The sequence below is a fragment of the Schistocerca americana genome, chromosome 5 (genome assembly GCF_021461395.2).
Source record: "Schistocerca americana isolate TAMUIC-IGC-003095 chromosome 5, iqSchAmer2.1, whole genome shotgun sequence".
Taxonomy (NCBI): Eukaryota; Metazoa; Arthropoda; class Insecta; order Orthoptera; family Acrididae; genus Schistocerca; species Schistocerca americana.
The window spans coordinates 560,596,088-560,740,266 of record NC_060123.1 but is presented as its reverse complement, the minus strand read 5'-3'; the positions used below and the strand labels follow the sequence as shown (position 1 = coordinate 560,740,266).

At 42.8% G+C, this 144,179-nt stretch overlaps 2 protein-coding genes across 2 annotated transcripts in view; one reads left to right on the top strand and one right to left on the bottom strand.

Annotated features, from left to right (window-relative positions):
* Positions 1 to 35,785, top strand: part of LOC124615593 (cytochrome P450 6k1-like) — a gene marked incomplete in the record, with an annotated part of 133,097 nt that extends 97,312 nt beyond the window's left edge. Inside the window, 4 exon segments of the mRNA XM_047143578.1 lie at positions 4,923 to 5,113; positions 14,928 to 15,149; positions 32,478 to 32,729; positions 34,603 to 35,785. Of these exon segments, the coding sequence (XP_046999534.1) occupies positions 4,923 to 5,113; positions 14,928 to 15,149; positions 32,478 to 32,729; positions 34,603 to 34,775 (838 nt within the window).
* Positions 35,786 to 80,943: 45,158 nt separating this feature from the next.
* On the bottom strand, positions 80,944 to 143,446 carry LOC124616530 (cytochrome P450 6k1-like). Its single transcript, XM_047144846.1, has 7 exons — positions 143,227 to 143,446; positions 142,857 to 143,095; positions 139,707 to 139,969; positions 126,243 to 126,424; positions 111,395 to 111,616; positions 81,455 to 81,706; positions 80,944 to 81,110 (listed from the first exon to the last, which is right to left on the bottom strand). Exons 1-7 carry the CDS (start codon positions 143,444 to 143,446, stop codon positions 80,944 to 80,946), a joined length of 1,545 nt encoding a protein of 514 aa, XP_047000802.1.
* Positions 143,447 to 144,179: the final 733 nt, after the last annotated feature.

Below are 144,179 nucleotides of genomic sequence, written 5' to 3'. Positions count from 1 at the left end.
GTAGAATACTAGGGCGACTGGAGGCTTGTCAAACACAGCAGCTCGTATCAAGAGCCCTCCGTGCGCCACAAAGTGTGATCTCAAGATAATGGCAACGATTCCAGCAGACAGGAAACGTGTCCAGGAGCTACAGTACGGGACGTCCACAGTGTACAACACCACAAGAAGACCGATATCTCAACATCAGTGCCCGCCGACGGCTACGGAGTACTGCAGGTAGCCTTGCTCGGGACCTTACCGCAGCCACTGGAACAGTTGTCTCCAGACACACAGTCTACAGACGACTGAACAGACTTGGTTTATTCTCCCGGAGATCTGCAAGGTGCATTCCACTGACCCCTGGTCACAGGAGAGCCCCTAAAGCCTAGTGTCAAGAACTTGCTCGGGACCTTACCGCAGCCACTGGAACAGTTGTCTCCAGACACACAGTCTACAGACGACTGAACAGACATGGTTTATTCTCCCGGAGATCTGCAAGGTGCATTCCACTGAACCCTGGTCACAGGAGAGCCCCTAAAGCCTAGTGTCAAGAACACAGTACATGGTCATTGGAACAGTGATCCCAGGTTATGTTCACGGACGACTCCAGGTATAGTCTGAACAGTGATTCTTGCCGGGTTTTCATGTGTCGTGAACCAAGAATTAGATACCAACCCCTTAATGTCCTTGAAAGGGACCTGTATGGAGGTCGTGGTTTGATGGTATGGGGTGGGATTATGATTTGTGCACGTACACCCCTGCATATCTTTGACAGAGGAACTGTAACAGGTCAGGTGTATCGGGACATCATTTCTCAACAGTATGTCCATCTTGTCAGGAGTGCAGCTGGTCCCACCTTCCTCCTGATTGATGATAACGCACGCCCCACCGAGCTACCATCGTGGACGAATACCTTGAAACAGAAGATATCAGGCGAATGGAGTGGCCTGCCTGTTCTCCAGACCTAAACCCCATCCAGCACGTCTGGGATGCTCTCGGTCGACGTATAGATGCACGTCTTCAAACCCCTACGACACTTCAGGAGCTCCGACAGACACTCGTGCAAGAATGGGAGGCTATACCCCAGCAGCTGCTCGACCACCTGATTCAGAGTATGCCAACCCGTTGTGCGGCCTGTATACGTGTGCATGGTGATCATATCCCATATTGATGTCGGGGTACATGTACAGGAAACAGTGGCGTTTTGTAGCACCTGTGTTTCGGGACGCTTTTCTCAACTTATCACCAACACCGTGAGCTTACAGATCTGTGTCGTGTGTTTTCCCTATGTGACTATGCTGTTAGCGCCAGTTTTGTGTATTTCCACGTTGTGTGGCACAACATTCTGCAATTATCATTAATTTATGAGCATGAGTGTACTTATTGTATGATTTACAGTTGATCAGTCCCTTTTTTTATCACTCTTCTGACTGGTTTGATGCGGCCCGCCACGAATTCCTTTCCTGTGTACCTTTTCATCTCAGAGCAGCACTTGAAACCCATGTCCTCAGTTATTTTCCGGATATACCCCAGTCTCTGTCTTCCTCTACAGTTTTTACCCTGTACAGCTCCATCTAGAACCATGAACGTCATTTCCTGATGTCTTAACAGATGTCCTGTCATCCTGTCCCTTCTTCTTGTCAGTGTTTTCCCCATGTTCCTTTCCTCGCCGATCCTCCGGAGAACCTCCTCATTTCTTATCTTATCAGTCCGCCGAATTTTCAACGTTCAAATTTTTCCACTCGCTTCTGTTCCAGTTTTCTCACAATCAGTATCCCACTACCATGCAATGCTGTTCACCAAACGTACATTCTCGGAAACTTCTTTCTCTAATTGACAGTAGTAGACTTCTCTTTGCCAGGAATGCCCTTTCTGCCAGTGCTAGTCGGCATTTTATGTCCTCCTTGCTCCGTCCATCATGGGTTATTTAGCTGCATGAGTATAAGAAATCCTTAACTTCATATACTCGTGACCACTAATTTTGATGTTAAGTTTCTCGCCGTTCTCATTTTTACTACGTCTCATTACTTTCGTCTTTGGTTAAAATGGCTCTAAGCACTATGGGACTTAACATCTGAGGTCATCAGTCCCCTAGACTTAGAACTACTTAAACGTAACTAACCTAAGGACATCACACACATCCATGCCCGAGGCAGGATTCGAACCTGCGACCGTAGCAGCAGCGCGGTTCCACACTGAAGCTCCCAGAATCGCTCGGCCACAGCGGCCGGAACTTTCGTCTTTTTTCGGTTTACTTTTAATCCATATTCTGTACTGATTACACTCTTCATTGCATTCAATAGCTCTTGTAATTCTTCACTTTCACTGAGGATAGCAACGCCACCAGCGAATCTTAATACTGATATACTTTCACTTTGAATTTGTCTCATTTTTAAACCTTTTTTTATTTCTGTCATTGCTTATTCGACACATAGATTGAACAGTAGAGGCGAAAGATTACATTCCTGTCTTACAGCCTTTTTAATCCGTGCACTTCCTTCTTGGTCTTCCACTTTTCTTTCTCCCGTCTTGGTTGCCTTGTCAGGTAGCCGTCGGTCTGAAGCCCCTTGCCAAAGTTCGAGGGGCTCTCCCCGTCGGAGGTTTGAGTCCTCTCTCGGGCGTGGGTGAGTGTGTTGTCCTTAGCGTAAGCTAGTTTAAGTTAGATGAAGTAGCGTGTAAGCCTAGGAACCGATGACCTCAGCAGTTTCGTCCCATAGGAACTTACCACAAATTTCCAAAATTTCTCCTCTTGGTTCTTGTACATATTGTACATACTCGTCTTTCCCTGTAGCTTATCCCCATTTTTCTCAGAATTTCGAACATCTTGCACCATTTTACATCGTCGAACACTTTTCCCAGGTCGATGAATCCTATGAACGGGTCTTAATTTTTCTTCAGTCTTGCTTCCATTATCAACCGCAACGTCAGAACTCTGGAAGCCAGGCTGATCGTCGCCTAAGAGATCCTCAGTTTTCTTTCAAATTCTTCTTTATGTTATTCTTGTCAGCAACTTGGATGCATGTGCTGCTAAGCTGATTGTGCAATAATTCTAGCACTTGTTCAATCTAGCAATCTTAGGAATTGTGTGTGTGTGATGTTTATTCATATATCACCAGCCATATAGTCTAGACGCCAACGAGAATATTCTTCTTGTTGCCATTTCCGGTGGAATGTTATCTGTACCTTCTGCCTTATTTGATTTTAAGTGTTCCAAAGCTCTTGGAAATTCTAATACTGGATCCCGTATCTCTTCCCTATCAACTTCTGTTTATTTGTCTGTCACATCATCACATCACACAAGTCCTCTCCGTCATAGAAACCTTTAATGTACTCTTTGTTCCTATTCCCTCTCTTTTAACAGTGGAATTCCCGTTCCACTCTTAACGTTGCCGCCTTTGCTTTTAATGTCTCCTAAGGTTGTTTTGGCTTTTCTGTATGCTGAGTCAGCCCTTCCAACAATCATTTTTTTTCGATTTCTTCACACCTCTCATGTTGCCATTTCGCCTTAGCTTCCCTGTACTTTCTATTTTCTTCATTCCTAAGTGACTTACATGTCTGTATTTCCTAAAGCTCCCTGAAAATTTTTGTACTTCCGTCTTTCGTCGACCAGCTGAAATATTTCGCCTGTTATCCATGGTTCCTTCGCTGTTTCCTTCCTTGTACTTACGGTTTTCTTTCCAACTTCTGTAACTGCTCTTTTTAGAGATGTCCATTCATCTTCAACTGAACTGCCTACTGATCTGTTCATTATCGTAGTACCTATAGCTTCAGCGAACTTAGTGTGCCTTTCATTCCTTAGTATTTCCGTATCCCAGTTCTCTGCACAATGATTCTTCCTGACTAGTGTCTGAAACTTCAGCCTACTCTTCATCATTACCAAATTGTGATCTGAGTCTGTATGTGCTCCTGGGTACGCCTTACAATCCAATATCTGATTTCGGAATCTCTGCATGACCATGATGTAATCTGACTGAAATCTTTCCGTGTCTCCCAGCCTTTTCCAAGTATACCCCCTCCTCCTGTAATTTTTGAACAGAGTATTCACTATTACTAACTGAAGATTGTTGCAGTACTCAATTAGTCTATCTCCTCTCTCGTTGTACTACCATGTCCACATTCTCCATTCCCTTAAATCACATTACAATCCCCCATTAGTATTAGATTTTCATCTCCTTTACGTACTGAATTACCCGTTCAGTATCTTCATATACTTTGTTTCTCTTCATCCCCTGCTTGCGATGTCGGCACGTATACCTTTAATTATTGTTGTCGGTGTTGGTTTGCCGCCGATTCAAATAAGAACAACTCTGTCAATGAACTGTTCACAGTAACTCACTCACTGTCTTACCTTCCTGTTCATGACGAATCCTTCTCCCGTAATACCGTTTCCTGCTGATGCTCACATCACCCTATATTCCAGAAATCCGTATTTTCTGTCCATTTCACTTCTCTGATGCCCAGTATATCTAGACTGAGCCTTAGTATTTCCCTTTTCAGATTTTCTAGCTTTACTGCCTAATAATGCAAACTTCTGACATTCCGCGACCCGACTCATAGAACGTTATCATTTCATTTCTTATTCAATGTTTGACTCTTAGTTACTTCCGCCTTGGTAGTCCTCTCCCAGGAATCCGAATGGAGAGATCACCATGACACTTTTTCAATTACAGGCCACAAGTCCTGTGGATACACGCTATGTGTCTTTAATGCAGTGGTTTCCACTACCTGCTGCATCCCCATGCCGTTGATAATTGCTGATTCTTCCGCCTTTTACTGGCAGTTTCCCACCCGAGAGAGAGACGGTTCTGAACCTCTGTCCGTTCATCTGCCCTCTTTGACGAGATCGTTGGCAGAATGAGGCTGACTTCTAATGTCGGAGGTCCTCAGTTGACACAGCTGATTGCGTATTAAATTGGCTGAGATGAACATTTCTGTTATTCCAGGATAAGAAGTAACGCGTCGGCCGTTTCGCAGTACTTTCGTGGTATGGTGAGAGACACTGTGAAGCACAGGGAGGATAACGGCATAACGAGGAACGACTTCATGCACCTGCTGATCCAGCTCAAGAACAAGGGCTCCATCGACAGTGACAAGAGCGTTAATCACAAGGAGAACGAGGAGGAGGACAATTGGAGTGAGTGGACATGGCTGTTTGTTTCGGGCAGCATTGCTTTCACTGCTACAACTGCACTCTGTACATTCATCCATTTATTTTATTATAACACGCTGACTCTCGCACATACAGTGATGAATGTTTCACCGCCAGGCCAGGCTAGGCCACAGTGTCACGTGTGCTGTTTCTGCTGTGGCCACCGGCGCGATCGCGGCAGGCAATGTGTTAATAGTATGGTGTCATCTCTTACATCCAATCAGGTGTTACCACCACATTATTCTTCATGATATTTGCTGAAATTAGCTCACCATTACTTTCTTGCTGATCAAAACATTACTGTAAAGCGGTGGAATATGCAGGGTGATCTATTGTTCGTAACCGGGCCAAATATCTCATGAAATACGCATCAAACGAAAAAACTACAAAGAACGAAACTCGTCTTGCTTGAAAGGGGAAACCAGATGGCGCCACAGTTCAAAAAATGGTTCAAATGGCTCTGAGCACTATGGGACTTAACATCTGTGGTCATCAGTCCCCTAGAACTTAGAACTACTTAAACCTAAGTAACCTAAGGACATCACACACATCCATGCCCGAGGCAGGATTCGAACCTGCGACCGTAGCAGTCGCGCGGTTCCGGACTGAGCGCCTGTACCGCTAGACCACCGCGGCCGGCCTTTCGCCACAGTTCTGGTTAACTATCATAATGTCTGAAATAAGGGACATCCTACCCAAGATCCTTCCTACCCTTCCTAAAGTTGTGTTCCATCGTCCACCCAAACGCCACGTCATCAAGGCCATCCCTATGCCAATCCCAATTTCAACCTTTTGCCAGAAGGCCCCAAGTCCAAGACCTGCCCAAACACCCACCCAGCAATTCCTATTCCAGTCCTGTCACAGGCTTATCCTACCATGACACAGGCCAGATCACCTGTGAAAGCAGCCATGTCATATACCAGCTCTGCTGCACTCATTGCACATCTGCATCTACGTAGACACTCCGCAAGCTGCCGTACGGTGCGTGGTGGAGGGTACTCTGTTCCACAACTTGCCATTTCCTTTTCTGTTCCACTCACAAATACAACAAGGGAAAACGACTGTTTTTTTGCCCTCATATGAACCCTAATTTCTCGTATGTTATCCTCGTGGTCCTTACGCACAATGTTTGTTGGCGGCAGTGGAATCGGTCGGCACTCAGCTTCAAATGCCGGTTCTCTAAACTTTCTCAGTAGCGTTTCTCGAAAAGAGCGTTGCATTCTCTCCAGGGATTCCCATTTGAGTTCCCAGAGCACCTCTGTAACTCGTACGTATTGTTGGAACCTACAGCTAAAAAATCTAGCAACCCACCTCTGAATTGATTTTATGTTTTCCTTTATTGCAAGCTGGTTCGGATCCCAAACACTCGAGCAGTACTCAAGAATAGATATTACCAGTATCCTATGTGCGGTCTCCTTCACATGTGAACCACTCTTTCCTAAAATTCTCCCGATAGACCGAAGTCGACCATTTGCCTTCCCTACCACAGTTTTCAAATGCTCGTTTCATCTCGTATTGCTGTGCAACGTTACTTCCAGATATTTAAACAACTTGACTGTGTCAAACAGGACAGTACTAATACTGTATCCGAACATTACATGGTTGATCTTCTACTCATCCGCATCAACTTACATTTTTTCGCATTTGGGGACAGTAGTAATACTGTACCCGAACAGTACAGGGTTGATCTTCTACTCATCCCCATCAACTTACATTTTTTCGCATTTGGGGACAGTAGTAATACTGTACCCGAACAGTACAGGGTTGATCTTCTACTCATCCCCATCAACTTACATATTTTCGCATTTGGGGACAGTAGTAATAATGTACCCGAACAGTACAGGGTTGATCTTCTACTCATCCGCATCAACTTACATTTTTTCGCATTTGGGGACAGTAGTAATACTGTACCCGAACAGTACAGGGTTGATCTTCTACTCATCCCCATCAACTTACATATTTTCGCATTTGGGGACAGTAGTAATACTGTACCCGAACAGTACAGGGTTGATCTTCTACTCATCCGCATCAACTTACATTTTTTCGCATTTGGGGACAGTAGTAATACTGTACCCGAACAGTACAGGGTTGATCTTCTACTCATCCGCATCAACTTACATTTTTTCGCATTTGGGGACAGTAGTAATACTGTACCCGAACAGTACAGGGTTGATCTTCTACTCATCCCCATCAACTTACATTTTTCCGCATTTGGGGTTAGCTGCCAATTTCCCCTTCTGGAGAACCGAATGTGGGACTATCTTAACTGTACAATAGACTGAGATGACAAAAGTCATGGGTTACCACCTAATACAGTGTCGGACCTCATTACACCTGGCATAGTGTAGCAAGTCAACGAGGCATGGACTCCCTGCTGCCTCTATAGAACTGCGAAACTGCTGCGAATGCAGGTTTTTGTGCACGAACTGATCTCTCGATTATACCCCATAAATATTCTATGGGATTCATATTGGGCGATATGGGTGGCGACATCGTTCACTCGAATTGTTCGACCGAGCGAGGTGGCGCAGTGGTTAGCACACTGGACTCGCATTCGGGAGGACGACGGTTCAATCCCGTCTCCGGCCATCCTGATTTAGGTTTTCCGTGATTTCCCTAAATCGCTTCAGGCAAATGCCGGGATGGTTCCTTTGAAAGGGCACGGCCGATTTCCTTCCCCATCCTTCCCTCACCCGAGCTTGCGCTCCGTCTCTAATGACCTCATTGTCGACGGGACGTTAAACACTAATCTCCTCCTCCTCCTCGAATTGTTCGAAACGTTCTTCAAACCAGTCGTGAACAATTGTGGCCCGGTGACATGGTACACTGTCATCCATAAAAATTTCATCATTATTTGGGAACAAATGAATGGCTACAAATGAAGTAGGGTAACATAACCAGAGGACCCGGTCGAATCTATCCAAAGACAGCCCACACCATTATGGAGCAAGCAGCAGCTTGCACAGTGCCTTGTTGACAACTTGGGTCTATGGCTTCGTAGGGTCTGCACCACACTCGAACGCTACCATTAGCTCTTACCAACCGAAAGCGCGATACATATGACAAGGCCACAGTTTTTCAGTCGTCTAGGTTTCAACTGATATGGCCACGAGCTCAGGAAGGACGCTGCAGGCGATGTCGTGCTGTTAGCAAAGGCACGTGTATGTCGTCCAATGCCATAGACTATTAACGCCAAATTTTGCCACACTGCACGGATACTTTAGCTATACGTCCCACATTGATTTCTGCGATTATTTCATACAGTACCGTTTGTATATTAGGCACTGACAACTCCACACACACGCCGCTGCTCTCGGTCGTTATGTGAGAGACGTCGACTACTTCGTTGTCCGTGATGAGAGGTAATGCCTGAAATTTGGTATTCTCGGCACACTCTTGACAATGTGGGCCACGAGATATTTACACTACCGGCCATTAAAATTGCTACACCACGAAGATCACGTGCTACAGACGCGAAATTTAACCGACAGGAAGAAAATGCTGTGATATGCAAATGATTAGCTTTTCAGAGCATTCACACAAGGTTTGCGCCGGTGACGACACCTACAACGTGCTGACATGAGGAATGTTCCCACCCCATTTCTCATACACAAACAGCAGTTGACCGGCGTTGTTGTGATGCCTCGTGTAAGGAGGACAAATGCGTACCATCACGTTTCCGACTTTGATAAAGGTCGGATTGTAGCCTATCGCGATTGCGGTTTATCGTATCGCGACATAGCTGCTCGCATTGGTCGAGATCCAATGACTGTTGGCAGAATATGGAATGGGTGGGTTCAGGAGGGTAATACGGAACGCCGTGCTGGATCCCAACAGCCTCGTATCACTAGCAGACGAGATGGCAGGCTTCTTATCCGCATGGCTGTAGCGGATCGTGCAGCTACGTCTCGATCCCTGAGGCAACAGATGGGGACGTTTGCAACACAACAACCATCTGCACGAACAGTTCGACGACGTTTGCAGGAGCATGGACTATCAGCTCGGAGACCATGGCTGCGGTTACCCCTGACGCTGCATCACAGACAGGAGCGCCTGCGATGGTGTACTCAACGACGAACCTGGATGCACGAACGGCAGAACGTCATTTTTTTCGGATGAATCCAGGTTCTGTTTACAGCATCATGACGGTCGCATCCGTGTTTGGCGACATCGCGGTGAACGCACATTCAAAGCGTGTATTCGTCATCGCCATACTGACGTATCACCCAGCGTGATGGTATGGGGTGCCATTGGTTACACGTCTCGATTACCTTTTAACATTTTAATGTTCGGATAATAAGTTGCCGTCTCTTTATCTAAGAATAGATGATGAATGCAGCTAGCCTCTATCTCTGTGTATTGTCTTGTCTGTATAGACATGTATCTGTTGCCTTTAAGATCCCTTCACCTTCACACATAAATCTATACAGTAAAGTAAGGCCCTCCCCGTTCTTGGCTGATCCGTGATAAGACAGGCGAAAAGTTAGATTAATGGAGGATTATTAGTATTATCTCTATTTTCATTCGCTCTCTCTCTTTCTCTCCTTTATCTATGTACAGTTTTTAATATAATATTTCATTACGTGAAATCAGCCAAATAGAATCTTTGGTGGAGTCCTTCTTGGTAATCAGCGGCTGGCTTGCTGTAAGAGATCTTTAAATTTATTATTACTGTTAAACACTGCAGTCAGTCGGGAGAATCAATCGTGTGGACAATTTGTTTCTTTTACGAAAGATTGCGAATTCCAGATGTGTACGAAACCTTTTTGGACGATTTAACACAGACTCAGTGATTGCAGGCTCTCTTCGACACAGCTGAAACTTCCCCACTAATTACAGGGCCAACGTGATCATCAAATGATTCAGAAAAAACTCAGTCGTTCATTCACTCCAGAACAAAAAAGTCACAAACCTTACTTATGGAGGAAATCGTGTATTAAACCCATCTCCATTACATGTCCAGATCTCCGGTGATTCCACGCCTTAATTATTTTCCTTTTACAGTCTCTTTCTCTTGAAACAAACCGCTAACGGCACAAATGTTAATTGGCTCGCTTCAGCGAGAAGAAAAGCAGAATATGTATCTCTCAGAAACACGTCAATCCCTCAACAGATACTCCAGAAGCTGTCCTAGTTACCACTCTAACAACCATGGAGAATGCATATATGCATCTCTGTTATTTCAAAGAATAAACGCACTAGAAAATACTTTGGCGTCGTCGAGCTGTCGCCGCATATATTACGAGAAAATCAGATCAGATAAGTTTTCCAAAGTGAATGAATTTGGATGGTTTGATTGAAAATGATTAATTGGTGCGTGGTAGAGGGTATTTTCTGTGGGGACATTACAAACTCTTCTTCGCATTGACGGCACTTTGAACAGTGGACGTTACATTTCATATGTGTTACGACCCGTGGCTCTACCCTTTATTCGATCCCTATGAAACCCTACATTTCAGCAGGATAATGCACGACAGCATGTTGCAGGTCCTGTACGGGCATTCTGGATACAGAAAATGTTCGACTGCAGCCCTGGCCAGCACATTCTCCAGATCTCTCATCAATTGATAACGTCTTGTCATTGGTGACCGAGCAACTGGCTCGTCACAATACGCCATTCACTACTCTTGATGAACTGTGGTATCGTGTTGAAGCTGCATGGGCAGCTGTACCTGTACACGCAATCCAAGCTCTGTTTGACTCAATGCCCAGGCGTATCAAGGCCGTTATTACGGCCAGAGGTGGTTGTTGTGGGTACTGATTCCTCAGGATCTATGCACCCAAATTGCGTGAAATTGTAATCACATGTCAGTTCTAGTATAATATATTTGTCCAATAAATACCCGTTCATCATCAGCATTTCTTCTTGGTGTCGCAATTTCAATGGCCAGTAGTGTAATTCCCTAACGATTTCGGAACTGGAATGTCTCATTGCGTGTAGTTCCATCTATCATTCTGCGTTCAAAGTCTATTAATTTCCGTCGTGCGGGCATAATCGCGTTGAAAACTTTTTCACGAGAATCACCTAAGAACAAATGACAGCTTCACCATTGCTCGGCTCTTTTATACCGTGTGTACCCGATACTTCCGCTATCTGTATATGTGTATCGCCGGTACTCCTCCTCTGTTTTTGCACGTACAGTAAAGGCGTCTGTATCTCTGATACACGCAAGCCACTCCACTTGAGCAAGGTCCTGTGAGGGTCACATAGAATAAATCCAATGTAGAATTATCGCCTCCAGGCATAATTTCAAAAGCTAACCAACGTTATGGGGCAGGATACCAGTTTTCAGTGGCATTGCCATCAGCGTTGCTGTCGCTCTATGGGAGACTCTTAACAACGGGTAGTGGTTACGAGCTTTTAATACGTCTACATCTACATCTATACTCCGCAAGCCAACGTACGGTGCGTGGAGGAGGGTACCTTGTAGCACTACTTGTCATTTCCCCTCCTGTTCCATTCGCAAATAGAGCCAGGAAAAAACCACTGTCTGTACGGCTCCGTATGAGCCCTAATTTTCGTATCTTATCTGCGTGGTCCTTAGGCGCAGTGTAAATTCACCAACTGCGACATTATCGAGTACACAAACAATGATCCAATACTGTCAAATGTTTTTTATTCCAGTCTCTGATCACAATATCAATTCATTAGACGATGACCGGTTTCAGTCCGTAATTACCATCCTCAGACTTTTTTTACACCATGTCCTAAAGTGATAAGGCCATAATTGGATTGTCAAAACATATAAATATAATAAGCACAGCATAGTCACATTGATCTAAAGTAAGGTGTGGAATAGGCCACATCGTCCACATAGTGATTATTGCAATTGTGAAACCGGTCATCGTCTAATGAATTGATATTGTGATCAGAGACTGGAATAAAAAACATTTGGCTGTGTAAATTGGGGGCAGTAGAATCATGTGGCATTCAGCTTGAAATGCCGGTTCTCTAAATTTTCTCAGTATAGCTTCCCGAAATGAAAGTTGCCTTCCCTCCAGGGATTCCCATTTGAGCTCCCGAAGCATCTCCGAAACACTTGCGCATTGTTCGAACCTACCGGTAACAAATCTAACAGCCCCGCTCAGAGTTCCTTCGATCTCTTCCTTCAATCCGACATGGTACGGATCCCAAACACTCGATCAGTACTCAAGAATAGGTCGCACCAGCGTCCTATATGCAGTCTCCTTTACAAGTGAACCACTTTTTCCTAAATTCTCCCAATAAACCGAAGCCGACCATTCGCCTTCCCTACCAGTTCTCATATGCTTGTTCCACCTCATATTGCTCTGCAGCGTTACGCCCAGATATTTGAACGATTTGACTGCGTCAAGCAGGACACTAGTAATACGGTATCCGAACATTACTTCCTACTCATCAGCATTAAACTACATTTTTCCGCATTTTGGGCTAGCTGCCAATACACTTCAAATTTGCCTCGGATACTGATGTAATATACAGGGTGGTCCACTGATAGTGACCGGGCCAAATATCTCACGAAATAAGCATCAAACGAAAAAACTACAAAGAACGGAACTCGTCTAGCTTGAAGGGGGAAACCAGATGGCGCTATGGTTGGCCCGCTAGATGGCGCTGCCATAGGTCAAACGGATATCAACTGCGTTTTTTTAAACAGGAACCCCCATTTTTATCACATATTCGTGTAGTACGTAAATATATATGATTCTTTTAGTTGGACCACTTTTTTCGCTTTGTGATATATGGCGCTGTAATAGTCACAAACCTATAAGTACGTGGTATCACGTAACATTCCGCCAGTGCGGACGGTATTTGCTTCGTGATACATTACCCGTGTTAAAATGGACCGTTTACCATGCGGAAAAGGTTGACATCGTGTTGATGTATGGCTATTGTGATCAAAATGCCCAACGGGCGTGTGCTATGTATGCTGCCCGGTATCCTGGGCGACATTATGCAAGTGTCCGGACCCTTCTCCGGACAGTTACATTATTTAAGGAAACAGGAAGTATTCAGCCACATGTGAAACGTCAACCACGACCTGCAGCAAATGATGATGCCCAAGTAGGTGTTTTAGCTGCTGTCGCGGCTAATCTGCACATCAGTAGCAAAAAAATTGCGTTAGAGTAGGGAATCTCAAAAACGTCCTTGTTTAGAATGCTTCATCAACATCGATTGTATCCGTACGTATTTCTGTGCACCAGGAATTGCATGGCGACGACTTTGAACGTCGTGTACGGTTCTGCCACTAGGCACAAGAGAAATTACGGGACGATGACAGATTTTTTGCACGCGTTCTGTTTAGCAACGAAGCGTCATTCACCAACAGAAGTAACGTAAACCGGCATAATATGCACTATTGGGCAACGGAAAATCCACGATGGCTGCGACAAGTGGAACGTCAGCGACCTTGGCGGGTTAATGTATGGTGCGGCATTATGGGAGGAAGGATAATTGGCCCCCATTTTATCGATGGCAATCTAAATGGTGCAGTGTATGCTGATTTCCTACGTAATGTCCTACCGATGTTACTACAAGATGTTGCTCTGCATGACAGAATGCCGATGTACTTCTAACATGATGGATGTCGGGCAAGATAGCTCGCGTGCGGTTGTAGCGGTACTGAATAGGATATTTCATGACAGGCGGATTGGTCGTCGAAGCACCATACCATGGCCCGCACGTTCGCCGGATCTGACGTCCCCGGATTTCTTTCTGTGGGCAAAGTTGAAGGATATTTGCTATAGTGATCCACCGACAACGCCTGACAACATGCGTCAGCGCATTGTCAATGCATGTGCGAACATTACGGAAGGCGATCTACTCGCTGTTGAGAGAAATGTCGTTACACGTATTGCCAAATGCATTGAGGTTGACGGACATCATTTTGAGCATTTATTTTATTAATGTGCTATTTACAGGTAATCACGATGTAACAGCATGCGTTCTCAGAAAAGATAAGTTCACAAAGGTACATTGGAACAACCGAAATAAAATGTTCAAACGTACCTACGTTCTGTATTTTAATTTAAAAAACCTACCTGTTACCAACTGTTCGTCTAAAATTGTGAGCCGTATGTTTGTGACTATTACAGCGCCATCTATTACAAAGCGAAAAAAAATGGTCCAACTAAAACATTCATATTTCTTTACGTACTACACGAATATGAAATAAAAAATAGGGGTTCTTATTTTAAAAACCGCAGTTGATATCCGTTTTACCTATGGCAGCACTATCTAGCGTGCCAGCCATAGCACCATCTGGTTTCCCCCTACAAGCTAGACAAGTTTCGTTCTTTGTAGGTTTTTCGTATGACGCTTATTTCGTGAGATATTTGGCCCAGTCTCGATCAAAGGACCACCCTCTATAATTAATGTTGGAGGAGAAAACAATTAGAGTGTGAAAGTACCATTTCAGTCTGACTGCTGCAGAATTTAACACAAAATATTACACTTCTAGAAAATACACGAAAGGAATGTTAATGACATTGGTAGTTTGTTGCAGTGAAATGAATAATGCACATTTGGGCAACCTCAGACATAGAGCATGCCACTTAAATAAATTATTTCAGTTTATAAATCACAACATTCGGCGAAATTTGCATACATGCAGTATGAAAGAGTTGCTAATGTAGCATGAACCAGAATGACTTGAAGTATCGCGAATTACCAATGTACAACCCTCGAGACACTTCATCTCTCACTGAGAAAGACTTCTTGCGTTAGAGATCGAGCCATAGCTGAATATGTTTAGATGTATTCACTTGCAACTGCATTTGTATGATTAGTGGAAGTAATACATTTTCTGAATTTTTGTAGGACTATCGATCGATGACATCGCTGCCCAGGCATTTGTGTTCTTCATCGCGGGTTTTGAGACATCGTCATCCACCGTGAGCTTTGCCTTGCACGAACTGGCCTTCAACCCAGACATCCAGTCCCGGGTGCAGGAGGAGATTGACGCTGTTCTGAAGGAGAACAAAGGAGAAGTCACTTATGAAGCGGTGAACAATATGCACTACCTTGATAAAGTTGTTGCAGGTATGGTTTTTCTTTGATTAGTTAGTTACAATTAAAGCTAATGTAAGTGAAACTGAATCATTCTATCTGTACTGTCAACATAGGTATCGCAGACTCCTTGTGTGGTAGATTAGAAAGTCGCTTTGTTCCATTGTTTCTGCTGCCAATAGAAAAACGAGGATTTCTATAATTAAAGTTAGTCAATGTCATGCCGGAAGTAACTTAAAGCCATCAAGATAATGTCGGCCGGTTTCCGTTACGTTCATTATGCTCTAGCGCCTATTTGTGCTCTTGCGATGAAAAAAAGGAAGGGGAGTCGTAAGAAGTGGAATATTCTGCGCTTAGGTGACTGTAATCGCATCTGCGATTTTAATTCCACGTGTTGCAACCATCAGAAGTTTTCCAGAATTAAATTTACACTCTGCAGTAGAGTGTGCGCTGACATGAAACTTCCTGGTAGATTAAAACCGAGTGGCACACCGAGACTCGAAATCGGGACCTTTGCCTTCCGTGGGCAAGTGCTCTAGTGACTGACCCATGAGTCGTCCCCACAGCTTTACTTCCGGCAGTAACTCACCTGCTACCTTCCAGACTTGTGCAGTACTGACAGGCGTAAGTCTTGCTTTGGTGACTCACTCGGTAGAGCATTTGCCTGCGAAAGACAGAGGTCTCGAGCTCAAGTCACGGTCCAGCATGCAGTTTTAATCTGCCAAGAAGTTTCATATCAGCACACGCTCCGCTGCTGAGTGAAAATTTTAGGCGCTACAGTCTGGAACTGCGAGACCGCTACGGTCGCAGGTTCTAATCCTGCCTCGGGCATGGATGTGTGTGATGTCGTTAGGTTAGTTAGGTTTAAGTAGTTCTAAGTTCTAAGGGACTGATGACCTCAGAAGTTAAGTCCCATAGTGCTCAGAGCCATTTTTTGAAAATTTTGCTCTGGAAACATCCCTCATGCCGTGGCCAAGCTAAGTCTCTGCAATATCCTTTCTTTCAGGAGTGTTAATCGCGCAAGATTCACAGGAAAGCTTCTGTGATGTTTGGAAGGTAGGAGGTGAGGTACTAGAGGAAATAAAGTGTTGAGGACGGATCTTAAGTCATGCTTGGGTAGCTCAATCGGTAGAGTACTTACGAAAGGCAAAGATCCCGAGTTCAAGTCTCAGTCTGGTACACAGTTTTAATCTGCCAGGAAGTTTCAGTTTGAGATTCTTTATGAACTAATTAATACATGAGGTGTACACTACCCGATCAAATGTATCAGGATATCTTTTAGAGGACGTTAATATGAGGCGTGTCCACCCTTATCCTTCTCTTGGGACACTCTTAATGAAGTGTCTGCATGTTTGGAGGAATGACCCTAAAGGATGGGGCCCCTGCACGCCCACACCAACGTGGTGACGAAACCGAAAGTTCTAATGTCACCTCCGTATAACATGTTAGTTTTCAAATCGTGAGTCACAAGATGCGGGCTGTGATGTTTTCCATGCGTCTGGGTAGGATTACTCATTGACATGGTCCATCAGAAGACAGAAAGTGGACGAAAGCGATCGATGGGTGGCGGTTTGCAGGGGCAGAGGGCAAAAAGTGCCTAGGCAAGCGTCAAGGGAAATACCCTCTGGGACAGTAGGACGGCTAGTAAGGGCAGTAGCGATTTGCTAGCTGCGACAGTGCGATGTATCGTGCATCGTTACCTTTATAGTTGCAGGTGCTCGTTGTAAGGCCTGCTGCAGCTGCTGCGTCCCTGCAACAGTTCCAGGTAGTCATACATTAGTCGGCGATCGGTCATAGATGAGCTCACAGTGTAGGGGCGGTGTGTGGCTGGTTTGCGTGCTGCGTACAGTACGGTTTCCTTGCGATTATACTAAAATGTAAACTTTCACGGAAATATCATGTCCATTATAATTATCCGGGCTGTTATGCCGTGGTCGGTTGATGAATTCTGTGGTGATTCCTTGCGATTACCTGTTTTTCGGCTGGCCGAGCATCTGGGGTTGCCAGTATTAACTGTGTTGCAGGGGCTCGCCAGTACTGTCGTGTTAGCGTGGTATGGACCATAGATGTTTAGCTTCGACCAGCTTTGATGCTGCCGCCACGGGGTAGAGTTGTGTCAAGGCCGCCAAAAATTACAAACAACAATAGTAGTTTTTCAGTTCAGTTTTTACACATAGAGTCTCATGTTAATTAAATGGTAAAGACCTTTCTCTTTGGCTAGTAACATAGAAACTACTTAATTATTTTACGAGAGTAAAAGTAAATCATAGATATTTTTTGTTCTATTAGTTACATTTTACATTTATAAGCGAATTTATTTATTACCTGTATAAATAAAACTTGTGATTTCTTTTTCACTCAGTATCGTGAAAGTTTCAAATGACAAAATCTGAGTGGAGAACATTACATATAGTCTTTCCCCATGGCAGTGTAACATGACGTGTGGAGGAGAGGAGAGGACAGGAAGAAGATTACGGCAGCCTCAGGATGAGGGGGGAGGGGGGGAATGTTTTATCTTTATCTTGCATTGTTATCAACTCAGACACGACGCAACGATCAGCTGCTATGGTACAAAATGCGCACGGAATTAGCGTTTTGGAAAGACGTGGGAAGTTGGAATTGTACGAGACCCATATGGAGCAGGAATATCTTCATCGTCATTAGCCGCTAAATGCCTTGATTATTAATACTGAACACAGTTTCATAGAGCAGCTACAAAGCAACTGTTCGAACGTTGCAGCTGGCAGCATTTGAAAACATGATGTCAAGACTACCGACTTGTGCCAATACTTATGAAGCAGAACTATGGAGCACAGTGACAATGGTACGGTGGCAGGCGGTGGCAGCTGTTGTTTATATTGGAACCTTGTGGTGTTATGTTTTTGATTATAAGATACACTCCTGGAAATGGAAAAAAGAACACATTGACACCGGTGTGTCAGACCCACCATACTTGCTCCGGACACTGCGAGAGGGCTGTACAAGCAATGATCACACGCACGGCACAGCGGACACACCAGGAACCGCGGTGTTGGCCGTCGAATGGCGCTAGCTGCGCAGCATTTGTGCACCGCCGCCGTCAGTGTCAGCCAGTTTGCCGTGGCATACGGAGCTCCATCGCAGTCTTTAACACTGGTAGCATGCCGCGACAGCGTGGACGTGAACCGTATGTGCAGTTGACGGACTTTGAGCGAGGGCGTATAGTGGGCATGCGGGAGGCCGGGTGGACGTACCGCCGAATTGCTCAACACGTGGGGCGTGAGGTCTCCACAGTACATCGATGTTGTCGCCAGTGGTCCGCGGAAGGTGCACGTGCCCGTCGACCTGGGACCGGACCGCAGCGACGCACGGATGCACGCCAAGACCGTAGGATCCTACGCAGTGCCGTAGGGGACCGCACCGCCACTTCCCAGCAAATTAGGGACACTGTTGCTCCTGGGGTATCGGCGACGACCATTCGCAACCGTCTCCATGAAGCTGGGCTACGGTCCCGCACACCGTTAGGCCGTCTTCCGCTCACGCCCCAACATCGTGCAGCCCGCCTCCAGTGGTGTCGCGACAGGCGTGAATGGAGGGACGAATGGAGACGTGTCGTCTTCAGCGATGAGAGTCGCTTCTGCCTTGGTGCCAATGATGGTCGTATGCGTGTTTGGCGCCGTGCAGGTGAGCGCCACAATCAGGACTGCATACGACCGAGGCACACAGGGCCAACACCCGGCATCATGGTGTGGGGAGCGATCTCCTACACTGGCCGTACACCACTGGTGATCGTCGAGGGGACACTGAATAGTGCACGGTACATCCAAACCATCATCGAACCCATCGTTCTACCATTCCTAGACCGGCAAGGGAACTTGCTGTTCCAACAGAACAATGCACGTCCGCATGTATCCCGTGCCACCCAACGTGCTCTAGAAGGTGTAAGTCAACTACCCTGGCCAGCAAGATCTCCGGATCTGTCCCCCATTGAGCATGTTTGGGACTGGATGAAGCGTCGTCTCACGCGGTCTGCACGTCCAGCACGAACGCTGGTCCAACTGAGGCGCCAGGTGGAAATGGCATGGCAAGCCGTTCCACAGGACTACATCCAGCATCTCTACGATCGTCTCCATGGGAGAATAGCAGCCTGCATTGCTGCGAAAGGTGGATATACACTGTACTAGTGCCGACATTGTGCATGCTCTGTTGCCTGTGTCTATGTGCCTGTGGTTCTGTCAGTGTGATCATGTGATGCATCTGACCCCAGGAATGTGTCAATAAAGTTTCCCCTTCCTGGGACAATGAATTCATGGTGTTCTTATTTCAATTTCCAGGAGTGTATTATGGTTTAAAAACCTGAATTTCAGAACAGTATTTTCCAAAAAATTTCTCATTCTAAGACTTATCACAAGGGTAGGTGGGGAGGGAGAGTGGTACAAGGGAGCGCGTTCCGGGACCTAAAAGTTTAGAAATTAAGCACTGGTCGTAGTTATCCAGAGAAAGGATAAACGGGTTACGCGAGTGTCTCGTGTTTCTGTACAGTCGTGTGGAGAGTTTTTGGAATACCTGCAAGATGGTATCCAGCCGATATTCTCGGTGAAGATCCGCGGTGCGTGTGAATCGCGGAGCGTTGCTTATGATTCCGAGTACTTCGTTCTGTATGAGCTGCAGACGGCGCAGGCGTGCGGGTGCAGCGGATCCCAAGAAGGAGCAGCATACGTCATCAGAGGTCTGACAAGTGTGATGTACATGGACCTGGACCCCCTCCTATTCAGTGTGCTAAGCCTGTTAAGCATAGGGTAGAGTTGTTTGAGCCTCGCGTTTGCTTTGTTGGTCACGTGTTGAATGTGGTCCTCCCAGAATAGTTTCCGGTGCAGCCAGACAGCGAGGTATTTCACCTTCTCGCGGAAACGTATTGGACGTGCTTGTAGTGTTATTGGGTTGCAGTGTTGAGCCGGCCGTGGTGGCCGAGCGGCTCTAGGCGCTTCAGTCTGGAACCGCGCGACCGCTACGGTCGCAGGTTCGAATCCTGCCTCGGGCATGGCTGTGGGTGATGGCCTTAGGTTAGTTAGGTTTAAGTAGTTCTGAGTTCTGGGGGACTGATGACCTCAGATGTTATGTCCCATAGCGCTCAGAGCCATTTGCAGTGTTGATGTTTGCGCAGTAGTTTCGGTCTTCTAGTGAACAGAACGGCTTCGCACTTGTCGACGTTTAAGAGGAATGGCGATCTATTATTCCTCAAGGACCGAAACCAGAGAATGTAGTCATCTATCGCATCGAAACAGGATTCATCACTCCACACCATACCAAGGGTCGCTTAGGACTGACACCAGAAATGTGTAGCTTATGAAGAGCTGTTCGACTATTGTACCACATTCATTTTTAATTCCTTACCCACAGTTATTGTGCTAGTTGGACTGCTGGTACTACCTCAGAACTCACCAGTGATTCCTTCCACTGATTTCATGCAAATTTTTACAATCCCTCTCCGCAGTACTCGACAGTACCTGTCGGTCAGAAGATGATGTCTGCCTGGCCTAGGTTTTACTGTAGTTGTTCTTTCTCGTTTCCGCTTCGTAAACACATAGCCACCAGTCTACTTGGGCTGCTTTAGAAGGGTTCAAATGTTCCAGACGGATCTATTTCTCAGGTGACATCCAGTGACTAGTCCACGTTCGAGTCACTGAGCTGCCCTGACGGACTCATTCTGCTGCTACTGCTACTCTACTTACTACACAATACTTCCTGCCACCTTTTATACTGTCGGGTCCACCTCTTCTGACATCTCGTGGTCAGTTCTCCACTACATATGAGTGTCCAGATACTTTCGATCATCGAGTGTATGTCAGAAGACATCACTAGGAGGGGATATATTGCTCTTTACTCCACAGATTTGGGCATCTAAACAACTTCTCTGCAACCTTGTACACAGCTACACAGCTATTGTTCGTGAACCACATCATGTTTAGCTTTCGGGTCTGTATTCACATGTGATAGTCGAGGCTCTAATCTTCGTCCTAGCATGCTTATAATATTTTCATTGTTTCCCTAAATCACTGAACATAAATGATTAGATGATTCCTTTAAAAAGGCCACAACCGATTCGTTCCCAGATCTTTATCCAACTGAGGTAGTACTCCGTCTCTGATATTTTCACTATTGGAAATATGTTACATTCTGGCAATCCCTTTTTTCTAATTAGTTTTTCAACCTTCCTTCCAAAACCTAAGTTGGAGGCAGTGGTGAGTATGACACTCGAAAATTTCTTTTGTTTGACCTCTAGATTAGCTTTCGATTCTTCGACACATCTAACAGGTAATCTTAAATCAGCTTCTTTTTTTCTCTCAGTAAACAATACGGTGTATGGAACTGAGGTACACAGACTAAGTTTAACATATTAATACGTTTGCCGGCCGGAGTGGCTGGGCGGTTTTAGGCGCTACAGTCTGGAACCGCGCGACCGCTACGTCGCAGGTTCGAATCCTGCCTCGGGCATGATGTCCTTAGGTTGGTTAGGTTTAAGTAGTTCTAAGTTCTAGGGGACTGATGACCTCAGACGTTAAGTCCCATAGTGCTCAGAACCATTTGAACCATTAATACGTTTCGTTGGCTATGCCCAGTGAAACATTCCAGAGGCACAATTTGTCATCTTTGAACCCTCTCAGCGACCAGTGTTTGCACTTGAGTGGTATGACAGCAAATACCATTGTTTCTTTCTTCTGTTAAATCGAATAAGTTTTGTTTCTTTCAGTCTTTTTAGTAGAAATTAGAAAATTATACAAGATCTTTCAGATTTTTGTGGTCATATGTATGAGAATTTAAACCAAAGAAAAAGAAACATTCTAAAAAGTTGTTAAGTAGTGAAATCCAAAAACTTTTACATTTCCTACTATTGTCGGACTTTGAGGTACACCAGTAAACAACTTCATGTATTGTACATATTCCCATTATGCGGCGTATTACAGTAACTCAACTTTTTAAAAGTAAAGTTCCCGTTTCACCAAACATTGTAGCAAGAATAAAAAGTGTTTCCACTCAAGACAATCTTGAAGACATGTCCTTAAGAAGAGCCATTTTAACTGAAGCATAACAATCCATTTATTTCACAATGAAATTTATTTTAATCATCCATTGTAGTTCAAAATGAGTAATTATCGTAATAATTGCACAATATGAAATGTCTGTGTGACAGTGAAGATTACTGTAAATACAAACTTCTTCATAACTATTTTTAAACGACAGATTAGCAAACACGCAGTATGTATGATGAAAAGAACACTTGTCCACTGGAACGATTCAGGGGCCCATGTTTCTCTTTAGGAACTGAATAATCATTTCCAACTTTCTTGCAAAGACTTCGGTGCTATTAGGCCTTTCAGCATTCAAATATCACCTTCTAACTCGAGCGCTGCAATCATATGCTTTGTCGCGCTTGAATGGTAGATGTTAGTATAAAAAAAGTCAGAGAGACCAAATAATAGTCTTACTACAAGAAGAACGGAACGAAGGAAAATGCGGTTTAATGCACCATTGACCACAAGACCGTAAGAAAACGATTGAAAGCTCGGACTAGACAAGGATGGAGAAGGAAATTTTAATATGCCCGCCAGACATTAAGACGGACGCAGAGGAGCTAGCGTGGTTATCGCAACGGAATAGTGAACAACGCTGTCAGAGAGGGCGAGGGTGAAGAAAGGCACGGCAGAAGATGTTTACCTGCCAGCGCCAAGAGGCCTATCACAGATGTCGACACCCGCAAACCAAGACTTCAACTCGCACTGTGCACTGTCTCCGTGTGCTCAGTTGTCAGTCGCTCGCGATTGTCGTGCCCACAGACATACATTACTAGACTGGCAAGATGCATCTTTTACTGAAGCCTGACTTTTGGTGAGGTAAGATGGCGGCGTCAGCAAGTTTGTATCTACATCTACATCTGCGTGGTTACTCTGCAATTCACACTTAAGTGACTGGCAGAGGGTTCGTCGAACCATTTTCATACTACTTCTCTACCATTCCACTCTCGAATGGAGTGGGAAAAAGGAACACCTAAATCTTTCAGTTCGAGCGCTGATTTCTCTTATTTTATTATGATGATCATCTCCCTCTTCGTAGGTGGGTGTCAACAAAATATTTTCGCATTCGGAAGGGAAAGTTGGTGATTGAAATTTCGCAATTAGATCTCGCCGCAAAGAAAACCTCCTTTGTTTCAGTGACTGCCATCCCAACTCGCGTATCATATCAGCGACACTCTCACTCCTATTGCGGGATAACACAAAACGAGCTGCCCTTCTTTGCACTTTTTCGATGTCCTCCGTCAATCCTACCTGGTAAGGATCCCACACCGCGCAGCAATATTCCAGCAGAGGACGGACAAGCGAAATGTAGGCTGTCTGTTTAGTAGGTTTGTCGCATCTTCTAAGTGTTCTACCAACAAAGCGCAGTCTTTGTTTTGCCTTCCCCACAATATTATCTATTTGGCCTTTCCAATTTAAGTTGCTCGTAGTTGTAATTCGTAGGTATTTAGTCGAATTGTGACAGCCCATAGATTTGTGCTAGTTACCTTTTACCCAAAATTTTTCGGTTTTCTTTTAGTACCCATGTGGATGACCTCGCACTATTCTTAGTTTTTCTCGCACCATACAGAAATTCTCTCTAGATCATTTTATAATTGGAATTGATCGTCTGATGATTTTACTAGACGGTAAATTACAGCGTCTTCTGCAAACAATCTAAGGGGGCTGCTCAGGTTATCACCTAGATCATTTATGTAAATCAGGAACAGCAGAGGGCCTATGACACTAACTTGCGGAGCGCCAGATATCACTTCTGTTCTACTCGACGATTTACCTTCTATCACTACGAACTGTGACCTCTCTGAGAGGAAATCACGAATACAGTAACACAACTGAGACGATACTCCATATTCACGCAGTTTAATTAATAGTCGCTTGTGAGGAACGGTATCAGAAGCCTTCTGGAAATCTAGTAATGTGGAATCGATCTGAGATCCCTTGTCGACAGCACTCATTACTTCAAGGGAATAAAGTGCTAGTTGCGTTGCACAAGAATGATATTTTCTGAATCCGTGTTGGTTATGTATCAATAAGTCATTTTCTTCGAGGTGATTCATAATGTTCGAGTACAGTATATTGTACTACCAAGATTTTCTGAAACCAAATGACGTTGTCGCCTTTACGAGGTGGTCTAATAAAGTTTTGCAGTTGATGGAATATTTGTGGACTAGTTGAATCATACATTGTAGAATTGAGTTATGAGAAGAACATCAAGTTGCATATTCATGCGTTTAAAACAGACGCTAGTTTTCATAAGAACCCTCAAATGAATAAAGACAATTGTTCTCAACGACAAATAACACGTTCGATTTATATGAGCACTTTCATAATGAGCATACTATTCGACGAGAAGCCAAAATTGATCAAAACTGGTAAAAAGGATATCATGAAGTTATGTCTGTTAATACTAGATTTATGTAACCCTCTAAAATGTACATAAACTATTTAAGCTTTGCCAGTATTTCAGATAAGACAAACTATAATGTAATTATTTAAGATTACAACAGCAAAATACTTAGGATGTTTCTAGTTATTCTACTAATGTGAAATATTTCTTTCTTTATATGTTCCATCTGTTATACGAGAAATTACAACCAAACACGATGCACCCAATAACCATTTTGTCACAACTCTAAAGGTAAAGTTCATCCCCATTTCTTGCGACTGTTTTATCAGCAAATAAACAGATTTTTACACGTCCTTTGCGCTTGCCTCCATATTGCTATACACTGGTATACATATGTTAAATGTTACAGCATTCAAGTTAGTTTCTTACTTCTGTAGAGCAAATGTGAAGAAGGGAGGTGTTGCCACATGTCAGAAATTGTTTTGATGTCAAGAATATTGATATTAATAAATTTTGCTCAGAGCAGCACTTAGAAGCTTGTGCAACAGAAGTAGTATTTCACGATAAGTCCTTTATAATACAAGGTAAATACAGATCACCTTCAGGAAATTTTAACCTCATTATAAAAAATCTAGAAGCTCTGTCGTCCCAGCACATGGTAAAAAAAAAATAGTGGTTGCTGGTGATTTTAATGTGGATTTGTTGAAAAGCTCTGTCAGTAACACTATCATTTAATTTAGTTTTTACTGCAAACTTTAGAACTAGGACATGTAAATGCTCTGATACTGCTATTGATAATATCTTTGTAGACAAATATAGGGAAAAATGTCATATAACGAAACCAATAGTAAATGGGCTATCTGATCATGACATGCAGCACCTTATGTTAAATGTTAAAACTTGTCAGGATAGAAAATCTATGAAATCTGAGTACAGGAGGGCAATAAATAAGTCAAAAATTGAGAAATTCAGGAAATTGCCCAAAGACATGAACTGGATAGACGTTTACAATACTTTTGACTCAAATGGAAAATACAAAGCATTCATTAATAAAGTTACCTCCTCTTTTGAAAATTGTTTTCCCCTAAAGTTAATTCGCCGTGGGCTGTGGACGAACGATTCTAGGCGCTTCAGTATGGAACCGCGCTGCTTCTACGGTCACAGGTTCGAATCCTGCCATGGGCATGAATGTGTGTGATGTCCTTAGGTTAATTAGGTTTAGGTAGTTCTAAGTCTAGGGGACTCATGACCTCAGATGTTAAGTCCCATAGTGCTTAGAGCCATTTGAACGATTTTGAACCTAAAGTTAATTCAAATAACAGAGAAGTCAAAAAGTAAACTGGGAATTACACAAGGAGTAAAGACATCATTTGGGACAAAAAGGAGACTGTGTCTACTATCTAGGAACAATTCTGATGTTAGAATTGTAATGCATCACAAAGAATACTGCAAAATATTGAAGCAAGTAATCCAGAAATCGAAGCAGCTTTATTATGAGAGAAAGATACTTATAAATAAGAACTGTATGGGATACAGTGAAGACAGAGACAGATGGAAGAGGAACAGATAGCGCTAAAGATAAATGAGACTTCGGTAACAAATGCCTGTAGTGTTGCAAACCTCTTAATCAGGTACTTCATTTCTGTCACTGACAGCTTGGGGTTATCTCATGTGGTGAACAGTGCAATGGAGTATCTGAGACCAGTCTTCAAAAATACCTTCAGTAAAATGTAGATGACATATCTCCCAAACAAGTAGCATCCATCATAAAATCGTTAAAAATCTAAGTATTCCAGTGGGTATGATATCAATGAAGTTAATCAAAGGGTGCTCATGCTAATTGGGTTCTGTCTTAAATTATTTTTGTAATCAATCTATTATCAGCAGAACATTTCCAGACTGGTTAAAATATGCTGAAGTTAAGCCTTTTTTAAAAAAAGGGGGATAAAGAAACACCATCAAACTATCGACGAATTTCACTACTGCCAGCTTTCTCAAAAATATTTGATAATGTTGTGTTCAAGCGTCTCCTTAAGACTCTGACTGCCAATAATATATTTTCCAAGTCACAGTTTGGATTTCTGATGAGTTCTGATACAGAGAGAATGTAGTTAATTCATTAGCTAATAAATTACAGCCTACTGTCATTTTCTGTGACCTGTCAGAAGTCTTTAACTGTGTCAACCACAGCATTCTCTGAAGCAAATTAGAATATTATGGTGTCACTGGCAATGCTGCAAAATGGTTTGAGTCTTATCTATCTAACAGAAAACAAAGGGTGTCATTGTGAAATACCTGTGCAGTAAGCAGTCAGTCTTCATCTCTCTGGGAATTAATTGTATGTGGTGTTCCTCAAGGTTCTATCTTGGGTCCATTGCCTTTTCCTGTGTACATTAATGGCCTCTCATCTGTTACATTGCCAGATGTAAGTATGTTTTGTTTGCAGATGATACTAACATTGCAATAAGTAGCAAGTTAAGTACAGATTTAGGAATAGCTGCTAATCAAATTTTCACTAACATAAATAAGTGGTTTTAAACTAATTCACTGTTATTAAACTTTGAGAAGACTCACTATATGCGGTTCAGAACCTGTAAGAGAGTTCCCTCCAGCATGTGTATAACATATGAACACATGAAGATCGAAGGGGTTGACAATGTTAAATTTCTGGGATTATAACTCGATAGTAAATGAGATGGGCATACCACAGAATTGCTTAAGTGCCTAAACAAATCCGTATGTACAGTGAGAATGATGTCAAATGTAGGAGATATAAATATAAAATAACTTGCATTCTTTGCTTACTTTCATTCTGTTATATCATATGGGATCATATTCTGGGGCAACCCTACAAACTGGCAAAGTTTTTAGGGTGAAAAAGCGTATGATAAGAATAATTTGTGATGTAAATTCAAGAACATCCTGTAGAAACCTGTTCAAGGAACTTTGTATTCTAACCATTAATTCCCAGTATATTTATTCCCTAATGAAATTTGTTGCAGGTAATACATCTCTATTTCCAACCAATAGCTCAATACATAGTATCAATACTAGAAATAAGAACAATCTACATGAAAACCTAAAATCACGTACCTTGGTCCAAAAAGGGGTCCAATATTCAGGAAGACACATTTTCAGTAAATTTCCAGCAACCGTTAAAAACTTGGTTTCATATAAAGTACTGTTTAAACAGAGTTTGAAAGACATTTTGATAGGCAACTCCTCCTACTCTATAGATGAATATCTTAACAGAGCTTGTTAAGCCAACTTAAGTAAAAATATCTGTTATATATCAGTTTCGACAGCACTTGGTCACAACAGTAAAGGTTAAGTATTTTGTGTATGCTAAATATATTAATAGTTCATAACAATGTTTCATTCTCACAGCGTGTTAATTCTGTAAATATTAACTGTTCCAGTTTAGCGCATTGTATTCACATGTTTCGACAGTCTCCTGACAAATGGTCAGGGCACTAAGTATTATATTCAAATGTTATATGTTTTTATGTTATACTTTCTGACATGTTTCACACCCACGACAATCATCTCATTTTTTGGGTCTATGGAACGAAAACTGAATCTAATCTAATCCAGTCTAAAGTTCTGGCTTCAGTAACGCTGATGATACTGTACGTGGTGTTGCCAGTCTGTTAATGTATGTCTGTGGTCGCTCCTTGCTTTTGCCTCTGTGCCTATTCTCTGCACTGTGTTCGGACTCACTGCTTCCCTGTAGAGAACAGTTTCCCTCTTTCAGGGTTTCAGCTCTCTGACTTGTAGCCGAGCCGCTGTCGGCTAGTGTAGTTACATTCTTGCCTACAATGGCGGTTGGTGGCGTTGTCCCGTCTTGAAAAAATACTGAAGCGGCTACGTCGGGCGATATTATGCTCTTCTTTCTTTTGGTAGAGATAAATTGTGGCCACCATGGACCTGGCATTTACGCACTGTAGAAACAACGACAGCTGGAGCACGTATAACTGTAGGAACTGCTCGCAGAATGCGGAACTGATAGACTCTCACGCTCCGCTGGTGGCGGGCCAGCCACTTACAGAGAAGCCTGCTCCTCTGTCGCCCCCCGATACCGGATTTCAGTTTCGACGAGTCTTCGGAAAGGTGGGAGTATTACCTGCGCTGGTCCTTGCTGCACTGCCAGATAAGGTGTATCGTCGGTCCAATCGGTGGGGATGCCTATTATTATCCATCAGCGCAGGGTGACACTGGGGTGACAAAAAGTCACGGGACAGCGATAATCCCATATACAGATGGCGGTAGTATCACGTGCACAAGGTAAGTCATTGGCCGAGCTGACATTTGTACTCAGGTCATTCATGTGAGAAGGTTTCCGACGTGATAATGGCGGCACGACAAGAACTAACAGGCTTCGAATGCAGAATGGTAGTTGCAGCTAGACGCATGGGACATTCCATTTCGTGGTTAACGAATTCGATGTTGTGAGATCCACACTGTCAAAAGTGTGCTGAGAATACCAAATTTCAGGCACTGCTTCTCACTACGGACAACGCAGCGGCTGACGGACTTCACTTAACGACCGAGAACAGTGGCGCTTCCGTAGAGTTGTCAGTGCTAATGGACAAGCAACACTGTGTGAAATAACCACAGAAATCAGTGTCAAACATACGACAAACGAATCCATTAGGACAGTCCGAAGAGATCTGACGGTAATGGGATATGGTAGCAGAATGCCTTTGCTAACAGTACACATGGCCTGCAGCGCCTCTCCTGAGCTAGTGACCATTTCGGTTGGCCTCTTGACGACTGGAAAACAGCTGGCCAGATGAGTCCCGATTTCAGTTGGTAAGAGCTGATGCTAGGTTTCGAGTGTGCCGCAGACTCCACGAACCTGTGGACCCAAGCAGTCAACAAGGCATTTTGTAAGCAGGCGGTGGCTCCGTAATAGAGTGGATTGTGTTTCCAAGAAGTGGACTGGGTCCTCCTATCCAACTGAACTGATGATTGACTGGAAATGGTTATGTTCGGTTACTTGGAGACCATTTACTGCCATTTGTTGACTTTATGTCCCCAAACATGTCACTGTACCACAATCGTTTATGATTCGTTTGAAGAACATTCTGGACAATTAGAGTGCATGATTTGGCTACCCAGATCGCCCAACATGAACCCCATTGAACATGTGGGACGTAATGAGAGATCAGTTCATGCACAAAGCTCAGCACTAGCAACACATTCGCTGTTATAAACAGCTGTAGAGGCAACAAGGCTCAGTATTTCTGGAGGGGACTTACAACAACTTGTTGAGTCCATGCCACGTCGAGTTGCTGCACTGCACTGAGCAAAAGGACGTCCGACTCGATATTAGCAGGTATCCCATGACTTTTGCTCCCTCAGACAATACAAAATTGTGGAGAATTTGAAGTATCTATAGAGCCTGAGAAATTTAATCTTGAGCACCTTTGTCATTTGCTCACACAGTATTTTTGTCACAAAACCCATGTAGTGACGGCATGGTTACAGTATAACCAACACCACTAGCTACCTGGACAGTCGTATGTGGCATGGATCGCCGACCTGCAAGGACTCTCCTGCAAGTGTCAGTTAGCGTGTCCATAGTAAGCTGCCTAATATGCGATGTCGCTAGTTAGGGACGCGATCGTCCGGTTAACATTCGACACAGAGGTCAAAACTAAGGCTTTAGGCTTTCCCGGCCCTTCTCTGGCCACAGTCGCTAAGCTTGCAGACTCGCATGAACTTGCGGCAGTGGCAAGGGCCGTTCTTTCCGACAATTGGCAGGTGATGAAGATGTGCGTGGTACACAGGCACCAATGCCACGTGAGGTGAACCAGGTGGCCTTGTCTTCCGCTGAGCCAACGTGTGTTGACGCTGTCAACGATTAATAGTGCAGTGACGTCACGGTGCTGCCTATCATCGCGTACATTGGGCTCGTAGTATACGCATCAATCATTGCATAATAATCCCCGCTCACGACGTTTTCCGGATTCTCGGCGTTGCTCCCCTTCCATACCTGTTTCTGCTCAATGGGCACGCAGGTCGTCTGGTCCCGAGTGTTATTTGGTGTATATCACCGACATTAGGTACAGTATGTGGAGTAAGCCACAAACTGGATCATTTGGCAACACTTTGTGACATAGTACGAGCCGCGGAGCAATCATCGGAAGACCCGGTGTTTTCCTTGGTGTCAGAGGTGGTCTCTGACGCCCCACTAGCGTTGCCCTAGCGTATTTTACTGGCGCTGGTAGTGGACACGCTACCGAACGACTTTTAGGCAGACACAGGAGCTATGGTCAGACTCATTAGCTCGTATAGGTACTGGCTCTTGGGCTTCTCTGCATTGCAATGGCCATTACGTCACGTTGTATTCTACAGTAAGCAGAGTATTCCTATGAGGGTAAAATTCTCTGTTTCTGCACATTATAAGAATATGGAATAGTACATTGTCAGAGATTAATTCACGGTTGGCGTAAAACATTTTTCGGTTAAGACACATTTTCTATTTTTGGCTTCCAGCTAAATAACAAAGTACGTTTTTTGTCTCAGTCAGTCAACTTCCAAAATTTGAACTCTTTACGATAGTCATACGACCAATTGTTTGAGAATTCCTTCCATGAGACAAAAAAATTTCGAGGTACACGTCTCACTTAAGCCGTCGCAATAACTAAATTTTGTGAGCCCACCATGCGTGACAAAGGTCGAGGCCTCAGAATTGTTTTTCCAATTTCGTCAAGTCAGTGGGGCACACCATTGGTGTTGATACAGAAGCCAGATGGCGTAATGCACCACTGCAGCGATATTAGACAGACGGTCAACACACATCACAGACGCATATCCGATTCGCCAGCCAGAGGAGTTCTTGGTGAAGTTGTCAGGAGCTAGTATTTTTCACACATCAACTTACAAAACACATACTTGCAGTTGCTGCTGGACACCACTTCACAGTGTTTCTTAGTGCTCAATACCTTCTTTAGCCTTTATCAGTTTGTTTGTCTTTTTGGAGTCTCATCTGCACCTGGAATTTATCAACGATGTTTGGAGCAGCTGATTCTGACCATTCCTTGTTGCATAGACTTCTTTGGTGACATCTGGATCTCAAGCTTCATGCAAGAAGAGCGTTTACAGAATCTGGAGACAGTTTTCCAACGTCTTCTGGAAGTGACATACGTTGCAAATTGAAAAATTCTGGAATAAGGAATATGTTCCGTAGAATTTGGAGTCATAGGAGAGAGGCGATGCCAAATTTAAGCTATACGTCTACCCTGTCATTCCAATTCTTTCTGAGGTTGGATTACTAAAAAATAGTGAAACGTTAAGATGGTGGTTTAATGTTTGTGATGTTCTACATAGCCGCTCCCCACCTGAGCACAACACCGAGAGCGCTCATACAACCATGTGAAACCATCAGAAATATCCTTGTTAAGGATTTGTTCAACTGGCACATCACATTGGCTTGAATGTCAGTTATGTCGTCAAAGTGTTAACCCTTCATGTGAATGTTTGTACTTTGTCGTTTTGTGTTAGTTTAGTACTGATAAAATCAGTCTCGTCACCTGTGATGATTTTTCTGGAAATGAATTGTCCACACTTTGATCTTCAAGTGGAAGTGGGCATCCATGCGTCGTCGTTTTTGTTCGCGAGTCAAGGTGTCAGGGATAAACTTTGCACACTTTTTCCTCTTCTTCAAAACATCCTGAAGAATGTCTTGAACACTTGCTGTAGTGACGGTAATCCATTGCAATCTGTGACACAACAACGTTGGCTCACAACAGCCACATGTCCACTACTTAGCACTCCAGATCATAACTGACAGCAGCTGACCTCACATATTTGACAGAAATAAAGTAAATCTCTGAACTTTGGGGTTTGGGGATGGCTGATAACTGCCAGCAGAACTTAGAGCTCCAGAATCAATATCAGCCCGACGCATATTTTTCATGTGTTGGGAAATTTCAAAATGTGTTTGTCTCGTTGCAGAAACACTGAGGAAATATCCACCAGCTCCAGTGCTGAGCAGGGAGAGCAATGCCGAGTACCAGATACCTGACAGTGACATTATCCTTGAGAAAGGTACTAAGGTTTTTATACCTATGTATGGTCTGCATCATGACCCAGAGTACTTCCCAGACCCTGAACGCTTTGACCCTGAGAGGTTCTCAGAAGAGCAGAAGGCCCAGAGACACCCATATGTCTACCTGCCATTCGGAGAAGGACCACGCATCTGCATAGGTGAGTCATGGAAGCTACTTTGGGGTGATAACGCTTATGTATTACATTTCAATTTACCCATGTCAAAAATCATGTTTATTTCTCTACTTTGCATTCATTTTCTGCACCTTCTATTTGTCAAGAGAGAAACAGATGATGATGGGAGTGAACTATTTCTCTGTATCTTTGTAGATGAAACACCATAAAACATTTATTTTTTCCCTCCAGAAACAATGAAATGTTCTAAAATAATAGAATCGTTTAAAACAAGGAGCATTTCAAATCTGAAAATTATCTCTGAATACTGCTGGTGAAAAACTGGTAGGATATTTTAACCCATGAAACCTCTGCAACAACAAAAGAGACCAATGCACTGCTATTTCTTCAGGAGCATACTTCTTCCCTTACTTCACAGTGACAGCGCCTTAACTACAGGTGTTTGTGTGTGTGTGTGTGTGTGTGTGTGTGTGTGTGTTACAACGAATGATGAAGGAAGTCATGCTGCATCACAAGTGCTACCCACAAGTCCTTGTGAGATAAGTTAGCTGATTATGCACAGTGACGGTAGGTACTTGTTACAAAACATACTTCTCCTGCCTCACTCTTCTCCATTGTGGCAATTGCTTGACTAGCACACTGCAATCCCATTTAAAATCAACCAAGTTAAAATGTGTACACTATGCTTACTGTTTGTAAATCACTTGATTGCTGCACTCCTTACTTGTGAACTGGCAGGAGTTGGAAGACTCCAAGCTGTTAATGCTTTGAGTCTGACCACAAACCCTAATGGTATTATTATTAATAATAATAATACTTTGTGCAACACTGTAGTAGCTGAGTAATGAAGCATTTCTGGACTACTGCAGGTGCTATCTACAACTGGGAAAGACATTTTCTTGAGCTATTTAGCATTTGTTCTTTATATCCCTCAATCTTATCATCAGTGATATACAGGACAAAGGGCAACATATGTGTGTAGTGAGTGGACTATGTGAGGAACCTGTGACCTCCTCCACATTACTGCTGCTAATTGAGGAAAAGTAATTATTGATAATTTACATAATTATTATTAAAATCTTACAAAATTGTGATAATAGTAATGATCTTTTGAAAATAATTCAGTTTAGTGCCTGAAATAGAATCGAATTGTTTAGTGTTTACACTACAGAAAATTTCATTTTATCCCTCAGAGGTCAATTACCCCTGCATTGGGAACCACTGTCATAGAGTATGTCATCGAAATGCAAACACACATCAGCTATAGTGGCACTATCATTTAAATAGATGTTGCCTATCTGCATTATCACAATGCTCAGTAATGAATGTGGGTCACTGAACACATCAATATGCAGTGAAGGGGAGTACCAGATATACTGTATAATCGTGAGATAACCATAAGTCTGTAAACATTTATTGCTGCTTACCATCTTTTAATTCAGTCTAGTTGCTTTCCTCATTTCTTGATATTATATTTAATGTACGTGGGTGTGGAGTAAGTTTGAAAAATTAATTTGGCACAGAGAGTGACTGACAAAGATGTGATGCTCAGGATATAGGAGAGAATAATTTTGGAAGTTATAAGAAAAAGAAAGAACAATGGGATGGTCAGCTGTTGCAATGGAACTGTTTGATAGTGAATACATTGGAAGAAACAATTTGTGGGAAAAGAATTAAGGAAAGGAGAAGATACAAGATGGTGGATGACACTAAAGGAAGTGTATGCAATGTGGAAATGAATAGAACAGTACGAGGCAGAAGGAATGGCTAGCAACCGCCTCTGGGAATAATAATAATAATAATAATAATAATAATAATAATAATACTTCAACCGTGCATGGAATGTGGAAATTTTATTCCTTTACAATAAAACTTTTTCTCTCTCTTTTTGTTTCAGGGATGAGGTTTGGGTTACTGCAGACAAAAGTTGCTCTTACATATCTGCTGTCAAGATTCAGCTTTGAACCAAGTGAGAAGTCTGTTCACCACTTGACCTTTGAGCCCAGATCGTTTGTTCTCATGCCAAAAGGAGGTATCCAGCTGAGAATGAGAAAGAGAAACCAATTGTAGTCTGAGTTACAAAGGCTTTAACATTTTGTACTTATATATATATCTGTATGTATGTATGTATGTGTGTGTGTGTGTGTGTGTGTGTGTGTGTGTGTGTGTTTAGCAGTTCTTGTTGTATTATTTCTAAAGAATATAAAGCTGTTGTAATTAGCAGTTAAATGAGATATGTAACTATATTTTATACCACTTAAGCCACTATATTATAGTTAATACACTACATCACATAACTCAGTTTATCTAAGCTCCACAATTATGAAGATGATTGTTCTAAATATGCCAATATATAAAGAATATTTACTACTCAGTAAACAGTGATTTCTTTGAAATCCATTGATATATGCTGTTTGCTACTAATGATTATCTTTGACTGAGAGAGAGTCTGGTACAGAGTCAAATGTTTCACTTGACTTCTCACTGTGTAAGCATAATAGAAATTATCATTTCAACTGAGACTGTAACTTTCCTGATACACTCTGATGGCATGTTAGATCACTGTAAGGTCAATGCCCTAAGTTTCATCATGTTAGGATCAAGAATTGATGATTCATTTTGCAGAGGATTAACACACAAGTAGTGTTTTCATTTGCTAATAAAAATCTTCATCCTGAAACCAGCATCAACTACAATACTAAATAAATTATAGATTTGTTTATGGTGGTTTCCTCAATATAAAAGCAACATTACATTGAAAAATCACACAATTTTCTTTAGATTAGTGTATGTACTATCATTTGCCTTTCAGTGTAGCAACTGTTCTTCCAACACAAAAATCGTGCTACATGTAGCCTACCACCTTCATTGTATCAAATTTTAATAGAGTGACTTTCATACTTGGAATTTTTGGCACTAACCTTTTCTCTATTTTAAGTTACTCTGAGAGGATTCTGCAAAGAATTTTAAAGTTCTGTACATTGCCTGCATACCTGCTGAAATTGGTATGTGGTTATACGGTTCTAAAACTGCCTACTTCATCCCTTCTCTCTCTCTCTCTCTCTCTCTTTCTTTCTTTCTCTGTTGGCGATCACAATCAATGCCAATCTGACTCTTGATCCCCATACCTTTTAACATAATACATACGTATAGTTGCTCTTACATATCTGCTGGATGCGACCATCATGATGCTGTAAACAGAACCTGGATTCAACCGAAAAAAATGACGTTTTGCCATTCGTGCACCCACATCCGTCGTTGAGTACACCATCGCAGGCGCTCCTGTCTGTGATGCAGCGTCAAGGGTAACCGCAGCTGATAGTCCATGCTGCTGCAAACACCGTCGAACTGTTCGTGCAGATGGTTGTTGTCTTGCAAACGTCCCCATCTGTTGACTCAGGGATCGAGACGTGGCTGCACGATCCGTTACAGCCATGCGGATAAGATGCCTGTCACCTCGGCTGTTAGTGATACGAGGCCCTTGGGAACCAGCACGGTGTTCCGTATTACCAACCTGAAGCCACCGATTCCATATTCTGCTAACAGTCATTGGATCTCGACCAGCGCGAGCAGCAATGTCGCGATATGATAAACCATAATCGTGACAGGCTACAATCCGACCTTTATCAAAGGCGGAAACGTGATGGTAAGCATTTCTCCTCGTTACTCGAGGCATCACAACTGCGTTTCACCAGGCAACGCCGGTCAACTGCTGTCTGTGTATGCGAAATCGGTTGGAAACTTTCCTCATTTCAGCACGTTGTAGGTGTGGCCACCGGCGCCAATCTTGTGTGAATGCTCTGAAAAGCTAATCATTTGCATATCACAGCATCTTCTTCCTTTCGGTTAAATTTCGCGTCTGTAGCAGGTCATCTTGGTGGTGCAGCAATTTTAATGGCCTGTAGTGTATTATGTACTCACTCCCCTCTACAAGTCCTACAAGTTAGTAACGGGAAGTTCCAAGCACCCGTATTTTGGGTAATTTGTGCGCTTTAAGTTACGACATGTAAACCTACACAGTTTCTTACTGTAGTACATGTCCCACTTAGTTGAACTTTTATCATGAAATTATACCTTCTAGTCAGTAGATCATTACAGTATTTCAAAACTTTAAATTTGGTCAATAATTATATGTGTACATTGAAAATAAAATTTTTGTTGCCCCTGAAAGCCGTTAGATAAGTAGCCGGCAACTGGTATCCTGCATCATGAGCCCTTAACCGGGTTTAGCCGTTTAGTAAGGCTGGTATTACACTATCAAATTTCTTTGTCCAATATCTTTGTCCAATATCTTTGTCGAAGATATTTGATAGTGTAATAGGGACTTTGTCAAATGTCGTCCAATATTTGATCAAATCTAGGGCCTCGCTGTATATTTGATCAAAGAAACCGCTTGTCTTCTGTTCACTGCAATGTGACATGTTACCACATGGAGCGCTAGCATCGCTGCATTCTGTCGTCTGTAGTGTTTTTATAAACATTGCCGGTAAATACAATTGGTGTGTGCCGACAACTACAAAATTAATAGATATGTATGGAGGTGATGAGGAGCTTTACAACGTGAGGCACCCTGAATACAAAAACAGATTAAGAAGATTGGAGACCTGACCTGACCTGACCTAACCTAACCTAACCTAACATAACATAACCCTCTCCTGTAGCAATGAATCGGAGTGTTACAGTGAACCTGTGTTCTGAAGATGTAGCAGTTCTTAAGTGAATATTGTGCTTTTTGATATGAGGATACACTTCATTGAGCACATACAGAAATGTATGCTCATCCATTCTTAAGTAATTGATGTACGACTTGACGTCCTCCACTATAAGCTCACGTAACAAGTTTTGTTGAATGCTTTTATCATGTCGTCGTAAAACCCACTGCTTCACCCAGATTAGATTAGTTTTTCGTTCCATAGATCCGTGCTGAGGAGATCCTCGTGGATGTGGAACATGTCGATTTTTTTAAGCTGAAATAACACTACTAATAGTATGAATAAATACAATACACCATTTGTTTCTATTAAAAATTTCGGCAATGGAGTAGAAGGAGTTGGCCAGTAGTAAGTTTTTCAGGCTCCTTTTAAACTGATCTTTATTTCTAACAAAATTTTTTATGTTTCCTGGCAAATTATTGAAGATGAGTGTTCCTGAGTAGGGGACCCTTTTTTGAACTATAGTAAGTGCTTTTAAGTCCTTGTGCAGATCATTTTTGTTCCTGGTATTGTATGTATGAACTGAGTTGTTTGTTGGAAAAAGAGATATATTATTTACGACAAATTTCATTAAGAAGTAAATATACTGAGAGGCAGTCGTTAGTATATCCAGTTCTTTGAAGAGGTTTCTGTAGGACGTCCGTGAATTTACTCCACAAATAATACGTATTACACGCTTTTGGACTCTGAAAACTTTTGTTTGACTTCAAGATTTACCCCAAAATATTATCCCATATGACATTATGGAATGAAAGTAGGCAAAGTATGCAAGCTTTTTCATTTTTAAGTTGCCTATGTCTGCTAAAACTCGAATTGCAAATACAGATTTGTTAAGGCCTTTCTGCAGTTCTGTGGTGTGCTCCTCCCAACTGAATTTATTATCAAGTTGTAATCCCAGGACTTTTAAGACTGTCAACCTCGTATGTATGGTTCCATTTTTCCCCCATTTCTTTTCCGCATGTGCACACAATGCAACTGGGGTACGTACAACTGCTGTGGTTAATAACAAGTTGTTGTCAGCCATCTTGAACTTTGACGAAAAATTTGATGACAGTGTAATACCCCTTCTAGCGCTACGTCAAAGATCTTTGTCAAATATATTGGACGGAATATTGGATCACATCTTTGATCAAATCTTTGACAAAGAAATTTGATAGTGTAATACCGGCCTAACATAGATATCTTGCCTTCATCAGCGTTTTCCGCGTTATTGAGAAATTCAAAGCTTTCATTGAAGGTTTTCATTAGTTTAATACTTCCAAATTTGGAATCAAAATTGTTTTGTGACAGGTCAGAGTCTACAATGGATTCATAACTTCATGTAACGTTTAGAGAATTTGTGGACTTAACTCAATTCTCTCAATAGTACAGATTCTATCTTATATTACAACATGAGTGTAAACGGAGTACATCCAATGGCCAAAATCATTTCTGACATGGGTTCCGAAATGCAGGTATCTCTCTACAATTTTTTTTTTTTTTTTTTTTTTTTTTTTTAGCAGAAAGCCGGCAGCTATAGTTTTCAACTAACGGGCAGTGATAATATTTTGTGATACTGAAGTCTACTTACAGTTTGGTATGAATGACATTAATTCGAGCCCCCCACCAATAAGGTAGATTCGATGTTTGTCTATGATTGTCCTGTACGTAAACAATAAGAAGAGATCGATGGGCTGAAGTAGTCTTATCATGCTGCCTCAGTGGGACAGTGTTGCCACCTTCACCTCCAGGAAAATTCAATACTGCGCCGTCTTCGATACGTACGCACATCTGTCGTCTGGTAAAGCGTCTGCCAAGACTCTCACCGCAACGCCGCCCACACAACTGCCCAAGTACCAATTGAGGCTGTTCCTTTTATTCTAGTAACTTGTGACGTCATTCCAGTGGTGTCAAACAATCCGCACATCACAGTTATAAGCTATCTTACACATAAAGCATCGTGTGAATTTAAGCAATGCTGCTGGTCAATTACACAGATAGTTCAGTGCATCCAAATTACATCGGCAGTCCCTCAGCATTTGCAGGTTCCGGTCACATGCAAGATGAACCGGACTGAAAGAGGCTAGAAAGACTAAAACCGATAAAAGCACTAGAAAAATACCGAAATAAAAATCGAATAGTATGTTATCATGACGTCTGTTAAACGATTCCGTTTCATCAGAGGATTGCGAAAATGGATTTTCTATAGCAAACTATTATGAAAGTCTATGAAATTACAACATCGTTGAAGTTGCGCAGAAGTTTTTTTTTTCATTTAAATGGCGACCAGTTTCAGATCTTAGATCATAATCAAGTCATTCATGTAACTGCTACTATAACACCAAAATGGGTGTCGCTGGCCATATTGCTTGTATGAGTGGCTCAGTGCAAGCTACTACAGAATTTTTAGACGACAGTACTGTGTTGCGTGCGGCACTGGATTATCGTACTGCAAATAGAGCTATGCACTTAGCCACTCAACCGCTTAGATGCTTGAATTTACACACACACAACGGCCTAATTGGCTAACTTAAATGCTAATTAACTCGGGAACTGCGCACCGTGTCGAATTTTTTTCTTGACATTTATTTCCCAGCACACACTGCCCTGCAGCACCATGACAATCTTTTCAGGCTGTTTCTGACAACCTTGTACTTTTCTTGCGGCCCTTTCATCGTCTCCGTGGGGGATTTGCAGTCCTCGGCGTGGTAACGTACAGAGATCTCGGTGCCGCACCAAAATCGGCAACACATATCAGCATCGGCATCCATGCTCTGGAAACTGCCGTAAGGTGAATCGCAGAAGGTATGTCCCATTGTACCAGTCATTAGGGTCTCCTCCCGTTCCATTTAGGTATGGAGCGCGGAGTGAATGATCGCTTGAATGCTTCTGTATGTGCAGTAATTATTCTAATCTTATCCTCACAATACCTACGTGAGCGAATCCCTATGTGAGCGATACATGGGGGACTGTAGTATATTCCTACAGTCATCATTTAAAGCCGATTCTTGAAACTTTGTTAATACGCTTTCTCAGTAGAGTTTACGTCTATCTTCCAGTTCAATTCCTTCAGTATCTCTGTAAGACTCTCCCACGGATTAAACAAACCTGTGACCATTCGTGCTGCCCCTCTTTGTGTATGTTCATTATCCATTGTTAGTTGTATTTCGTACGGGTCCAATCCACTTGAACAACATTCTAGAACTGATAACACGAGTGATTTGTAAGCAATCCCCTTTGTGCAATGATTGCACTTCCCCTGTATTTTACCAGTAAACCGAAGTCTAGCACCTGCTTTATCCACGTCTAAGCCCATTTCATATCCCTACAAAGTTTTACACCCAGGTATTTGTACGTGCTGGCCGATTCCAAATGTGAGTCATTGATATTGTAGTCATAGGATGAATTTTTTCCTTTTGTGAAATATACAATTTTACATTTCTGAACATTTAAAGAAAGTTGCCAATCTTTGCATCACTTTGAAATCTAACCAAGATCTGACCGAAAGTCTATGCACCTTCTTTTAGGTATTATTTCATCGCAGATAATTGTATCATAGCAAAAGGCCTGATGTTACTGTTAATATTTTCCACAAGGCTAATAATATACAAAATGAGCAGCAAGGGTCCCAACACACTGCACTGGGACACACCAGAAGTTACATCTACATCTGACGATGTCCCTCCATCGGAGAAAACATGAAGCTTCCTTCCTACCAGAAAGTGCTCGATCCAGGCACGAATTTCATATGATACCAATATGATCGTACTTTTGATAGTAAATTTAGGTATGGTACTGAGTCAAATGCTTTTCGGAAATCAAGAAATACTGCATCTACCTGATTGCCTTGGTCCCAAGCTTTCAGTATGTCATGTGAGAAACGTGCGAGTTCGGTTTCACGTGATCGATCTTTTCGAAATCCATGATGGTTGGCATTGAGAAGGTCATTCTGTTCAAGATACCTCATTATGTTTGACCACAGAATATGTTCTAAGATTCTACAACAAATCTACGTCAAGGGTATTGGACGGTAGATGGGTCCGACCTGTGCTTTTTTCCACGAATTGGGCATGGTTTTTTGTTCAAGGCGTCTACGATAGATTATAGTTAGAAGAGGGAGTAACTCAGCTGCAAATGCAGTATAGAATCTGACAGGGATTCCATCGGGCCGTAGAGCTTTGTTCAGTTTTAACAATCTCAGATGTTTTTAAACATCACTGACACTAACACTTATTTCATTCATGTCTTCATTGGTACAAGGATTAAATGGGGCAATTCTCCTGGATCATTTGAAAACGAAGTTTTTGCTTTGCTGTCCTCAATTTCAATTCCTGTCTCATTCGAAAGGAACTGGACGCTAACTTTTGTGACACTAATAGCCTTTAAATACGACCAGAATTTCTTTGGGGTCTGTGAAAGATCATTTGACAATATTCCGCTACGATGGTCATTGAAGGCATCATACGCTGCTGTCTTGACAGCCAATTCATTTGATTCAGCATCTATACATATCCTTTCACTTTGTTTTACACCTAATATGCAGTACTGTCTGTTTCTTTAGGAGTTCCTTTACAGTAACTGTGTACCACGGAGGTTCCCTCCCATCGTGGACTGTTCTACTGGGTACATATCTGTCTAATGCGTGGTCAACTCTTCTTTTAAACTTGAGCCATAATGCCTCTACGTGCTCCTACCCTGTGCTGAAAGTTTCAAGTTCCTAATTTACAGATGACGCTACTGATTTTTTTTATCTAGTCTACTGAACATATATATTTTTCTGCTTGTTTTATTTGTCCTTTGTACTTTGGTCACTGATACCAGTTTCGATGTAGGAATCCTCAAAGAGGTCAGGTTTATTCGTTCCCATTACATCCAACATATTTCCTTCATGAGTGGGGTCCATAACTACGTGTTCTAGGTTGCTTTCAGAGAAGGCATTTAGTAATGTTTCACATGATGTCTTATCACGCCCACCGCTAACAAAACTGTAAACGTCCGATGAAAATCGAAGTCGTCTTTCCAGGTGTACTAATTATTTTCCGGCAGCAGATGTTTGCTTAGTAGATAGTTCAAGGTAAGCAGATAATATGAAAGATCGATGTGTCGGGGAAATGCATCAATCGTGTCGACAGATCGACAATGTTATGTCGATATATAAATATCCGTATCACCTCCACAAAGCATCGATATTTACGATTCATCTCTGTATCTCTCCATCTCTTGTACTGACAATAGTGGAGAATAGGGCAGTCGCAGTTTGGAGGCCCAAAGAAGAGGGGCCATGAAACGAGACAGCAGGAGCGGCGAGGTTCTCTGAAAAGCCAGCTATCACCAACTGCTGGACAGAGATGACACCACCACCTCGTCGCTTTCTACACAGAACCAGTACTTGCCTCCACCATGAAATTCTGTCAGATGTGCGTCATGAACCGTCCGACGGATGGAGACGTTAAAGTTGGTGACACCCTTTGTACTATCTGACAGGAGAAGGCTACGAGATGTCTCGCACCTGGATCCACCCTCTTTGCTCAACTCTCTAATCTTCACCAACAGCGCAAACACTACATTCAAACTCCACTTGCCGTATGCTTCAGACACATCTTTCACATTGCGTGATGTGCAGCAGATGCAATCGTGCACAAGGGAAAAAACTTTTCCAGTCAGGCTGCTGCGTGGAAACTCCTAGTTAACTCTTCTCTTACTGCTGTATCGTGCCAGTTATCAACTTCTACATAAACATTTAGTCGATGCGTTGTATAAATTAAACAAATGACTGAGGAATGAGTAGGGCATTCTCGTATGCTATCATTAGATAGTGAAGATACGTGGTGTACAACCAGGCGCACTCCCATTGAAAAAACATTGGTTTTCACACTTTCCCGTGTACTTCTAGAGTGCCCAAACCATTCTTCCGCTCTGGAATGTTACGACGCAGCTCGGCCTTGTATTTTTGACTGAAGCTTTAGATACATTTGGATACAACAGTCTTCAAAAAGTATGGAAGTTGTTTTTGCTTCATAGGAATTAGAAACACTGAGAAGAAGGAAATACTCTAAAATCTATGCAATGTTTGATTGCAGTAGAATAAAACGTTCAATTTCTTAATGCTGAATTAAATATAAAACTGGCCTTGCGTTTTGTAAGATACCAGCAAATTTTGTTTTCTAAGAGGATGAAAATGGCAGAATGGTATGGGAAGATTTAAAGTTCGCAATTGAATTGAATTTAGCTAAAAGTAATATTGTTAGTTTTGACGTGGAAAGCAGTAAAGATAAATCAAGAGCAATGAAATGTAAGTTTTCCTAAGTAACAAGAAAAAAATATTGGCTCTAAGCAATCATGTTATAAGAAAAGATTCTGCTGACATTGATCTTGCTGTGGCTCATTTTGTAGGACTTCTCACTTGAGATGTGATTTACCCAGTCACTTATAAAGGCACATGCAGTTTAATGAGGACCATGTAGCACACCGCAGCTAACCATTTTTCGTAAAGGAAAGAGCCCAAAACCGGACCTCCATAACGTTTTTGATTTAAAAACGGTAAAGAGTAGAAAATTATGTTTTTAAAGCACGCAATGACTACTTAAGATGTTGTCTTCAATTTGCATTTTGTTTTTAGAAACTATAATTGAAAGATATTACTTTAAAAAATTTCGAAACAGTTATTCTTAGCTAGCTTGAAAAATAGTTGCCAAAATCGGAACCCCTTGCAAAAATAATCAAAACATCACTCAATAAAATTTTTAAAAAGGTATTAAATCACCAGAACAACACTTAATAATTTTTTAGAAAAAGTATTAAAGCAGAGAAAACATCATCTAATTTCAATGTACAATATAACCTTTTCCAGAAAGTTCTAGAATTTCTCTGTGTTTTCTTTGCTGAACCCAAGAGCCCTGCTGCACGGTGTTTCTGTAGGTTTCTTTCTGACAGTTTGGTTTTGTTCGATTAAGAAAAAGAGTAACCTACTTTTTCGCAGCAATTTCGTCTTTGAATTGGTGTTCAATGTTATTTGTCTCTACCAATTGTACAGCCATTCTTCACAAGACATTAAGAGAAAGTTCAAAGGAAAAACTCTCATAGAAAGACAATAGTAAAACAGTGCTTCTTCAAATTTTTATATAAAATTGCAGGTCTGACTCTTTGTTTTCGTTGCTTCCTCAGGTGTAATGCCCTTCATGTTGGACAACCTAATAAGTGTTGTTTTTGAAACCTTAAACCGCATGGCGGTCTCCTTCCAAACCATATTTTTCTGAACTGCAGCAATAATTTTAATCATTTTAGAGACCATTGGTTTTGATCAGCTTTTCCCATTAACCTCTTGGAATCTACAGGAAATCTTTAAATATAAAAATACAGGAAATCTTTAAACAATTAGTCTGGTTTACACAACTATGTGACTATGCCCTACATTTTGTGAACCCAATACATTTTTAACTAGACATCTAAATGAAACGGTTTAATTATAAACATTAACCGTAAACCTTGATATTCAAGAACACATATATGTCGAAAGCTTACCTGCCAACATCTTGGAGAAATAACGCAAAATGGTGCTGAGTTTAGAAGCTTTTTCCAGTGCCAAAACATGTAATGGCGAGCTGAGAAGTGGGCGACTGCAAACCTGAACTACTACCTACGCTTTTTCGCACCAGAGTTCAGTAGAATGCAGATCCAAAAGACGATGTGGTCCGTTTTAGAGGGGAGGAGTCCAGTTTAGAGTCCATGCTCAGCTCTATATGGACCACTGGAGTGAAATCTTGGGTTAATGGGCTATTGCAGCAGACGATCGAATCGAGTACGTTTGCTAATAACACAACATCGCTAGCAACGCCTCTCTTGAACTCGTGAGTGTGGGCAGACCCCATGTAACCATGGACTCAAGTTGTCAACAAGGCACTGCGCAAGCTGGTGGTGGCTGCATAATGCTGTGGGTCGTGTTTACATGGAATGGACTGAGTCCTCTGGTACAACTGAATCGTTCCTTAACTGGAAATGGGTATGCTCGGCTACTTAGAGACCATTTGCAGCCATTCGTGGACTTAATTTTCTCAAACAGCGATGGAATTTTTATGGATGACAGTGCCCCATGTCAGAGGGCCACAACTGTTCACGACTGGTTTGAAGAACATTCGTCACAACTCGAGTGAATGATATAGTCACCCAGACCGCCTGACATGAATTAAATCGATCGTTTATGGGACATAATCGAGGGCTCATTTCGTGCACAAAATCCTGCACCGCCAACGCTTTTGCAATTATGGACGGCTATAGAGGAAGCGTGGCTCAATATTTCTGGACGGGACTTCCAACAACTTGTTGAGCCCATGTGTAAGTAGGCTGTTTATATTTTCTTATTGGCAAAGTTATGTAGCGCTCTATGTGAAAATGAAATCACTGGCTGTGCTGTGTGCAGTCTGTGGCTGCTTTACATTGTTGTAATACTCGCCATTGTAGTGTTGGGCAGCGGCAGCTGGATGTGAACAGCGCGTAGCGTTGCGCAGTTGGAGGTGAGCCGCCAGCAGTGGTGAATGTGGGGAGAGAGATGGCGGAGATTTGTAATTTGTCATGAACTGATATATATATTAAGACTTGTGATGATATTAAGGTAAATACATTGTTTGTTCTCTATTAATATCTTTCATTTGCTAACTATCCCTATCAGTAGTTAGTGCCTTCCATAGTTTGAATCTTTTATTTAGCTGGCAGTAGTGGCGCTCGCTGTATTGCAGTAGCTTGAGCAGCGAAGATTTTTGTGAGGTAAGTGATTTGTGAGAGGTATAGTTTAATGTTAGTCAGGGCCATTCTTTTGCAGGGATCTTTGATAGTCAGATTGCGTTGCGCTAAAAATATTGTGTGTCAGTTTAAGCACAGTCATGCATAAATAGTAAAAAAAAAAAGGGGACGTTTCATATGTCGACCCTTAGCCTAGGATACCTCACTGGAATCTTCTGATTTTTTTCTTGTAGTTTGTGCAATTAGTGTAGATTTTGTTTATTGCTAGCGCGTAATTATAGAGAGAATTTCCTTTGTAGTTGCAGTCTTTCATTGTGGTACAGTAAAACAGTTGTAGCATGCATGCAGTTTTACACCAAGTATTTCTCAGCAGCGCGTGCAATTAACTAGATATTTTTTCAGTGTTATGTTAATGTGTTCTCTTATTTTTGCTCTTCAAATTGTGCTTTTCTGTGTTGTCGTGTGAAATATTGTGACAATAATGGCGTGTGAAAAACGTAATACTAGGCTCCAAAGTAAACTGAGAAATGACAGTGAAGATGAAAGCAGTGTGTTAGCGCCGCAGAGTAATGAATTAACAGACATTCAAAGTAGTAATTTGGTAACTGTGCATAGGGAAATGGAGCGGGCGGCAAACAATGGCGTGGACAGTGAAACAATTAGTGAAGAGGGACGCATTATCGAACGATCGGTCGGCAACAGCTCGCCTCAGGAATCCGAAATGACAGGAAACAATCTCGCAAATACTGTAGATTCAGGTTTTGGTTCCTCACCGTTTTCTCAAATAAGTCAAGACACATTTTCTGCTTGTCAAAATGTGAATGTTGCCGGTGCAAATTCACTGCCGAAAAGCACTGAGGAACATGTTCCAGACACCAGTGCATTGTTATTACAATTAATACAGCAAATGGGACAAACACAGCAAAAGCTTCAAAAGTTAGACACAATGGAACAAAATCTTCGAAAGTTAGACACAGTGGAACAAAATCTCAAAAAGTTAGACACAGTGGAACAAAATCTTAAAAAGTTAGACTCATTGGAACAAACTCTTGAACAAACACGTGAAGACTTAACTACTGAGTTACATAACATTGAATCGAAATGTCAAAAAGTCTGTAATGACGTAAAAACACAAATTTGTGAGCATTTTCAACCTATTTTTTCGCGGCATGAAAATGCATTACAGAATCACGAAGCAGCCATAAAAGAACTGCAAATTATTGTTCATGAAAATCATGAGACCTTGCAAGCTAAATTTGACTCAGTTGCATCTACCGATTCGGTTACGCAACTTGCAAAAACTCAGGATAACTTAAAGGACACAGTAGATTCGATTTCAACGCAAATGGACACTCTGAAACTTGGTTCAGAAAAACACACTGAGGAAATGTGTTCATTATCAGAGAAAGTAGTTCAACTTTCGGATCAGCTAAATAATTTATCTACGAAGGTAGATGATAATCTGAATGACGCAAAACCGGTAGTCTTTAATGACACAGAACAGAGCGAACAAATTAGGAAACTGAAACAAAATCTGAATCAAATTGATACGCAACACCAAAGAGAAATCCGGGAAGTACAAGATCAGCTGACACAGGTAATACAAGAATTACGTATTTCAGAAGACACTCGCGCTCCAACACGTGAAGAGGAACTTAGAAATACGCAAAAGCCACAAAATAATAACACAGGACATTTCGGTAATTATGAAAGAAATTGGCAAGGTACACCGAATTTTGAGATGGAACCGCCGACACGACGTAACTATGACCGAGATGCTACTCGCAGACACGATGATTTTGACTATAAGCTGTTCATTACTACACGTAAATTCAAAATGTTTAAGAATTCTGCCAACGACATTCATCCACAAGCGTGGCTCCATCAATTCTCTCATTGTTTCCCTCCCAACTGGTCATTGGAGCACAGGTTAGAATTTATGTGTGGCTACTTAGAGAATGAACCAGGTGTAAGAATGCGATCGGTCATTCACGATTGTCACAGTGAAGGAGATTTTTATCATGCCTTCCTCTCAGCGTATTGGTCTCAAGCTACACAAGACCGTGTAAAACATAGCATCATGATGATGAAACACTTTGAACAATCTGAATTTTCCAGTCTTGTCAAATATTTTGAAGACATGTTGCATAAGAATCAATATCTATCAAACCCATACAGCCCCTCAGAACTCATCCGTATTTGCTTACTCAAATTGCCTGAACATTTACGACATATTATTTTAGCAGGGCGCTGCAAAGATGACATTGAAGCATTTCAGGGTCTGTTACAAGAACTGGAAATTGACACTGACAATCGGGGAACGCGGAAACAGGAGCACAACAATTACAGGTCACATCTGTCACAATTCCACAATGAAAGAAATAATAACTGGACACGACAAGGCTATTCTCACAACACATATCGTGACCAAAACAGACACCACCCGTATGACAACCGTTGGCAGAGTAGTAATAATTACAGGGAAAGATCACCTCTCCGCAGTAATGACTATCACAGAGACAATCAGAGAAACAGACAATATGGGAACCAAAATAATTATTATCAAGGGAGACAGAATAACTTCAGACGCAACGGTCCAGCGCGCAGTTACGATTCAGGGAGAAAGTCTCCACCACGTGACCGACAAGAAAGATACTATCAAATCTACCGACATAACGACAGACCTGAATTCCATCAGAACTGGCGAGCTTCAAACAGGGCAGGGCCCTCTCGTCAAGGTGAATTTTTAGAAGTTCGGTCTCCTAATCCGAATAACGACGCGCGCCAACAAAGAAACAGACAATGACTCGCACAGCAGGCAGCCGCGTGCGCCCGCTGGCTCCGAGAAAAATAACATAAGACGCTAGCCTTGAGAAAAATTTTAGCATTCTTTACCGATGTATACAACATAATTGCTTTGAAGTTGAAACTCTGTGCACTAGGAAGAGTAAAGGTTTGCACCACGTTTCTCATGTAAAACCGTTTATTGAAAGATAATCTGCTTTTTAACTTTTTCATTGCCATAAAACTTTTCACTTTACATTACTAGTATGCTTGTTAGACTTAGAATCTGTTAACATGCAACAATGTTTGAAGTTAAATATCCAGTCAAGAACCAAGAGAACTTATTTAAACAGAAATTACGAATGCATTGTTATAGTGAACAGACGACACAGTATTGTATTTGTACATTCTTGCTTGTTTGTTGCACGATTACGTAACGACTATAAAGCTCACATACTTGTAACATTTACCAGTACTGCTAATGAGATTTTAATGCAACATTTTGGTTTACTTGAAAATACATTCCGGATTTAAAGTACTTTCTGTGAGATACCAGATGAGACAATAGTTAGTTTATGTGACAGCTACACGATTTTATCACGACGCTACTAATGAGTGACAATTTACAATGTTGATTTTGCGGTGTTTCTGTTTTATATCTGCACAGTTTTTCTGTATTATTCTGGAAAGTAAAACATGTTTTAGTAGTAACTGTTATGGTATAGCTACAAGGAGACAGCCTTTTCTGTAGCACAACAATACGTTACAGTACAGTACTTTCTTCATCACGGCAATAAGCGTAATAACTAAGACATTTATACGCAAAGCATTTCACTTTTGTGTATTTTGAGGTAAGTACATTGACTTCTGCAGAACTTAGCTTTCGGAGGACGATAACTACGACACTTCCACAGAGATTATGTTGCAACAAGACGCACATTTAGCGCTACAGGACACGTATTTGAGTGATCAATTTTGTACTAAAAACATTTATTTTCAAAGATATTTGAAACACAATGATACAAAGTTTTTCCGTGATACATTTCATTCCATTGCAATAATCTGTAGCACCTGAGGGTATAATTACATTAATCCTCAGGGGGGTACATGCTTACTTGGTGTACCATGTGTGTGGCAACCACAAGGAACCCTAGCTAATATGGTATTTGCTTATACAACTTTACACTTCGGTACCATATTTCTCTAACACACAATTACACAGCTATCTGATTATTTGACAGAGAAACAAACATTTTTTTTTTACTACATCAGTGACAGATGTTTACGCAATTACAGAGTTGGATAACTTCACACTTATGAAATTGTATTTTGTCTGTACTTTGTAAACTGTTCATATTTTTTTTGGAACCATTGTGATACTATGAGAGCTTTGAATGATGTATTTGGTAAAGGGATTATGATTTTTAAAGTACGTTTGAGGCAGATGACACTTTTGACATGAGCAGAGAATTTTTTTAATTATTGGAGGAAGCTACGACGATTTTGAGATTTGACCGAGGTGTTATGATGTTATTTTTACGACGACGATGTGTATTATGCTGCTGAGGTATGTTTACGATTAATAGGCTGAGGCTATATGAGTTATTTGATTATGCTTCATATTTATAATGACGAAATATTGACGAGTGTCGATGGATACGTATATGTGTAATAAGGTAAGGAGTAATGAATAGTGGGTAGGGACTCTTGACTTGTGAAAAAGGATGTTGGAAACCAAGAATCGTACTTTAAGAGTTATGACATGTGTGAATCATGTGTGAATGTATCACAATGCCACTGAACATTTTTTGGACACTGTTATATTCATAGGATTTTGTTTCTACAGATTTGCAACGCTAATTCTTGACCTGTGAAATATTTTTATGTGAGGCTGTCACTGTAGCGGTAAATATTTCCGTAAGAAAGTTAAGTGACCACCTGCACGTAATGCGTCGCGGGCACCCAGCTGTGTCAGACGCCTGGAGAAAAAGCCATTATTGCGAGCCCTTTTCAGCGGCACAGGTAGAAAAAAAAAGGGGACGTGGGACGTGTCAAACACCTGGAGAACAAGCCATTAGGGTGTGCCTTTCATCGCTAATGCGACACCCTCGTTACTTGAAAACATATGATTACTCGCACTTTGTGCTAATTACTGAAATGCTTATGAATTGATGGGAAATATTCGTACATCTGCACACCTGATTACGACAAGCGTCTTTCTACGAGAGTTGAGAGAATTTCTACTAACTTATGAAATGTCACATGACTATTGAATGATATTTTTATGCTTTGGTTTGCGTAACTGCTTATTTCATTTGATACCTGTTTTTCAGCTGTGTTGCAGCATTGCTTTTATAAAATGAAATGCATTTGCTAATGTGAACACTTTCTGTCAACAGATCTATTAAATAATTATTTTATGATCCACATTCTTTAAAAAAAAAGGAGCACTTGGAAAGGAAAGAACAATAAGAAGGAACTAATAACAGTAACACATAATTTTCTTTTCAAGTACTTGGTAATTTCTTTTGTAGAATAAATTGTGATGCATCACTCTAATGTTAAGATGTGACATAGGTATTAGACATGGCCATTTTAGTGTAATATTTTTTCTGCTTGCGCTATGTCATGTTTAGGTATAAGTTGCTGCTGTTTGCCAGGCATAGTGTTATTGAATTTGACTTTTGCTCATTTATGCTGCTAGCTTTGCCAATTTGCATTTTTTGCATTGCTGTTTATAATAATTGTTTTACGTGCTGCTGAATTGCCTCGTCCCTTAGTTTAGCATCTGAGCTCAGTAGATTTAAGTTAGCTTAAGAGGGGGTAGACTATATGAGAAACTGACTATGGAGAATAGGTAAAGAATGCATTGCGAAGTTATATAAAAAGGATTTGGGCCCCAAATGAGTATTGTACAATCAGAAATAATTATTTTGAAAGAAATATGAACAGAATACAGAAAGCATGCTTGGATAAGATTTTTTTGGGGGAAGCAAAGGTTGAAATAAGACGAAAGATCTATAGAATGAAGTTTTGGGTTGGACTGCAGTACCAAATGTTACACTGAAAACGAACCCTGTCCTTTCCTATTGGTGTTATCCCACTATGTGTTTGTGTACCCTTGTGTAGTTGTTTTCTTCCTGTCTCTGTGTAGTTTCATAGAATTTTTCCCTCTTTTAATATTAAGCTACATTCACTATGATGAGGAATACTGTTATCATCAAATACAATTGGCATTAATAATATGTTATTTACTTTGTAAAGATATTAGACATTATTCATTCTGTTTAAATGCTTATGTGTGAAGTTGATGTTTCGAAAGTTATTCTGATCTTTTATGTACGTACTCATGTCATAATTCCTGTAACACTGATGTCTATGTTAGTTCGATTCTTTTGTAAAGCCTGTACTACAAATGTTATCTGTATTGTTATGTTCTTTAATGATGTATTTTGTACCTTTGTTATTGTATTCTTCTGTTATAAAATTGTAATTGTCACCAGTTCATGATATTATTAACTCGTAAGTTACATTTCACTGCACACGTTTCTGTTGGTCATAGTATATGGACAATATGTGAGAAGTTGGGACTGTTAGTGTTTGCACATGTGTTAATAATTCCGCAAGGGAGTGGATAACAGCATTGCTGGTTCTAAGGACATGTCAAACAAATTTTTTGTGAGTGGACAAGGGGTGGTTTATGGACTTGCTATATTCTCCGCAAGACTCTTCGATGGTGATTGTGCACCTGCACAGTCGCAACAGATGGCTGCTGGCCGTGTCTACAAGGACTACAGTAGGTCTACATCTTTGATGACCCACCAGTACCATTATCTCTACAAGGACTACAGTGGGTCTGCATCTATGATGACCCACCATGCCATCTCTACAAGGACTGCAGTGGGGTCTGCACCTCTGGTGGCCCACCAATACCGTAATCTCTACCAGGACTACAGTGGGTCTGCTCTGTGATGACCTACCTACCAATATTCATCAAAACTTCGACTGACTCTGCAGTGGGTTTGCTCTGTTGTGGCCCATTACCTGTCAGCATGTCGAGAGTCAGCACTGACTTTCCGTTGGAAGGACAACACTACTTCTTCAAGACTGCATGGAAATCCACTACTTCCGTGTGCATTTTCTTCTACTGCTCAGACTTTGAGAAAAACACTATTTTACTGTGATGAACAACGTGGACTGTCTTTATGGACTGTGAGAAATTTTTAGCTTTTGACCAACGTAGTATCAATAAGTATGTGCATTGGATATCTTTGTTAGTGTAATTATGAAAAATTTTATCAAATCATTATTGGCCACTGGCCAAAAACATTTGTAAAATTTTTTGTGGGGAGCATGGGGGCTATGTAAGTAGGCTGTTTATATTTTCTTATTGGCAAAGTTATGTAGCGCTCTATGTGAAAATGAAATCACTGGCTGTGCTGTGTGCAGTCTGTGGCTGCTTTACATTGTTGTAATACTCGCCATTGTAGTGTTGGGCAGCGGCAGCTGGATGTGAACAGCGCGTAGCGTTGCGCAGTTGGAGGTGAGCCGCCAGCAGTGGTGAATGTGGGGAGAGAGATGGCGGAGATTTGTAATTTGTCATGAACTGATATATATATTAAGACTTGTGATGATATTAAGGTAAATACATTGTTTGTTCTCTATTAATATCTTTCATTTGCTAACTATCCCTATCAGTAGTTAGTGCCTTCCATAGTTTGAATCTTTTATTTAGCTGGCAGTAGTGGCGCTCGCTGTATTGCAGTAGCTTGAGCAGCGAAGATTTTTGTGAGGTAAGTGATTTGTGAGAGGTATAGTTTAATGTTAGTCAGGGCCATTCTTTTGCAGGGATCTTTGATAGTCAGATTGCGTTGCGCTAAAAATATTGTGTGTCAGTTTAAGCACAGTCATGCATAAATAGTAAAAAATAAGGGGACGTTTCACATGCCACGTCGAGTTGCTGCACTAAGTCGAGTGAAAGGAGGTCCGACATCATATTAGGAGGTATCCCATGACTTTTGCACCTCAGTGTAAATCTCTTCATAGAAAGTGCTTATCGGCCCAACAATCCCAGGAAGCTTACCGCGATTGTCTCCAGTGACGTTACGGTGATGATTTCTTCGGAAGTGACGTCTGGAACGTGTCAGATCTACAGCTTTAAAGTCATTCGTGCACTAATTATGAGTTTCAGAGTGGATCAGAGTTCCAAGGAACTTCTCTCCACTCTGTTTTAGTGCATTTTGCCATCCGTGCTTTCAGATAATGTTTCATCAGCGCTTAATACGTACCTCCATCCGTTTCTGAGAAACACTTACACCATTCCTCAATATGACAGCCATCTGTTTGAAATTTTGAGCTATATTGTTACAAGTATCACACTTCATCTAAATCTACATCTACATGCATACTCCGCAATCCACCATACGGTGCTTGGCGGAGGGTACCTCGTACCACAACTAGCATCTTCTCTACCTGTTCCACTCCCAAACAGAACGAGGGAAAAATGACTGCCTATATGCCTCTGTACGAGCCCTAATCTTTCGTATCTTATCTTTGTGGTCTTTCCGTGAAATATAAGTTGGCGGCAGTAAACCTGTACTGCAGTCAGCCTCAAATGCTGGTTCTCTAAATTTCCTCAGTAAGGATTCACGAAAAGAACGCCTCCTTTCCTCCAGAGACTCCCACCCGAGTTCCTGAAGCATTTCTGTAACACTCGCGTGATGATCAAACCTACAAGTAACAAACGTAGCAGCCCGCCTCTGAATTGCTTCTATGTCCTCCCTCAATCCGATCTGATAGGGATCCCAAATGCTCAAGCAGTACTCAAGAATAGGTCGTATTAGTGTTTTATAAGCAGTCTCCTTTACAGTTGAACCACACCTTCCCCAAATTCTACCAATGAACCGAAGACGACTATCCGCCTTCCCCACAACTGCCATTACATGCTTGTCCCACTTCATATCGCTCTGCAATGTTACGCCCAAATATTTAATCGATGTGACAGTGTCAAGCGCTACACTACTAATGGAGTATTCAAACATTACGGGATTCTTTTTCCTATTCTTCTGCATTAATTTACATTTATCTATATTTAGAGTTAGCTGCCATTCTTTACACCACTCACAAATCCTGTCCAAGTCATCTTGTATCCTCCTACAGTCACTCAACGACGACACCTTCCGTACAACACAGCATCATCAGCAAACAGCCGTACATTGCTATCCACCCTATCCCTGGAGCACTCCAAATGATACCCTCACCTCCGATGAACACTCACCATCGAGGACAACGTACTGGGTTCTATTACTTAAGAAGTCTTCGAGCCACTCACATATCTGGGAACCAATCCCATATGCTCGTACCTTAGTTAGGAGTCTGCAGTGGGGCACCGAGTCAAACGCTTTCCGGAAGTCAAGGAATATGGCATCCGTCTGATACCCTTCATCCATGGTTCGCAAGATATAATGTGAAAAAAGGGCGAGTTGCGTTTCGCAAGAGCGATGCTTTATAAAGCCGTGCTGATGCATGGACAGCAACTTCTCTGTGTCAAGGAAAGTCGTTATATTTGAACTGATAATATGTTCGAGAATCCTGCAACAAACCGATGTTAAGGATATTGGTCTGTAATTTTGAGCATCCGTCCTTCTACTACACTTCTTATATACAGGCGTCACCTGCGCTTTTTTCCAGTCGCTCGGGAATTTACGTTGAGCAATAGATTCGCGATAAATGCAAGCTAAGTAAGTAGCCAAAGCAGTAGAGTACACTCTGTAAAACCGAATTGGAATTCCATCAGGACCTGGCGATTTATTTATTTTCAACCCATTCAGCTGCTTCACAACCCCAGGGATGTCTATCACTATGTCCTCCATACGGGAACCTGTACGAGACTCAAACGGCGGTATGTTCGTATGATCCTCCTGCGTGAAAGATTTCTCAAATGCTAAATTTAAAATTTCAGCTTTCGTTTTGCTGTCTTCCGTTGCCAGGCCAGACTGATCAGTGAGTGACTGGATGGAAGCCTTCGACTCGCTTACCGATTTTACGTTAAGACCAGAATTTCCTTGGGTTTTCAGCTAGATCTTTTGCTAAGGTATGACGGTGGTAGTGGTTGTATGCTTCGCGCATCGCTCGTTTTACAGCAGCACGAATCTCTACTAACTTTTGCCTGCCCTCATTCTCCCGATCTTTCTTGTACCACGAGTACAACTGTCTTTGCTTGCTGAGCATTCTCCGAATTGCGCTTTTAAACCACTGTGGGTCTTTTCCGTCCGTAACCCACTTTTTCGGCACATACTTCTCCAACGCGTGATTTACAATGTGTTTAAAATTTGTCCATAATTCTTCCACGTCCATCGTGCCGAAAGTAAATGACTTATCAACAATCGAGCGATTACCAAAGTCAACTGATACCTAAGTAAACATTTATCACACGTATCGACTCACTTTTGTAAGCTCGAAGCGCCAAATAGAACCATAAACACGATGCCCTAAAGCTGGCTGGGTGGTCGCCACGACATCTCAAACCAAGAGCGATGACGCAGCTGAAACTCGGATTCAGGAACAGGGGTCCAGAATGAAGCCTTTTGATGTTTATTTTGGTTCTGAGATGATTCCTCTTAATCACATCATATCAATATCTAGATCATTCCTTTAACAAGGTCACTACCAATTTCCATGTCCTTCAGTATCGAACTAAGCTGAAGTTCCGTCACTGGTAACCATAATGTCGATGGGCTTTTAAAAATAACCTTCCGTCTTTTCGTCCTTCCAATCATTCATCTTCAAGAACATCATTGTACCCAGCCTTAAATGTTATTTTTGGAACTTTCTTATATTCACACACCTTCTCAACGGTATGGGTAAGTATATTACGAATATGAGTTATCTTAATAATTTTATGCCTCCAAAAAGATAACAATGTTACGTTTTACTTCAGCTTTTATTGCACATGAGAAAGGAAGCACCATTACTAAGCGAGTCTCCACAGCTGAACAAACATACGCTGGTGTTCAAAATTAAATAAGCAAACGGAAATTTTGCAAGATTGCGTTTGTTTTGCCACAAAACAGTATAAAGAGGTGATAGCAAAGTAGAAACAATGTAATGAATACAAACCGTAATCAACTGCAACATGCATAACGGTAGACAAAAATATTCATCTTTTTTTTTCAACTTAACGTATTTGCACACGCATTCTGGTAACTGGTTAATGTGCTCAGTATGGGATGTGTTCACCTCTAGCACTAATCCAGGCCTGACAATGACGGGACATGCTGTGAATGATGTCATCAATCTCATGTTGAGGCAATGACGCCCATTCTTCCTGCAGACCTGCCCATAAGTCTTGGTAAGTGGTTGGTGGATGCTGACGTGAAGCAACCCGTTTCCCTAGTGCATCCCAGACATACTCTATGGGATTCAAAGGATTCAGATCGGAAGAGCGACGAGGCCACGCCATGAAAATCAATCCTCCTGCTCGATATTGGTCTCATTACACAGTGTTTGGGGTCCCGAAATCGTGTTCCACGTGCCCTCCAGATGACAAACTGTTGAGATCCACTCTAAAGACCAAATCGCGACTCATCTGTCAAAAGAACATTGGCCCACAGTTCGACCGTCCAGGTGATATGTTGACGGCTCGGCTCTAGACGTTCTCTTCTGTGAAGACATGCCAGAGGTAAACAGACAGCAGGCCTCCAACAATAAAGGCAACTCTGATGAAGCCTTCTATACACCAGGGGATGCTGCAAAGTCAGGTACCAGTTGCAGTGCTGTACTAAGGCAGTACTATCGTGCCCTTACAGCCAAATTACGGTCCACTCTTTATGATGTCACACGTGTTTGGCTGTGTACTGGTCTCCGGGATACAGTTTCGGTTTTTGTAAACTGTCGCCTCATCCGAGAAACAACGGAATGATTCACATTAAGCCATCGGGCCACATCAGCCTGGGACTCTCCTGCCTTCCATTCTTGTTATGGCCTCCCACAGCGTCTTCTCCGTGCCATACTGCATCGTCTGTGGCTGTGTACACAGCGATTGTGGATGTGGGGCTACCGTGCAAACACTACCCCCTTTGATAGATGCCCTGATGTCACTGCTGGCGTTGTTGTCCGTTCATCGGAATCCATCTTCCGTGCAAGAACACGATCGTAACGTCATCTGTTGACAGTTTGTGTGATTATATAGTGAATTTGTCAAACAACGGGGAAACAGCAGTTTGCTTTATAATATCTAAACCGGTGTAGATGCTATATAATACACTACTGGCCATTAAAATTGCTACACCACGAAGATGACGTGCTACAGACGCGAAATTTAACCGACAGAAGAAGATGCTGTGATATGCAAATGATTAGCTTTTCAGAGCATTCACACAAGGTTGGCGCCGGTGGCGACACCTAAAACGTGCTGACATGAGGAGAGTTTCCTACCGATTTCTCATACAGAAACAGCAGTTGACCGGCATTGCCCGGTGAAACGTTGTTGTCATGCCTCGTGTAAGGAGGAGAAATGTGTACTATCACGTTTCCGACTTTCATTAAGGTCTGATCGTAGCCTATCGCGATTGCGGTTTATCGTATCGCGACATTGCTGCTCGCGTTGGTCGAGATCCGATGACTGTTAGCACAATATGGAATCAGTGGGTTCAGGACGGTAATACGGAACGCCGTGCTGGATCCCACCGCCCTCGTATCACTAGCAGTCGAGATGACAGGCATCTTATCCACATGGCTGTAACGGATTGCGTAGCCACGTGTCCATCCCTGAGTCAACAGATGGGGACTTTTGCAAGACAACAACCACCGGCACGAACAGTTTGACGACGTTTGCAGCAGCATAGACTATCAGCTCGGAGACCATGGCTGCGGTTACTCTTGACGCTGCATCACAGACAGGACCGCCTGCGATGGTGTACTCAACGGCGAACGTGGGTGCACGAATGGCAAAACGTCATTTTTTCGGATGAAACCACGTTCTGTTTACAGCATCATGATGGTCGCATCCGTGTTTGGTTACATCGCGGTGAACGCACATTGGAAGCATGTATTCGTCATCGCCATACTGGCGTATCACCCAGAGTGATGGTATGGGGTGGCATTGGTTACACGTCTCGGTCATCTCTTGTTCACATTGACGGCACTTTGAACAGTGAACGTTACGTTTCAGATGTGTTACGACCCGTGGCTCTATCCTTCATTCGATCCCTTCGAAACCCTACATTTCAGCAGGATAATACACGACCGGATGTTGCAGGTCCTGTGCGGGCCTTTCTGGAAACAGGTAATGTTCGACTGCTGCCCTGGCCAGCACATTCTCCAGATCTCTCACCAATTAAAAACGTCTGGTCAATGGTCGCCGAGCAACTGGCTCGTTACAATACGCCAGTCAGTACTCTTGACGAACTGTGGTATCGTGTTGAAGCTGCATGGGCAGCTGTACCTGTACACGCCATCCATGCTCTGTTTGACTCAATGCCCAGGCGTATCCAGGCCTTTAGTACGGCCAGATGTCGTTGTTCTGGGTACTGATTTCTCAGGATGTATGCACCCAAACTGCGTGAAAATGTAATCAAACGTCAGTTCTAGTATAATATATTTGCCCAATGAATATCCGTTTATCACCTGCATTTCTTCTTGGTGTAGCAATTTTAATGTCCAGTAGTGTACATTACCACGGAAACGTTTCGGTGTCTCTTGCCAGACACTTAGCTGCTGAATGTTTCTCCAACTGTTACTGAATTGTGATTTGTCGGTATCTGGTTCTTCGTCTCTGCATGTGCCTATAAACAATTGGTGAGTGACAGTCATTGTCGTTTATTTAATTGAGTGAAGGAAGCCGATCAAGGGCTCAGCGCAAGTTCTGACCAGTGCGAAAGGGAAATCTACGTACTCAGACTAGTGGACGCCAAGAACGTTGTTGACGACATGCATTGAAAACTTCAGAGTTGTTTTGTGGTTTGGAGACAGTTCGTGAAGATGGTATGTTTGCAGGTAATGCTGCCGAGTCTAACGCGAAGCAATTCAAACCGAACAGAGCAGCACACTGAAATCTTGTAAATACACACGTGTACGTGAGCCAGAAAGTGAATCTATCGAATGTGATTAGCAGTGTATTACTGGAATGGTCTGAGCTTTTTTGGACACAGTGGAACTGCTCAGGAATATCTCGTCATCCTTCACTGCTTTTCTCTTACATTCACGAGTTGGAAAACATGGCTGAAAACTGACAGACAGCCATATTCAGACACTTTTATTTCATCACTGATTTCAGATCAACAGTTAAATTTTCAGGTCATATGCAGCATAACAGAAAATTTATTGCAATTTCGATTGATGCGGCATCGGTATTACAACATTATGCAGTGCTATGCGTAGTGTTTAAGCAAATATTCATCACTTATATCACAAGCACAGCTGCACTACTTTCGGCATACGAGATATATTCTTCAAGCCAGTCCGCTGATGTTTTGAGAAGAGAGATTTTACTTACAATGCGATGGAGCTCCACTTCACAACATCGATATGCCGGGACGTGATTGGAATGGGCGATTGATGCTATGAAGTATGTTATCTACACAGGCGTGCAACATTAAAGGAAGCAGGAGAAAGCTTTGAAGCATCTTGTACAACTGTCATATTGATCACATTGACATCGGTAGTTTGCTTAGAAGTTCGGCGCCACTGACATTATTTCGGTGTTGATGACGTCACTTGGAGTCCTAACAACATCTACGCGACGGCCTTTCATGAAAACGAGTGTAACCTGCGCTTAGTTCAAATCGCTTGGTACGCTTCGTTACTCCTGTGTCATACTATCAACTACTGCTGGAGACGCAGCATGTTCTTTCGCATGATCTGTGTAGATTCTCACAGGTATCTCATCCCGTCCAGTTGCCTTTCCTCTGTTGAGCAGTTTTGGTTGGCTTTCTAATTCAGAATCGCCTAACTCAATAGGTGCCATTTCGGCATTCGTGCAATCATTGAAAGGAGGAACCATATTACCTTTTCTGCGGAAAACAATTTTGGAAGACCAAATATAATATTTATGGCCGCAGAGTGACTGCATAGATGGTTTCGATCGAGTTACTGACGTTACGTAACACCAAAACTTCTTTGGATTTTTAGTCATAACGTTAGAGAAAATTTTACTTTGAAATTCATTGAATGTTTCACGCATCGCTCTTCTCATACTTGTTTTGGCTTCATTTAGCTCCCGTTTATCTACCAGGCTGAGGCTTGAAACACGTATGTAACATAGCAGCGATGGCGAGGCATTGTAGCATCTGTGACCAGAGAGTATGCGCTTGACCGCGCGAGTGTTGCGAGCGGTTCTCAGTCTGTCAGTAGTCGTTGCGAGTTTGTAGCTCTGTCTAGTTGAGAGCAGTACTCTGTCAGTAGTCGTCGCGTGCAGTACGCTAATAGTCGTCATGCACAGCGGTCGGTCAGTAGTAGCAGTCCAGTGCGGGTGATGTAGGCGGTCGGCAACACTGGTCAAGATGGTGAATAAGGTATACTGTTAATTAATATAATCATTAGATAATGAAAAATTTTATTTATTGTAATTATTGTCCAACAAGTCCCCCAATAATAATTTTTATTTCAAAAGCATTCTTTCAAAAAATTTAATTTTTTATTGAACTAAAGATTTCGTTGCACTTCCCATTTCATTCCACTTCTTTTGAAGAAAAATTTCACTAAAATCACAAAAAAAGAGAATATTATTATTTGCAATGCAGTTCCTCCAAGCCGTGCGGAAAGATAAGAGCAGAAATGTGACATCCATTTATTGTGAGGTAAGACTTTAATTCTGATTGTTTTGCACAGGGCCAAAGACCGATATTTCGGTTTAATTGAATTTTCTTATCACTGAATGGACTTTAATTTTTGGTGAAGAATTTATATTTGAGTCAGATTGCGAATTTCACATTTTGTTGCCATTGTCAGTACATTTCATTGTGGGCAGGTTACGCTTAGCGCAATGTCCATTGGCATTCATAAATAATATTTCTGTCTTGTAAATTTTTGTGGGGAGGTTACACTCGGCTCCCATTTGTATTAAATAATATTGTCTTTTTTTCTTTTAAATTACGGTGGGGAGGTTACACTTGGCGACCCTGCCAGCATCGTATTTCGTTGAGAGTCTTTTGAGCGACAGTCAGATATCTGCTCTTATTTGCTTAGATATAATTAGGATTTGGCGCAAAGCTTTTATTAACTTGTGACTTTTCTTTCTACAGGTCAACGGCAATTCGTTGCTCTATTGTATTTGTGTGTTGCTTTTGCATTTGTGCTTATTTGTTTTTGAATAATTGTGACTATTGTAAAAATGCCGCGAAAGACTGTGAATAGTGTATCGCGAGGTATTATGAACGAATTTACCGACTTAAACAACGTGACGAATAGTAATTGTGACACGCAGTGTAATGATGACAATCCTGCGTTCACTGACAATCAATGCATTCCAACCACTAGTGATGACTTTTACCCTGATAATGAACAAACAAACTCAATTGTCTCGTCTGTTAATTTGACGACAATTGATGACGCAGAACGCTCTATTATAATGAGCGCTGCCCAGCTTAACACACCCGATTCGGAAAACTCAAGTAATGTACAGACAAATTTGTCTAATGAAAATGAACAGATCACACAAAGTAGGACAGATTCATTTAATTCCGAAATAATGTCTGACAGTGTAGGTCCGACTGATAATCCTTTTTGTAAACTGCAGAATGACCAAATGGTCACACAAAGCGCAACAATTCCAGGTACACAATCAAACAGCACAGATAATGGAGTAGGTATGCAACATTTGATTTGAATCAATTTATGGCAATAATGCTACAATTTAAGAACGATATTGGTGTAGATATCAAACAACACAGTCTAGATAACAAACAATTTAAAGAGAATTTCAAACAACTTAGTGAACAGGTCAGACAACAGAGTGAAGATTTTAAACAACTTAGGGAACAGAACAAACAAGATAATGAAAATCTCAAACAACACTTAAATGAAAAATTAGACGACAATTCCAGACAGTTAAATGAAAAATTAGACGACAATTCCAGACAGTTAAATGATAAATTAGACGACAATTCCAGACAGTTAAATGAAAAATTAGACGACAATTCCAGACAGCTTAGTGAACAAATTAGAGCCGTTGCCGCGCAGTGTCATGACACTAAGGAACAGTTGCGCACGGAAATTGAGGCTTGTTCACAAAAAAATAGCGAAGAAATTAAGTCTGTTGCGCAAGAATTAAGGGAAATGCAAACAGCCGCAACAGAAACACTCAGAGACGAAATTAGCGGAGTCGCTAAACAATGCTCTGAAAAAGCTACACAATTACGGGACGAATTTAAAGCAATGACGGTAGAACTTTCGCGCACAATGGATGCAAAGATAGACGCGAAATTCGAACAGCAGAACACTCAGATTAACGAGCGCTTTAATCAGCACATACAGAACAGTGATACGCGTTTCCGCAAATTTATTCAGGATCAAAATAAAGTCAAACGTCAGGTTATGGAAACAATCACTGCACAAAGACAAGAGGATAAACGTAAAATGTTCGCGAAAGCGAAGACGTATGTAGACAATAATATTACTACAGTGTCCGACAAAATTAATACCATAGAACAATTGAACGCGGAATTACGGGATGAAATTTCTGATCTTAAATCAAAAACAGATACACACACAGTAAATATTCAAACAGTGACAGACAGATTCGAACAATTAGATCTAACACAGGATTGCGATGTCATCAAAGCTGATGTTAAAAAACTGAGCGAAACTACGCGTAAGTTGCAAAAACAGATTAATGCGTCCGATTCTAAAACCGATGATCAGGCAAAAATACTGACTGAAAAATATGATGAATTGGCCAGTCGTATTGATGTTATCGAAAATACTAATGACAATAAATCAGACGATACTGCACCGGTTTCATTTATCCAAACACCTGAATTTCAAAATTTACAGCAGACAATTAATGAGATCGATTCATCTAACAACACGTTACGTAGGAAGTTGTCAAGTTTACAACAAGAAGTAACGGAGATGAAAAACATTTCAGTTAATAACATACCACAACAGACGCCACTTTATGAACATGTGTCAGACTCACGCAGCGCGTATAATTTGGGTAATCTGCAGAGAGTACGGGACTTAGATTCCGAACAACCACAGTTCAATAGATACTCTTACGATCCTGAACCTGTTGCATCACACAGAGATGATAATTTCGAATACAAACATTTTCTGTCAGTAAGAAAGTTCAAAATATTTAAAAACGATAGAACGCAGATTCACCCACTGGATTGGATTCAACAGTTTAGCTTTGCTCTTCCACCGACTTGGCCTGTAACACATAAACTTGAATTTATTTGCAGTTTTTTGGAAGGCGAACCGGCAACCCGTATGAGACCGATCGCGAGACAGTGTTACTCGGTAGAGGAATTTCAGAATGCTTTTCTGTCAGCGTACTGGTCGAAGACGACACAGCGCGGAATTAAAGATCAACTAATTAGTTTGCCAAACTATGAAAACTCAAATTTTCCCAGTGTAACGCAATTTTTTGAGCACATGGTACAACAAAACCAGTACCTAAGTGAACCATACAGTGAATCCGCACTTATACAATTATGCATTTCCAAATTACCACGGTCATTACGAGTGTCACTTCTAACGGGGCAGCAAAAGGAAAACATTTCAGCATTCAGAGACCTTTTACAGCTCTTGGAAGTACAACAATCCGATTATTCTTTTGTAAACAAAAACTTTTCTTATAATAACCAGGGTCAACAAAAGTACAGTAATTATGATCAGACACGTAATTTCAATAGGAAAAGTAACAGACGCTTTAGGAACGACAACTATCAGGACTTAAATCCCAGACAGAATTCAGATTATCAATATCGTCAAAATTTTCAGCAACAAGAAACACATTTTGGTAACAATAGACGTTTTCCACCACAACAGCATGAAAGTCAGCCGGTTGGAATACATAACCAACAATGTAATGCACAAGGTCAACCAGGCTTTAATGTTCCGCCGCGTGCGCATATAGTCCAAGATCCAACAAATAGTAACGCGCGGCAGCAAGGAAACAATTACGTACAGAGAAGACAGTATTTCAATGCCTATCGTAATGCACCGTATAGGAATGACTATCACGACAGACGTAAAAACGATGAGCACAATTATCAGCGTACATATAATAACAGTCGGTCTCACCAGCAACAAAATAATCAACAAGGACCTATTCTCATGAATGAACCCGACAGTAGGTACCATCCAGAACGTAATACGTCTGGAAGAAGTAATAGGACAGTTCAAATAGTCGAAATGCCACAACATCCTCCTAATAATAATAACACGTCAGATAGAATCTGACTAGATAATGTACAGGACGCATCTTCCAATAATACAAGCACTACCTTAGACACGCAAAATGTTGTTCACGAAAATGTAATTACTTTTGACGACATCAGAGACACTCTTTTACAGGAAAGACCAGTTATTCAGAAAACCATTTCACATCCTGTTATCGAAATTAATATTGGTTCATCGAAATTCTCAGCAGTAATTGATTCCGGATCACCAATATCAGTAATAAATGAGGAGACTTTCAACGAGTGCAACAAAGAGAATAAGTATCCGACATTACCATTAGGCAAAACAAAAGTGAAAGGAGCAGTACCGAGTAAAGGAGTAGACGTTAAATTACAGACGCATTTATCATTTTTTATTGGAGGTCATACTTTTCACTCTAATTTTTGGATTGTTCCTTTATTGACAACAGACGTTATTTTAGGTACGAATTTTCTGGTACAACACGACGCAGTTATCGATTTTCAAAATTCTTATTTAATGTTAAAGGATGAAAATGTGCAATTGGCTTTAGAATTTCAGCACTCTTTATCTGCGAAAGAACAAACAATTAACCGCACAGAGGTCATTTCCGCAACACGTAACATAGACTGTAATCCCACATTGTTCACGGATACGTACGTACACAATTATAATACTCCAGACGAAGCTGACTACGACGTTATGCAGTTGATTTCTGATAAGGTTAAAGAGAGCAGTGCAACTACAGACGACGAACGAACGCAATTACACAAAATTCTTTTACAGCAAGCTCCAGTTTTTGACAACATTCCTGGTACTATGTCCGGTTTTATGTATGAATTTCAAGTCAAACCGCACGACACATTTAAAGCAAAGCATTATCCCATCCCATATATTCACAGAGAACAGGTTAAAAAGGAATTGCAGGATATGCTTGACCAAGGAATTATAGAACCGGCAGTTAGTCCATACATAAACCCGCTACATATTGTTAAGAAAAAAGATGGCTCACTTCGCCTTGTACTTGATTCACGTCACATTAATGACATTATTATTAATGAAACAGATCGACCACAGACACTAGAGGAACTTTTACAGAAATTTCATGGTACAGCTATTTATTCTACACTAGATTTGAAATCGGGATTTTGGCAAATTCAACTTCATCCGAACTGCAGAAAATACACAGCTTTTCTCTGTTTCGGCGACTGTTATCAATTTTGCAAATTACCATTCGGCTTAACTATTTCTTCTGCAGCTTTTATTCGCGGTTTGAACACAATACTTCCGACAGAACTTAAAGACAGAATCACGACGTATGTAGACGATATTCTTATCGCAGAAGCTAACTGGTCTGAACACAATCTGATTCTTGAACAACTGTTACAAACTTTTCATGCACAAGGACTTACAGTTAATCTTAGTAAATCGCACTTTGGCAAAACTTCCATAAAATTTCTTGGACATGTAATTTCAGCAGAAGGCATTGCACCTGATCCGGAAAAACTTCAAGCTCTACGTGACATTACTGTTCCTACGACAAAAAAGCAACTACGCAGTTTTTTAGGCTTAATTAACTTTTTTCGCAAATTTATTCATCACTCTGCTTTAGACACGCCTAGACTATGCCAATTAACAGGTAAAAACACTATTTGGTCATGGGATAAGCAAGCACACTCTGAATTCATGAACCTGAAACATGCTTTGTTGAATGCTCCACTTTTATCGCACCCGGATCTTAGTAGAAATTTTTCCATTGCCACTGACAGTTCCAACACCGCTTTAGGCGTACACATTTTCCAGGAAATCGAAGAAGACGGTTCTACAGTAATTAAAAACATCGCATTTGCAAGTCGCATTTTGTCACCCGCTGAACGAAATTATTCCGTTACAGAACTGGAAACATTATGTGTTGTATGGGCTTTTACGAGATTTCGGCACTTTCTTTATGGCAGACATACCACCGTTTACACAGACCATAGAGCTATACAATTTTTGCTTTCAGCTAAATTTACTCACGACAGATTAAGCAGATGGAAACTATATTTACAGGAATTTAATTTTACAATAGTTCACATTCCCAGCACACAAAATGTTATAGCAGACGCACTATCGCGTTCTCTCGGCAACAATCAGCAAGACGTAGCAACCAACTTCTGCAAAACAAATTTCAGTGTCATGTACATTCAGCAAGTCGCATTTGAAAACTTTATTTCATCGTCATTACAGGACATAGCACAAGAACAAAATAAAGGCAACGTGTGGAAAGAAATTAAACACCTTTGGCTAGATAAGAATAATGTTACGATTAGGAACCACTACACTGTACGCAATGACATTCTGTTTCGCCGCTCTCATCCTGACAGCAACAATTGGTTATTATGCATTCCTGACGAACTGGTTAACAAATTAATCTGGTACACTCATTTAAGTTACGCACATTACGGAGCACGAAAATGTTTTCTTATACTGAGACAGAACTGTTACTTTACCAACATGGAGAAACGTATACGACGAGTTTTAGCGTCTTGTAAAATTTGCCAGAAAGCTAAATCAGACACCACTTCACATATTCCTCCTTTATATCCCATTGTACCCGTTAAATTAAGACACATGGCCGCTGTAGATATTTTTGGTCCGATTCCCAGAACTAACAGAGGTTTTTGCTACATATTTGTCGCTGTTGAGCTTACTTCAAAATTTGTTACTTTCACTCCATTACGCAAAGCTACTGCTAAAACTGTTTCGAAAGCATTTGTAAAACATTTTCTATTTCATGTAGGGCATGTGATGAGAGAAATTTCTGACAATGGATCTCAATTTCGTAGTACCGTATGGACACGCATGTTACGAGCCAGAAACATTTCTCCGATCTATATATCCAAGTACCATGCTTCTTCGAACCCCTGTGAACGATTAATGAAAGAAATTGGTAAGCTGTGCCGAATATACTGCCACAAAAGACATATTGATTGGGATACATACATACTCTCATTCCAAGATGTAATTAATTCCATACCAAATGAATCCACTATGCTATCTCCGTCTGTTATACTGAAAAATGCTGAACCACCTAACAAAATTAAAGAATTAATAACATTTCCTACATCTCGTCGATTACGACACCACGAAATAATTAACATTGCGCTGAACAACATCAAACGTGCCGCAGAGCGCCGGAGAAGACAGCAAAAACAGGTTTGTACACGCCGCGACTTTCACGTTGGACAGAAAATATTAGTACGTACACATTATTTATCCAGTAAATTAAAAGGTAAGTGCAGTAAATTTGAACTTCTATACGCAGGTCCATATCGGATTCGCAGCATCCTTCACCCCAATGTTGTACACGTCGAAACTTTGAGAACCAGAAAATCGAAAGGCAATCACCATATCTCAAACATTAAACCGTTTATTGAGTGAAACCACTGTATGATTCAACACACTATGATGCCATTTACTAACGCAATTATTTCACCTGACTAATTACTGATGATTATCATATTTTTTTTTTGGCAAGTGCCCGGCAAGGTAAGGTTAGCAGGTCGCTTTTCTTGTCGTTACACATCAGACCGTGCATATTTTTCCAGATGAACTCACGTATTTTATGAATAATTATGCAATTCTATGTAATGACGTATTAATTTTATCAAATTCTCTCTCCATTAAAGTCTTTAATTCTCGCCTCTATACAAGCTGAACACAACGAACGTCACATTTGTCTTTTTATGTACGATTGTATTCCAGTTTTGTTTATATGCACTGTGAAATAGTTAAGATATAACACACACCAGTCGACTTTGACATTTTTTTTTTTTTTTTTTTGCCCTATGACATCTCAAGATCGTGACTGTTTTACATTTTTTTGCTGCTGCATTGTGATATTCTGTGTACAATTTTGCATCTGAACACTGTCAATGTCTTTGACATATTACGTTTTCTGTCATGTTATGCTGTATGCTTAAGTATGTTACCATAAACCAGTCATTATTTAGTGGGTATAGGATTTAAATGCAAGACATTAATCTTTGTTCATCAATTTCAGAAAGAAATGATGCGTGTAAGAAATAAATTCAACAGAAATGGGAATTTCACCTACGGAATAAACGATAGAAGATGCTATAACTTTATGAGGAAGAGTAAATGGATCAGGATTAACAAGCATTAACAAGAATATACAATACTCATCACAGAATAGCAGTCTTAACTAATTTTTTCTTTCAGAATACAAGGTGATTGATGCAGGCTGTCAGACTGAACTACACATCTTAGTTTTAGTGATGAAATATGCTAGAGATAAGGAATAGTTGTATAATGAGTAATGAAGTGATATTTTTGCAGATGATAATGAATACTGATGAATAATGATGAAGGATATGCTGTTATGAATAATGAAGTTTTTCTTTACAGGTGATGATAATAGTGAAGTTATGATGATATTGATAATGAAGTTTTTTCTTTACAGATGAGGATAATGTTGAAGTTATGTATTTATGCTATGTATTTATTTAAGTGTTTGTTGCAGTTTGCTTTGACAGCAGGTGTTACATTGCATAGTAGGATGACAGAAAGTTTTGGAAAGGACAGCTATGGAACACAATTTATACACATTTCACTACCTGTTAATTCGAAGTTCACTACTTTTCAGCATAGTGTGCGTTTCTTCTTTCAGGTCAATAATCCGTTTTTGTATTTTTTCCAGGAGAAGCTTTTCATGATACTTACTAAACCTGTTAGTTATTATACCTGTTCTAGTACTTGCATTATTATTTTTCCCCATTTGTGTTTATCATTTATAAATGTGATCACATATACTGCCTTGTTACATAACCTTGCTACAGCTGACTCATGACGAATGACGTTACCTATCCTCATTTGCAGTAATAGGTCAAAAGCAAATAGTGTTATGCCTCAGCAATTAATTAACGATCCCAACGCAATGCATTGCTAACAAAAAAAAAATGTATTACCAGTCCCAAGTAGTGATACCAGTTTGAGAAAATTCTGAATAATACTGATTAGCTCTGAATAGTATGTCGCTTGAGTAATGACTTTTTAATGAGACAAAAAAAAGTATATCTTTAAAATAATGCTTTGTCACTAGTTAATAACTGCCACTGTTTATTGTAATGAAACTACTTATAATGCCTATGATTACTAATGCTATGACTAATTAACTGATTTTAATAATGACTTTGTAATGATCTGAATACTACTGAAGGAGAAACACTGTTTATTGTAATGAGACTACTTATAATGTCTGTGATTATTAATGCTATGACTGTAATTAACTGATTTTTAATAATGACTTTGTAATAATCTGAATAATACTGAATGATGATTCTATTCAATGCTTGCTGGCCACTGAGTGCCAATAATTAATGTCACTTGAAGAATTGTTATTAATTATGCCATTAGTTAGCCCTTTTTTTCCCATGTTGAGTTTTCATGTTTTGGTTAATGGCCAATGAGTGCCAATAATTTGTATCACTCAATGTATTATGTTAATGCTAGGCCAATAATTGACTCTCCTTTTCAACTAAGACTTCTGATGAACATTATTCTGTCACACTAAATATACTTTGTAACTGGCCAAGGACCGCCACTGTTTATTGTAATACGATTACCCATGATGCCAGCTAGTGATTCTTAATAGATTGGAATGACACATAATTAATTAACTATGGTACTGTTTAATAATGCTTTGTAATTAGGAGAAGACTAATAATTCTTACTATTGGAATGACAAATGATTAATTAACGACAAATGATTAATTAACTGTAATTAGACAAATGATTAATTAACGACAAATGATTAATTAACTGTAATTAGGAAAAGGTTAATGATTATTATTGGAATGACAAATGATTAATTAACTGTAATTAGGAGAAGGTTAATGATTCTTAATTACACTCTGTAACTGAAAAGAATGCGATTATTTAATAATGCTTTGTAACCAGGAAAAGAAGGCTACTGATTCCATGTAAAACAATTAATGAACATTTTTCTGTAATACTACATACTTGGTACAGAAATGTTCAATAACTGGGCTATGAATGCCACAAACTACTAATTAAGTCTGTAATTGTCAATATTATGTGACTTGATGTCCTTCACCTCATAAGCTGACTACCCTGAATTATTGCAATGTCCATTTGTCCTGTTTATCCTAGTGATCATGGAGCACTATATTTGGTTTTGCACTAATTCTACGTTGGTGTGCCTTGTAAGAGAGTGGTGTTGACGCGACATGCTGTCCACCACCGTGAGCGATGAAGACGTTATTATGGTCCCACTGTTTGGTGTACCTAATGTACTGCCAAAATGAAAACATGGAACATTACTACGACAGTTCAGTGTCTTGGCTACACTGATAAATTCTGATGGGAAAAGAGCTTCAAATTGTGTCACTTGGTGTTGTACTTCTGTGGAAAGATATGGACTTTCAGAACAGCTGTGTGCAATCTAAAGTGCTACAACCATGATGCAATCCTTCCCTTTCCTATCCTAATTCTTGTCACATAATGAAAATCATTTCTGTTCGTAGGTTATACATTTTTTTCGATTCGCTGAACTCCAGTGCGAGTACACTTATGTCACTGGTCGACATGATGTTTTGCCATTATGTTTTTTTGTTGTGAAAATGCTAAAGACATTTCTTCAGTGTGTGTGCACTTTGGACATGATTTTTTTTTTGCCATTATGTTTATTTATTGCCAAAATGCTAAAGACATTTTTCGATTTGTTCTGAAGTACAGTATATGTACACTCTTGTCTTTTATATTGTATATACATTTTTATTTTAATGATATGTTCTGAACTACAGTGCATGTGCACTTCTGTTAGGTGTTAATATGTTTTCTACTGAACTTCAGTGCCTGTACACTTATCTCATTTTTCAATATGTTTTCTACTATTCTGTATATTCAATACTTTAATGCGAATGCACTTATGCCATTTGTTACTAATTGTACATACATTTCATCAAGTACTGATATGTTCTCAACTGCAGTGCATGTGCACTCATGTCACTTGTCAACATAATATTTTTTGCCAGTCTGTTTATTTGTTCTGAATATGCTAAAGAATTTTTTCAGTGCCTGTGCACTTTGTTATCTGTCATATAATTTGTATATACATTTTTCTGATTTGTTACTATGTTTTGTACTCACATTTTGTCTTTGTCTGATATATCTTGTACTTAGTGCGTGTGCACAACATTTACTTTATGTACTACATCTAATTATTCTGTAAATTGTAGAAGTTTATTAGTTAATTAAAAATTTTGCCGCGATTGGCAAGTCCAAATGACTCACCATCGCTGCCAAATTTTTGCCCCCCCAGTGGAGGGTTATGAAACACGTATGTAACATAGCAGCGATGGCGAGGCATTGTAGCATCTGTGACCAGAGAGTATGCGCTTGACCGCGCGAGTGTTGCGAGCGGTTCTCAGTCTGTCAGTAGTCGTTGCGAGTTTGTAGCTCTGTCTAGTTGAGAGCAGTACTCTGTCAGTAGTCGTCGCGTGCAGTACGCTAATAGTCGTCATGCACAGCGGTCGGTCAGTAGTAGCAGTCCAGTGCGGGTGATGTAGGCGGTCGGCAACACTGGTCAAGATGGTGAATAAGGTATACTGTTAATTAATATAATCATTAGATAATGAAAAATTTTATTTATTGTAATTATTGTCCAACAAGTCCCCCAATAATAATTTTTATTTCAAAAGCATTCTTTCAAAAAATTTAATTTTTTATTGAACTAAAGATTTCGTTGCACTTCCCATTTCATTCCACTTCTTTTGAAGAAAAATTTCACTAAAATCACAAAAAAAGAGAATATTATTATTTGCAATGCAGTTCCTCCAAGCCGTGCGGAAAGATAAGAGCAGAAATGTGACATCCATTTATTGTGAGGTAAGACTTTAATTCTGATTGTTTTGCACAGGGCCAAAGACCGATATTTCGGTTTAATTGAATTTTCTTATCACTGAATGGACTTTAATTTTTGGTGAAGAATTTATATTTGAGTCAGATTGCGAATTTCACATTTTGTTGCCATTGTCAGTACATTTCATTGTGGGCAGGTTACGCTTAGTGCAATGTCCATTAGCATCCCTAAATAATATTGTCCATACTTTTTCAAAATTATTGTGGGGAGGTTACACTCGGCTCCCATTTGTATTAAGTATTGTCATTTCCCTTTTAAATTACGGTGGGGAGGTTACAGGCTTCGCTTACATCTTTCAAGGGAACCACATGACAACTCCATTTTTTGTATTTTTATATATTTATGGCACGTTAAGTTGAGAAATCAGATATTCATCTGCAAAAGCAGTTCCATCCAACCCATAAAAATTCTCGAGAAAATCGACTTTGAAGTTTGCAGACTGTGTTTAATGTGCTCAAGCAATATCAATTTTTTCCCCTCAAGGAGTCGTGTGGCTGTGTGATAGAATGCAAGTTGACTACGCGTGTGGAACAGGTTCGATTCCCAGCTCTCCCAAAATTTTAAAAGAAGGTGCATGCTCCAACAACATTTCCGTGAAGCGTTAAATACTTATCGATGAAAAAGATTATAATTCTTAATTTTTAAAGTCAAACCATCTTTTGTAAAAGATCGGTAATGAAAAATTATGCTACAATGAGATTTTCACTCTGCAGCGGAGTGTGCGCTGATACGAAACTTCCTGGCAGATGAAAACTGTGTGCCGGACCGAGACTCGAACTACTCGGCACCTTTGCCTTTCGCGGGCATGTGCTCTACCATCTGAGCTACACAAGCACGACTCACAGCTTCAGTTGCTCCTGCAGCTGAAGTACGATGCGCCAGAGCCATACACAAAAAACGATGGTCTTTCCTTTCATCGCTGTCACGTGGCTGTCCGCTGCCACGTTTTCTTGCGACCATGCATTCGTGTGACCACCGCTGCCAGCAACCATGTACAGTGGCTACATTCGCGCCAAATCTTCCTGCAGTTGTTGTTGTTGTGGTCTTCAGTCCAGAGCCTGGTTTGATGCAGCTCTTCATGCTACTATATCCTGTGCAAGCTTCTTCATCTCCCAGTACCTACTGCAACTTACATTCTTCTGGATCTGTTTGGTGTATTCATCTCTTGGTCTCCTTCTATGACTTTTACCCTCCACGGTGCACTCAAATACTAAATTGAAGATCCCTTGATGTCTCAGAATATGTGCGACCAACCGATCCCTTCTTCTGATCAAGTTTTGCCACAAATTTCTCTTCTCCCCAATTCTATTCAATACTTCCTCATTAGTTATATGATCTACCCATCTAATCTTCAGGATTCTTCTGTAACACCACATGTCTAAATTATTTATCGTCCACTTTTCACTTCCATACATCGCTACACTCCATACAAATACTTTCAGAAAAGACGTCCTAACATTTAAATCTATACTCAATGTTAACAAATTTCTCTTCTTCAGAAACGCTTTCCTTGCCATTGCCAGTCTACATTTTATATCGTCTCTACTTCGACCATCATTAGTTATTCTGCTCCCCAAATAGCAAAACTCCTTTACTACTTTAAGCGTCTCATTTTCTAATCTAATTCCCTGAGCATCACCCGACTTAATTCGAGTACATTCCATTATTCTTGTTTAGCTTTTGTTGATGTTCATCTTATATCCTCCTTTTGAGACACTGTCCATTCCGTTCAGCTGCTCTTCCAGGTCCTTCGCTGTCTCTTACAGAATTACAATGTCATCGGCGAACCTCAAAGTTTTGATTTCTTCTCCATGGATTTTAATACGTACTGCGAATTTTCCTTTTGTTTCCTTTACTGCTTGCTCAATACACAGATTGAATAACATCGGCGATAGGCTACATTGTCAAAAGCTTTCTCTAAGTCTATAAATGCTAGAAATGTAGGTTTGCCTTTCCTTAATCTATTTTCTAAGATAAGTCGTAAGGTCAGTATTGCCTCACGTGCTCCAACGTTTCTACGGAATCCAAACGGATGTTCCCTGAGGTTGACTTCTACCAGTTTTTCCATTCGTCTGTAAAGAATTCGTGTTAGTATTTTGTAGCCGTGGCTTATTAAACTTGATATTCATGCAAAAGGTTCTCTTTTATCAAAAAGGTCTCTTTAATTTTCCTGTAGGTACTATCTATTTTACCACTAGTGATATATGCCCCTACGTCCTCACATTTGTCCTCTAGCCATTCCTGCTTAGCCATTTTGCACTTCTTGTCGAACTCATTTTTGAGACGTTTGTATTCCTTTTTGCCTGCTTCATTTACTTCATTTTTGTATTTTCTTCTTTTATCAATTTAATTCATTATGTCTTCTGTTATCCAAGGATTTCTACTAGCCCTCGTCGTTTTACCTACTTGATCCTCTGTTGCCTTCAATATTTCATCTCTCAAAGCCACCAATTTTTCTTCTATTGTATTTCGTTCCCCCATTCTTGTCAGTGATTCCCTAATGCTCTCCCTGAAGCTCTCTACAACCATTGGTTCTGTCAGTTTGTCCAGGTTCCATCTCCTTAAATTCCAACCTTTTTGCAGTTTTTTCAGTTTTAATCTACATTTCATAACCAATAGATTGTGGTCAGACTACCCATCTGCCCCTGGAAATGTCTTAAAATTTAAAACCTGGATCCGAAATCTCTGTCTTACCATTATATAATCTATCTGACATCTTCCAGTATCTCCAGGCTTCTTCCATGTATACAACCTTCTTTCATGATTCTTGAACCAAGTTATGCTCTGTGTCCACATCTGCCCCTGGAAATGTCTTACAATTTAAAACCTGGTTCCGAAATCTCTGTGTTACATTACATAATCTATCTGAAACGTTCCAGTATCTCCAGGCTTCTTCCATGTGTACAACCTTCTTTCATGATTCTTGAACCAAGTTATGGTCTGTGCAAATTTCTACCAGGCGGTTTCCTCTTTGATTCCTTACCCCCATTCCATAATCACCTACTACGTTTCCTTCTCTTCCTTTTCCTACTGTCAAATTCCAGTCACCCATGACTACTAATTTTTCGTCCCCCTTCACTATCTAAATAATTTCTTTTATCTCATCATATATTTCATCAATCTCTTCGTCATCTGCGGAGCTAGTTGGCATATAAACTTGTACTACTGTGGTAGGCGTGGGCTTTGTATCTATCTTGGTCACAATAATGCGTTCACTATGCTGTTTGTAGTAGCTTATCTGCATTCCTATTTTCTTATTCATTATTAAACCTACTCCTGCATTACCCCTATTTGTTTCTTCCTGCAGCATCGCAGTGGAAACATCCAGTTTTTCGTAGCCTTATTACACGATCTCGTTCAATTTCTGTGAGGTACTGAGAAAGGCGTCTTTGTCATCTTAAAGGCATTCGAGACTAGCATCAACTCGACAAGTCCACTCTCATACGTAACTAACGCTCACTACAGTTACCGAAAGTATTTGAAGCAAACCTGTTTTGCATCCTCAGCGCAGTTCTTATACGACTGGTGCGAAATTTGAATAGACCCTTACCAACTTTCCTTTATTACGCACAACTCTTTTTAAGCATTGCGATTTTTTCCCATCAGTGTATCTCCAATGAACACTTGATTTTTGTGTGCCGTGAGTACTTAGAAATAAGAAGACGTATAGTTTTCATAAAATTAGGAACTGAATATGATAGTTAGCACATATTTGATGAATTTAATATTTAAATACTTACGTGTTCGAACCGAACGAAAAAGACGGAAAAAAAATAACTGAAACGAGATTCGAACCAGTCCAGAGTGCTACTGATTATTAAGTACTTTAAATTTCACGGAATTGCTAGTAGGACAGGCAACTCTCGTAGGCACCACACAGTCCCACGTCCTGTCAATAAAAATCGACCATGCTTTAGCGTATTAAAGACGGTCAGAAAACTTCGTAGTCAATTTTCTCGAGGATTTTTTGAGAGTTGCATCGAACTATTTTGGTGGCCTAACATTTGGGTTCTGAACTTTACGTACCGTCAATCTAAAAATTACAAAAATCCCGTTGCCGTGTGGTTCCGTTGTTAGATGAAGCTATTTTCGAACGCCGTACTGGACCATGGTTGGTCTTTTCCCTCCTTCACATCCATGTTCGGCACATCTACAGGGTGTTAAAAAAAAGTATTCCATATTTTGAGAGGTGGTAGTATGGACAAGAACAAGATAAAAATTTCCATTAATCATGGACTCTAAAATGCATAGCTTAAGAGCAATGATGAAGCTAGCGAAGATGTATAAGTGTTCAAAGCTGCTGTTTAGAAGCCGAGTACTTTTATTAACTCCCTGAATATTACCGAACAGCTAACCAGGGGCACGGCTATCTATCAAACGGCTTCCAGGGGAAATAATATTTGATTTTCAATATTTCATACAATTATTGACCAAATTTAAAAATTTAAAACGCTGTCATAATCTACTCATTCTGCTAAAAGTTTAGCACAATGAGTCAAGTGCTAGAGTCAGGAACTGTATTGAGGCAACGATACTCATTGCACAAAAATTACCCAGACTATATTCATCCAGTATTTGAGAATGAATACTTAGTGATTTCTAAAAAACGTTTCACACAATTTCAAGTCTTTTCGAAACTTTTTGTCGCCGTCGCACCCCACAAAATAATGAAAGTAGAACAGTTTCTTGCTTACCACATTTTCTTCGTTCATGCTGTAAAACGTCAGCCTCACGCATGATGTTTTAATGTAATACTTCTTTACTATTAACTTTACTGGCAACACATCTTGCAGACAGTATCCACCTGTACCTGAAAAATTATACCATTTGAGGACGGGGCACACGAGAAATGCGAACCCTTACCTCCAACTTGTGACGTCATACTAGTTGCCTTGTTCGCCATACTTCGCGAATGCTTGGCTCTGTGCGGGGCCCATGGGAAATCAGTATATCAGTGAAAAGTTACCCACTAAAGGTGCTAACTTCATCGTGTACTATCGAGAGCTTACCTGCGTTTAAAAACGCAGTTCAGAATTATTAAACTTGTTTGAAATAATTAATTGTTCCTCGCCAGAGGTGGTTGCTGGCAATATTAAGAGCTACAGTGTCACGTGCTGTAACCTATGAGCCGTGGCCTATCTTTCTCGTGCGCGTCGGTTCAGGAGGTATTACGTCATAAACATTGAGATGCGTGAACCATGTGAGTTCGATTATTAAAAGAATTGAAGGTTTTACCCATTTGCGCTCCATATCTTCTTCCTCAGAGCCGGTGGACTTACACCATCGGTTGCAGTAGTGCCATGGTTACGATGGTTTGAGGCGATATCGTGCCTGCGCGGACACAGAACTTTGGAATATCTTTCCTGTAACTCTTGACAATGAAAAATAAAGTCATCAAAAAAAGTTCTGCATCACCTCGGTTCCGAGAGTTCCGGAACCTGTACAGAAAACTGGCAAAGAGATCACCATAAACATCATTTCCGCCCGTTTTATTCCTCATGAAAACTTCACATTGCATGTTGTACCACCATACAGCGAGACCTTCAGAGGTGGTGGTCCAGATTGCTGTACTCACCGGTACCTCTAGTACCCTGCAGCACGTCCTATAGCATTGATGCATGCCTTTATTTGTCGTGGCATACTATCCACAAGTTCATCAAGGCACTGTTGGTCCAGATTGCCCCACTCCTCAACGGCGATTCAGCGTATATCCCTCAGAGTGGTTGGTGCGTCACGTCATCCATAACCCGCCCTGTTCAATCTACGCCAGGCATGTTCGATAGGGTTCATGTCTGCAGAACATGTTGTCCACTCTAGTCAAGCGATGTCGTTATCCTGAAGGAAGTCATTCACCAGATGTGCACGAGGGGGGCGCAAATTGCCGTCCATGAAGACGAATGCCTCGCCAATATGCTACCGATATGGTTGCACATACGTGCAAGAGAGGTAACTACGAAGAAACCATGGGTGACAGAAGAAATGATTCAACTGATCGACGAAAGGAGGAAGTAAAAAAATGTTCAGGGAAGTCCAGCAATAAAGGGATGATACAAACAGGAAGTGCAGGGAAACTAAGGTAGGAATGGCTCAGCATATAGAAAACTCAAAACAATCTTCGTTGAAATTACTAAAGGGCGATTACATTAAGAGTGCACTGGGAATTCCACCGTTACATACAGAGCAGAGAACGGGTAGGTGGAAACGGTGGATTGAGGCCACTGCGAGAGAGAGGACTTGTCTGATGACCTCATAAAGATGAAACAAGAGAGGATAATGAAGAGATAGGGGACCCACTATTAGAATTTAAAAGAGCTATGGGAGATTTAAGATCAAATTATGCAGAACGGATGGATAACATTCCACTGGAATTTCTAAAATCATTGTAGGAAGTGGCAACAAAACGACTATTTTCGAAGAACGTACGAGACTGACTTTTGGAAAAATATCATCCACACAATTCCGACTATTGAAAGAGCAGAAAAATGGGAGAATTTTCGCACAATCAGCTTAACAGCTCATGCATCGAGGTTGCTGACCGGAATAATGTACAGAAGAATGGAAAATAAATTGAGAATCTATTAGATGACAATCATTTTGGTTTAGGAAAGTTAAAGGCGCCAGGGAGTTGCGGTTGATAATGAAAGCAAAAATGAAAAAAAAATCATAACCCGTTGTCGACCTGGGAACAGCTTCCGGTAATGTAAAATGGTGCAAGCTGTTAGAAATTCTGTGAAAAGTAGGGGTAAACTATAAAGAGTGGCAGACATGAATGAAGTGTTTGAATTAAAAGGGGGTAAGACAGAGATGTAGATATTCACCCCTAATGTTCCATCTATATATCAAAGAAGCAATGACGGAAATGAAAGAAAAGTTCAAGAGTAGGGTTAAAATTCAAGGTGAAAGGATGTAAATGATAAGATTCGATGATGACATTGCTATCCTCAGTGAAAGTGAAGAAGTCTAATAAGTACAGAACATGGACTGAGAGTAAACGGAAGAAAGACGAAAGTAATGACAAGTATCAGAAATGAGAACAGCGAGAAAATTAAGATCAGAATGGGGGACCACGACGAAGTTAAGGAATTCTTCTACCTAGTCAGAAAAATAACCCATGATGGACGGAACAAGGACATAAAAAGCACATTAGAATTGGCAAAAAGGGCATTTCTGGCCAAGAAAAGTCTGTTAGTATCAAACATTGGCTTTAATTTGATGAAGAAATTTGTGAAAATGTACGTTTTGAGCACAGCGCTGAATGGAAGTGAATGGTGGACTGTGATAAAAGCGGATAGGGTTCTTTACGATAGTAAAAACGTCGCCACTACCGGATTGCCCCTTTTGTACTACAATCTCAATTTATTTTTTCGCTGCTTTTCATCTCCGGTTTCTGCCAAATTTCTGTTCCTAGTACTATGTGGATATTGTTACCTTTAATAACTGAGACTAATTCTGCGACGATACCATAGATTCCTGCAGCTTACTGATAACACATTAACATTTTCCGATCTGCAAGGCCGAAAGTGTTCCTCTGAGGGTAATGTTGCTGAACAGGAAAAGTTGAAGAATTTTGCTAGAAAGGAAACATTAATCTTTAAAAATACCAGAATTTGTACTGTTATTGACATGTTTTATTGCCACCAAATCCTTTCCGATAGCAGACGTAAAGATTTACAAAATGGTATACATAAAAAAAAATACACAGACACTAAGGTAGCTTTGATTAATTCCTCTGTGTCAGCTTCAACTTTATACCAGTAACAGACTCCAGAACCAAGGCCCAGGGGCTGTACTGAAGAGGTACCGAAGTCTCTTCACATCGGTGTACTTCATATTTGGACATCATATATGCCAGGCCAATCTTTGACTGTAAAAGACCCAGTCTCATTCCTGTAAAACAGATATTAGTCCAATCACATGAGTCTCATATTGGCTTCCCTTACCTAGAACCGGGAGTTAAAATACTTGTGAAATTAGGTTTCAAACATAAAGAAACCTGAAGTGCAGTGGTGCAGTTATAAAATGATAATAGTAACCGAAATGAAACCCGTTTAGCTACCAAAACGATAATCGAAATGGGCATCATACTGTCGCCAGGAAAAAAGCTAGATCTTTTTTTAGATTCGAATCAAGATGTTAATAACGAAACGAAAGTGTAACATCATACAGGGTGCAATCAGTTTATCATAAATTCTTTACATTGAGCAAGCAGTGTTCTCCGTATGAAGACTTACCTATACAGTTACGAGGACCTTCACCAAATGGCATGTACACATATGGGTGTCTCGCCGCTTTCTGCTCTTCTGAGAACCTCTCGGGGTCGAAGCGTTGTGGTTCTGGGTAGTACTCGGGGTCGTGGTGGAGGGCGTATATCGGGATGAACACAGGCGTTCCTTTCTCAATAACAGGCCCACCATCGGGAAGATTAACGTCCTGTACACTTTTCCGGTCAACAAGACCAGCCGGTGGGTGTTTCCTCAACGTCTCTGTGAAAAGAAATTAATGTCTTGAAAGTAGCTAATACCGTCGATTGTGGTTGTAAAATTACAGTTTTAAGTCTTTCAGCTGTTCCATCAGAACCGAAAGTAAATGACAGACACACTGACGTAAAAAAATCGCAAAATACATTTGTCTAGGCAGCATATTTAAGTTATTAACATAGCACGATCCCATGTTAACGAAAGCAAGAGATAAGTCATTGCAGATGTGAAATGCTGGTACGTTAATATCGGTTGTAACCGATAGAATATTGAATGCAAGCAAGCAAACGTACTTGTATTGTGGTGTACAGGTGCAAGATGTCAGTTTGTGGGATGGTGTTCCATGCCTGTTGCTTGTTGCACTTGGTTGGTTGCAAGACTACCTGGTCTTGCGGTTTGATCTGAAAGGCTACAGGAGACTATGGGTTTAAGCCCCGACAGCAATCGTTTTAACTGGTAAGTCTTCCACTTGTCTACCAGGCTATGCGTCTGCTAAATTAAATCTTGCTAGCCTGCATTGGAGGGTATCACTTTTATCAGAATCTTAAATAAAAATTGAATGCTGAGAAAAATTAATAAAATGGTGGCCCTGTCATTATTGTACTCAATTAGTGATGGGTGATTAGTATATACCAAGATGGTCGTAATGTTTTATACAAATGGCAAGAGTTTATTAATCATAAGTAGGACAAACAATACAAGTTAACTGAGGTGACAAATAAATCATGAAAAGTTGGCAACACAAATAGAAGCAACAAATAATTAGGACTCCACTGGTTGGCAACGGCTAGGATTTAGCAGTGTAATCTGTTTACCCTGGCTCAAAACATGGATAATGCAATCTGAAATTATGTAACACTGAATAGACTTTGATGGGTTTATTCTACACAGATGTTGCACTACGTTGGTGCAGCAGAGAACAAGTGGCCGAACTGTGATTCGGTTTGCCCCAGCGAGCCGGAGCAGCGATGCTGTACCCCTTTCTCAGCGCTGTCTCAGCTGACGATCGTGGCACAGTAGCGATGTGCAGCGCCTGCAATTCGTTACCGTGGGTACGAAATCTGCATAGTTACGGCCAGGCGATCTGTCAGATGGATCGCAATTAGTCTCTAACGGAGCGCCAAAACCTTGGCAGATTCCATCATGTGACACTTCTGTTTGCCGGTCATACCGTGTACCAATTTGGCTCCCTCTTACAGCAACATGCACAACAAGATCAAACTTCGAGGTGGCAGACCTGATACGAATGGGATTATCCTCAGCACATCGAAATGTCCAAGATGATTGAGGCCCAAACTGTCGGTACAGCTAAGACTTCACCACAGACTCCTCAGTCAAGACCAATGCCTGTGCTAAGTCACACTCAGGACAAGTGTCCCAAGGGAACCCACTCATAATAAGTGTCAAGACCAGAACTTCCTCTTCAGACTCTGAAGCAGAAGACTATTTTCTCCATTCGTCATCTTTCCATGAAAGCTCGGTAAACTCGAAAAGTCCACCAACGAAACTGCCCCCACATGGGTTTCGTCCCAATCACAAGACCCCACGAGCGCCATGTCTCCCCTCTAGCTCGTCTGATCTACCTTCCAGCCAATCCTGACAAAAGATAATAATATTCTTTTCCTTGCTGGAGAAGCAGCCAATACCTGACTCGTAATTTACCGCGCGGGGAGGAAAAGACGTCACGCTCCCAAATTGTGTTTTCCAAGCCACTTTAGGCAGCGTGTCTTGAGAGTTTTTAGTGAACAACACATTCGTCACAGAGATCATTATCTTGATGGAACCACCGTTACAGCATTTCAGACAAGGGCCTTTGGCTAAAGTAAGAAAAGTGCTTTTGTGTCCCAACGTAGACCATTTCAGAGCCGTCCTAAAGTTCTTCTAAAAGTCCTAAGCTTCCCAAACAACTGGGCTGGAAGAGGGACACAACCACCAGAGGGCGCCGTCTATAGCGTCCGGCGCAAGGCGAACATGGAAACTAGTGGGTTTTGATGGATGCCAGCTCTATCCACAATAGGCATTTACAACACTTTTGAAACGCCTCGTCCGGGGGCCTACTTTCTCTCCTGCGCTCCTGTCCCTGCCATGGTCAGAAACGCCTAACAGGTAGATCCAGGTAGGCTGGTTTTCAACTCTTCGGCTAAAATCATTATCTACACACTGGTTCAAGAAATTCTTGGGACCAGCGCTCTTTCCCTGGTAAGTATTTTGAGATATTCCTTTCCCTAGCAGTTGTACGTGGCTTCCAAAACCCGAATGTCCACTACAAGATTTACTGTTAAATAACCAAACAGCCTGCTTGTTCTCAACTCCAGAAAGTACTATTCGAAGGAGAGATTCCATAAAGATCCTGCATGCATTAACACTGTACGTGACCCCACCACCGCCTGCTCATGTTGATAACTCCCTGTCGTCTCAGAAAAAATGATATCTGAGATGTAATTACAGCATTAAAGAATAGCTTTGAATATAAGAATAAGTGAGAGAGTGACTTTTCCTCTCACAGTCAATGCAGGGATGCTTAAAAATCTTTGTAGATGACGCTTGTCATCCACTAGTGTCCTATTTGTGCTCGATTGGAGAGAGATCTGGAAATCAAGCAGGCTATGGCAACATGTTGACACCATGTAGAGCATTCTGGGTTATAACAGTGACATGTGGTCGAGCGTTATCCTGTTCAAAAACACCCCCTGGAATGCAGTTCACGATTAACAGCACAACAGCTCGAATCATCAGGTTGACGTCCGCCTGCTTAGCTGGATGGTAACGTGCTCGCCTCCCATGCAAGCGGGCCCGGGTTCGATTCCCGGCCGGGTTGGAGATTTTCTCCGCTCGGGGACTGGGTGTAGTCCTCATCATTTCATCCCCCTCACCGGCGCGCAAGTCTCCCAGTGTGGCGTCTAATGAAATAAGACTTGCACTTGGCGGTCGAACTTCCTCCCGGCCAACGATGCCATACGCTCATTTCCATTTCATTTTTTTTTTATCAGGTTGACGCACAATTTGCAGTCGGGGTGCGTGGGATAACAATGAGAGTGCTAATGCTCTCATACGAAATCACACCCCGAACCATAACTGCAGGTGTAGGCCCAGTGTGTCCAACTCAAAGACTGGTTGATTGCTGGCTCTCTAGTGTCCTCCTCCTAACCAACACAAGGCCATCACTGGCAATGAGGCAGAACCAACTTTCTTCAGAAAACACAACAGACTCCACCCTGCCCTCCTATGAGCTCTCGCCTGGAACAGCTGAGGACGCAAATGGCAGTGAATTTGGGGTCAGTGGAATGCAGGCTGCTGGGTGTCTGGCTGGAAATTTTCCTTGAAGTAACAGTTCGTTGTGTCACTGTGGTGCCGACTGCTGTACTAATTACTGCTGCAGATGGAGTTAGATGCGCCAGAGCCATCCGCCGAACGCGATGGTCTTCCAGCCCGCCGTTGTGGCCGAGTGGTTCTAGGCGCTACAGTCTGGAACCGCGCGACCGCTACGGTCTCAGGTTCGAATCCTACCTCGGGCATGGATGTGTGTGATGTCCTTAGGTTAGTTAGGTTTAAGTACTTCTGAGTTCTAGGGGACTGATGCCCTCAACAGTTAAGTCCCATAGTGCTCAGAGCCATTTGAACCATTTTGATGGTCTTCCATTTCGTTACTGCACGTGGGTATACTGGCTGTCCGCAGCCCGGATTTCTAGCGCACAACCGCGTCACAATCGCTGCCAGCAATCATGTACAGTGGCTACATTCCTACCAAATCTTTCTGCAACATCGCAGAAGGGACATCCAGCTTCTCGTGGTTCTATCACATGTCCTCGACCAAATTCTGGGAGGTGCTGATAAGAGCGTCTCGTCCATCTTAAAAAGACATTCTTGACTAACATCAACTGGTCACGTCCAATCTCATAGACAACTAACGTTCTAGACTGTCACTGTATTTAAAATAAATCTCGTTTCAGTCCTCATGGTAGCCCTACAAGCGCCGCTCTTTACGCGTCTGGTGCGAAATCTGAATAGACATCGCCGCTCAGATGTAGAAACATGGCTACCGACTCTCGTTCACGCCGCACAACTCCATCTTGATGTTGTAATTTTTTTCCGTCAGCGTAGATACACTTCCATAAGTTTTAATTTCGTAGATGTTAACTATCGACGAAGAATGACGAATCTCGCCCATACCTTGAATCGGTGCAGGTACAAAAGCGTGTTGGGTTACGAATAAATGCTATTTGTACATGAAGCTTTCTGGAAGAAAGGCAGAAGTCAACCAAAGCACACGGCGATCGAGCCTCAATCCGTTTACTTTGTAGTTCAAAAGTCAGAACCTATGCCACCAGATACACTACTGGCCATTAAAATTGTTACACCAAGAAGAAATGCAGATGATAAACGGGTATCCATTGGACAAATATATTATACTAGAACTCACATGTGATTACAATTTCACGCAATTCGGGTGCATACATCCTGAGAAATCAGTACCCAGAACAACCACCTCTGGCCATAATAACGGCCTAGATACGCCTGGGTATGGAGTCAAACAGAGCTTGGATGGCGTGTACAGGTACAGCTGCCCATGCAGCTTCAACATGATACCACAGTTCATCAAGAGTAGTGACTGACGTATTGTGACGAGTCAGTTGCTCGGTCACCATTGACCAGACGTTTTCAGTTGGTGAGAGATCTGGAGAATGTGCTGGCAAGGGCAGCAGTCAAACATTTTCTGCATCCAGAAAGGCCCGTACTGGACCTGCAACATGCGGTCGTGCATTATCCTGCTGAAATGTAGGGTTTCGCAGGGATCGAATGAAGGGTAGAGCCACGGGTCGTAACATATTTGAAATGTAACGTCCACTGTTCAAAGTGCCGTCAATGCAAACCAGAGGTGACCGAGACGTGTAACCAATGGCAGCCCATACCATCACGCCGGGTGATACGCCCGTATGGCGATGACGAATACACGCTTCCAATGAGCGTTCACCGCGATGTCGCCAAACTCGGATGCGACCACCATGATGCTGTAAACAGAACCTGGATTCATCCGAAAAAAATGACTTTTGCCATTCGTGCACCGAGGTTCGTCGTTGAGTACACCATCGCAGGCGCTCCTGTCTGTGATGCAGCGTCAAGGGTAACCGCAAACATGGTCTCCGAGCTGATAGTCCATGCTGCTGCAAACGTTGTCGAACTGTTCGTGCAGAAGGTTGTTGTCTTGCAAACGTCCCCATCTCTTGACTCGGCGATCGAGATGTGGCTGCACGATCCGTTTCAGCCATGCGGATAAGATGCCTGCCATCTCGACTGCTAGTGATAACGAGGCCGTTGGGATCCAGCACGGCGTTCCGTATTACCCTCCTGTACCCTCCGATTCCACATTCTTCTAACAGTCATTGGATCTCGACCAACGCGAGCAGCAATGTAGCGATACGATAAGCCGCAATCGCGATAGGCTACAATCTCACCTTTATCAAAGTCGGAAACGTGATGGTACGCATTTCTCCTTCTTACACGAGGCATCACAACAACGTTTCACCAGGCAATGCCGGTCAACTGCTGTTTGTGTATGAGAAATCGGTTGGGAACTTTCCTCATATCAGCACGTTGTAGGTGTCGCCATCGGCGCCAACCTTGTGTGAATGCTGAGAAAAGCTAATCATTTGCATATCACAGCATCTTCTTCCTGTCGGTTATCACGTCATCTTCGTGGTGTAGCAATTTTAATGGCTAGTAGTGTATTTCTCTAAGTGTACGAAGACTCGTTACAAATATTGGAGCAAGAAACAAAGTGCACCTCTCAGTTCAAAAATGGTTCTGAGCACTATGGGACTCAACATCTGAGGTCATCAGTCCCCTAGAACTTAGAACTACTTAAACCTAACTAACCTAAGGACATTACACACATCCTTGCCCGAGGCAGGATTCGAACTTGCAACCGTAGCGGTCGCCTGGTTCCAGACTACAGCGGATCTCTCAGTGTTAATAAGAATGAGGCTCTCTAAAGTAGAGCACGAAAATTATATCGTAGACACGACTAGGCGGCGTCTGCGTAACGTCACTTAGCGAAGTGGCTCTGGCTGTGTGGTTGGCACCGGCCGTCCCACATCACGGCGGCAGAGGGCGTTCGTGGTTGAGGCATTCGAGGCATGGCTCAGCGGGCGCGCACCATTGGGTCTGCCAGAGCTCGCGAGATCGCTGTCTTGCCAATTTTATCACACCAGTACAGTGTATCGATGTGTGATACCACAGGCTGTGACAAGATAAGGTCTGCAGCTTTTATTGCATCAGACGGCGCTATTATTTAAATTCTTATTTCCACAAAAGCTTGAGCAAGTTGGATCTCCCTCAAGCCTTTCATGCATGCTGTACTAGAGATGCCATGCAGCACTAGAGACAGTTTAAGATGCCACAGAGCCCGCACAGAAGGCATGAGGTAGACAAATGGAACCCTACGTACCATTTGAGTGTTTGACAAAGACTGTAAAATATTAATCGCTTAGTTAAGTTAGGAGGGGAACCCCCTCAAAATTACCTCCCTTTTTATTGTGATTCTTCAGTTTCTCCCGGCGTATTTTTTGCTCCAACAGTCCACAGGTGTATTGCCGGTCCATAGTGTCAAATCGGTACAATATTTCGGCGATCAGACATGTAACCATCGTCAGGTGCGCTGACGAACTGAGCTCCTGAGGGCGGGCGGCCGTCTTAAATCCCCTCCCCTCGCGAGCCGTTCTCTCCGCAGTCTGCGACCGCGCGTCAGCGGTCGGTGAGACGCTGGCGTCGGCGTCTGTGGTGGCGTCGGTGTAATTGCCTCGTCCGCCCTACTCGCCCTTTCGTTTCCTTTGCTGAGCGTCTTTTTAATTAGACTCAATGCTGGTTCCCATGCCGAGGTTGTAGCCACAATCTCGGTTGATGAGTGCGTCCCTGGTACGAATTTCGATAGCTTCTCTAACGACGCTATCCCAGTATTTAGATGTCTGTGCCAAGACCCTGGTATGTTGGTAGTCCATTTCGTGATTTTCGGACAAACAGTGATCTGCGACCGCCGACTTGTTGGGGTACCCAAGTCGAGTGTGCCTCTGTTGTTCTCGTCAACGATCTTCGATGGTGTGCACTGTCTGTCCAGTATAAATCTTCCCACACTGACACAGAATCTGGTATATCGCGGCCTTCCGCAAACCGAGCTCGTCTTTGATATTTCCCAATAATGCTCGCGTTTGATTTGGTGGGCAAAAGACAGTTCCTATTCGGTGTTTCCTCAATATTCGTCCTATTTTCCCCGATAGTGCGCCAGTATACGGTATATAGGCAGTGTCTATGTCATTCTGCGTGACTTGTTCCGTCTCCACAAGCTGTACTGTAGAAGTGGGGCGGAGAGTGCGTCTGATTTGCCATTCCGAGTACCCATTTATCCGGAATACAGATTTGAGGTGTTCCAGCTCTTGGGGCAGACTCTCAGCATCAGAGATGGTGGGCGCGCTGTGCACCAGTGTTTTTAGCACCACATTCCTCTGCGCAGAGTGGTGGCAGCTATCCACTTGCAAATACACTCCTGGAAATTGAAATAAGAACACCGTGAATTCATTGTCCCAGGGAGGGGAAACTTTATTGACACATTCCTGGGGTCAGATACATCACATGATCACACTGACAGAACCACAGGCACATAGACACAGGCAACAGAGCATGCACAATGTCGGCACTAGTACAGTGTATATCCACCTTTCGCAGCAATGCAGGCTGCTATTCTCCCATGGAGACGATCGTAGAGATGCTGGATGTAGTCCTGTGGAACGGCTTGCCATGCCATTTCCACCTGGCGCCTCAGTTGGACCAGCGTTCGTGCTGGACGTGCAGACCGCGTGAGACGACGCTTCATCCAGTCCCAGACATGCTCAATGGGGGACAGATCCGGAGATCTTGCTGGCCAGGGTAGTTGACTTACACCTTCTAGAGCACGTTGGGTGGCACGGGATACATGCGGACGTGCATTGTCCTGTTGGAACAGCAAGTTCCCTTGCCGGTCTAGGAATGGTAGAACGATGGGTTCGATGACGGTTTGGATGTACCGTGCACTATTCAGTGTCCCCTCGACGATCACTAGTGGTGTACGGCCAGTGTAGGAGATCGCTCCCCACACCATGATGCCGGGTGTTGGCCCTGTGTGCCTCGGTCGTATGCAGTCCTGATTGTGGCGCTCACCTGCACGGCGCCAAACACGCATACGACCATCATTGGCACCAAGGCAGAAGCGACTCTCATCGCTGAAGACGACAGGTCTCCATTCGTCCCTCCATTCACGCCTGTCGCGACACCACTGGAGGCGGGCTGCACGATGTTGGGGCGTGAGCGGAAGACGGCCTAACGGTGTGCGGGACCGTAGCCCAGCTTCATGGAGACGGTTGCGAATGGTCCTCGCCGATACTCCAGGAGCAACAGTGTCCCTAATTTGCTGGGAAGTGGCGGTGCGGTCCCCTACGGCACTGCGTAGGATCCTACGGTCTTGGCGTGCATCCGTGCGTCGCTGCGGTCCGGTCCCAGGTCGACGGGCACGTGCACCTTCCGCCGACCACTGGCGACAACATCGATGTACTGTGGAGACCTCACGCCCCACGTGTTGAGCAATTCGGCGGTACGTCCACCCGGCCTCCCGCATGCCCACTATACACCCTCGCTCAAAGTCCGTCAACTGCACATACGGTTCACGTCTACGCTGTCGCGGCATGCTACCAGTGTTAAAGACTGCGATGGAGCTCCGTATCCCACGGCAAACTGGCTGACACTGACGGCGGCGGTGCACAAATGCTGCGCAACACCGCGGTTCCTGGTGTGTCCGCTGTGCCGTGCGTGTGATCATTGCTTGTACAGCCCTCCCGCAGTGTCCGGAGCAAGTATGGTGGGTCTGACACACCGGTGTCAATGTGTTCTTTTTTCCATTTCCAGGAGTGTACATCGACGTGTATCCTCATGGGTGCTTTCTGATGTACACCTCCTGGAGTGTTGCAGTTCAGTACCATCGCCTCGTGTAACACAAACAACCTCGCAGGTAAGAGCCCAACTGCACTGGGAGGCCACGGCAGCTCTGCTGGCAGACACGCTAGATACAACGCATGACACTCGGTGGAGTCTCCCTCGCACATCGCGAGGTTCTGACGGCACGTCTGCCAGCCAGACACTACTCGCAGTCGATCGAATGGCAGCTTATGGCCAGTTACACGCCTAGCCCTCTTCTGTATTGTTCATACCGCTCGGTTCCATAGGTTAGCCTCGGTAGTGACGCTATTTCTAACTCTGTAATCGAAGTTGCTGTTCTGTACACTACTGAGGGCTGTTAACGATTGGTCTCCCTCCTGACTGTTTCCTATACTGACAAGAGGAGGCCACGACGTTTGGAACGCGGATTTACCGTAAACTTCGTGCACTCGTAGAACTACATGAGGACAACAAAATGTGTAAGCAGTAGCGCATACTTCTCAAGCGTTACTGAGAAAATCGCAAGATAATTTCGGTCGTCAAATATATATCTGTGCGTGGTCATTTTAACCATGAAGCGGCTAGAGCCGAGTGGTGGCGTCACGGTAGCTCAGCGTGTTCGGTCAGAGCGTTACCTTTTTCTTTCTAATAAAAGAGCTGAGCGATCTGACCATCGAACAAACTGCACAGATATCATCGGATGTAAGCCCTGAACAGATTCAATGAATAATATAGAACAATTTTTTTTTAAAGGTAGTAGGCGTTCAAGCCGCTGGATCGAGTTCCCTTCGTCAGTTTTTTTTTTTTTTTTCAACTCAGTCATTTTCTTCATTATTTATATTACAATTGATATACTGGGGAAAATACGTGTAACCGGATGAACTGTTATTAAATTTACAATGTTATTTGGCAGTGTACTAATTTTTATTATCGCAAATAATGTAATACTAACTATCGACAAGTAAACGGCCAAACGCATAAAGTGATGCTGAAAATGAATGCTTGTCCGTGATTTGAGAAATCCCTTACACCTAGAAAGAGCCCGAAACGACTTGTTACCTCCAAGATTTGACCAGCACAGACGGCTTTTGAAAGATGTACAAGTAATAGTCGCTTTCGACTTTAAGAGTACAAGTTGCAGGATGGTATTTTTCGTAAAATTTGGAAAACAAAGTTAAACGGCATCAGCTGCATTGAATAAGTGCTATGTTTCCGCATACGCAAGGTCTTTTGACGTTTTCCGTGGAAAAACAAACCTCGTTAACATTTTCAAAAACCTCTGTTTCAGACGATAGTTTGGAAGCAAACCATGCATAACGCAGTATTTCCTAAAAAATTGACGCTGATAATTGGTAATGTAGTATCGAATGTATTTTAATAGGGTCTTCTTTAATAAAAGTCCATCCGATTACACGTAGTTTTCCCAGTATGTCAATTGTAATATAAATACTAAAGAAAATGACTGTGCAGAAAATAAAAAAAACTGACGAACGGAACTCGATCCAGCGATCTAGCGGCTTGAACGCCAACCACTTTTTTTTTAAAAAAAAAAAAGCATTTTGGTCTATATTGTTCGCTGAATTTGTTCAGGGCAGACGTCCGATGACACCCGTTCAGTCTTTTCGTTCATCCGTTCCCCCAGTTCTTTTATTACAAAGGAAAGCTAAGGCTCTGACCGAACACGCTGAGCTACCGTGCCGGCAACACTCGGTTGCAGCCGCTTTATGGTTAAAATGGCCACGTACAGATATGTATTTGACTACCGAAATAATTTTGCGATTTTCTCAGTAATGCTTGAGAAGTACACGCTACTGTTAACACATTTTATTGTCCTCGTGGATTACTACGAGTGTACGAAGTTGACAGTAAATTCGCATTCCAAACGTCGTGGAATCCCCTTGTGGGAGTTGGTGAGGTGTCGTAAAGCGTTCGTTCAGTTCGGTGTGCTTTGATTGCAGAGATAATTTGTTACTTTAGAAATATTGAGTGATTTTTAGTTTTGGATCTAGTAATTAAGTTTTATTGAAGAATCACAAAGACGTATCGGAGTATAAAGTGAGATCATAAACGTTGTTACACGCCCATGGAAACATACGTTCCGAGAGGTCAGGAAATTGTATACATGTTTATGCATCGCAGCCCAGAATCATGGAAGTGGACATGGAGCACATGGTAAAGTGAAGAAGAACCCAAGAGCGGCGAACGTGGACAAGTCCTTCGAGAAAATGTGGCACCTTGCGATTTCTCAACGTAATCCGAGTGATGAGATGAACCCCTTTGAAATTCCCAAGAGCAACGTTGTGTTCATGAAAAGTTAAAACATTGCTTTAATTATCTAAAAAGTTCTAAAACGGAAGAAAACAGGTTTGTATGCTCTAATCTGGTACTAGCTGCCTGCGCTGGTAGTAGTTTTTGAAGCAATTGAACGCAAGCGCTTGACGTTACATGTTGGTTACGAATTACGGCTCTTAGCTGGGGCCTAGTGATTACAATTTTTAACAGAGGTTGTTACTCTGAGGAACGCCAGACATAATGGTCGAAACTGGTCAATAATAGCGTGTCTTACTGCAGCCTGGTTGCTGGTTTTGTTTCAAACATAGCACACATAAACAACAGGAAGTCAGTGGCTGTTTCTGTGGCACTGGGATACGAATGTACTAAACTTCTCATTTTCTTCCGCCGTTTCCACAGAAAGCTTACATGATCAACACTATTCAGTGTAAACACTCCTGAAAACAATAAAGGGGAAAACGTTTCTAGTAGTGGTATCGGTTGATCGCTTCGGATGGGAGAGAGGGGGGGGGGGGGGGGGCTGTATGCACTGAGCTCCGAAGTGTTGGCTGCGCAGTCATTGGTTGAGCATGCCTGCAGCTGTGGTCACTTGTTTCTGATTGGCTGGCGGAGGAGAGATGCCAACACAGTACAGGCCCACCTCAGTTCCTCAGGAGCCCAGACCGCTTCGCCACCAAACGGCTTACGGAACTGCACGGAGGCTCCGTTGCGGTAAACCTACCGGTCAGTGCACTCACGTACGGATTGGCAGAGCGACTGAACGATACAGAACAGGGCTGCAGTACCACCGCGATGTCGCCAAACTCGGATGCGACCACCATGATGCTGTAAACAGAACCTGGATTCATCCGAAAAAAATGACTTTTGCCATTCGTGCACCGAGATTCGTCGTTGAGTACACCATCGCAGGCGCTCCTGTCTGTGATGCAGCGTCAAGGGTAACCGCAAACATGGTCTCCGAGCTGATAGTCCATGCTGCTGCAAACGTCGTCGAACTGTTCGTGCAGAAGGATGTTGTCTTGCAAACGTCCCCATCTCTTGACTCGGCGATCGAGATGTGGCTGCACGATCCGTTTCAGCCATGCGGATAAGATGCCTGCCATCTCGACTGCTAGTGATAACGAGGCGGTTGGGATCCAGCACGGCGTTCCGTATTACCCTCCTGTACCCTCCGATTCCACATTCTGCTAAGAGTCATTGGATCTCGACCAACGCGAGCAGCAATGTAGCGATACGATAAGCCGCAATCGCGATAGGCTACAATCTCACCTTTATCAAAGTCGGAAACGTGATGGTACGCATTTCTCCTTCTTACACGAGGCATCACAACAACGTTTCACCAGGCAATGCCGGTCAACTGCTGTTTGTGTATGAGAAATCGGTTGGGAACTTTCCTCATATCAGCACGTTGTAGGTGTCGCCATCGGCGCCAACCTTGTGTGAATGCTGAGAAAAGCTAATCATTTGCATATCACAGCATCTTCTTCCTGTCGGTTATCACGTCATCTTCGTGGTGTAGCAATTTTAATGGCTAGTAGTGTATTTCTCTAAGTGTACGAAGACTCGTTACAAATATTGGAGCAAGAAACAAAGTGCACCTCTCAGTTCAAAAATGGTTCTGAGCACTATGGGACTCAACATCTGAGGTCATCAGTCCCCTAGAACTTAGAACTACTTAAACCTAACTAACCTAAGGACATCACACACATCCTTGCCCGAGGCAGGATTCGAACTTGCAACCGTAGCGGTCGCCTGGTTCCAGACTGCAGCGGACCTCTCAGTGTTAATAAGAATGAGGCTCTCTAAAGTAGAGCACGAAAATTATATCGTAGACACGACTAGGCGGCGTCTGCGTAACGTCACTTAGCGAAGTGGCTCTGGCTGTGTGGTTGGCACCGGCCGTCCCACATCACGGCGGCAGAGGGCGTTCGTGGTTGAGGCATTCGAGGCATGGCTCAGCGGGCGCGCACCATTGGGTCTGCCAGAGCTCGCGAGATCGCTGTCTTGCCAATTTTATCACACCAGTACAGTGTATCGATGTGTGATACCACAGGCTGTGACAAGATAAGGTCTGCAGCTTTTATTGCATCAGACGGCGCTATTATTTAAATTCTTATTTCCACAAAAGCTTGAGCAAGTTGGATCTCCCTCAAGCCTTTCATGCATGCTGTACTAGAGATGCCATGCAGCACTAGAGACAGTTTAAGATGCCACAGAGCCCGCACAGAAGGCATGAGGTAGACAAATGGAACCCTACGTACCATTTGAGTGTTTGACAAAGACTGTAAAATATTAATCGCTTAGTTAAGTTAGGAGGGGAACCCCCTCAAAATTACCTCCCTTTTTATTGTGATTCTTCAGTTTCTCCCGGCGTATTTTTTGCTCCAACAGTCCACAGGTGTATTGCCGGTCCATAGTGTCAAATCGGTACAATATTTCGGCGATCAGACATGTCACCATCGTCAGGTGCGCTGACGAACTGAGCTCCTGAGGGCGGGCGGCCGTCTTAAATCCCCTCCCCTCGCGAGCCGTTCTCTCCGCAGTCTGCGACCGCGCGTCAGCGGTCGGTGAGACGCTGGCGTCGGCGTCTGTGGTGGCGTCGGTGTAATTGCCTCGTCCGCTCTACTCGCCCTTTCGTTTCCTTTGCTGAGCGTCTTTTTAATTAGACTCAATGCTGGTTCCCATGCCGAGGTTGTAGCCACAATCTCGGTTGATGAGTGCGTCCCTGGTACGAATTTCGATAGCTTCTCTAACGACGCTATCCCAGTATTTAGATGTCTGTGCCAAGACCCTGGTATGTTGGTAGTCCATTTCGTGATTTTCGGACAAACAGTGATCTGCGACCGCCGACTTGTTGGGGTACCCAAGTCGAGTGTGCCTCTGTTGTTCTCGTCAACGATCTTCGATGGTGTGCACTGTCTGTCCAGTATAAATCTTCCCACACTGACACAGAATCTGGTATATCGCGGCCTTCCGCAAACCGAGCTCGTCTTTGATATTTCCCAATAATGCTCGCGTTTGATTTGGTGGGCAAAAGACAGTTCCTATTCGGTGTTTCCTCAATATTCGTCCTATTTTCCCCGATAGTGCGCCAGTATACGGTATATAGGCAGTGTCTATGTCATTCTGCGTGACTTGTTCCGTCTCCACAAGCTGTACTGTAGAAGTGGGGCGGAGAGTGCGTCTGATCTGCCATTCCGAGTACCCGTTTATCCGGAATACAGATTTGAGGTGTTCCAGCTCTTGGGGCAGACTCTCAGCATCAGAGATGGTGGGCGCGCTGTGCACCAGTGTTTTTAGCACCACATTCCTCTGCGCAGAGTGGTGGCAGCTATCCACTTGCAAATAAGAACACCGTGAATTCATTGTCCCAGGAAGGGGAAACTTTATTGACACATTCCTGGGGTCAGATACATCACATGATCACACTGACAGAACCACAGGCACATAGATACAGGCAACAGAGCATGCACAATGTCGGCACTAGTACAGTGTATATCCACCTTTCGCAGCAATGCAGGCTGCTATTCTCCCATGGAGACGATCGTAGAGATGCTGGATGTAGTCCTGTGGAACGGCTTGCCATGCCATTTCCACCTGGCGCCTCAGTTGGACCAGCGTTCGTGCTGGACATGCAGACCGCGTGAGATGACGCTTCATCCAGTCCCAGACATGCTCAATGGGGGACAGATCCGGAGATCTTGCTGGCCAGGGTAGTTGACTTACACCTTCTAGAGCACGTTGGGTGGCACGGGATACATGCGGACGTGCATTTTCCTGTTGGAACAGTAAGTGCCCTTGCCGGTCTAGGAATGGTAGAACGATGGGTTCGATGACGGTTTGGATGTACCATGCACTATTCAGCGTCCCCTCGACGATCACCAGTGGTGTACGGCCAGTGTAGGAGATCGCTCCCCACACCATGATGCCGGGTGTTGGCCCTGTGTGCCTCGGTCGTATGCAGTCCTGATTGTGGCGCTCACCTGCACGGCGCCAAACACGCATACGACCATCATTGGCACCAAGGCAGAAGCGACTCTCATCGCTGAAGACGACACGTCTCCATTCGTCCCTCCATTCACGCCTGTCGCGACACCACTGGAGGCGGGCTGCACGATGTTGGGGCGTGAGCGGAAGACGGCCTAACGGTGTGCGGGACCGTAGCCCAGCTTCATGGAGACGGTTGCGAATGGTCCTCGCCGATACCCCAGGAGCAACAGTGTCCCTAATTTGCTGGGAAGTGGCGGTGCGGTCCCCTACGGCACTGCGTAGGATCCTACGGTCTTGGCGTGCATCCGTGCGTCGCTGCGGTCCGGTCCCAGGTCGACGGGCACGTGCACCTTCCGGCGACCACTGGCGACAACATCGATGTACTGTGGAGACCTCACGCCCCACGTGTTGAGCAATTCAGCGGTACGTCCACCCGGCCTCCCGCATGCCCACTATACGTCCTCGCTCAAAGTGGTGGCGTCACGGTAGCTCAGCGTGTTCGGTCAGAGCGTTACCTTTTTCTTTCTAATAAAAGTGCTGAGCGATCTGACCATCGAACAAACTGCACAGATATCATCGGACGTAAGCCCTGAACAGATTCAATGAATAATATAGAACAATTTTTTTTTAAAGGTAGTAGGCGTTCAAGCCGCTGGATCGAGTTCCCTTCGTCAGTTTTTTTTTTTTTTTCAACTCAGTCATTTTCTTTATTATTTATATTACAATTGATATACTGGGGAAAATAGGTGTAACCAGATGAACTGTTATTAAATTTACAATGTTATTTGGCAGTGTACTAATTTTTATTATCGCAAATAATGTAATACTAACTATCGACTAGTAAACGGCCAAACGCATAAAGTGATGCTGAAAATGAATGCTTGTCCGTGATTTGAGAAATCCCTTACACCTAGAAAGAGCCCGAAACGACTTGTTACCTCCAAGATTTGACCAGCACAGACGGCTATTGAAAGATGTACAAGTAATAGTCGCTTTCGACTTTAAGAGTACAAGTTGCAGGATGGTATTTTTCGTAAAATTTGGAAAACAAAGTTAAACGGCATCAGCTGCATTGAATAAGTGCTATGTTTCCGCATACGCAAGGTCTTTTGACGTTTTCCGTGGAAAAACAAACCTCGTTAACATTTTCAAAAACCTCTGTTTCACACGATAGTTTGGAAGCAAACCATGCATAACGCAGTATTTCCTAATAAATTGACGCTGATAATTGGTAATGCAGTATCGAATGTATTTTAATAGGGTCTTCTTTAATAAAAGTCCATCCGATTACACGTAGTTTTCCCAGTATGTCAATTGTAATATAAATACTAAAGAAAATGACTGTGCAGAAAATAAAAAAAACTGACGAACGGAACTCGATCCAGCGATCTAGCGGCTTGAACGCCAACCACTTTTTTTTTAAAAAAAAAAAAGCATTTTGGTCTATATTGTTCGCTGAATTTGTTCAGGGCAGACGTCCGATGACACCCGTTCAGTCTTTTCGTTCATCCGTTCCCCCAGTTCTTTTATTACAAAGGAAAGCTAAGGCTCTGACCGAACACGCTGAGCTACCGTGCCGGCAACACTCGGTTGCAGCCGCTTTATGGTTAAAATGGCCACGTACAGATATGTATTTGACTACCGAAATAATTTTGCGATTTTCTCAGTAATGCTTGAGAAGTACACGCTACTGTTAACACATTTTATTGTCCTCGTGGATTACTACGAGTGTACGAAGTTGACAGTAAATTCGCATTCCAAACGTCGTGGCCTCCCCTTGTGGGAGTTGGTGAGGTGTCGTAAAGCGTTCGTTCAGTTCGGTGTGCTTTCATTGCAGAGATAATTTGTTACTTTAGAAATATTGAGTGATTTTTAGTTTTGGATCTAGTAATTAAGTTTTATTGAAGAATCACAAAGACGTATCGGAGTATAAAGTGAGTTCATAAACGTTGTTAAACGCCCATGGAAACATACGTTCCGAGAGGTCAGGAAATTGTATACATGTTTATGCATCGCAGCCCAGAATCATGGAAGTGGACATGGAGCACATGGTAAAGTGAAGAAGAACCCAAGAGCGGCGAACGTGGACAAGTCCTTCGAGAAAATGTGGCACCTTGCGATTTCTCAACGTAATCCGAGTGATGAGATGAACCCCTTTGAAATTCCCAAGAGCAACGTTGTGTTCATGAAAAGTTAAAACATTGCTTTAATTATCTAAAAAGTTCTAAAACGGAAGAAAACATGTTTGTATGCTCTAATCTGGTACTAGCTGCCTGCGCTGGTAGTAGTTTTTGAAGCAATTGAACGCAAGCGCTTGACGTTACATGTTGGTTACGAATTACGGCTCTTAGCTGGGGCCTAGTGATTACAATTTTTAACAGAGGTTGTTACTCTGAGGAACGCCAGACATAATGGTCGAAACTGGTCAATAATAGCGTGTCTTACTGCAGCCTGGTTGCTGGTTTTGTTTCAAACATAGCACACATAAACAACAGGAAGTCAGTGGCTGTTTCTGTGGCACTGGGATACGAATGTACTAAACTTCTCATTTTCTTCCGCCGTTTCCACAGAAAGCTTACATGATCAACACTATTCAGTGTAAACACTCCTGAAAACAATAAAGGGGAAAACGTTTCTAGTAGTGGTATCGGTTGATCGCTTCGGATGGGAGAGAGGGGGGGGGGGGGGGCTGTATGCACTGAGCTCCGAAGTGTTGGCTGCGCAGTCATTGGTTGAGCATGCCTGCAGCTGTGGTCACTTGTTTCTGATTGGCTGGCGGAGGAGAGATGCCAACACAGTACAGGCCCACCTCAGTTCCTCAGGAGCCCAGACCGCTTCGCCACCAAACGGCTTACGGAACTGCACGGAGGCTCCGTTGCGGTAAACCTACCGGTCAGTGCACTCACGTACGGATTGGCAGAGCGACTGAACGATACAGAACAGGGCTGCAGTACCACCGCGATGTCGCCAAACTCGGATGCGACCACCATGATGCTGTAAACAGAACCTGGATTCATCCGAAAAAAATGACTTTTGCCATTCGTGCACCGAGGTTCGTCGTTGAGTACACCATCGCAGGCGCTCCTGTCTGTGATGCAGCGTCAAGGGTAACCGCAAACATGGTCTCCGAGCTGATAGTCCATGCTGCTGCAAACGTCGTCGAACTGTTCGTGCAGAAGGTTGTTGTCTTGCAAACGTCCCCATCTCTTGACTCGGCGATCGAGATGTGGCTGCACGATCCGTTTCAGCCATGCGGATAAGATGCCTGCCATCTCGACTGCTAGTGATAACGAGGCGGTTGGGATCCAGCACGGCGTTCCGTATTACCCTCCTGTACCCTCCGATTCCACATTCTGCTAACAGTCATTGGATCTCGACCAACGCGAGCAGCAATGTAGCGATACGATAAGCCGCAATCGCGATAGGCTACAATCTCACCTTTATCAAAGTCGGAAACGTGATGGTACGCATTTCTCCTTCTTACACGAGGCATCACAACAACGTTTCACCAGGCAATGCCGGTCAACTGCTGTTTGTGTATGAGAAATCGGTTGGGAACTTTCCTCATATCAGCACGTTGTAGGTGTCGCCATCGGCGCCAACCTTGTGTGAATGCTGAGAAAAGCTAATCATTTGCATATCACAGCATCTTCTTCCTGTCGGTTATCACGTCATCTTCGTGGTGTAGCAATTTTAATGGCTAGTAGTGTATTTCTCTAAGTGTACGAAGACTCGTTACAAATATTGGAGCAAGAAACAAAGTGCACCTCTCAGTTCAAAAATGGTTCTGAGCACTATGGGACTCAACATCTGAGGTCATCAGTCCCCTAGAACTTAGAACTACTTAAACCTAACTAACCTAAGGACATCACACACATCCTTGCCCGAGGCAGGATTCGAACTTGCAACCGTAGCGGTCGCCTGGTTCCAGACTGCAGCGGACCTCTCAGTGTTAATAAGAATGAGGCTCTCTAAAGTAGAGCACGAAAATTATATCGTAGACACGACTAGGCGGCGTCTGCGTAACGTCACTTAGCGAAGTGGCTCTGGCTGTGTGGTTGGCACCGGCCGTCCCACATCACGGCGGCAGAGGGCGTTCGTGGTTGAGGCATTCGAGGCATGGCTCAGCGGGCGCGCACCATTGGGTCTGCCAGAGCTCGCGAGATCGCTGTCTTGCCAATTTTATCACACCAGTACAGTGTATCGATGTGTGATACCACAGGCTGTGACAAGATAAGGTCTGCAGCTTTTATTGCATCAGACGGCGCTATTATTTAAATTCTTATTTCCACAAAAGCTTGAGCAAGTTGGATATCCCTCAAGCCTTTCATGCATGCTGTACTAGAGATGCCATGCAGCACTAGAGACAGTTTAAGATGCCACAGAGCCCGCACAGAAGGCATGAGGTAGACAAATGGAACCCTACGTACCATTTGAGTGTTTGACAAAGACTGTAAAATATTAATCGCTTAGTTAAGTTAGGAGGGGAACCCCCTCAAAATTACCTCCCTTTTTATTGTGATTCTTCAGTTTCTCCCGGCATATTTTTTGCTCCAACAGTCCACAGGTGTATTGCCGGTCCATAGTGTCAAATCGGTACAATATTTCGGCGATCAGACATGTAACCATCGTCAGGTGCGCTGACGAACTGAGCTCCTGAGGGCGGGCGGCCGTCTTAAATCCCCTCCCCTCGCGAGCCGTTCTCTCCGCAGTCTGCGCCCGCGCGTCAGCGGTCGGTGAGACGCTGGCGTCGGCGTCTGTGGTGGCGTCGGTGTAATTGCCTCGTCCGCCCTACTCGCCCTTTCGTTTCCTTTGCTGAGCGTCTTTTTAATTAGACTCAATGCTGGTTCCCATGCCGAGGTTGTAGCCACAATCTCGGTTGATGAGTGCGTCCCTGGTACGAATTTCGATAGCTTCTCTAACGACGCTATCCCAGTATTTAGATGTCTGTGCCAAGACCCTGGTATGTTGGTAGTCCATTTCGTGATTTTCGGACAAACAGTGATCTGCGACCGCCGACTTGTTGGGGTACCCAAGTCGAGTGTGCCTCTGTTGTTCTCGTCAACGATCTTCGATGGTGTGCACTGTCTGTCCAGTATAAATCTTCCCACACTGACACAGAATCTGGTATATCGCGGCCTTCCGCAAACCGAGCTCGTCTTTGATATTTCCCAATAATGCTCGCGTTTGATTTGGTGGGCAAAAGACAGTTCCTATTCGGTGTTTCCTCAATATTCGTCCTATTTTCCCCGATAGTGCGCCAGTATACGGTATATAGGCAGTGTCTATGTCATTCTGCGTGACTTGTTCCGTCTCCACAAGCTGTACTGTAGAAGTGGGGCGGAGAGTGCGTCTGATCTGCCATTCCGAGTACCCATTTATCCGGAATACAGATTTGAGGTGTTCCAGCTCTTGGGGCAGACTCTCAGCATCAGAGATGGTGGGCGCGCTGTGCACCAGTGTTTTTAGCACCACATTCCTCTGCGCAGAGTGGTGGCAGCTATCCACTTGCAAATACACTCCTGGAAATTGAAATAAGAACACCGTGAATTCATTGTCCCAGGGAGGGGAAACTTTATTGACACATTCCTGGGGTCAGATACATCACATGATCACACTGACAGAACCACAGGCACATAGACACAGGCAAAAGAGCATGCACAATGTCGGCACTAGTACAGTGTATATCCACCTTTCGCAGCAATGCAGGCTGCTATTCTCCCATGGAGACGATCGTAGAGATGCTGGATGTAGTCCTGTGGAACGGCTTGCCATGCCATTTCCACCTGGCGCCTCAGTTGGACCAGCGTTCGTGCTGGACGTGCAGACCGCGTGAGACGACGCTTCATCCAGTCCCAGACATGCTCAATGGGGGACAGATCCGGAGATCTTGCTGGCCAGGGTAGTTGACTTACACCTTCTAGAGCACGTTGGGTGGCACGGGATACATGCGGACGTGCATTGTCCTGTTGGAACAGCAAGTTCCCTTGCCGGTCTAGGAATGGTAGAACGATGGGTTCGATGACGGTTTGGATGTACCGTGCACTATTCAGTGTCCCCTCGACGATCACTAGTGGTGTACGGCCAGTGTAGGAGATCGCTCCCCACACCATGATGCCGGGTGTTGGCCCTGTGTGCCTCGGTCGTATGCAGTCCTGATTGTGGCGCTCACCTGCACGGCGCCAAACACGCATACGACCATCATTGGCACCAAGGCAGAAGCGACTCTCATCGCTGAAGACGACAGGTCTCCATTCGTCCCTCCATTCACGCCTGTCGCGACACCACTGGAGGCGGGCTGCACGATGTTGGGGCGTGAGCGGAAGACGGCCTAACGGTGTGCGGGACCGTAGCCCAGCTTCATGGAGACGGTTGCGAATGGTCCTCGCCGATACCCCAGGAGCAACAGTGTCCCTAATTTGCTGGGAAGTGGCGGTGCGGTCCCCTACGGCACTGCGTAGGATCCTACGGTCTTGGCGTGCATCCGTGCGTCGCTGCGGTCCGGTCCCAGGTCGACGGGCACGTGCACCTTCCGCCGACCACTGGCGACAACATCGATGTACTGTGGAGACCTCACGCCCCACGTGTTGAGCAATTCGGCGGTACGTCCACCCGGCCTCCCGCATGCCCACTATACACCCTCGCTCAAAGTCCGTCAACTGCACATACGGTTCACGTCTACGCTGTCGCGGCATGCTACCAGTGTTAAAGACTGCGATGGAGCTCCGTATCCCACGGCAAACTGGCTGACACTGACGGCAGCGGTGCACAAATGCTGCGCAACACCGCGGTTCCTGGTGTGTCCGCTGTGCCGTGCGTGTGATCATTGCTTGTACAGCCCTCTCGCAGTGTCCGGAGCAAGTATGGTGGGTCTGACACACCGGTGTCAATGTGTTCTTTTTTCCATTTCCAGGAGTGTACATCGACGTGTATCCTCATGGGTGCTTTCTGATGTACACCTCCTGGAGTGTTGCAGTTCAGTACCATCGCCTCGTGTAACACAAACAACCTCGCAGGTAAGAGCCCAACTGCACTGGGAGGCCACGGCAGCTCTGCTGGCAGACACGCTAGATACAACGCATGGCACTCGGTGGAGTCTCCCTCGCACATCGCGAGGTTCTGACGGCACGTCTGCCAGCCAGACACTACTCGCAGTCGATCGAATGGCAGCTTATGGCCAGTTACACGCCTAGCCCTCTTCTGTATTGTCCATACCGCTCGGTTCCATAGGTTAGCCTCGGTAGTGACGCTATTTCTAACTCTGTAATCGAAGTTGCTGTTCTGTACACTACTGAGGGCTGTTAACGATTGGTCTCCCTCCTGACTGTTTCCTATACTGACAAGAGGAGGCCACGACGTTTGGAACGCGGATTTACTGTAAACTTCGTGCACTCGTAGTACTCCATGAGGACAACAAAATGTGTAAGCAGTAGCGCATACTTCTCAAGCGTTACTGAGAAAATCGCAAGATAATTTCGGTCGTCAAATATATATCTGTGCGTGGTCATTTTAACCATGAAGCGGCTAGAGCCGAGTGGTGGCGTCACGGTAGCTCAGCGTGTTCGGTCAGAGCGTTACCTTTTTCTTTCTAATAAAAGAGCTGAGCGATCTGACCATCGAACAAACTGCACAGATATCATCGGATGTAAGCCCTGAACAGATTCAATGAATAATATAGAACAATTTTTTTTTAAAGGTAGTAGGCGTTCAAGCCGCTGGATCGAGTTCCCTTCGTCAGTTTTTTTTTTTTTTTCAACTCAGTCATTTTCTTTATTATTTATATTACAATTGATATACTGGGGAAAATAGGTGTAACCGGATGAACTGTTATTAAATTTACAATGTTATTTGGCAGTGTACTAATTTTTATTATCGCAAATAATGTAATACTAACTATCGACAAGTAAACGGCCAAACGCATAAAGTGATGCTGAAAATGAATGCTTGTCCGTGATTTGAGAAATCCCTTACACCTAGAAAGAGCCCGAAACGACTTGTTACCTCCAAGATTTGACCAGCACAGACGGCTTTTGAAAGCTGTACAAGTAATAGTCGCTTTCGACTTTAAGAGTACAAGTTGCAGGATGGTATTTTTCGTAAAATTTGGAAAACAAAGTTAAACGGCATCAGCTGCATTGAATAAGTGCTATGTTTCCGCATACGCAAGGTCTTTTGACGTTTTCCGTGGAAAAACAAACCTCGTTAACATTTTCAAAAACCTCTGTTTCAGACGATAGTTTGGAAGCAAACCATGCATAACGCAGTATTTCCTAATAAATTGACGCTGATAATTGGTAATGCAGTATCGAATGTATTTTAATAGGGTCTTCTTTAATAAAAGTCCATCCGATTACACGTAGTTTTCCCAGTATGTCAATTGTAATATAAATACTAAAGAAAATGACTGTGCAGAAAATAAAAAAAACTGACGAACGGAACTCGATCCAGCGATCTAGCGGCTTGAACGCCAACCACTTTTTTTTTTTAAAAAAAAGCATTTTGGTCTATATTGTTCGCTGAATTTGTTCAGGGCAGACGTCCGATGACACCCGTTCAGTCTTTTCGTTCATCCGTTCCCCCAGTTCTTTTATTACAAAGGAAAGCTAAGGCTCTGACCGAACACGCTGAGCTACCGTGCCGGCAACACTCGGTTGCAGCCGCTTTATGGTTAAAATGGCCACGTACAGATATGTATTTGACTACCGAAATAATTTTGCGATTTTCTCAGTAATGCTTGAGAAGTACACGCTACTGTTAGCACATTTTATTGTCCTCGTGGATTACTACGAGTGTACGAAGTTGACAGTAAATTCGCATTCCAAACGTCGTGGCCTCCCCTTGTGGGAGTTGGTGAGGTGTCGTAAAGCGTTCGTTCAGTTCGGTGTGCTTTCATTGCAGAGATAATTTGTTACTTTAGAAATATTGAGTGATTTTTAGTTTTGGATCTAGTAATTAAGTTTTATTGAAGAATCACAAAGACGTATCGGAGTATAAAGTGAGATCATAAACGTTGTTACACGCCCATGGAAACATACGTTCCGAGAGGTCAGGAAATTGTATACATGTTTATGCATCGCAGCCCAGAATCATGGAAGTGGACATGGAGCACATGGTAAAGTGAAGAAGAACCCAAGAGCGGCGAACGTGGACAAGTCCTTCGAGAAAATGTGGCACCTTGCGATTTCTCAACGTAATCCGAGTGATGAGATGAACCCCTTTGAAATTCCCAAGAGCAACGTTGTGTTCATGAAAAGTTAAAACATTGCTTTAATTATCTAAAAAGTTCTAAAACGGAAGAAAACAGGTTTGTATGCTCTAATCTGGTACTAGCTGCCTGCGCCGGTAGTAGTTTTTGAAGCAATTGAACGCAAGCGCTTGACGTTACATGTTGGTTACGAATTACGGCTCTTAGCTGGGGCCTAGTGATTACAATTTTTAACAGAGGTTGTTACTCTGAGGAACGCCAGACATAATGGTCGAAACTGGTCAATAGTAGCGTGTCTTACTGCAGCCTGGTTGCTGGTTTTGTTTCAAACATAGCACACATAAACAACAGGAAGTCAGTGGCTGTTTCTGTGGCACTGGGATACGAATGTACTAAACTTCTCATTTTCTTCCGCCGTTTCCACAGAAAGCTTACATGATCAACACTATTCAGTGTAAACACTCCTGAAAACAATAAAGGGGAAAACGTTTCTAGTAGTCATTGGTTGAGCATGCCTGCAGCTGTGTCACTTGTTTCTGATTGGCTGGCGGAGGAGAGATGCCAACACAGTACAGGCCCACCTCAGTTCCTCAGGAGCCCAGACCGCTTCGCCACCAAACGGCTTACGGAACTGCACGGAGGCTCCGTTGCGGTAAACCTACCGGTCAGTGCACTCACATACGGATTGGCAGAGCGACTGAACGATACAGAACAGGGCTGCAGTACCACAGCAGAGCCGCCAGGTCCTACCTGCCACTCAAATGTTTCAAATGGCTCTGAGCACTATGCGACTTAACTTCTGTGGTCATTAGTCGCTTAGAACTTAGAACTAATTAAACCTCACTAACCTAAGAACAGCACACACATCCTTGCCCGAGGTAGGATTCGAACCTGCGACCGTAGCGGTCGCTCGGTTCCAGACTGTAGCGCCTAGAACCGCACGGCCACTACGACCCCTGCCACTCACCCATACAGAGTTTACTTCGAATATCACATGCAGGCTGTGGATAGTTTTGACACCAAATCTTTTATCTGCGAGATTCCGATGAGAAGAGTAATTTGAGACGCTTCAGTCTCAGTAGTGTTCAAATCGCAAACTGGAAAAAAAAGTATTGTGAAATAATTCTGGAAATTTTTATAAGAAAACGATCGACTTTGGAAGACAAAAAGAAGCTGGGTGTTTCAAGAAAAACTTTATTTTATTTTACCTCATTTTAGTGAACATAAGTACATTCCATCAGAATTTCTAAAATCATTGGGGGAAGTGGCAACAAAACGACTATTCTCGTTGGTGTGTAGAATATATGAGTCTTGCGACATACCATCTGACTTTCGGAAAAGCATCATCCACACAATTCCGAAGACGGCAAGAGCTGACAAGTGCGAGAATTATCGCACAATCAGCTTAGCAGCTCATGCATTGAAGCTGCTTACAAGAATAATATACAGAAGAATGGAAAAGAAAATTGAGAATGCGCTAGGTGACGATCAGTTTGGCTTTAGGAAAAGTAAAGGGACGAGAGAGGCAATTCTGACGTTACGGCTAATAATGGAAGCAAGGTTAAAGGAAAATCAAGACACTTTCATAGGATTTGTCGATCTGGAAAGAGCGTTCGACAATATAAAATGGTGCAAGCTGTTCGAGATTCTGAAAAAAGTAGGGGTAAGCTATAGGGAGAGACGGGTCATATACAATATGTACAACAACCAAGAGGGAATAATAAGAGTGGACGATCAAGAACGAAGTGCTCGTATTAAGAAGGGTGTAAGACAAGGCTGTAGCCTTTCGCCCCTACCCTTCAATCTGTACATCGAGGAAGCAATGATGGAAATAAAAGAAAGGTTCAGGAGTGGAATTAAAATACAAGGTGAAAGGATATCAATGATACGATTCGCTGATGACATTGCTATCCTCAGTGAAAGTGAAGAAGAATTAAATGATCTGCTGAACGGAATGAACAGTCTAATGAGTACACAGTATGGTTTGAGAGGAAATCGGAGAAAGACGAAGGTAATGAGAAGTAGTAGAAATGAGAACAGCGAGAAACTTAACATCAGGATTGATGGTCACGAAGTCAATGAAGTTAACGAATTCTGCTACCTACGCAGTAAAATAACCAATGACGGACGGAGCAAGGAGGACATCAAAAGCAGACTCGCCATGGCAAAAAAGGCATTTCTGGCCAAGAGAAGTCTAGTAATATCAAATACCGGCCTTAATTTGAGGAAGAAATTTCTGAGAATGTAGGTCTGGAGTACAGCATTGTATGGTAGTGAAACATGGACTGTGGGAAAATCGGAACAGAAGAGAATCGAAGCATTTGAGATGTGGTGCTATAGACGAATGTTGAAAATTAGGTGGACTGATAAGGTAAGGAATGAGGAAGTTCTACGCAGAATCGGAGAGGAAAGGAATATGTGGAAAACACTGATCAGGAGAAGGGACAGGATGATAGGACATCTGCTAAGACATGAGGGAATGACTTCCATGGCACTAGAGGGAGCTGTAGAGGGCAAAAACTGTAGAGGAAGAGAGAGATTGGAATACGTCAAGCAAATAATTGAGGACGTAGGTTGCAAGTGCCACTCTGAGATGAAGAGGTTAGCACAGGAAAGGAATTCGTGGCGGGCGGCATCAAACCAGTAAGTAGACTGATGACACAAAAAAAAAGAAAAAAAAAGTACTTTGGAGGTTGAGGGGAGCGTGTTTAACTAAACAATCTGCAAATCTGTCATTCCTTGCAACCACAAATAATTCTCGTCTCCCTTAATACCTAAAGTATTCGTTATTGTCTACAGAAGAGGAGTTCCGTCAGAGATTCTATTGGTCGGTCACTGCACCGCAGAATATCCGTAACGTCAGTATCAGATGCGTCCATAAGGAAGAGTGAATATACGCGTACATATACTTGATGTACTGATAGATCGCATCCACAGCATGCTCGCTCGCGGTAACAACCAGAGTTGTAGGGACAAACACCGTTCTAATGGATAAGGTCTGCTGACTAACGAAAGTTTCATGAGCATCACCTTCAACCCTCGTCCAATGAGAGTGTAGGAAACGACTCACATGAAGTTCCAGTCGCTGTTAACACAGAGCTGTCCCCAGCCAAGCTCACTCTCTCTGCTGGTGGCTGCCGTCCCGACAATACGTTTTTCTCCTACTCTCCTATGTTCTACTAAACACTTTGGTCATAATGGCACCTCCAGACATTTGGTGTTTTTCGTGGGCGCGCCTTATGGATACCTGAACTGGTAACAAACCTAACAATGCATTTAACAGGTTTCCTTGCTGGTAACAAACTGGTAACAATCCTAACAATGCATTTAAAAGGTTTCCCTGCTCTCCTTTAAAAATTACTTCCCCTGGACGCCCTATCATCGCCTAACTTCTAGCATCCTGCATAGTACTCCTGAAACAGTTCCCTATTTGCAACTTGAAAATTCGATGGAGACTGATTGATGGAGGTGACTAACGTAGTTTCAGTACCATAATAAATTATGACTGGCCTCTGTTGGCTGTGTAGGAAAGGCTTGATGATCTTTCGATGTGTCATGTAGTTACTTCCAGATTGAGATATGAAGCCGGAGAATAATCTTTTAGCCATTTACCAGGCGGAAACGCCAGCCAGAAAATATCCATATATGCTTCCTCTTATGTAAATACCTGTGTCACCTTTGTGTGAGTATCCTAAACTACTGCAGCAGCTGCAGCGTTCTGTGGCATCAGGCATGAGAGATATTGACTCTTAGCACATGAAATCGACTGAACGAGTGATAAAGTAAGCTGTCGGCAGCACACCGGTCGGCAAAGACGTATCATGAAGATCGATAGTAGGCACGGGATTGAACGCTCCTACCACGAGAGAGGCCACAGAGACAACGACAAGCAACAAGCCACCAACATCCTCTCGACAGCATGTATTTAGGTCGCCGCTGCTGACCGGACGGTCTCACTAATTTACACTCCAGTCTGGCGTCAGTTCAGTGATGGAGAGGGTATAGTTCACATCGCAGGTTTCGACACTACATAGGGATCACCAGAGTGACTAAGCTTGTAATATCAAGAGTACCGATATTGTCTGCAAGAGACTATTGCTGATGAGCTTGTATCGCAAAACATGGACTCTATTCCAGTTAAGTAAATATTTCCAGTACAAGTAAATAAAGAACCATATTAATACAGGTGTGCATTTGTGTAGTACAAAGAGGATACCAGCCACCTATAACAACAACCTCTCCCTTGCTTTCTTGGTACAAGACTCTATAGTGGCGCCGAGGACTCTACAGAATGTTCAAGTGACGTGCACATGAGTTGTTAGCAAAGGGGATGAGTGTTTATATTATCCAGAATCGAACATGACCAGGGGACACTATCCGACCAGCTGATGGCGTGGATGGTGAGTTGCCAGAAATGACAGAAAGGCAACAAAAGCAATGGACGAACAACGGAGACAACATAGGAGAATGACAAGTATGGAGGATGAAGCAAATCGAGAGCCTAGAAGTAGCAATATCGGAACACAAGCAATGCTAAGTTCAACGAGCAATAAGAGTCGCAGTCGGAACACGTCTGAGGTCTGGACCCCCGCACTGCTAGCTCTACGGCGAGGCAGCGAGCGCAGATAGGCTGGCGCGGCGGCGTGGCACGCACTTAGCGTGAGCCGGCTACAGCAGAGCTCTAAAATATTAGGAGCGCCCCCTAGCGGCTGCGTTTAGGTTCATGCATTCTGACAGGCTTTCGAACTCATCAGCCCGGTATACCAGTGTGTTTTCCGTGCTAAAATTACGAAAAGAGTGTGGAAAACACCAGGGAGGACAGGAGGAAACAAAGGAACCAATTGGATTGTTGAACTCCAGAAGGATTGGTCGGAGTTGAGGATGAAGATGGAAGGAAGGGAAAATTTGAGAAGGAAGTACACACCAACCAATAGTCTGGTGTTCGAGGACACAGAAGGATAAAGGAAAAGGATAGACAGTCAGCAGTGGAACAGATAAGAGAAGAGGATACTGTAGGTTTCAGGTGAAGGGCAGGAGAGAATAGAACAAATGATGGAGAGATTCACGGAGGTGGAAAGGATATCTATGGAGAGACTACGCGTGGTCCTGGAGTGGCAGTTACACAAGAAGAAGAAGAATATGACACTACAGAGCCTCTAAATTCAGGTTCATTGTGTGGAAGCAAGAAGAGTTAATCAGGTTAGCTACGTTTGTGCACACGTACCAAAGATGAGCCTGCAGCAGCTCACCTGCAATAACCTTGTCCAGATACTTCATTTTCGAGATGGCCTCGTAAGTCAGCTGTCCTGCGTTTTCTTTCAGCGTCGCGTCCACTTCCTCATGCAGTCGCTTCTGTACATCTGGATTGAGAGCCAGTTCGTAGAGTGCGAAACTCATGGTAGTCGACGACGTCTCGAAGCCTGCGGCGTAAAACAGGATGCACTGCGCTGCCACGTCGTCGATGGTAAACTCTGCGAAAAGAGATAGTGTCCTTACTACAATTCCTATATCTGGTATTAATGGGTTCATCTTTGAAATATAGAAAGATATTGACCGCACAATTCTGGTACAATTCCTGTATCTGATAGTAATGAGCTGAACTCTGAAATGTATAAAGATCTTGACCGCACAATTCTTCATTAAGTGTTACGCATTTCAAAATTTCGCCGTCAGGCTGATGCTGCGGAATAAAGTGTACAAGAAAATAAACGATAGCAGCTTTGGACACAATACCATAAGTATGCATGTCAGTATTCCATATACAGATATTTCAGTTAGCATAAAACTTAAATTTAAATCAAACTTTAGTAAAAGGCTCATTAAAGCGAGCACAAAGACTGAATATAACACAGATCTCATCTCATATAGGTATGTTTGACAGTGCCGTTGTCTGTTCAAAGAAAACCAGTGCCAAACTGACTCTGGCGATTAACCTACCAAAGAAGTAAACGAAGGCCGGTAATTGACGCTAGAATTAATCATAGAAATAAAGTCAAAGATTAACTTTACAAAGAGCTATGCCTTACTATTCAATACATGTCACAAAATTCATTTATGCTGTCTAGCGGAGAAATTCATATATTGACAGCATGAAATGTCAGTCATTAGGCAGCAATGTGAACAACGTTACAGAAGTAGTCGTTAGTCAATAATTAAAACAGAAGACATGTTTGCAACCACTGGTGTGGTGCAATACAAACATAAAGCCGATTTAGATCAGAAATAAAATATAAGTTGTGAAAGAATAAGTTCATAACCATCAGTTTAAAACCGTTACTAAATGAAACGTTACATAAGTATGACCAAACAGAATCATATTACAGTATACGAACATATAATAAATGATGTACAAAAGAATCATTTAGCTGAGCCTAGATTAGTGACAACAACTTGAAATAAGAAGGAACTATTATTACAATAAAAGGGACTTTTGTGTTTTTATTTAAAAAACTTAATAGTACAGTACTAGATCGCATAACAGTCCAGCTGTTATCAGTTTGCAGTCATCACAAAAGTCAATGGTAAACGAGTATGAAAAATTGTAATCATATTACAATGGTTGAATAAATAATAGATGATATGCAATATAATCATTTAGCTAAGCCTAAATGAGTGGCAACAATTTGAAATAAAATGGAAACTAATAATAAATTTTTTCTCTCTTTCTTTCTCCCTTTTTCTTTGTCTTATATTAAAAACTTAAAGGAATAATATCAAAATGTGTAACAGCTTAGCTTGAAGATGTCTGAGGATACTCAAAAAACATCTTAGCATATTTTGGTTGAGGATTAGAGTTAGGATCATTAGTTGACAGAAAGTGATGCCAAGACAATTGTAATGCTGAAATAGTGGTTGTACACTTTCAGAATTAATGGATTGTGTTTGGATGTGTAATTATAAGGAATAGAATGAAAAACTGTAACAAAACTAGCCCTCTGGAATAGCAGTGAAACCCAAACGTTCTACACTCCTAAGGTCAACCACAATGTAATGTATGTGTAATGTAACTATATATGATTTTTTTTTCCTTTATTGAGTTTCGAGGTCCCCTGAAGGGGGCGGGCTGGCAGCAGCTTAGTACCCAGCTCTTCAGCCTACAGAATTTTTAAAACATAAGAAGAAGATAATAAACAATAAAAGCAGGCAATAAAAATGGTAACTTGAATTGTAAAATGGCGGAAAATTGTGGAAGTTAAAACATAAAACAAAGGGTTGGCGATGCTAATAAAATACACAGGAAGCAAATAGGTAAAATAGTAGACAGACAATTAAGAAAACATGGCGATAGTCTGGTTTCTGTTTGCAAGAGATATAAAAAAAAATCACACCCAGTGACAGTATGATTTCTGTTCGCAACACTTCGTAAAAGACACACAACACTTAACCCTCACTTAAAACATGACACTAAAACGTTGGCACGAAGGTGACACACCACAGTCAAGGGCAGATTGGGGGGGGGGGGGGCTGGACAGATGAGGGGGATAAAAGGGGGGAGACAATGGAGGGAGAGAACTCATAAGGGGGGGCAGGGCAGACGCGAGAGGGAGTGGGGAAAAGCAAAGGAGGGGAATGCAAAAGGACTTTGGGGAGAGAAGGGAGTCAAAGAGAGCGTAGGCAGGGAAGAGGGGGAGGTGAGGATCAGAGTTGATAGGAGGGATAAATGGAGGGAGAGAGGGCATCATCCACGTGGGGGAGTCAATGGAAGCCACCTTGGGAAAAGAGATGAAGGGTGTAGAGGTGGAGGATAGGGGGGACAACGGTGAAGGCGTGGCAGAGGGCGGGGATTGGAAGGGAGCAACCAGGGGCTGAGGGGGATCAAGTTGGTGGGAGGTGTAGAGGATGTGGATAAGTTCAAGGAAACGGAGCAGATGGGGGAAAGGAATCAAGTTGTAGAAGATCCACATGGGGGACAGGAGGCATATACAGAAGGCGAGATGGAGTGCATGGCGCTCAAGGATCTGGAGGGACTTATAGAATTTGGGGGGCGGACTATATTTGATGTGAGAAATCAAATTTACTCTGTTGATAATGTGGAATGCAAGGAGAGGAAGCATGCACGTGTTGCGGTAAAACTGTAAAGTACATCAAATGAATAGCATGAAGTATTAATGTTGGCGAAATGCAAAGTACCGATGCACCGCACATCATCTGTAATTAAAAGAACTACACAGCGGGGCACGTACGTTGAGGCGGCAGTCTTCGATAACAGTTGGCTCCATCTCATGGGGTAGAGTGAATCTATAACGGGAACCTGCCGAGATAGTCACATCAGATCCGCCTGTGAAAACGGTGGCACCATCTAACAGTGTGGAAGATACTAACCTGCATTCATCATCGTATATAGCTCAATAAGTCTATATGATTATGTCTAATCTGAAGTACAAGTAGCACAAGTTTATATGCCAACTAGCTCCGCAGATGATGAAAAGATTGAAGAAATGAATGATGCAATGAAGGAAATATTCAGGTAGTAAAGGGAGACGAAAATGTAATAGTCATTGAGGACTGGAATTCGACAGTAGGAAGGAAGAGTAGTGGGTGAATACTGACTGGAGGTAAGGAATGAAAGAGAAAGCCGCCTTGTAGAATTTTGCACAGTGTATAATTTAATCATAGCTAACACTTAGTTTAAAATCATGAAAGAAGGTTATATACGTGGAAGAGGCTTGGAGGGACTGGAAGGTTTCAGATAGATATTATAATAGTACGACAGAGATTTAGGAACCAAGTTTTAAATTGTAAGACATTTCCAGGAGCAGATGTGGACTCTGGCCATAATTTATTGGTTATGGACTGTAGATCAAAGCAGAAGAAATAGCAAAATGGTAGGAATCTAAGGATATAGTACCTGGATAAGCTGAAAGAACCAGAGGTTGTAGAGAGTTTCGGAGAGAGCATTAGGGAACGATTGACAACAACAGGGGAAAGAAATACAGTAGAAGAAGAATGGGTAGCTTTCAGAGATGAAATAGTGAAGGCAACAGAGGATAAATTAGATGAAAAGACGAGGGATAGTAGAAATCCTTGTGTAACAGAATAAATATTGATTTTAACTGATAAAAGGAGAAAATATAAAAATACAGTTAATGAAGCACGTGAAAAGTAGTAAAACGTCTCAGAAATTAGATCGACAGGAAGTGCAAAATGGCTAAGCAGGGATGGCTAGAGGAAAAATGTAAGGTTGTAGATGGATATGTTAGTAGGGAAAGATAAATATGGCATACAGGAAAATTAAAGAGATTTTTGGAGAAAAGAGAACCACCTGTATGAATATCAAGACCTCAGGTGGAAAACCAGTCTTAACTAAAGAAGAGAACGCAGAATTTGGAATGAAAGAGGACAGACGAAGATGAATCAGAGATATGATACTGCATGAAGAATCTGACAAAACACTAAAAGACCTAAGTTGAAACAGGGTCCCAGGAGTAGACAACATTCTATTGGAACTACTGGCAGCCTTGGGAGAGCCTGCCATGACAAAACACTACCATCTGGTGAGCAACATGTATGAGATAGGCGAAATACCCTCAGACTTCAAGAAGAATATAGTAATTCCAAAGCAGGTGTTGACAGGTGCGAAAATTACCGAGCTATCAGTTTAATAAGTCATGCAAAATACTAACACGAATTCTTTACAGACGAATGGAAAAACTGGTAGAAGCCGACCTCGCGGAAGATCGGTTTGGGTTCCGTAGAAATGTTGACAATACTGACCCTACGATTATCATATAAGACAGATTAAAGAAAGGCAAACCTACGTTTCTAGTATTTGTAGATTTATAGAAAGCTTTTGACAATGTTGACTGGAACACTGTCTTTCAAATTCTGAAGATGTCAGGAGTAAAATACAGGAAGCGAAAGGCTATTTTAAATTTGTTCAGGAACCAGATGGTAATTATAAGAGTCGAGGGGCATGAAAGGGAAGCAGTGGCTGAGAAGGGCATGTGACAGGGTTGTAGCCTATCCCCGATGTTCTTCAATCTGTATATTGAGCAAGCAGTAAAGGAAACAAAAGAAAAATTGGGAGTAGGTATTAAAGTCCATCGAGAAGAAATAAAAACTTTTAGATTTGCCGACGACATTGTAATTCAGTCAGAGATAGCAAAGGACCTGGAAGAGCAGTTGAACGGAATGGATAGTGTCCTGAAAGGAAGATATAAGATGAACATCAACAAAAGCAAAAAGAGGATAATTGAATGTAGTCGAATTAGATCAGGTCATGCTGAGGCAATTACATTAGGAAATGAGAAGCTTAAGGTAACAGATGAGTTTTGCTATTTGGGGAACAAAATAACTGATGATGATGAAGTAGAGAGGATATAAAATGTAGATTGGATATGGTAAGCAAAGCGTTTCTGAAGAAGAGAAATTTGTTAACATCTAATGTAGATTTAAGTGTCAGGTAGTCTTTTCTGAAAGCGGTTGTATGGATTGTAGCCATATATGGAAGTGAGACATTGACGATAAATAGTTTAGACAAGAAGAAAGTAGAAGCTTTCGAAAAGTGGTGCTACAGAAGAATGCTGAAGATTAGATGGGTAGATCAGGTAACTAATGAGGAGGTATTGAATAGAATTGGGGAGAAGAGGAATTTGTGACACAACTTGACTAGAAAAAAGGATGTGTTGGCAGAAGACATTCTGAGGCATCAAGTGGTCACCAATTTAGTATTAGAGGGAAGCGTGGAGAGTAAAAATCGTAGAGGGAGACCAAGAGATGAATACACCAAGCAGATTTATGATGTAGGTTGCAGTAGTTAGTCGGAGATGAAGAAGCTTGCACAGGATAGAGTAGCATGGAGAGCTGCATCAAACCAGTTTCTGGAGTGAGGATCACAGCAATATTTCTAATCGAAGCAATCTTAGAACATGTTGAATCTGCGATCTATTTCATTTAGTGTCTTCAAATAAATGTAGGAACCAGTTACTACTGAAAAACTCCTGCTCATTAAGTAACCGATGTCACTGACAGATTCGATTTCTATATATTTCGGGTTCTTCTAGGATGTCCAACTGACGACTAATGGATCCAGCTCTCTAACTTGGTGCCTTAACAACGCAATAACGACAACGATGACGATAACTCTTGCGGCTGCTAGATGAGTTCCCAACGTAATATGTTCACGTATAGGTCAGAGATGTTCACGGTCACACATGAAACGACTGAGATCCCACGAAATTACCTGTGCAGCTGGTCACTCAGAATATCCTGCTATTATGTGTTGAACTGCAAACATTAACGTCTCATATTGGCGCCCAACGATTAGTGACTATTTTGCCCCAAAGCACGTTGGGGCTCATGAAGTTGGCTCGTGGATCTGTGTAGTATTATTTTGTTAATGAGCAACAGTGAATTTCTACAATAAACTGTGTAAACTGTAAAAAGGTATGACATGGTGACTGTTTTGTGATGAATTTGTTTCGTATTTGTGGATTTATTGGAATTTTGAAGAGTAGAAAAGCTGTAAATATGTTATTTCTGTGTAGAAGTTTGATTCTGCTCAACCATTCGGCAATAGCTAAACTCGGTTAGTGATATTACCGATGACTCGTACACCTGATGTTAACAGAACTTACGCCTCTCAGTTTCTGAGTGCTGCAGACAATACACTGATTTTTGTGAGATTAATTAGCAAATAAAATGAAACTGTTAGGGTTATCAGGACTCGAGAATGATCGCTGACGTAAGATGTCAACAGAAGGGTTACCAAATTCTGAATTCTAGGTAGGGTATTATTTCGCAGAATCTGCATTACAACGGGTAGACCGTGTCGTAGCTACGAACAGAAATTAGATGAACCGTCACGCTCGTCAAGGAAGGGAAACCACTGAGGAGAAATACGCCAGAACAGATCTGTCTCTCAAATGAATCTCAGCTGGGGTTGGTGCAGAAGCTCTTGGTCCGATTAATCATCGTCATGTTCATGAACAACAGTGAGTTAGTCACAGTAGCTGTCTGTAGTTGCTTTCGTTTCTGTGCTGAATTTAGGCCACCGTCTGAAAATCATTTCTGCACTAGGAACGTAAAAATAAACTCGCGGATATAGCGGATGGTCGGGTGAGATGGGACAGCGGACTGCATCGGGCAATGGCTAGTGCTAAACTCTAGCGCTAGCGGAAGCTCCTAAGCGCCACTGCTCCACGAACTACGGAGGCAAGACTGCGCACATGATTTCGAATCAAAACAACGGTGCGTTTCAGAATGACAAGAAATTATCTGTTTGTATTGAGTTTTAGGCTATGACCATGTCTAGCCTAAGTGATAACACTGCGAATATTAAACTACCACAACAGTACGTTCAGATTGTATCTAGCAAAGGAGTTTCTGGTTGTACAGGACAAAACAGATACCACGAAAGGTAAAATTTTTACGTTGTTTTCTTTAACAAACAAATATGGAGAAGTCTCGACATAAATGGAATGAAAATAACATGAAAGGCGTCGTTGAAGACGTCAGACCTCTTGAAATGACTAACAGGGAAGCGAGTGAGAAATAATGAGTTCCAAGAAGCATTTCAGGCGATAGACTAAAGACTTTACTGGAAAGCAAAGAGGTGGCTGTGAAACTGTTTACGGAAATAACGTATTTTCCGAGAGCATTCGGCGATGAACAGGAAACAATACTGAGCGATCAATGATGACCTCGAAGAAGACTAGTTTTAGCTGTACATTTGTCAGGGTTGGGCCATGAGAATTGTGCCCACATAAAGCTGAACAGCCTTTGCTCCACGTACGATAAGCGTTTCAGTAAGGATAAATTAATATTTTGATTTAGGCGTATTCTGCCCAGAACTTTAACTTAATAACTTTATTATGAATTTTTGCTTACTTGACTCAACTTCATCCCGACGTGGAAACTTATAATTTGTTCTTGTTTAAGGCTTTACAACTATTTAAGACTCAGTTAAAACCATTTGTAGTAAAAATGACTGTTTTACATGTTTCAGTTATTCAGTTGCATGTTCGATACAACTATGCAACAGATGTAATCAACATAAATGCAAAGGTGGAAACAATATTTAAAAAAAAATAGACGAAAATATATTATCATCTCTTAGAGACTTAAAACACAGTGACGGGAATAAATTGAAACATCAAGAAAGAGTTTCGCGATATGTTACTACATCCGAAACATGACGTCTATTGAAATTTTGTGCCAGTCGGTTAAGAGTGGCACTTGTGGCGCCACTATGAGGATGCGCTGTAACGGTCATGAGCGTTTGTTAACTTCGAGATTGGACTTAGTGAGTTGATGTTAGTGAAGAGTGCGTTTAAGAGAACGACGACGTCATTATCAACAGCTCACTGAGTTTGTACGAGGTCGTGTAATAGAGCTTCGAGAAGCTGTATGTTCCTTCTGCGATATTGCAGAAAGGCTCGGCAGTAATGTAGCCACTACCCATGACTGCGGGCAACGATGGTCGTAGGAAGGTACAGTAACAAGAAGACCGCGCTTGACAGCCTCGTGGAACTATCGAGAGGGAAGACCATCGTGTTCGGAGTATGGCGGTGGCGCATCGTACTGCGTCTGCAGCAACAGTTCGAGTAGCAGTTGGCACCACAGTGAACACAACGAGCTGTTATAAATCGGTTACTTCAAGGACAGTCTCCATCCAGACGCCCTCTAGCGTGCATTCCACTGACGTCAAACCACCACAGTTTGCGACTTCAGTGGTGTCAAGCGAGAGATCATTGAATGGTGGAGTGGAGGTCTGTTGTCTTTTCTGATGAAAGCTGGTTCTGTCTTGTAGCCGTTGATGGCCGTTTGTTGGTTAGAAGGGGATCAGATGAGCACCTGCAACCAATCTACATTACTGGTCATTAAAATTGCTACACCACGAAGATGACATGCTACAGACGCGAAATTTAACCGACAGGAAGAAGATGCTGTGATATGCAAATGATTAGGTTTTCAAAGCATTCACACAAGGTTGGCGCCGGTGGCGACACCTACAACATGCTTACACGAGGAAAGTTTCCAACCGATTTCTCATACACAAACAGCAGTTGATCGGCGTTGCCTGGTGAAACGTTGTTGTGATGCCTCGTGTCAGGAGGAGAAATGCGTACCATCACGTTTCCGACTTTGATAAAGGTCGGATTGTAGCCCATCGCGATTGAGGTTTATCGTATCGCGACATTGCTGCTCGCGTTGGTCGAGATCCAATGACTGTTAGCAGAATATGGAATCGGTAAGTTCAGGAGGGTAATACGGAACGCCGTGCTCGATCCCAACGGCCTCGTATCACTAGCAGTCGAGATGACAGACATCTTATCCGCATGGCTGTAACTGATCGCGCAGCCACGTCTCGATCCCTGAGTCAACAGATGGGGACGTTTGTAAGACAACCACCATCTGCACGAACAGTTAGACGACGTTTGCAGCAGCATGGACTATAAGCTCGGAGACCATGGCTGCGGTTACCCTTGACGCTGCATCACAGACAGGAGCGCCTGCGATGGTGTACTCAGCGGCGAACCTGGGTGCACGAATGGCAAAACGTCATCTTTTCTGATGAATCCAGGTTCTGTTTACAGCATCATGATGTGAACGCACATTGTAAGCGTGTATTCGTCATCGCCATACTAGCGTATCACCCGGCGTGATGGTATGGGGTGCCACTGGTTACACGTCTCGGTCACCTCTTGTTCGCATTGACGGCACTTTGAACAGTGGACGTTACATTTCAGATGTGTTACGACTGGTGGCTCTACCCTTCTTTCGATCCCTGCGAAACCCTACATTTCAGCAGGATAATGCACGACCGCATGTTGCAGGTCCTGTACGGGCCTTTCTGGATACAGAAAATGCTCGACTGCTGCCCTGGCCAGCACATTCTCCAGATCTCTCACCAACTGAAAACGTCTGGTCAATGGTGGCCGAGCAACTGGCTCGTCGCAATAAGGCAGTCTCTACTCTTGATGAACTGTGGTATCGTGTTGAAGCTGCATGGGAAGCTGTACCTGTACACGCCATCCAAGCTCTGTTTGACTCAATGCCCAGGCGTATCAAGGCCGTTATTACGGCCAGAGTTGGTTGTTCTAGGTACTGATTTCTCAGGATCTATACACCCAAATTGCGTGAAAATGTAATCACATTCCAGTTCTAGTATGATATATTTGTCCATTGACTACCCGTTTATCATCTGCATTTCTTCTTGGTGTAGCAAGTAGTTATCTGGCTAGTAGTTATCTGCGACCTAGACACACTGGATCTACACCTGTGATTATGGGCTGGGGTGCGCTTTTGTGCGATAGCAGGAGCATTCTGGTGCTTATTCTACGCACCTTTACTGCAAGTTTGTTTGTCATTCCGGTGATTCACCTGTTTCGCTATCATTCATGCGCAGAATTCCAGGTGGTGTTTTCGAACAGGATAACGCTCAGACACTGTCGGAGCATAACACAGGACAGAGGGAAGACAGGGGATTTGAAGTTAGTCTGCAATTTCCGAGAGGTGAAGAGCAAATGCAGGAAGGCAAATTCCCATTGAAGGCAAGCTGATGACTTGGATCAGGGCCGAACACTGTCTCAGGGTACCTACGAGAGGGGCGTATTTTGGGAGTCTACAGGCCGCTTGCAGCACGAGACTCGTGGAATTTATTTATTTTTGATCCGACTAACTACTGCAATGTAGGCTAGTTCTAAACATTAGGAAATGCAACAGAAGTCAGTGTCAGAATTCATGGGGTGAGCACTAAGAGAAGTAGCGAACACTAGAAGCATGTTAAGTACAATCTTGACAGCAGCACTTCAAGTGAGAGAAACAGACAAGTCGGAGCTTATCGAGGATGTCCACGAGAGACACGGATTTGCGCCCCAACTGAGCCGTGGTAAAATTTGCTTCTTTGAAGAGCACGCCGCAGCGCGTAGGGTGAAGCAGTCGTCCTCCGTTTCTGGCGGTGGCGCCGCTGTGGCAGTCGCTGCTTTGGTGTCTCCTTCTGGTGGAAAAGGGGAAAGGTTGCCTGTTCACGTGATTTTAAGGGGCGCTATGAGCTCGGCAGTGGGTCAGTCTGTCAGTCTCGGCGAGTCTGTTCAGTTCGTCAGCCGGGACAATGTGGGGCAGTCAGTGTCTGTCTGTCGTCCGGAGTGCTAGTATGTGTTAGGCCGCCAGTCTGCTCTAGTTTGTTCAGGCAATGGTCATTGGCGGTTGGATCGATCGGTTGGTCGGTCGCGCACTGGGACACAAGATGACTTGTCCATCTTGAGCGTCGGCGCATGTGAGGTCGCCACGTCAGTAGGCTGCGCCGTATAGCGATGGGTAGTGACTTCGCGGCCGACACGAGAGCAACTGGAGTCAGCCCTCGACATCGGTGTGGCCGGGGCGAGCTGCGACGCCGTGAGACGGGAGGTCGGCGCGCCTTCCTGCGTCCATTGAAGCGGTTGGCAGCGGACGGTTCGGGAGAACGTTTTGGGGGTGCTGCGCCAGGTCTTCGCCGGACATCGCAGTTTATTAGAAGTTAAGTGATTCGTGATATGTTGTTTCATTTACTCGTTAAATTCTACTTGTTTTCTTGGTCAGTCTCTCGTCCCCAGCTTGCTCGTCTGTCTCCCGTCCGCATTTGTTAGGCAGTTAGTGTCTGTCTGTCTATCTGTCGGTCTGCCGAATGTTAATAGTTGCCCCTGTCATGTTTTTCGGATTCGGTGTTAACGAATTTATTGCTTAAGGTGTAAAGGCCGAATTCCTGACATATGTTTTTATCTTACTTATCGTCTTGAGAGGCGGTATATGTGTAATGTAGAGCATGTTTGTACATTTTATTTCATGGGTTTTTATTTAAATGGTCATTTTAGCATATAATGTTGCCACCCTTCCACCGTAAGAGTTTTCTTTTAACAAGAAGTTGCACTTTCGGTGGTAAGTAATTTTTTTTTTTTAATGTGAGTGTTTTGTACCATTTCCATCCCTCCTACGGGGTGCATAGTTTATGTGTATGTGTGAGTTGTTAAAATTTTTAGCTTAAAGTAAACTGGTGTGTTGCGGATTTGCACCGTGTAGTCTTTCAGAGGTTGTTGTGAGCGGTCGTGACTACGGCCGTGTTAAAAGGAAGCGGCAAGTTTCTGAGCCCGAAAGCTCATACTGTAAAAAAAAGAAAAAATGTTATTTCTGTCTCTGAATAAACTGTAACTTGATATTTAGAGGGTGCTTTCTGATTATAATTTTTAAATCTGTTTTTTCTTTTTTTTAAAAAAAAAAAAGAAAGGTTTTTTAAGAGTAAAATTTTCATTTGTTGAAATTTAATTTGTTTTCATCAGTTACCCACTGGCAACTACTTTCACGCTCACTTAGTGTGATTAAATGTGCTAATGTTCTTGATGAATCGTTAGTAAATAAGTTAAATTCTTTAACAAAAGGTTTTGAAAGTAAATGCACGGCTCACCAAGTATCTCACTGAGAACCCAACTCTGAATACAAAAATGAGAAACGTAGCTGCGCACTAGTTCTCCCTTCTTATAGTCGACCCACCAATCCACCAGTACATAACAACCTTCGTCGAATCTCACGATTCGCTCCGCACGTCCCCACCCTCAGACCTTTTGAGAGTGGGGACTGCTCTAGTAACACTCTAACTTGCGTAACCCCACTGACGTTGCAGTTCTCAGGAACAAGTATCAAGCTTTCTGCCTCTGTGAAGAAGTGACTTATCGCGGCCATCTCCTACTGCGACGCCTTATAACAGCCTGTGCGTGGTGCATGGAGTTGCCAGATAATTCTCTCCTCCAGCGCGTCTACAGTTTGCAGGACTCTAGTGTTACTACGTACACTACTGGCCATTAAAATTGTCACACCACGAAGATGACGTGCTACAGAGGCGAAATTTAACCGACAGGAAGAAGATGCTGTGATATGCAAATGATTAGCTTTTCAGAGCATCACACAAGGTTGGCACCGGTGGTGACACCCACAACGTGCTGACATGAGGAAAGTTTCCAACCGATTTCTCATACACAAACAATTGACCGGCGTTGCCTGGTGAAACGTTGTTGTGATGCCTCGTGTCAGGAGGAGAAATGCGTACTTTGATGAAGGTCGGATTGTAGCCTATCGCGATTGTGGTTTATCGAATCGCGACGCTGCTGCTCGCGTTGGTCGAGATCCAATGACTGTTAGCAGAACATGGAATCGGTGGGTTCAACAGGGTAATACGGAACGCCGTGCTCGATCCCAACGGCCTCGTATCACTAGCAGTCGAGATGACATGCATTTTATCCACATGGCTCTAACGGATCGTGCAGCCACGTCTCGATCCCTGAGTCAATAGTTGGAGACGTTTGCAAGACAACAACCATCTGCACGAACAGTTGGACGACGTTTGCAGCAGCATGGACTACCAGCTCGGAGACCAAGGTTGGGGTTACCCTTGACGCTGCATCACAGACAGGAGCGCCTGCGATGGTGTACTCAACGACAAACCTGGGTGCACGAATGGCAAAACGTAATTTTTTCGGATGAATCCAGGTTCAGTTTACAGCATCATGATGGTCGCATGGGAAGCGTGCATTCGTCATCGCCATATTGGCGTATCACCCGGCGTGATGGTATGGGGAGCCATTGGTTACACGTCTCGGTCATCTCTTGTTCGCATTGACGGCACTTTGAACAGTGGACGTTACATTTCAGATGTGTTACGACTGGTGGCTCTACCCTTCTTTCGATCCCTGCGAAACCCTACATTTCAGCAGGATAATGCACGACCGCATGTTGCAGGTCCTGTACGGGCCGATACAGAAAGTGTTCGACTTCTGCCCTATTCAGCACATTCTCCAGATCTCTCACCAATTGAAAACTTATGGTCAGTGGTTGCCGAGCAACTGGCTCGTCGCAATACGCCAGTCACTACTCTTGATGAACTGTGGTATCGTGTTGAAGCTGCATGGGCAGCTGTACCTGTCCACGCCATACTAGCTCTGTTTGACTCAATGCCCAGGCGTATCAAGGCCGTTATTACGGCCAGAGGTAGTTGCTCCGGGTACTGACTTCTCAGGATCTATGCACCTAAATTGAGTGAAAATGTAATCACATGTCAGTTCTAGTATAATATATTTGTCCAATGAATACCCGTTTACCATCTGCATTTCTTCTTGGTGTAGCAATTTTAATGGCCAGTAATGTATTTAGCTCCGACAACCTAAACTTTTGCCTACTCTCTGCATTGTGTCTCTGATTTCTTTCCTACCTTGCAGTGCCATTGATGGCTTTCAACAGCCTTAAGCGTAACAATGTACAATTCATTACTTAGTCAGTATATGACACCACATACCGCCGTTGTACCACAACATGGTCTTCAGAGTGTCGTCATGTTGCTTTGACCTGCTCGATCAACAGATCCGTCTCCAGCCGAGCACGCATGCAACATTATTGAACGAGGATTCCAGCGTCATCCACAAACAGCATTAACCGGCTCTGTATTGACCGACCAATTGCAACAAGCACGGAATTCTACATACTGACATGGGTCACCCGTACGATACAATGCTTCCACTTATGCATGCCTGCATTCAACATTTTGGCAGTTACACCAGTTTTTAATGCACCAGTATTTCATATGTGCAAAGGCTTACCTCACGTTTATATTAACCTGTAATGTTGCGACGTTAATCACAACAGTATGTTACCTAGAAAAACGTATTCTCGAAATTTCATTAGTCTACATTACTTTTTTCTTGGTGTTGCGATATTTTCCGTCAGTGTATATTAAGTTACATATCATTGTTAAGCGTGAGTAAGTTCCAATACAATCTTCAGAAGAAATAGCAAGACTTTCCAAAATGTTTATGTATCCAGTGCCATCTATGCTCCGTCCAACCATTCTGATTTTGGTTTTCCGTGATTTTCCTGAATCGCTTAAGGCGAATGCCGGGATGGTTCCTTGAAAGGGAACACCGGATTTCCTATCCCATCCTTCCTCAGTCCAAGCTTGTGCTCTGTCTCTAATGGCCTCGTTGTCGACAGGACGTTGAACACTAATGCTCCTTTCTCCTATGCCTGCCAGTCACACCTTCGCACGAGTGTGAATACAGACACTTTGCGGATAGCTGGTGAAGAAATGACAACTAGTGTGAACACAATTCCATTGGGTTTTGTGTTCATACTTACTCCAGTTATCAATTTCCTGGGAGCCAGTTTTACTTTGTTCGTCAATGAAGCCCTTGTTCTTGAGCTGCATCATTAGATGTAGTAAGTCGTTGCGAACTACGCCGTGTTGTTCCCGGTACTCAATAGTCTCCTTCACCATATTCCGAAAGTATCTCGTCACGTGTACAGTGCCGCTCGGAATCCTGGAAAAAACGGAAGTGCATAAACATTCAAAGTCTTGCATACCGTAGCATCACGTCTCGACAAACATTTAGCGTTTGTGGACCCGACACATATGAAATGTAAAGTAACGCACATGGTTGTCAAACTACACGGTCCGAGCCACTGTTCAGTGGAAAATTCTTTTAAACATTTTTTGTAGCTGATTATCAACAGCCGTCAAGTAATGTATAAAATGCATGTTTCACCATCAGCTGTTTTCATTCTAAATCCAAATATCAACCGGTTTCAGTCTTGGACCATTTTCACAGATAAGGATTAAAATGGTTTTAAGCCACCACATTACATTTGTCATTACTTAGATGATGTGCAGAGCATGTCATCAATATCAATATACGACACAGGACTTGTAGAAGCAAACATACGAATACTAAATGTACACAGAGCAGTACTGGAGAGAAGATCATTCTTCACACCTCATTAAACGCGAATTCTTCTCTTTTAATTTTAATCTTGTTTCCTGGTTACAAATATCTTAAACGAACTTCAATGTGAAGGTGAGCCTGGCATGCATAGGAGAAAGGAAGATTAGTGTAGCATATTCCTAATTTCTGTTAGAGCTGAGGGTGTTTCATACTAGACCAGTTAAGTGTAGATTTTAAGAGTATAGTGGCCATCCTACATACTCTACTATTCTGCTGTAACTATGCTAATTAGACGAAGCGACATTATTATCCTTAAAATGTAACGTCAGTTTTTTAGACAACGGTAGTGGACTGCAACGTAGGTGTTCTTTGTACTAGAAAAAAATGCTCTCTTCTCTGTCACGACGACATACCAATGAAGGTGATTTCCTGAAAGTTTAGTGTTTACCGTCCAACGGTCTGGCAATAATTAGAGAAGAGACACTAACCCAGCTCGGATGGAATAGAGGCGAAGTAACTGTTTTTTTTTCATCTCTTTCATTCACTTGAACGGATTTAGGATACCCACAAAAACATATTCTGAGTGGCTGGAAGATGTTATCCCAGGTCCTCCCAAATGCGGTCCCAGTGTCATAGCCACTCAGCACCTCACTTCGTGTGCAAGGGAGGAATGGGAAAGGGGGAACTGTAAATCTATTGGTGAAAAATATATTGTTAGACCTAGCGGTGATGATAGGTTTTCCGAATTTTGCAGAATAAATGTGCAAGTGCAAGTGACGGATAACTACTTGGCGTTCAAATTAATCAGTACAAGAAATCGCGCTCGTTAACGATCGCCGCCCCTAACCACCTGGTCATAGCTCGCGCTGTGGGGAACCGCCGATCCTGCACTTAAAGCGGCAACCATCAACGTTCACATTATATTGTACTAGCAAATCTGGCAATGCTTTGTAATTGCTAAATATGTATGAGGAATGGATATACGTCCTAATCTGGGGTATCCCTCGGAATTGCGTCAGGACGCAAATTGCGGCACCTCGATGAGGCTTCGCCCACTTTGATCGTATGGTACTGGAATTATAATGAACCTATCTGAATAGGAATGAAAAATACTCCTCTGTTTTTGCTTTTCAGTGTTGTTGTTGTTGTGGTCTTCAGTCATGAGACTGGTTTGATGCAGATCTCCATGCTACTGTATCATGTGCGAACTTCTTTATCTCCCAGTACTTACTGCAACCTACATCCTTCTGAATCTGCTTAGTGTATTCATCTCTTGGTCTCCCTCTACGATTTTTACCGTCCACGCTGCCCTACAATGCTAAATTGGTGATCCCTTGATGCCTCAGAACATGTCCTACCAACCGGTCCCTTCTTCTCCTCAAGTTGTGCCACAAACTCCTCTTCTCCCAAATTCTGTTCAATACCTCCTCATTAGTTATGTGATCTAGCCATCTAATCTTCAGCATTCTTCTGTAGCACCACATTTCGAAAGCTTCTATTCTATTCTTGTCCAAACTATTTATCGTCAATGTTTCACTTCCATACATGGCTACACTCCATACAAATACTTTCAGAAACGACTTCCTGACACTTAAATCTATACTCGATGTTAACAAATTTCTCTTCTTCAGAAACACTTTCCTTGCCATTGCAAGTCTACATTTTATATCCTCTCTACTTCGACCATCATCACTTATTTTGCTCCCTAAATAGCAAAACTCCTTTACTACTTTAGGTGTCTCATTTCCTAATCTAATACCCTCAGCATCACCCGACTTAATTCGACTACATTCCATTATCCTCGTTTTGCTTTTGCTGATGTTCATCTTATATCCTCCTTTCAAGACACTGTCCATTCCGTTCAGCTGCTCTTCCAAGTCCTTCGCTGTCTCTGACAGAATTACAATATCCGCGAACCTCATAGTTTTTATTTCTTCTCCATCGATTTTAATACCTACTCCGAATTTTTCTTTTGTTTCCTTTACTGCTTGCTGAATATACATATTGAATAACATCAGGGATAGGCTGCAACCCTGTCTCACTCCCTTCCCAACCACTGCTTCCGTTTCATGCCCCTCGACTTTTATAACTGCCATCTGGCTGGCTCTGAGCACTATGGGACTTAACATCTTAGGTCATCAGTCCCCTAGAACTTAGAACTACTTAAACCTAACTAACCTAAGGACATCACACAACACCCAACCATCACGAGGTAGAGAAAATCCCTGACCCCGGGAACCCGGGCGTGGGAAGCGAGAACGCTACCGCACGACCACGAGATGCGGGCTGCCATCTGGTTTCTGAACAAATTGTAAATAGCTTTTCGCTCCCTGTATTTTACCCCTGCCACCTTCAGAAAAAAAGTTAAAAAATAATAATCAAAAGCTACCTAAAGCTGGCTTTTGATTATTATTTTTTAACTGTTTTTTTCATGGTACACTTACAAGACTTCAGAATATAGGTACAACATTTTTCGATTTTTCGGTGTTGTGTGGTAAGAGTACGAACTGGTTTTCTGAATTATCAATTTGTGCAAGGGCAATGCCTACACGAAAAACTCTGTGGTCGTAAAACAGTTCCAACATGTTTAGAGTGGCAGCTCAAGCAAAATTTAACCAATATGCCACTTATGTGTTGGCCTATAGCCTTTTGACATACAAGGGTAGTAATTCTAACTAAATTGAATATATTAATTAAAAGTGTATAAACTGAACTATTTAAATATATTTAAATTTTACAATTTATCACTTAACATTGTGAGGAACGAAATGAAATTTAAGAAAATTTACTATGTTCAGCATCAATATTATCACCTGACAAAGGAAATCTAATTATTCTATCCAGCATTGAAAGAAAAAATGCATGTTTATATATAGTTGAGTTGGAAAACTTTAATATATAGTTATATCTGTACAGGCTTTCTAAAAAACATTAAAATGTTGTCTACCTTCGTTTTTATGAACCCTTAGATCAAGATAGCTAATACAATCATTATCCACAATTTCAGCAGCGAAATTAATGCATAAGTGATAGCTGTTAAACAGGTAGTGTACAGTTTGTATGCCACTTGAGCTTCAAATACAAAGTGTATGTAAGTAAGATTGGTTGGTCTCATGTATGTATACCACTCTCCTTGTATTTATTGATTATTTTATTGTTATTTTTGAGATATTGTACTATACTTGTTATAGAATTGCTTTGTACTCATTTAAGCTTCTCTGGTATCATGTATGTAAGCTACCCTTCTTGTACTTCTTGATATTTTATTGTTATTTTTTATACCATAACATATGGTTCATATATTATATTACCCATTCATGTCCCTCCTTTAAACTATGAGATGTCGTAGTACTTCTTTGGTGTGGCTGTATGGTTTATTGGAACTGAAGTATCTTAGTCTTTGCTGTGGATAGTTATGTAAGCGTGTCAATAAGGTGTAATAGCTGAAAACAGTTTTTGATTTTTGATTTTATATTTCAAAGTTATCCATTTACTGGTCACACCCATCATCGCACACTATAAAAGTTTAATGGCCTAAACCTGATGACTCTGAAACTTTCTTGGTCTTGAATAACTTTTATAAGCTCATTAGTTATTTGTCTGATGTACCATATTGATCTCACACATTTGGGTATAGTGTATTGAGCCCTATGAGGAAAAGTATTCCAAGTATGTCCTGTTCGACTATAAGTTAGATGTGTGATATTTTAACCACACAAACGGACATGAAATAATGTTTTCTGACAATTCTTCTGCATACCATCACTCATGTATTCTTTATTAAGTTATTGAGTTGTAACAATGTGTACTTTGTACTGTTTAACCGTGGTTTTCATATTTCCAGGATGATGTAACTTCTCAGTGAGATACTGTGAATCAAAATTATTTGTTCCTGTGTCTCTGTCTGTTGGGACATGTGATACATTGATTTATGCATTGTACCTAGGATTTGGCACTCTTTTAATTTCAGTTCAAAGATTTATGGCATAGGTAAGTTTATTGACATTATTATCATATACCCTCCCCCTCCCCCATGACCCATGGACCTTGCCATTGGTGGGGAGGTGCAACCACAATGGAAGGGTATCTGTTGAGAGGCCAGACAAACATGTGGTTCCTGAAAAGGGGCAGCAGCCTTTTCAGTAGTTGCAGGGTCAACAGTCTGGATGATTGATTGATCTGGCCTTGCAACACTAACCAAAACGGCCTTGCTGTGCCGGTACTGTGAACGACTGAAAGCAAGGGGAAACTACAGCCATAATTTTTCCCGAGGACATGCAGCTCTACTGTATGGTTAAATGATGATGGAGTCCTCTTGGGTAAAATATTCCGGAGGTAAAATGGTCCCCCATTCGGATCTCCGGGTGGGGACTACTCAGGAGGACGTTGTTATCAGGAGAAACAAAACTGGCGTTCTACGGGTTGGAGCGTGGGATGTCAGATCCCTTAATCGGGCAGGTAGGTTGGAAAATTTAGAAAGGGATATGGATAGGTTAAAATTAGATAGAGTAGGAATTAGTAAAGTGTGGTGGCAGGAGAAACAATACTTCTGGTCAGGTGAATACAGGGTTATAAATACAAAATGAAATAGGGGTAATGCAGGAGTAGGTTCAATAATGAATAAAACAATAGGAATGCGGGTAAGCTACTACAAACAGCGTAATGAATGCATTATTGTGGACAAGATAGACACGAAGCCCACGCCTACCACATTAGTACAAGTTTATATGCCAACTACCTCCGCATATGACGAAAAGATTGATGAACTATATGATAAAAGAAATTATTCAGATGGTAAAGGGAGACGAAAATTTAATAGTCATGGGTGACTGGAATTCGATAGTAGGAAAAGGAAGAGACGGAAATGTAGTAGGTGAATATGAAATGAGGGTAAGGAAGGAAAGAGGAAGCCGCCTGGTAGAATTTTTCACAGAGCATAACTTAATCATAGCTAACACTTGGTTCAAGAATCATGAAAGAAGGTTGAATACACGGAAGAAGCCTGGAGATACTGGAAGGTGTCAGATAGATTATATAATAGTAAGACAGAGATTTAGGAACCAGGTTTTAAATTTTAAGACATTTCCAGGGGCAGATGTGGACTCTGATCACAATCTATTAGTTATTAACTGTAGATTAAAACTGAAGAAAATGCAAAAAGGTGGGAATTTAAGGAGATCGGACCTGGGTAAACTGACAGAACTAGAGGTTTTAGAGAGTTTCAGGGAGAACATTAGGGAACCATTGACAAGAATGGGGGAAAGAAATACAGTAGGAGAAGAATGAGTACCTTTGAGAGATGAAATAGTGAAGGCAGCAGACGATCAAGTAGGTAAAAAGACGAGGGCTAATAGAAATCCTTGGGTAATAGAAGAGATATTAAATTTAATTCATGAAAGGAGAAAATACAAAAATGCAGTAGATGAAGCAGGCAAAAAGGAATATAAACATCTCGAAAATGAGATCCACAGAAAGTGCAAAATTGCTAAGCAGGGATGGATACAAGACAAATGTAAGGATGTAGAGGCATATATCACTAGGGGTGAGATAGTTACTGCCTACAGGAAAATTAAAGAGACCATTGGGAAAAGAGAACCACTTGCATGAATATCAAGAGCTCAGATAGAAAATCAGTTACAAGCAAAGAAGGGAAAGCAGAAAGGTGCAAGGAGTATATAGAAGGTCTATCGAAGGGCGTTGTTCTTCAGGACAATATTATGGAAATGGAGGAGGATGTAGATGAAGATGAAATGGGAGATATGATACTGTGTGAAGAGTCTGACAGAGCACTGAAAGACCTAAGTCAAAACAAGGCCCCGAGAGTAGACAACATTCCATTGGAACTACTGATAGCCATGGGAGAGCCAGCCCTGAGAAAAGTCTTCCACCTGCTGAGCAATATGTATGAGACAAGCGAAATACCCTGAGACTTCTAGAAGAATATAATAATTCTAATCCCAAAGAAAGCAAGTGTTGACAGATGTGAAAATTACCGAACTATCAGTTTAATAAGCCGCGGCTGCAAAATACTAACACGAATTCTTTACAGATGAATGAAAAAACTGGTAGAAGTCGACCTCGGGGAAGATCAGTTTGGATTCTGTAGAAATATTGGAACACGTGAGGCAATACTGACCTTATGACTTATCTTAGAAAAGAGATTAAGGAACGGCAAACTTACGTTTTTAGCATTTATAGACTTAGAGAAAGCTTTTGACAATGTTGACTGGAATACTCTGTTTCAAATTCTTCAGGTGGCAGGGGTCAAATACAGGGAGCGAAGGGCTATTTACTATTTATACATAAATCCAGATGGCAGTTATAAGAGTCGAGAGGCATGGAAGGGAAGCAGTGGTTGGGCTGGGAGTGAGACAGGGTTGCAGCCTCTCCCCAATGTTATTCAATCTGTATATTGAGCAAGCAGTAAAGGAAAGAAAAGAAAAATTCTTAGTAGGAATTAAAATTCATGGAGAAGACATAAAAACTTTGAGGTTCGCCGATGAAATTACAATTCTGTCAGAGACAGAAAAGGACTGAAGAGCAGTTGAACGGAATGGACAGTGTCTTGAAAGGAGGATATAAGATGAACATCAACAAAATCAAAACAAGGATAATGGAATGTGGTCGAATTAAGTCTGGTGTTGCTGAGGGAATTAGATTAGGAAATGAGACGATTAAAGTAGTAAAAGAGTTTTGCTGTTTTGGGACCAAAATAAATGATGATGGTCGAAGTAGAGAGGATATAAAATGTAGACTGGCAATGGAAAGAAAAGCGTTTCTAAAGGAGAGAAATTTGTTAACATCGAGTATAAATTTAAATGTCAGGAAGTCGTTTCTGAAAGTATTTGTATGGAGTGTAGGCATGTACGGAAGTGAAACGTGGACGATAAATAGTTTAGACAAGAAGAGAATAGAAGCTTTCGAAATGTGGTGCTACGGAAAAATTCTGAAGATTAGGTTGGTAGATCACATAAGTAATGAGGAGGCATTGAATAGAATTGGGGAGAAGAGAAATTTGGGGCACATCTTGACTGGGAGAAGCGATCGCTTGGTAGGACATATTCTGAGGCATCAAGGGATCACTAACTTAGTATTGGAGAGCAGCGTGGGTTGTAAAAATCGTAGAGGGAGACCAAGAGGTGAATACACTAAGCAGATTCAGGAGGATGTAGGTTGCTGTAGGTACAGGGGGATGAAGGAGCTAGCACAAAATAGACTAGCATGGAGAGATGCAAAAAAGCATAAAAGGACATGTTTTTGATAACTGATGCTTATGGTTTTGTACATTTTTTTTACTTGTTACTGTGCTGTAGTTTTGTAATCATGGTTGCTTTGCTCTTAAAATTATCTTTGTATGTCATGATATATATCGGCTGTACATCTTCTTGGGTGTTGTCTTCAAGGCTGCAAGGGTTTTGGTTTCTCGTGACATGTTCTGACTACTTATGGCCTGTTCCCTGTTGTGGGTACATGGAGTAGGTTGTTTATGTATAAAAAGTATTGTTCTTCTATGGTATCACTCATGAAATTGGCAGTCAATACAACTGTATATTTCGGCATGATTGACATGTCACCTGCAGTAGCCAAATTTCGTGAGTTACGTTTATGTATTTCGTGTTTTTATAACTTTTTGCACGTGAGGTTTTACTGCCAATTCTGTTTTCTAACATTGATTCAGGTGTCAGATGACGGCCAGTGACCGAGACTGGTAGCAAATTAATAAACAGTTCTAATGCAACCAAGTGTGACGAATTTTCTGAAACATATTTGCTGCTGATAGTTACCTGAAAAGTGTTTCAATAGTGTAACTTTGCGAGGAATAAAACACAATTTAAAGAAAAAATTAGTTGCAGCACCAACTGAACCCGATTTGCACCTGAGTACTTGGCCACGTCACTGTTGTGACAACAACAGTCCTCGTACTGTACACTTGCACAATGCGCTATTCGCAATATCAAAGAAAAATATTGACTTGGCGTTGTGAGAAACTTAGCACCCATAGTTCCAGAAGGGATGACGTCATATCGGGCATGTATAATCGAAAACAGACTGCTGCAGCCCCTATTTGGGTGTATTGTAGGAAGGCTGACCATCATTTCAGCACTGATCACTGGTTTCTGGTTATCATGGTCTGTGTGCTAAAACACCTGTTCTCTACATCTACATCTACATACGTATTCCGCAATCCACCATACGGTGCGTGGCGGAGGGTACCTCGTACCACAACTAGCATCTTCTCTCCCTGTTCCACGCCCAAACAGAACGAGGGAAAAATGACTGCCTATATGCCTCTGTACGAGCCCTCATCTCTCTTATCTTATCTTTGTGGTCTTTCCGCGAAATGTAAGTTGGCGGCAGTAAAATTGTACTCCAGTCAGCCTCAAATCCTGGTTCTCTAAATTTCCTCAGTAGCGAATCACGAAAAGAACGCCTCCTTTCCTCGAGAGACTCTCATCCAAGTTCCTGAAGCATTTCCATAACACTCGTGTGATGATCAAACCTACCAGTAACAAATCTAGCGGCCCGCCTCTGAATTGCTTCTATGTCCTCCCTCAAATCGACCTGATAGGGATCCCAAACGCTCGAGCAGTACTCAAGATTAGGTCGTGTTAGTGTTTTATAAGCCGTGTCATTTACAGATGAACCACATCTTCCCAAAATGCTACCAATGAAACAAAGACGACTATCCGCCTTCCCCACAACTGCCATTACATGCTTGTCCCACTTCATATCGCTCTGCAATGTTACGCCCAAATATTTAATCGATGTGACTGTGTCAAGCGCTATACTACTAATGGAGTATTCAAACATTACGGGATTCTTCTTCCTATTCATCTGCATTAATTTACATTTATCTATATTTAGAGTTAGCTGCCATTCTTTACACCAAGCACAAATCCTGTCCAAGTCATCTTGTATCCTCCTACAGTCTCTCAACGACGACACCTTTCCGTACATCACAGCATCATCAGCAAACAGCCGTACATTGCTATCCACCCTATCCAGAAGATCATTTATGTAGATAGAAAACAACAGCGGACCTACCACACTTTCCTGGGGCACTCCAGATGATACCCTCACCTCCGATTAACACTCACCATCGAGGACAACGTACTTGGTTCTATTACTTCAGAAGTCTTCGAGCCACTCATTTATTTGGGAACCAATCCCATATGCTTGTACCTTAGTTAGGAGTCTGCAGTGGGGCACCGAGTCAAAAGCTTTCCGGAAGTCAAGGAATATGGCATCCGTCTGATGCCCTTCATCTCGCCCGTTCTATTTCCGTACCAACACGCATTCGTAGAGAAAGTGTGTAATTTTAATACAGTTTCTTGCTTGCATTCGGAGACAAATGGCGTAACTTTAGTTTGATGTTTACAGTATGCTGTACCACATTAGCACATGATAACTAGCTGAACTGCATGCTCGAATGTCTGATCTTTAGTCTTGTTTATTGTTATTTCAGATGAAATATTGATTGGGAACTGAGGGTAAAAATGAATGGGTAAATCAGTCGGAGTCATTGGTCTAGAGATGTGAGAGAAGCGTCCCCAGCTGCTGGACCTGTGAGGATACTTTTCCCGGGCCAGTGAAACGTGTCACTTGACAACTTGCGTGTAGTTGGCTATACTGCGATTGCGAGATTGCAATATCTGCCACCGCACACGCCCATAACTCCGAAGTACGTTTTGTAAATGTAAGCTACAATCAACGTTTATACGTTAAGTACAACAAAGTAAGTTTTTCTAACAATGGAGGGAACGATGACGGACGCTAAGCGCTTGAGAGTATCTGAAACCGGGAAGTAGAAACACTCGAAGTTAATGAAAATACCTATGAAAAGTCGTTCCAAATTGTTGCTGTAATAGCTGCATGTAAAACGTCGTATAGTAACGTAAAGCTAAGCGAACCAAAGAACACGTTATCCACACTCATAGAAAGAAATGAAGCAAAACACGCATAGCCTACTCGACTGCAGAGAGAAAGAATTAATTCTGTATACATTTACACTAGACAATTTACGATGTCAGTGGCGCAATTCCATCCAGTTCTCCTTCGCTATCATCGGAATGGGCGACAAAACCGTTGTCATCATCATCTTCATCATAAACATCATCATTAAGAGAAATCATTAATTGTTCGTTTTCATTTATAATCCCATCTATTGCCAGTGCTTCTCTTATGAGTTTAGTAACATGGTCTACTTCCTTCCTCCACGAGGTACCATCTACAGTAGTAAGACCTTCACATAGCAGTCTTTCTATTCTTATTATACTAAAAGTCTTATTCTTAATTCTAATGTACGCCTTGACTTCACTCCAAACCAATACAATTGGATTAAAATGGCAGTGACAAGGCGATAGTCTAATTACCAAGTGACGCTGTTCCTTTTCAATTTCAACTACAACCTATTCAGGCGTCGCAGACTTATTTTGTTTTACGAGCGAATATACACTCCTGGAAATGGAAAAAAGAACACATTGACAACGGTGTGTCAGACCCACCATACTTGCTCCGGACACTGCGAGAGGGCTGTACAAGCAATGATCACACGCACGGCACAGCGAACACACCAGGAACCGCGGTGTTGGCCGTCGAATGGCGCTAGCTGCGCAGCATTTGTGCACCGCCGCCGTCAGTGTCAGCCAGTTTGTCGTGGCATACGGAGCTCCATCGCAGTCTTTAACACTGGTAGCATGCCGCGACAGCGTGGACGTGAACCGTATGTGCAGTTGACGGACTTTGAGCGAGGGCGTATAGTGGGCATGCGGGAGGCCGGGTGGACGTACCGCCGAATTGCTCAACACGTGGGGCGTGAGGTCTCCACAGTACATCGATGTTGTCGCCAGTGGTCGGCGGAAGGTGCACGTGCCCGTCGACCTGGGACCGGACCGCAGCGACGCACGGATGCACGCCAAGACCGTAGGATCCTACGCAGTGCCGCAGGGGACCGCACCGCCACTTCCCAGCAAATTAGGGACACTGTTGCTCCTGGGGTATCGGCGAGGACCATTCGCAACCGTCTCCATGAAGCTGGGCTACGGTCCCGCACACCGTTAGGCCGTCTTCCGCTCACGCCCCAACATCGTGCAGCCCGACTCCAGTGGTGTCGCGACAGGCGTGAATGGAGGGACGAATGGAGACGTGTCGTCTTCAGCGATGAGAGTCGCTTCTGCCTTGGTGCCAATGATGGTCGTATGCGTGTTTGGCGCCGTGCAGGTGAGCGCCACAATCAGGACTGCATACGACCGAGGCACACAGGGCCAACACCCGGCATCATGGTGTGGGGAGCGATCTCCTACACTGGCCGTACACCACTGGTGATCGTCGAGGGGGCACTGAATAGTGCACGGTACATCCAAACCGTCATCGAACCCATCGTTCTACCATTCCTAGACCGGCAAGGGAACGTGCTGTTCCAACAGGACAATGCACGTTCGCATGTATCCCGTGCAACCCAACGTGCTCTAGAAGGTGTATGTCAACTACCCCGGCCAGCAAGATCTCCAGATCTGTCCCCCATTGAGCATGTTTGGGACTGGATGAAGCGTCGTCTCACGCGGTCTGCACGTCCAGCACGAACGCTGGTCCAACTGAGGCGCCAGGTGGAAATGGCATGGCAAGCCGTTCCACAGGACTACATCCAGCATCTCTACGATCGTCTCCATGGGAGAATAGCAGCCTGCATTGCTGCGAAAGGTGGATATACACTGTACTAGTGCCGACATTGTGCATGCTCTGTTGCCTGTCTCTATGTGCCTGTGGCTCTGTCAGTGTGATCATGTGATGTATCTGACCCCAGGAATGTGTCAATAAAGTTTCCCCTTCCTGGGACAATGAATTCACGGTGTTCTTATTTCAATTTCCAGGAGTGTATTAACAGCTTTGTCATGCTCATGTCCGCAGCAATGTCTCTCGCCTGCAACCACTGCACCAGTTTCTTTATGGTCACTAGTGTATTGTCCATCACAAGCACTGTCAGAGCACTTTTTCGACCGAGAAAAACCGATGACTAACATGAGGATGCGGACCACCCACGGTTTCTATAGTGGTTTAAACATTTGTTGCGGCTTTTGTTCGGTGCTGTTATTGGTTCAGAAGACGCAGCGCCTCGCGTTTCTCACTTGTCTGTCTGTAATATTGCCAACATTACACGCTTGAGGAGCGACCTTGAACTGACATGTTTCAGTGGCCCAGGAATAGCTATAATGACATTATTTCAGATAGTAATTTAAAAAAGATTCGAACGATTCAGATTTCAGCGCACATTAACCATAATTCAGGTTTCTTAACATATAGGTTTTCTGTTCAAACCGACTGCGAGGAAGAATACGAAACAGCACATTGTTGTCTATAGAATTTTTGCTTAAAATTATGTATGTGGAGGAACAATATATATGGGAGAAACATTCTGTATAATGGCTTAAATGTGATGCAATCATTGTTAATAACTACTGCGAGAAAGGAAAAGAAACTGCGTGTTTTCACAACACAGTGCATAACAGCATAGTATTTTTTTTGCTCGCACTTGATTTCTTGTACGTCGTTGTTTTAAAAAAATACATAGTCTACGTCCGTCCGAATGTTTATTAGATTATCGTGTAAAAATATGAAGGAAAGGGGTCAAAAAGTTTTCGAGATTTTTGCTTTTAACGTTTCCTATTTTATATTCACATAGATATGATCCTATCAGCTGTCGTCCCCTTGTCACAATACCGATGACTCGTTTTATAAACGTCTTCCTATAATTCCCCACATATTTATCGTGAGACAACTTCCCGAAGAGAACGAGAGATATAATTTTGCGTTCCTAAATATAACGCCAGTTATAACGAGTAACGTTGCTAACTACTACAGGCTACATCTGTGAACAACTTACCTGAGGGTCTTGGCTACCGCTGGAAGAAATCTGTACATGACATCGGAAATCCTTAATTTGATTGTTGTCTCGAACATCTTACGCCCCCATTGGCGGAACTCTGTGTCCGGATTCCGTTGAGCGTTACAGTCGACTCCGAAAAAGACGGAAGCGATGTTGTCGGTGGTGAACCTGGCGGCTATCTCCCGCATCTCCAGGATCTGGCCCTTCTTCGCTGGTTCCTCCAACACCTTCACCAATTCGCGTCCGCAGTCCTGCATTGTCTGAAAGGGACAACAGTCATTCTTAGAGGTTGAGAAATTTCAAGTTCCATCATACTAAAACTGTCAAAAGGTCACAGGCCAGGATGCCTCATGATATATGGCTTCACATAATCATGTTTCTACACTCCTGGAAATGGAAAAAAGAACACATTGACACCGGTGTGTCAGACCCACCATACTTGCTCCGGACACTGCGAGAGGGCTGTACAAGCAATGATCACACGCACGGCACAGCGGACACACCAGGAACCGCGGTGTTGGCCGTCGAATGGCGCTAGCTGCGCAACATTTGTGCACCGCCGCCGTCAGTGTCAGCCAGTTTGCCGTGGCATACGGAGCTCCATCGCAGTCTTTAACACTGGTAGCATGCCGCGACAGCGTGGACGTGAACCGTATGTGCAGTTGACGGACTTTGAGCGAGGGCGTATAGTGGGCATGCGGAAGGCCGGGTGGACGTACCGCCGAATTGCTCAACACGTGGGGCGTGAGGTCTCCACAGTACATCGATGTTGTCGCCAGTGGTCGGCGGAAGGTGCACGTGCCCGTCGACCTGGGACCGGACCGCAGCGACGCACGGATGCACGCCAAGACCTTAGGATCCTACGCAGTGCCGTAGGGGACCGCATCGCCACTTCCCAGCAAATTAGGGACACTGTTGCTCCTGGGGTATCGGCGAGGACCATTCGCAACCGTCTCCATGAAGCTGGGCTACGATCCCGCACACCGTTAGGCCGTCTTCCGCTCACGCCCCAACATCGTGCAGCCCGCCTCCAGTGGTGTCGCGACAGGCGTGAATGGAGGGACGAATGGAGACGTGTCGTCTTCAGCGATGAGAGTCGCTTCTGCCTTGGTGCCAATGATGGTCATATGCGTGTTTGGCGCCGTGCAGGTGAGCGCCACAATCAGGACTGCATACGACCGAGGCACACAGGGCCAACACCCGGCATCATGGTGTGGGGAGCGATCTCCTACACTGGCCGTACACCACTGGTGATCGTCGAGGGGACACTGAATAGTGCACGGTACATCCAAACCGTCATCGAACCCATCGTTCTACCATTCCTAGACCGGCAAGGGAACTTGCTGTTCCAACAGGACAATGCACGTCCGCATGTATCCCGTGCCACCCAACGTGCTCTAGAAGGTGTAAGTCAACTACCCTGGCCAGCAAGATCTCCGGATCTGTCCCCCATTGAGCATGTTTGGGACTGGATGAAGCGTCGTCTCACGCGGTCTGCGCGTCCAGCACGAACGCTGGTCCAACTGAGGCGCCAGGTGGAAATGGCATGGCAAGCCGTTCCACAGGACTACATCCAGCATCTCTACGATCGTCTCCATGGGAGAATAGCAGCCTGCATTGCTGCGAAAGGTGGATATACACTGTACTAGTGCCGACATTGTGCATGCTCTGTTGCCTGTGTCTATGTGCCTGTGGTTCTGTCAGTGTGATCATGTGATGTATCTGACCCCAGGAATGTGTCAATAAAGTTTCCCCTTCCTGGGACAATGAATTCACGGTGTTCTTATTTCAATTTCCAGGAGTGTATTTCACCCAGTAAATGGCTAACCCTCTCTTCTGCTCTATCAATGCAATCCTCTACAGTTTTGACTCGTTTTTCTTGCTCGTCGTGCCAAAGTTCTGTGTCACTAAGATATTGCTGTAATAACGGAACCTGTTCCAGTTGGAGCCCAGTTTCTACAAACCGTACATCCTGTCCAACCAACATTTGTTTTGCCTCCTTATTCCTTAGTCCGGGCTTTTGTGTCTTGCCTCGAGCAGTAAATAATATTAATTTTGTCATCCTACTAGTTCTAGTGATTACACACTGGACAGGTTCAGTTGCGCATCACTAGGTGTGGCAAGATCTGACCTAACGTGGTCTTTCTCTTTGATGGATTAAATTTTGTCGTGGGGGTCTACATTTAGTGACACCGCCATGTTTTCATTCACACAGTCCTCGGACCTCTATTCCATGACCTCCGCACTCTTTCCCATACCAAAAGCACCAGCTCACTCGCTCAGATTTGCACCCTATACAATACAATTACCTTGCTGCTCTGCTGCAGAAGTTTCTATTCTACTATGTGATCGACTTTCAAGCTTCCTCACCGATTCCTTCTTCCTGATTCTCTCTCCATCCTGGTTTGACTGTCTGTTCGCATTCATTTATTAACCTGAGTAAGATTTTCGTTGAAACTGTTCATAATTCGATGCGACAATTTGGGGAGAATAATTTGTCTACGTCTTTCGACACGTTTACCCGCTGTTGATACGCTCTGCATCTACACCACGGCGCATACTATGAATAGAAACTTGGAGGAATGCTCTGTCCGCTGATTTTTCTGCATGCCTCGTAGTTTCCACGCGGTCACCTTGTGACTCCCTGGAGGTATTAACGAATAACCCTTACTTAATGTCACACATGATGTGACATCGTATACGTTCAAGTATATTCTTAATCACGGTTTAGCAACCGGAATTAAACACCACTTAGAGAGTCGTTAAGTTTGCTGGAATTAAAACATCGTCCCACCTCCTTCTCTACGGGATTTGAAAACCTAGTGTGGCGAAACGCAGCAGAATGATAATATAGTCCAATCGCACGTTCTTTATTGGTTTACAAAGTTAAATAAATTCTGGCCAGGGCTTTAGCAAATACAGTTTCATACGCTGTGAGACATTTCATCAATGTCAGACGCTAACGACGTCGTGTCGTCCCGGCCTCATAGTTCTTAGCTACAAAACCGCGTTGGGAGTATATGAGGAAGAAAAAAACGCAATTATGTTTACTGCAGTGTCAGAAGTGCTTAATTTAAGATAATATTGGACTATTAGGGAGACTGAAGAGCGTCTATCGTAAATTTAGTTGCTATTTTTAAAACATACCTGACTCATCATTTTGAGCTTTCCCGTCGTAAATGACGGTGACAACTTAGTACGCAGTTTCTTCCATTTAGGGCCATTCGTGTTAACTAAGTTATGGTTTAGTGGATCTCTCTCATCGAAGTTGATATTTCTGTGGGAGAATGCTTCAAATTCCTTGACCATTACTATCCGAATGTAATCCGGGTTGATCAGCAACAGACTTGGTTTGCTGAATAGGTATATTCCCACATAGCTCTGATCTGAAATGCGTAAGCCGTTAACAGTGGACGAAAATATATTTAGTATAAGTAGGTAAAATAAATTACGGTACCAGTGAAAAGGGAAATGATACGAAGTGTATGAAGATGAGGGAAGTATTACTCCAAAATACCTCTGAAACGAAGATAGAGCTCTTGGAACACGAAATCTAATCGAGTAATTCCAAAAAAAGCTCTCGCTATGTTGCCAAATGGTATTAAAGGCTCTGGCTGAAGAACGCCCTTCTTGGTCCAATAGCTGTAGCGATGAGAATACCAAGCGTAGAGCGCCGCCGCCGCCACCGCGGCTACGGCCAGGAATTCACTCAGCCACGATTCCAGAAACACGCCCATGGCGAAACTGCTTTTATCTCGCAGTTTTCAGAAACCTTCAATCAATCTGTAAAAGAAGAAACAAAAGCTACAAAATAATACACTGAATCGTATCTGGTTGTTTACAAAGATGGGGCTGATATGTGCTGTCTGAAGATTTCCCGGCGCTGCATCTGCTTGATAGGTTCCCGGGAATTACGCCGGATAATATTGTAATTCCCGGGAACCTATCAAGCAGATGCAGCGAAGCGAAAGCCTCAAACAGCACATCTGGTACCTCTACGGGGAGGAAATGGTTAACACAGTACGTGAGTTCGATAAACTTCGCAAAAGGGAGAGACTGTTGTGCTCTCTCGCGCTCTTACTGAGATGCCGGGACCAGCAAACTACACCGACTTTCACCGAGTTTACCCATTGTGTGGACTCTGCGGCGGCCAGGAGAATTAAACAACGAGCAAGCAGGGCACTGGTGAGAGAAAGAATCCGTTATACTAGACGAGTATTAGACCAAGTCTCCAGAAGCCTGCTCTCACCTCATCTGAAGATCTCGTCGTGTCTGTCAGCGGATTCCTGGGAGTGGGTGGACAGCTCTACTTGGGCGCTTTCGGACTGGGCGCGGCAGCAAATCACGGCGCGTCAAACCTCTAAGTTCCAACGCCTTACACACCGGTCATTACAAGAAGACAAATTTAGCAGGTGGACGGTGTATAATCTCTCAGATAAACCACTGAGTGACGCTGCAATGTGATAGAAA

Excerpts from the sequence above, each read along its gene's own strand:
- LOC124616530 (XM_047144846.1), bottom strand. The coding sequence starts at position 143,446 with ATGGGCGTGTTTCTGGAATCGTGGCTGAGTGAATTCCTGGCCGTAGCC. Across the intron at positions 126,425-139,706 it reads GCGGTAGCCAAGACCCTCAG|GATTCCGAGCGGCACTGTAC; the intron begins GTAAGTTGTTCA and ends CGTTTTTTCCAG. Across the intron at positions 81,111-81,454 it reads AGGTCCTCGTAACTGTATAG|GAATGAGACTGGGTCTTTTA; the intron begins GTAAGTCTTCAT and ends TCTGTTTTACAG.